This window comes from Balaenoptera musculus, chromosome 15 (genome assembly GCF_009873245.2).
Source record: "Balaenoptera musculus isolate JJ_BM4_2016_0621 chromosome 15, mBalMus1.pri.v3, whole genome shotgun sequence".
Taxonomy (NCBI): domain Eukaryota; kingdom Metazoa; phylum Chordata; class Mammalia; order Artiodactyla; family Balaenopteridae; genus Balaenoptera; species Balaenoptera musculus.
The window spans coordinates 51,802,625-51,924,520 of record NC_045799.1 but is presented as its reverse complement, the minus strand read 5'-3'; the positions used below and the strand labels follow the sequence as shown (position 1 = coordinate 51,924,520).

Sequence of the window (121,896 nt, the reverse complement as noted above, 5' to 3'; positions counted from 1 at the left end):
CCAGAAAGTGGGCATAAAGGGAACCTACCTCAACATAATAAAGGCCATATACGACAAACCCACAGCAAACATCATTCTCAATGGTGAAAAACTGAAAGCATTTACTCTAAGATCAGGAACAAGACAAGGATGTCCACTCTCACCACTATTATTCAGCATAGTTTTGGAAGTCCTAGCCATGGCAATCAGAGAAGAAAAAGATAAAAGGAATACAAATTGGAAAAGAAGAAGTAAAACTGTCACTCTTTGCAGATGACATTATAGTATACATAGAGAATCCTAAAGATGCCACCAGAAAACTACTAGAGCTAATCAATGAATTTGGTAAAGTTTCAGGATACAAAATTAATGCACAGAAATCCCTTGCATTCCTATATACTAATGATGAAAAATCTGAAAGAGAAATTAAGAAAACACTCCTATTTACCCCTGCAACAAAAAGAATAAAATACCTAGGAGTAAACCTACCTAGGGAGGTAACAGTCCTGTATGCAGAAAACTATAAGACACTTATGAAAGAAATTAAAGATGATACCAACAGATGGAGAGATATATCACGTTCTTGGATTGGAAGAATCAATAAAAAAAAAAGTACGTACCTTACTTTAAAAATACGTTTTTGCTAATAAATGCTAACCTTATCTGAGCCTTCAGAGAGTCATAATATTTTTGCAATAGTAACATTAAAGATTACTGATCACAGGTCACTTAAAAAATATAATAATAATGAAAAAGTTTGAAATACTGCGAGAATTACCAAAATAGGACACAAAGTGAGTAAATGCTGTTGGGGAGATGGCACCAAGGGACTTGTTTGACACAGGGTTGCCACTAACTTTCAATCTGTAAAAAAGTGTAATAACTGTGAAGCACAATAAAACAGGGCATGCTTGTATTACTCACAGCAGTAGCAGGAGCCAGAGTACCAGCATTTACACCAGTTCCCTAAGCCCTGATTCTCACAAGATGATGTGAATAAGGCCAAGCAGCACCTGCATACACAAGGGATGTGTTACAGGAGCCTAAGCTTAGGAAATCAAATCTTTTGTCATTGAGAATAAGCCTGCCTGAACTTTGCCCCGGAAGGATACATTATATTTATTATACCGGACAGTGAAAAATCTGCCCTTTGCACTGGAAAGACACACCATTCTATCTTCCAGTGCTGTTCATTATATAGACATCCTTGGAAAAATGGCCTAGAACAAAAAAGTGAATGTCTATGCTCACAGAATATGCAGAAAAGCAAGAGACACATGGAGAACTGTGTCTTACAAAGCATGTATTAATTCACTACTCATAAAGTTTCATTTGTTTTTAACAGTGAATGGGAGATGGAAGCATTCATTGTTGACTATTCTTTCTAGGTATAGAATTACACTCTCTTTTTATCTCATGTACTATAAGCTTTAAAAGAAAGATACTGACAATAGGGAAAGAACCCTTCATCAGGTCAACTATTTTATTTTATTTTTAAATTTTATTTATTTATTTATTTATTTTTGGCTGCATTGGGTCTTCGTTGCTGCGCGTGGGCTTTCTCTACTTGTGGCAAGCGGGGGCTACTCTTCTTTGGGGTGTGCGGGCTTCTCATTGTGGTGGCTTTTCTCGTTGTGGAGCACGGGCTCTAGGTGCACAGGCTTCAGTAGTTGTGGCTTGCAGGCTCTAGAGCGTGGGCTCAGTAGTTGTGGCGCATGGGCTTAGTTGCTCTCCAGCAAGTGGAATCTTCCCGGACCAGGCCTCGAACCCTTGTCCCCTGAATTAGCAGGTGGATTCTTAACCACTGCGCCACCAGGGAAGTCCCAAGTCAACTATTTTAGAGAGTCTGAGAGAATGAGTCAACACAAGCTGAAAGGAAGTAGAGATGTGATATTAATATTAATTAAAGTATGCTTTAAGATGAAAAAAGGATTAAAGAGGATGAAGATCTTTCAGTTACTAAAAGATACAATCCATAATGAACATGTAGCATTCATGAACCTCTATTCCCTCCATAACCCAAAATCAAATCGAAAGGTAAAACTAGGCTTCTCTGGTGGCTCAGTGGTTAAGAATCCCCCTGCCAATGCAGGGAACCGGGTTCGGGAAGATCCTACATGCTGCGGAGCAACTAAGCCCGTGCACCACAACTACTGAGCCTGTGCTCTAGAGCCTGCAAGCCACAACTACTGAGCCCGCGTGCCACAACTACTGAAGCCCGCATGCCTAGAGCCCGTGCTCCACAAGAAAAGAAGCCACCGCAATGAGAAGCCCACGCACTGCAGCGAAGAGTAGCCCCCGCTCGCCGCAACTAGAGAAAGCCTGCGCACAGCAACAAAGACCCAACACAGCCAAAAATAAATAAATAAAATAAATAAAATTTTTTTAAAAGTAAAAGCTATTACTATACAGAAGGAACATAGCTGAAATGTTCATTACCTTACAGATCAATCAAAAAACATTAAGTATTCAAATATTATAATCTTCATATATACTTATTTGAATTCTATTTCACAGATATAGCTATGATACAGAAGAAACCTGAAGTCCACTCCATATAAAAAAGACCTCAAGGATGCAGCAGGAATCTCAAAGGTAGGAGGGTAAATCTGAGCTGGGTGTTCATGGGCAGAGCTGGTTTGACACAGTGGAGCTAGAAGTCCCAGTGCATGTAGCCACCATGGCACAGAGTCAGAATTTAATGGAGGATAAAGTAAACTTGAGCTCCGATAGCTGCAACCTGAGACCATAGGCGGGCCCGAAAAGGATGTGAGCCACGAGCATCAATTCTGCAGCAAAACAGGCCTCAAGAGATCAAACGAGACCAAGGTTCAGGAGCTACACTGGGTGCTAGCAACTCACACAATCACGCCAGTGGGCGGGTCCAACTTCTGGTTCTCTCTCTACACCTGGCAGTGGAAAGCGAGACGGGCTGACTCCTTGAATGACCTTCTGGGATGCTTTGACACCAACAGAGTGATACTGGACCCCCTGCTAGTATTAACAGGTGGGGTGGGACGGAAACAATGAAGAAATAAAGGAATGATGACCTTAATTTTTACTCCAAGCTGGGGAAATAGGTCATGTAGGCTACCTATGACAGTAAGGAATACAAAGATTTATACACCAGGAAGTGTGCAGCAGCATTATTTATAGTACAGAAACACTTGAAATCATCCAGAGTCAAGGAATGGGTAAATTATATTGCACCCATGAATGGATAAAATATTATGCAGCCATTAAAATCACATTTCTAAGACCTTTATTGACATGGGAAGAAGGATGTGGAAAATCGGAACACAAAGTTATTTGGAAAAATTGCAGCCAACCTTTCTAAAACTATGTGTATTACCGTGGTTATCTTGGAGCAGCAAATTTACAGGTTGTTTTAATTTTCTTCTTTATGATTTTTATGTTCCATAATTAAGTATTACCTGTCAAATAACAAAAGTGATTTTTTTTTAATGAGAAAGTTTTAAAAACCTCTTCTCAAGCAAGAATGTCCAAATTAGAAGTTAAGGCAATATTCATTCATCCATTTTTTCCTTTCAGCTAGATTTGAGTATTGCCTTTGGTCTAAGAGCAGTGCCAGACACTGGGGTACAAGGTGGATAGCATGTGAATATGGGTATGGAGGATCTTATAATATGTGGAAAACCCTTGTGGAGGGGAAGAATAAACCAAAGAAAAAATAGAGTTCGAGAACCAGAAGAGAGAATCAGGAGGCCTCATGGAGGAAGAGGTGGCACTTGACTTGGCTCTTGAATGTATGGGAGGGGGTTGCTAGCCAGAGAAGAAAGCAGGGAGAATTGGTCCCCACAGAAGGAATAGCAAATGTTGATTTGTATCCTTGGTATCAAAACTTGCCCGACTGACCCCGCCCCCTAAGATCGGACAGCCAATCAGGATGCTCACAGAGGGTTTTCCCCCATTCTGCGCTGCTTCACCTCTTGATGCTCTGAGCCACAATCCACCTGGGCCTCTGAGTCTCACCTGAAATATTACTATCCACTTTAGTCCTCATATTTTACTCGGTTGTTCTTTTATCTGAGTCTCAAAACTAACCTTGTGAGCGTTTTTGTGACCCAGTCTTTATGACTGACCATGACAGAAAACACATAAGATGAAATAGACCAGTGATTCTCCATCCTGACTGCACAGTAGAATCATGAGATTTTAAAAATCTCAGTGTTGGGGCCCCACCTCCAGAGATTCTGATCTATTTGGTCAGGGTTGGGACCTGGACATCAGCGGATCATAGCTTGCAGGTGATTCTAATATTCAAAAATATGTGGAGCATGTATCCTTCTAAACATACCACTTAAAAAGGAAAAACTGGACGTGGGTGTAAAATAATTCCAAAGTTAGTCAGTAAAAAGATGTCTCGTTACTTGGTAGATGCAACGAGGTTACAGGTGAATTAGGTCCACAAATAAATAATGATTGTCTTCTAGCACAATATAAATATGTTTATTTCCAGACTGTCTTTGACAAAACAGCTCAGCTGATACTCAACTGATAAAAAATAAATTTGCATTGGATGAGACTCAGTTTTGATTCTCTCCTCAGACAGAAAACGTTTTTCTGCCAACCACTTTTCCAAGAGTCCTTTTCAAGTCCCTGTTCCTCACGCTGTAGATGAAAGGGTTCAGCATGGGGGTCACCACCGTGTACATCACAGTAGCTGTGGTGTCCTTCTCAGACGAGTGGGAGGATAAAGGGTTAAAATACACAGCAATGATGGTGCCATAGAAGAAGGAAACAACAGCCAGGTGGGAGCCACAGGTGGAGAAGGCTTTCCATCTTCCCTTTGTGGACGGGACTCTCAGGACAGCACAGGTGATATGGATATATGATACCACGATGCAAACAAATGGGGTGCTCATGATCAGGGCACCCTCAGTCAGAATCATCACCTCATTGAGGTGTGTGTCAGAGCAGAAGAGTTTCAGGAGGGGGGTCACATCACAGGAGAAGGGGGGGATGGCATTGTCTGCACAGAATGAGTTGAGCCATCAGCAGGGTATGCAACAGCATATCCAGGTTGGCAATGACCCAGTGACCAGCAGGGCACAGGGCTGGTGGGTCATGTTTGCTGAGTAGTGTAAGGGGTGGCATACAGCAACAAAGCTGTCATAGGCCATCACAGCCAGGAAGAAATTGTCCATGTCCACAAACATGAAAACAAAATACATCTGCATGAGACACCCAGAGAAGGAGATCGTCTGACTCCTGAATATGTGGTTGGCCATCATCTTGGGGACAGTGGTGGAGGAGAAGCAGACATCCACGAAGGACAGGCTGCAGAGGAAGAAGGACATGGGGATGTGCAGGTGGGAATCCGGGCTGATGGCCAGGAGGATGAGCAGGTTTCCCAGGACCGTGGCCAGGTACCTGCTCAGGAAGAGCACGAAGAGGAGCTTCTGCCGCTGGGGCTGCCTGGAGAGCCCCAGGAGGAGGAACTCAGAGTTACTTGACTGGTTTGTCTCTCCCATGGGGCTGGGAACCTGGGTCCAGAGGCAGACAAAGCAGGAAAAATTCAAAAGCCTGGAAAATGATGGTCAAGATGGGGCAGTTAAGAAGATGGCAAAGAGAAAGGCCATGTGACAGAGGTGAGGCATTAGCACTTTGCTTCCTGTGTTTTGTGCCCCCTTTATTACCAAAATGAGGGCAGTTTCCTTATGCATGTGCAGTACCTCCAGAAGGACACTGAAAGAATGTGACAGTGGTTTTGTCCATAAATCCTTTATATGTCTAAACTTTCTACCATAACCATATATTTTTTAAAGTAAGTATCAAAAACACTATAGATAAAGGAATATTAATAGAGACTTTAATATTTATAATGAGTACCGGAGAACACATGTATAAATGGTTACCATAGAGACTGACGTACTAAGCATATACCTTAATACAGGGTACTGATGCCATTGATATCATTAGTGGTGTTGCCTTTGAGAATATTTTTTATTTCCCTTATCTCTAACCTGTAGCTGTTACACATTCCTAACATGTCTGCTCTGAGGATGATGTCAGTGATCAAACAAAAACTGCTCCCAGGGTGGTAATGATAGAATTGCTGCCGCTGATTCCTGCGCTCACATTTTCAGAGCACTTTACAGACCTCTGAGCCAGCCCTTCTTGGCTATGTCCACTGAGCTCCTTAAGACTAACTTGTAAAATTAAAATGGAAGTGACCCAGAAGTATGGGCAGAAACCTGCCAATTTGTCTTCCCCACACTTCAGGGCCTCATAAACAGATAACACACACTGGTCATGCCTGGGCAATCTCAAGGAACTGCTGATGATCTCAGAACTGTTTCTATAGCGCCACTTAAATAGAAGATGTAGTTGCTTCCATGTCTTGGCTATTGTAAACAGTGCTACAATGAACACTGGGGTGCATGTATCCTTTCGGACCGTACAATACTCCAATATAAAATAAAAAGTTTTAAAAAAAAAAAAAGGAAGATGTAGTGGGGAGTGCCCCCTTAAGGATTTACCCCTTAACAAGCGTTTATTGATGAGTCTCGCTGCTTCGGCTCTTACCCAAGAAGAATGGCAGTCTTCACGGTCCCCAGAATTCCCAGGTTTGCTTCACTTTTCTAGACCTGGCCAGAGATTATTTGTCTGAGGGAGAGGGACTTGTCTTTGAGTTTTTCAGGCTAAGTCTGCATGAACAAGGGGCTGGGGTGCACAGACTCAGCCCTCGGTGCTGGAAGGATGTTTGGGGTACCGTAGGGCCAGCTCTTTACAGGAGCCTCGATGGGCACTAAGGCTATATTCCCTGAGAGCCTCATTAGAGAAAGCAGAGAGTAATTGTCCCTTCTCCTCTGTGGGCTTTTTTTGGATCCAGCATTGATAATAAAGATCTGTCTTCAGAGTTATGTAATTGCTGCTTCAGGACTTGGCAACATTGGAAATGATGCAATCTTGGGGATAATCATTAGCCACAACCTTTCTGCTAGAGAGAACTCACAATTCTATATTTTATCCCCCACCCAATCTTGCTGGGAAATACACATGAAGCTGGATAGGGGTTAAATTTTGGATTCACACAGATCTGTGCTGAATTCCAGACCCACATTATCAGTGGTATGACCTTGAGAAAGCTACCAATCTTCACAGAATTACAAAACTTCACCATCTGTAGAGAGGAGAAATAATCACCATGTAGAGTTGTGCAAATTAAATATGTAATTTATGTTAAACACCTCATGACCCCTATCCTCATCAATGCACTGGGCTAGGACCATGTTCACTAGGTGGAGGTTAAAGGTGAGGGACTTTCCTCGTGGTCCAGTGGGTAAGACTCTGCGCTCCCAGTGCAGGGGGCCCGGGTTCCATCCCTGGTTGGGGAACTAGATCCTGCATGCATGTCACAACTAAAAGTTCGCATGCCATAACTAAAACATCCCACATGCTGCAAGGAAGATCCTGTGTGCTGCAACTAAGACCCGACACAGCCTAAATGAATAAATATTTTCTTTAGAAAGGTATTAAGTGATATTTATATCCTTTGCTCTCTGCTCAATCATCTGTATTCTGCATAAATATAATTTGGAAATAGTGTCACATGTTTATCTTCATATGTCAATAGTCATTTTTATAAAGGACTAGTTGACAAGTCTTTTATTCTATATTTTAATTTGGGGGTAAATGAGGTAGAAATAGGAACCATTGCTGAGTTCAGTTATAAACTGGTAGAACATGGGTGCCAATGAGGAACCGAGAATTCCTGAGTCCAATAGGTATCACTCTAGTTGTTCTGAAGGCAAGATCTGGCTTTAAGGTGCCCATAAAGGTCTTGATCTTATGCATTGCAAAGTTTACTTTCCTGAGTTGATAATATTAAAGAGTTACTCATAAAAACCATACATCTGGGTCAGAAGTGGCAATTGAATTCCTAAAAAAAATATCCTCTGGAAACCAGAGTGTTCCTCTAGCTTCCACTTTGGGTTATTTATAAACAATATATTCCCCATGCTGACTATAGCATCTTAATAAATATCTTTAACCTGCTCCCAGTAACTCAAAATAAGAATCTCAGGGCTGTAATGAGCCTTCATGTCTCCATCAGACATGTGTTATGAGATCAAGTTCTCTCCATTCCATCTCCAAAAATAGGCCAACCGCCCCACACACAAAATTAATTATCAAAGATCTGGGGAGGAAGGGGAGAATAGTGACTGGATTAGTAAAGCCATTGTTTGCAAGTGATAGAAAACCAACTCATATCAGCTTAAGGAGAAATAGAATCTACTGGTTGATGTAATTACAAAGTCCAAAGTTCTTCATGCAAAGCCTGTGTGTTTCAGTCAGGGCTAGATTCAGGGACCCAAGTAATGACACCAGGACCAGTATTTCTCTGTCTCTCTACTCTGTTTGCTTCTGTTCGACTTCATTCTACAGACTGACTCTCCATGTGGCAAGAAGGCAGCCACCAGTATCTCTGAACTCACATCCTCCCAGACTAGCAATCACAGGGCACATAGAACTTCTCTCTACCACTGCTTATTGGCACTGTTGTAAGGCAAGACTGTGATCATCCCTTTTTGGATCATATACCCAAATTGGAACCAACAAACCTGATGGGAAAGTGGGGTATTCTGGTCATCCTGGGTCATAACCCCAGTCCATTCCATGTGGGAATTCAGTGATGGACATTTATCACCAGGACTAAATGGAGGAGGGGAGGAGTTTCCCAAAGAGATCCAAAAAAAATGGAAATGGGAAGGAATGCCCTGGAACAAAAAAAAAAAAAATCGAGTTATCGGACTTCCCTGGTCGCGTAGTGGTTAAGAATCTGCCTGCCAATGCAGGGGACACAGGTTCAAGCCCTGGTCCGAGAAGATCCCACATGCGGCGGATCGACTAAGCTCATGCGCCACAACTACTGAGCCTGTGCTCTAGAGCCAGCGAGCCACAACTACTGAAGCCCGCGAGCCTACAGCCCATGCTCCACAACAAGAGAAGCCACTGCAATGAGAAGCCCGCGCACCGCAACGAAGAGTAGCCCCCGCTCACCTCAACTAGAGAAAGTCTGCACACAACGACGAAGACTCGATGCAGCCAAAAATAAATTAATTAATTAATTAATTTTTAAAAAATCGAGTTACCATGATCCACCAGAGTCACTCCATCAACTGACCTGAGTTGAGCAAAGGATTGGAGAAGGCACACTTAAGACACAAGAATAAATTAGTAAGCTACTTTAAAAGTTAAGGTGAACTAAACAAAAACAAAAACTGTAATTAATGACAACCCAGTATCATTGAGCACACCTAGTACCCAGATCTTTGTTTCTAAATGCCATTCCCTACTAAAAGGAAATTGGGTTCCTTAGAGAAAGGGCTGATTCCGGATCTGGGCAGAAAAAAACCAAGGTGAGTCTAGGACATTACGTGTGTGCCAGAAAATAAGGAAATGCTCAAAGTCCAATGTGAACATATATAAACTGCAAATGACTTTCAAATGTATCACCATATCCATATATGGTGTTTAAAGTACTATTCTTTCAACTTTTCTTCAGACTTGAAATTGTTCAAATTAAATATTTGTGAATAAACAGAGATTTTTAAAAAGGAACAAAGATGCTAGCTTGAAAGTGGTCTCCCACTGGCTAAATTTGGAATAATTTGAGCATCAAAGAGAATAATAGGGAATTCCCTGGTGGTCCAGTGATTAGGACTCCGTGCTTTCACTTCCAAGGGCGCAGGTTCAATCCCTGGTTGGGGAAATAAGATCCCACAAGCTGCGTGGCATGGCCAAAAACAAAAACAAAACAAAACAAATCCAAAAAATAATAATAATTGTAAGTGATTATAAAATATTAAATGTATTACAATCTGTGAATCAATATTAATACTATCTTTAAAAGAGAGAATTTTTAAGGTAATTTGCCATAACTGAAGGTGAAAATTAACAATTAAGGGAATGAATTTAGCATTTACTCTGTCTTTTTAAAATTATCTGAAGTTCATCATGTGTTCATGGAGAAAAATCTCTTCTTTACAGAATAATGCCAGTTAAGAAATATAGAATAGAATAGCCAATAGAAAAATTATACAACTAGGAAATACTAATTGCAGGCAGGAAAATATACCAATATAAGAAATGCTTTTATAAAGTCACTACCACCAACCATCTTTACCAGCAACAGAGCATTTACAAAGTTATCAGATAACATCACTAATACCTCCAATTCCACGCAACACCATAGGATTTATTGAAGCCCTCTCTCTTTCCAGCTCCACCAGTGAGAAATCTGGCTCGCATTAGCCTCAATATATTAACTTATTTGTGCAGTCCTCTGTACATAGGCTATTTCCTGACCCCACCAGGCTGCCTTCTGGGTTGGCCATCTCAGGATGAGTTCCCAGTTGGCCCTGATGCCTGGCCCTGTGCCAAGCCAGCCCTCCTGTCGGATCCCACACGTGAACTGTTTGCACCAATATTTATGCCCTCAATTCTCTAGACAAATGGTTCACAACCAGAAACAAATTTGCCTCCCAGAGGACTTTGGACGGTGTATGGAGACATTTTTGGTTGTCACAACTATGGGGAGGCTACTGACATCTAGCGGACAGAGGCCAAGGATGCTGTTAAACACACTGCAGTGCACAGACAGCCCCCCACCAAAGAGAACCATCTGAATCAAGATTTCAAAAGTACTAAGGTTGAGACTATAATACACCTCATTGATAATTTGTAGATTATTACATGGGAAATCATAATAAACTGGTTAAAATAAAATATATTATTAAAATTAATTTCATTTTAAAAATTTAATGGGGCTACTAGAAATTTTTAAATTACAAATGTGACATTTGCTGCCTCTAGGATCCCCTCAGGAGGCACATTCTATCTGGTTGTCCTTTTGTATTCTTTTTTCTGTTATTGTTGTTTTCTTGGTTGTCCTTCTTTTTATTGATAAGAGTATTATAAATATCATCTTTCTAAGTCTTGCTAAACTTAAAACCTTTCATTCAAAGACACCTACTGGGCATGTATTCAAGGGGAATCCTGGCTTTGTCACCCTTCCCTGCCGTCTACGGTGCGAAGGAAAAAAGGCACACGCCCAACGTGGAGCTCGAACCCACAGCCCCTTAGATTAAGGGTCTCATGCTCTACCAACTGAGCTACCCGGATACACCAGGGCGATGCATATTTTCAGAGAGGAGTATGTACATACTACTTGGCATGGCCCTGAGGATGAAGCGGGAGCACCATTGACAGCTCCTGTGGGAGGAGAAGCTCCCGGCAGCCCAGTGGGATTTACCCAGGCCTCCTGGTCAGCGGGTGGAGCCGGGACTCCGCGGTCCTGGGCCGACGAAACCCACCGGGCCGGGCTGCTCCTTCCAGCTGGGAGCGTGCGTCTTCCCATAAGCTCTGGGCCCCAAGGGCGCCCCAACATACCAGAGACCACCCGCCTAATAGAGTCATCCATTCACTCAAGTGTTTATTGAGCGCCTAAGGTATACCAGGCACTAAGGGTACAGCAGTTAACAAATTGGATTTTTAAGAAAGAGGAAGAAAGGGGGCCAGATTCCGGATCAGATGAAGTTGCTGCTTTTCATTTTTGTTTCCTTCCTCACCAGGCTCGACGCCTGCAGTTTAACGGAGCAGACAAATATGAACTGCAGTAGGTGTCTTTTTAGGGGCGATTCTCTCTCCCTTCTACGGATACTTGCCCTGCCCTCCTTAGATATTAAGGAAGGAAGGAAGGAAAGAAGGAAGGAAGGAAGGAAGGAAGGAAGGAAGGAAGGAAGGAAGGAAGGAAGGAAGGAAGGAAGGAAAGAAGGAAGGAAGGAAAGAAAAGAAAAGAAAAGAAGCGTGATGTTTCCGAGGACACAGGGCCCTTTCTCACCCCGGAGGAACTATAAAAAGTCACAAAAGTAGCTATACTTTATAACAGAAATCCAGGCAGAAAATCACCCACAGTCCTAACCCAGATAAAGTCAACGTTATCTTTGGCCCACGTTACTTCCAACTCTTCCGTAAGCGCCCATTCAATTCTTACATTCACATATCAAAGGTGCAACGTCTGCTCTCCACATATTCTGTTTACCTTTTGACCTGAATATTTGTGCATTTTTCTAGTCTCTTTTTTTTTCTCCCCTTCCCTCCTCGGCTCTTCCACACCAGATTCTTTCTTGGGCAGTCATGCAGGGACAGCTGCGGTTTGGGAGTTACCGTTTGTTTTATAAGAATTGGCTCATATACGGCTTTCATAGCGGGATCTTCCAAGTGAACCGGGATAGACTGAACGTTCTTTTCTGAGGTTGAACACTATTAATGAAGCAAAATGTATTCCATCTCTCTCCTACGGATGGTCATTCCCCTTTGCCTTTTATTTATTGTTTACCAAACTGCTGCAATAAAACTTCCTACATCGGTAGTTTTGTCTGTTACAGATTCACAGAAGTGAAATTAGAGGATCAAAGAGGTGTGTGTACCAGACTGCTTTCCAAAACACAGAGTGAAACTACACATTTTTTCCATTAAGATGTATGGGTACACGGTCTTTCTCCTTCCCCTCTTTTCGAAGTAAACATCTGTAAATTTAACTCGCATTCCCTTAAGGTCAGTGGCGTATCTTCGAATTTCATAAAGACTCATATTTTCCTCTGTGTAACCCAAAGCTCGCCCCTCCATCTAGAGATAGAGTGCCCCCTCACACTACCCTAGGTGGGACTCGAACCCACAATCCCTGAGTTTAGGAAGCTAGTGCCTTATCCATTAGGCCACTGGGGCAGCTACCGCAAATTTTCCTGAGAATATGGGAAGAAGGAATAACTCGTCAGCACTGGCTAGAAAATGCTCCAGGAATTGGCTTGAGTATCTACTCAAAACTTGGCTGAATCCCTGCAACGTCCCAACCTCTATCCAAGTCTCCAGGAATGCAGTCGTGAACAAAACAGAAACTGCCGCTCCCGGCGGAGCTCCTGTGCAGACCGCGCACTCGCCGCCCGCCGCGCTCTCCTGCCTTCTTGTGGCTCCTCCAGCGCGGGCACCGCCGAGTCTGGCTTGTCGGGTTCCTCCAGAAGGAGTTCCAAGCTCCGGAACGCCCTGGATTCTCCTCCGGATGACAGATTCAGCGAGCAGTGAGGGACCCTGGCTGAATCAGTGGTGTGTTGGGCCGGACCACCGACTGCAGTGTGTGTGATAAATGTTCGGTCCTCCCGGGCCCCGGCTGGACAGAAGACCCGGGAGCGCGCAGGGCTGGAGGAAGATGATGCGGGACCAACACCGTGTGCAAGGGGAGGAGACCCCTCCACACCCTCCGAGGCTCACCCGCAGGCGGAAGTCAGAGCCTCCTCCGCAGCCTCCTGCGCTGGGCGCTGTCACTCAGGGCTTGGCCTACGTACAGGAGACTGGGGGCGCGCGGAATGTTCTACACCGGGCCTCGCTTTTCCAGGCCCAGAGCCAGAACAAACCCCTCCCCATGGAGCTATACAAAGCCGAAGTCCCGGGTATCTGGACACACCCCTGCAATTTTCCTCGCAACCCACCCTTCTTTATTCACTAAGGCTTGTAATTTATCCAAATGTAAAATTTCAGGAGAATCCAGAGCCGCTCAAGATTTCCCGCCCCCCTCCTCCCAGGAGAGCTCCCGATACCTCAGAGACTCCTCTCGCCACCTCCCCACCCCAAATGTATCTTTTATCATTGGAGCAACAAGATTATCTAACGCACAGTCCAAAAAAAAAAATCCAGGACAGAATCAGAGAACACACTTTGATTCAGTCTTCTAATCTCCTTTGTCCGGCTGGTCCTGGCAGTCTGGCCACAGGCCCGGATGAAGCGGCGGGAGGGCGGCTGGAGCCGCCACCCCCGAGACTGCACAGGGACCAATTTGGAGGAACGCGGCCTTCACTGAGAGGAACTAGGACGCTGTAGACGCGGCCCCCTTGCTCCGGGGGTGTGCTTCGTCTTCTGGGTGCGCGAGGTCTCGGCACAGGCTCTCCTCTTAAATCGATTGCATTTTAGCAGAAGGCGGGAGGAGGAGCAGACCCCAGGCAACACGCTTTCCAGAAGCAGTTGGCGGCCCGTTGGGACGGGACGGGTGTGTTTCTGTACATACTCATCTTTGGGGGTGACAGACTGAAGGAGGAATCCAGGCACAGGTCCTAGGCTCTGCCTTGGTCTAGAAGCGGTCGCGTTTGCCGGGATTGACAAGTGTCCTTGGTTCGACCGCAGCTTTGGGGCTCCAGCATCCCTCTGGTTTTCCACATCCGTTTAAACTGGGCCCGGAATTTCTTTACTTTCCCAAAAACAAGCTCTTCACTGCTTTGAGGTTTGTTTGTTTTTAATATCCAACATTTTCAGTTGTTTTAGCGGGAGGATTGGTCCCCCAAACCCCGCCCATTCGTGTTACTGGAAACCTCGACTCTCTGCTGGAGTGTTTTTCTTTGTAACTTCCTTCAAGCTGTTAATAATTTTTTAACCAATAAATTAAAGTTTAAAAAAATGTTTTTATTTTATTCATTTTTGGTTGCGTTGGGTCTTCATTGCTGCGCGCGGGCTTACTCTAGTTGCCTCGGGCAGGGGCTACTCTGCTTTGTGGTGCTCGGGCTTCTCATTGCGGTGGCTTCTCTTGTTGCGGAGCACGGGCTCTAGGCGCGCGGGCTTCAGTAGTTGTGGCACACAACTTAGTTGCTCCCCGGCATGGGGGATCTTCCCGGACCACGGATGGAAACCGTGTGCACTGAATTAGCAAACGGATTCTTAACCACTGCGCTACCGGGGAAGTCCAGTTCCGCCCCACGCCCGGGAAATCTAATTCAAGAGTCAGCCTTGGAATTCTGAGGTAGACTCTGGAAGAAAGAGGAGATTTGGCCTGAGGGGTGACCCCGGCCCACGGTTGCCCCGAAAGCGGGGAACCTTCGCCCTTTACGGAAAGCAGCTCTCTGGGATTGGAACTCCTTAAGGGTCAAAGTCAAACCCCACCGGGACCCCCAGCCGCCAAAAAAGGGGACTATCACAGCCTGACGTCCAGAGAGGGGCACAGGATACCTGTCCTGATGGCGTGGACCCCAGGACTACCATGCTCGGGCTCCGGGAACCCTTTCCCGATCTGGGGCAGCGGGACCAGGGCAGACCTGGGAGCGCCCAGGTGAGGGGTAACCAGCAAATGGAAAGAAGAGGAGGAGGAAGAAAAGGGAATAAAGAAAGGGGAGGAAGGCTTGGGGCGCCGTCTCTAAGTACCTCATCCATCCTCCCAGCTGGGTAGTCACAGCGGATACGTTACTGGACACTTAGCAGGGATGTTTGAGTCTCACTGGAGTAATTGCTGGACTTGAACCCTGAAAGCTATGTGACTCTGGGAGACTGTTGCCTCTCACGGATTTTCTCCCCTACCGGCCTTAACCTAATCGAAGCCCCAGGCGCAGCGCCCTGAACCGGGATGTCCGCACCACTGGACCCCCCAAGACTTCTACTAAAATTTTAAAAGCACCTGGAGACACATTGAGGCTTTGAAATATTTTCTCTAATTCTCTCTTGCAGTGTTGGGTTCGATGCCCAAGGTCTGGGGCCTCAGGTAGTTCCCAAATCTCTACAGAGGAACTGTTTTTGTGTAAAAAGAAGTGGGCTCGTCCGGGATTTGAACCCGGGACCTCTCGCACCCTAAGCGAGAATCATACCCCTAGACCAACGAGCCACACGATCCAGGGCCTTTGGCTCTCTTCTAAGACTTCTTGGAGTCCCGGATGTGGAACAGGGAAGCCAGTGAAGTGGTGTGGGGAGGAGGTTCCAATGTCAGACCCGCCGGGAAGTGTTGAGCTCAAAGACCAGTGAGCGAGGCAAGGACCCCAGAGCTCCCCATGCCCACAAAGAGGGGAGCAGCCCCTGCACCCTACCCGCCGGCCCAAATCTGGTGGAGCCAGCGCTCAGACAACAATGAGCCCACAGGCCAGGAAGGGCCGGCGATCCGTGCGTCCCCGCCCGGCCCTTAGGTCACTTAGCAAACACTCCTTGCAGCCGGGAGCGCGCTTGTGGCCGCGCTGGGGTAAAAGCCAGCAAGGAACTCCGGGCCCGGCGGGGCAGCGTTGAGTGCCTTTTTTTTTTTTTTTTTTTTAATTATTATTTTTTTTATCATTTAAATTTTATTTTATTTATTTTTTTATACAACAGGTTCTTATTAGTTATCTATTTTATACATATTAGTGTATATATGTCAATCCCAGTCTCCCAACTCATCCCACCCCCGGCCACTTTCTCCCCTTGGTGTCCATACGTTTGTTCTCTACATCTGTGTCTCTATTTCTGCCCTGCATTGAGTGCCTTTTGATGGCAGGTCACAGGAACGCCTTGCTTGGAAAAGCCGCTCCCCCAGGTGTGGTATCCTGGTTACTAGTCGCTACCTGCTGAGTTTCTCAGGACTCCAAACAACAGGTCCAAACCAGAAAAAGAACTCGCCCAACGTGGGGCTCGAACCCACGACCCTGAGATTAAGAGTCTCATGCTCTACCAACTGAGCTAGCCGGGCACTCAGTAGTGATGTTATCGTTGTACATGTTGATGGGGGGTAACGTGAAGGTGATGGGACCTAGAATAGGTAATTACTTAGACGTGGGCAGCAGGGGCGGGTCAGCGGCCAAAGCTTCCTGGGCCTCACAGGGGGTTCCCCGCCACAGGTTCCACTCCCCACCGCCGCTCCCTGCTGCAACAAGGGTGTTTCTCGTCCAGGACTTCCCTCACCACCCAGTAGCTAGGGAACCCGGTCTGGCCCCTGTGCCCGCCCGGCCCACCTGACGTCGGGTGTAGGGAGAGGCAGCTGGGCGTAGGGGGACGGAGGGAGCGGCGCCAGGGGTGAAAACCTAGGGCGAGATGTACTACAGTTAGTTTAACGATTGACCCCTTGAGGGACCTCTGGATTATTTCCAGTTTTTTTGGCTGTTAAAGTAAAACAGCTATAAACACTCGTGTACAGGTTTTTGTGTGAACATAGTCTTCATTTTTCTGAGATAAATACCCAAATTGCTGGGTCATATGGTAGTTACATGTTCAGGTTTTTTTTTTTTTTTTTGCCTGCATTGGGTATTCGTTACTGCGCACGGGCTTTCTCTAGCTGAGGAGAGCGGGGGCTACTCTTCGTTGCGGTGCGTGGCTTCTTATTGCGGTGGCTTCTCTTGTTGCAGAGCACAGGCTCTAGGCACTCAGGCTTCAGTAGTTGTGGCACGCAGGCTCAGTAGTTGTGGTGCACGGCTTAGTTGCTCCGCGGCATGTGGGATTTTCCCGGGCCAGGGTTCACACCCATGTCCCTTGCATTGGCAGGCTGATTCTTAACCACTGCGCCACCAGGGAAGCTCCACATGTGTGGTGACCCACTGTCTCCAATAAAATGTTCAATAGAAGTAGAGAGTGTCAGCATCCTTGTTGCATTTCTAACCTCAGAGAGAATGTTTTCAAGGTTTCACCACAAATATGAAATTTGCTGCAATATTTTGTAGATAATTTGAGAAGTTATGGGTATTACCTTCTTTGGCTAATTTACTAAGAATTTTAAAAATCATGAATGAAAGTTGGATTGTATCAGATACTTTCCCCTGAATTTATTGAATACATTTACCAATTTTCTCCTGTCAAATCAACCTTGCATTCCCTAGGATAAATTCAGCTCGGCCGTGGCATATTATTCTTTTTACATCTTGTAAGATTTGGTTGGCTAATATTTTAAGATTTTATATTTATTTTCATGAGCAAGATTATGTGCTTTTAAATGTCTTTTTCATGCTGTCCATGGTTAGTTTGATATCAGAATAGCGCTAGCCTCATAAAATGTGTTCAGAGGTTCCCTCTTCTATGCAAGATTTTGTGTGAGACTAAAATTTTATTTCTTGAATGTTTGTTAGCGTGCTCCACTGATGCCATCTGGGTCAAGAATTTTCGTTGGAGGGTAATATTTGACTATTGATTCACTTTATTAGTTTTAAGATCATTTACATTTTTATTCCAGTTTGATTCCATTAAGGCATGTTTTATATTTCAAAAAATTATATATTTTTTCTAAATTTTACAAAGTTGTTTAGAATATGCTTTTATTATCTTCTTAAATTATGCAATAAGTGTAAAGTCATTCCTTGATACAGGTTATGTGTGTCTTCTGTCATTATTTCTTAACCAGTTTTTGCAGAGCTTTATCAATAACATTAGCTTTTTTCAAGACCTGCCTTCCAAGATTTGTCATTAATCTCTATTGTATGCCTGTTTTCAACTTCATTACGCTCATCTCTTCATCATTTCTTCCCTTGTTCTAATTTATCTGGGTTTATTTTTGCTGTACTTTTTCTAACTTCTTGTCATTAGCTTTCAACCTGTCTTCTCTATTATACACATCTAAGGTTATCAATTTCCCTCTAACTACTGCTTTAGCTATGTCTTAAAGGTTTTGGTATGTAGTATTTTCATCATCATTTATTTCTAAGTATTTTCTAAATCCCATTGTAATTTCTTCCTTAACCCATGGAATTTTTAGAAGTGTATTGCTTAATTTGTAATCATATTGGGATATTTTAAGGGTTTTTTTGGTTTTTTATTATTTATTTTGACCTATTTTTAGTTTACCATTTCTCTCATCTTTTTAAGCCAACTGTTAATATATCTATTGAGTTTTGTTTCAATTTTTGCATATTTTTATTTTTAGAAAAATTTAGTCCTGTTTCATTCTTCTAAAGCATTTTACAGAGCTCCTGTTCTCAAATATATTTTCATTATTGTCTTTCATGTCTTTATACATGGTAGAGATAGTTGTGTTATAGTCTGTGTCTGATAATCTTAGCATCTGAAATCTTTCCAGTTTTATTTCCATTGTCTATTGTTCATTGGTTGTTGCTCATGGTGCCTCATTTCCTTGTTATTTTTCATTGTGAGTAGCCCATTTTCCTTGTGTGGGGAATCCTGTGAGATCTAGAATAAAAGTGTATTTCTCTACAGAAAATTGTTTACTTCTGCTAGGGGCTCAAGGACTTACCAGTCATGGGTCACTTTAAACCAAATTTTCTACTTGATTTCCCCCCACCCCAGTTGGTCCTCAAGTTCCCAGCATTGGATTATTCATGATCCTTGGTTCATGGCACACAAACTCTCCATCCCAAACAAAAAGAAAGACCCTCTGCCACCCATTTCTCTGCTTCCTCCTCTCCAGCGTAACCATCCTTAAGATCCTATGGGAGGCAAATGCTCTTGGCACCCCATGGCACTCTTCTTTCCAGCACAAGCTGAAGGCGTCGGCCAGCAAGCACTTGAGACCCCACGGTGGTGGGGGGGGGGACTTTTCCTGGGCCAGTGTGCCCGGGGAAGTGGGAAAGGCTGGAGGAGTTAACCTCCCTCCCGATTTCCTCTCACTCCAGGGTACTTTGAGGAAAGGTGCCTTTCCACTGAGCAACTGTTTTGTAGGAATTTGGAGCCTGGAACCATCCCCACCTCAGGGTTCTGCACAACAGATGTCCACCCCTGTAGAGTTCTTGAACATGTTTTGTTAGGCTTACTCACAGGTCCGAGATATTCTCTGATCGTGGTAAGGTGTGTGTTGTCCTGAATCCGTTGCTTGAGGTTATTGAGCTGGCAGGACATGGGGTGGGGGTGTAACCACGTGGGATAGTAGCCTCAGACCAACAACACACCCACTATTGTTCTTCAGATGCTTGAATTTTGAACTTTCCCATGATAGCAGGTCCCGGTGCTTGGTGTCTGGGCTCCTGCTGTCCACCTCTTGCGCCTCGCAAAGGCGGTCCCCTGAGCTGCAGAACAGGGCGGAGGGGACACGGTTCCTGGCGGGTGCTGGGATCCAGGGCCACGGTACTCCTACCGACCTCGGGCAGGGAAGGAGGAGAGACACAGCAGGCCACTTCAGGTAGAGCGACTGGATTTGGGGTGGGGGCGGGCTCGGGACGCCGGCTGCAAATGCCAGCAACCCATCGCTTCTCCCCAGGCTAATGCCTTGGCCTCCTGACGCGGCAGTGTGGGCCCAGGGTTGACGTGTCAGAGGCCTCCAGCTGGTGAAGACGGGGCTCCTGATGCACAGAGGAAGGAAGGACCTCTCCCGTCTTCGGTGCCTCTAACCTGGACTGACAAAAGTAGCTTGTTGGGAGACTCGTGGAGATGCTTTGGTTACTGGTCCTCAGTGACATTTTTTAAACCACAGTGGGTGGCATTGAGTGGGGCTGAGACACAAAACTGGGGAAAAAGTAGATTTGAAGCCGGGGCCTGTCGCACCCTAAGCAAGAATCATACCCCTAGACCAACAAGCCACCTGACCTCCATCCTTTGGCTCTCCCCTATGATGCTGTGACACCCCGGGGGTGGGACCAACAAGGCCAATGAAGTGGCTCGAAGAAGAGACTCCAATTTCAGACCCACCGGGAAATGTAGAGTTCCCAGGACCCATGGGCAGGGAGAAAACCCAGCGCTCCCTGTGCCGACAAAGTAGGCAGCAGCCCTTGCTCTCCCCCCAGTGCGGTGGTCCCCGCCGCCTCTCCTCCGCGCTCGAACGACAAAGAGCCCCCGACCAGGAAGGGCGGCCGGCCTTAAGTCCCCGCGCCGCTCTTCGGTCACTTTGCAGGCCTCCTCGCAGCAGCGAGCGCGCTGGGGACCCGCGAGGCCAAAGCCGGCGAGGAGCTCCTGGCCGCGCGGGGCAGGCGGACTGCTCAAGAGCCGGCGGGGGCGCGCGAAGGGTCCTTGGGCCTCGATAGCCGGGACGCTCGCTTTGGAAGAAGTCGAACCCCCAAGTACTGGCACCCAGTAATTGCTCACCAAACCCCTGCGGAGTGCAGGGAGGAAACGGCCACCACCGCCTCTGCCTCCCCGCGCTGCTCCCGCTTCTCCCGGCTCCGCTCCCAGCTCCCGCCACGGTGAGATCAAAACCAAGAAAGCGAGCACGTGGGGCCTCCAACCTGCGAGGCTGACTTTGAGAGTCGCTTTGTTCTACCGACTGAATCAGCCGGCCAGCTACGGTCCTGGCCTCGAATGTCCTAGGATGGCCTGGCGGGGGCGCGGGGCGCGGCCCCTAGAGTGAGGCGGGTTAGCCCACCAACCAGACCCCATACCTGGGCGGGTCACGATGCCCCTCCCAGCTCACCAGGGGGAGGAGGAAGAGGTTCCTCCGGTCCTGTTGGGCAGTAAGAGGACGCTGCCCTCAGAACAGCGAGAGCCGTGTCCAGGAGTCGGGGGTCGGGTTCTGGGGCACACTCTGCAGTCGGTATGTCCTTCCCAGATGTTCAACCATTCCCCCACCCCTCTGGATCCATGGCGCCATTTCTTCTTTCTCTCATCTGGGAAGCCCCGGGGCCGAGCGCAGGACCCAACATTGAAGTTCTGCCCAGGGAAGCCCGGGAGTCTGTCTCTCTCTCTCTCCCTCCTTCTCCCCACCACTAAAACGCAACCTTAAGTAAGAGTAGGGCTCACCTGCGACTTGAGCAGTGACCATCCCGAGCCATAAGACCTGTACCCCTAGAGCAGCCAATAATGCACTTTCCTTCGCTGTTTGCCGGAGTCATCTCCTTTGACTGCGCGCTGATCCCACTCTCAGAGGAAGCCGTCTGCATCTCGCCGAAGCCTCCACTGGTCGATCTTCCGTCCTCCGCTGAAAACGCTGAAAGAAAAAGAGGGCTCGTCCGGGATTTGAACCCGGGACCTCTCGCACCCAAAGCGAGAATCATACCCCTAGACCAACGAGCCACCACATCATCCTTTTTTTTTCTTTTACTCTCTCAGCCCTTCTACAGGTGACTTATGCGACTCTCGCCCCGATAGCTCAGTTGTTAGCGTGCGCACCTGTGAATCTGACTCTGTGGGTTCGCGGGTTCGCAGCCGCTGTCAGATTTCGAATCGAGGGTTAGATTATCTGCTCCATGTACGGCGGGAGCCAGAGGAAGACCGCACAGCTGCGGCTCTCCGTTCTCGTGAGACCCCTGAAACCACGGCTTTCCTATTACACATGCAGGGAGGAGACTCGCAGCCCTGTTCCAGGGTGAACAGCTACGCCCGCAAGCGGCCCCACACGGGGACCAATCGGGGGTATCTACTCCTGGGCCTCGTGAGGGAGGGAGGCAAAACAGACACTGGAACTACTGAACAGCCCTGTATTCCCCTTCTTGATCGACACCTACCTAATCGACACCTAGATCAAGTTCTCCCTCAACGGAGCAGTGTCTCTGAGCGAGAGGAGGAGGAGGTTTGGTGGAATGGCTCATTGGTCCAGGGGTATGATTCTCGATTAGGTGCAAGAGAGTCAAATTCCTGGAGGAGCCCAGGTTTTCACACTTTCTTGTATTTTAATTGGGGACAGTTTTCCCCGAGGAGGAAAACCCTTGTCGGCCTTAAAGGGCATTGGTTCTTGCCTTGTCCTGGGAGTCTAGAAGCTGCCATGAGAAGCCCCACCCGCTACAAGGAGCAGACAACTCCGAGTGCAGGACCCAGCCCGGATTCCTCCAGTGAGCAGGAATTTGTGTGTTTCAGCTCACTGTGCCTCCAACAGGGCACATTTTAGTCGGGAGTGGACAGCTGGGAGCAGAAAACCAACCCACGTGGGACCGGAATCCACAATAGGCACCAAAAAGCTCGCCCAACGTGGGGCTCGAACCCACGACCCTGAGATTAAGAGTCTCATGCTCTACCGACTGAGCTAGCCGGGCAATTACTAGTAGCTGCCTGCGGCCAAGTTTTCAAACTTGACTGGCTGTGGACCATTCCCAAATGACTGGATGGGCAGATCCCGGGGTCAGCGGGGACATGGAGTCCCCTCAGGGCATTCTGTGGGTCTAGACTGCCTGGAATTCTCGGCGTCCCCAGGCCAGGGAGCAGCTGTGCCGGGTTGTGGGTGAGGCGCCTCACTGACCAACGGACGGACGAGCGGCCGGCGGCTCAGCAGCCGCCGGAAGCCCTGCGGCGTGGACAGAACTCAGGGCTGACGCGCCCGAGCTGATCCCGGGACTCGCGGCCCCGCGGCCCGAAAATGACAAGGGGCCCACATAGATGCTGTTGCTGAATATCTAGGTTAAAGTCGCGTCTCGGCTCAGGACGATGCTAGGGTCTGTTCCAGATCATGGACGTTTTCAGCTGCACGCATTGTCCTCAACCCCAACCCCAAAAGTCAGTCTGAGATCCTGGATGGTGCCGGTCGCCGAGTTGAATCCGGTCTTTCTCTGGGCCTTGACACCGCCTGAGGCCCACCTGTTGACGCCAGGGTCCCCGCACCACCCTGAGGCCAGGGGAGGTGGGTGCGCCATCTTGAGGTGGCGCCAGGGATGCGGGAACCCAGCCTCTTCCTCAGAGCGATGGAAAGCAGGCCTGACCCGTGGATTCCTCCTGTCCTTGAAATATTTTGCTGAACCCTGACTCTGAGTCCAGCCGGATCACCTGGTGGGAGCAAGCCCTTAGGATCCAGAGGTAGGGGCTGCCAATCTAGGACAAGACTGTTCAGGTTCCTGCCCAAAGGGGTGGGGAGGAGTGTGAGGTGGGGAGGCAAGAGGGGCCCCGGGAACTGAGAGGGGCCTCAGGGAGAAAACCTGGGCTTCCACCAGCCCAGAGATGCCCTGCTCAGGGAGGTGGCTGGGGTGGCCTGGGGTGGGCAGACAGACTGGAAGCTCAGGCAGGAGTCTTGAGGCACTGTTCTAAATGCTTTACCAAAAAATTAAGTAACTTAAGATCCCAACCAAATCTTTGAGACATGAACTGCTACTATCCCCACTTTACAGATGGGTAAACTGAGGCTCTTGAGAGCCCAGGCTTGGTGGGTCCAGATCTGTGAAGTCCAGATGAGGAATAGAGGAGCCTGGTCCTGCAACCCTCCCTCAACCCTAAAAGAACTGCCCAGGATTTGTGTCCTTGACTTTCCACACTATGGGGAGGCTCAAGACCCCAGACCACAAGCCATTTGGCCTTGGAGATTTCCCAGTTCAGGATCTCTCCAGGAAGCACAGAATTCTCCTGAAACTGAGGTTCAGGGATGGAGTCTGTGCACGGAAGTATGGATGCATGGGTCAGGGACATGGGTCAGCCCACAGTGTCCCAAAGTGAGACCTGGACAACGACGAGGGAGGGGAGGGCTCCGGCTCCAGGACCCCCTCTCTTCACTCTCTCCTGTCTCAACCTCTTTTCTCTCCATCATAACTTAAGGCACCTAGAATCAGGGCCCACCATTCCATCCACACCACAAAAGTGTCCTGAGTGCAAGGGAAGGGCTTGTCCAGGACTTGAATCCAGGGCTTTTCACTCCTAAAGCTAGACATATACCCCTAGAAATCCATCAAGGTCAGTTACTTCCCCTGCCTCTCTTCCTTCCTCGGAAGTGGTGTTGCTCCCTGTTAGGTGGGGACTGTATTGTCCATTCTTCTGACAACCATTGGCTGAGCCAGGCCTTGAGCTGAGGCTGGGGATACACTGAGTACCAACTTGCCCACAGAACCACAGTGACAGTAGGACTGTGAATGGCAACAGGGTCTCCTGGATGCTGGGAGGAGTCCCTGGAGAGAAGCATCTCAGGGCTGGGGCAGGGAAGGTGGGTGCAGCGGGTGTGGGGCTGCCTGCATTTGAGAGGGGAAGGTAGAAATTGGCCCCTAAAATAAGAGAGAATCTGGCCCCTGATGCTGGGGTCAGGTTTAATTTTAAACATGTCTATTCCTTATTCCTATACTATCCTCTCTGTCATCTGGGCTCCCAGCCTCCTCTGTCCACCCGTGCAGGGGCCAGGGTGTTGCAAAGGGCTCCCCAGGGGGGCCCAGCTCTCTCTTGTGGGTCTGAACAGAACATGTCTGGAAAAGGTCAGGAGGCTACATCTTGAGGTGTCCTATGGGTTATTTTATTTTGTGGATTCCAGGTTGTTCTGGGCTCCACAATGAGATAGTAATATTTACTCATGCTGGGAGCACAAGAGTATCTGGGTGGAGGCCTCAGTTAAACCCAAAGGTCCAGAGCCGTAAAAGGCAGGTCCAAGGTGCGGTACAGGCCACGTCCCTGAGATAAGAGCCTCAGTTCAGCAACACCCCCTGCATCCACAGTGGCAGCAGCCTTAGGGGGGTAAGGGGGTGTTTTAAGAGGAAGGCAGAGCCTGGTGCCCTGGAGGCAGGTAGACCAGGGAGGGTCCTCAGCTCCTTCCACCTCATTCCCATGCCTTGGGGGCCTCCAGAGACCAGGATCCAGGTGTGGGTCCCTACCAGGCTTCAGGCTCTGGCCCAGGGCGGTCGGGAGGAGCAGACTGGTTGAGTTCCTTGGGCTCTGGGGTCAGGGCTGCTCTGAGGCCCTTTGCTTGCAGAGACAGAGGCAGCAGTGGAGGAGGCTGAGGGTGGTTTGAAATCCAAGCCTGTTCCTCTGCTAGGAGCAGGAGTGTGACCACAGATCCTCAGTCAAAGGGCAATGGGATGTTAGGACCCTGCCTCCTGGGTGGGTGTCCCCATCCTACCTGGCCTCTTTTCCTCCTGATCCCCAGGTTTGGATGCTTTCCCCTCCAGCACCCTCACTTGGAGCATTCCCTGAGGTAAGACGACCCTACCACCCACCCATAGAGAGGGGTAGAATGTGAGTCTCCTTTAGTGTGAGGATGTAGGGGGCCCTATCGACCCACACAAAGCCAACTCAAGGGTATGAGTGAGGCAGGGAGACCCCAATCAGCAGGGGAGCAGATCCTAGACCACACCCATAGGGTGGGGACCCCTCCAGGCCTGGCTCTGCCTTTCCATGTTTAAGCCACACCCTTTCCCCTCCCCCACTCCAAATGTCTCCTCTGAGGGAATATCACACCCCAAAACGGGATTCCTTCTTCCTCCTCATAGAATGAGGAGACTGGGATTTTGTGTTTCTTTTCTCGGGAAGATATCTCCAAACAGCACTCGGAGATGTTGAAAGCCTGGGCAGGAGACAGGGATCCCTAAAATAGAAGACTCGCCCGACGTGGGGCTCGAACCCACGACCCTGAGATTAAGAGTCTCATGCTCTACCGACTGAGCTAGCCGGGCGGCGCAAGCACAGCTAGGGCCCAGGTGACTGGCTACTCCTCACCCTTTTCTTCCCATCCTCTAAGTCCCGCAGGTGGGCACAGGGGCCGAATCCTGGAGCTCAGTCTCCCACTCGTGGCCCAAGTTCCAGCGCAGCAGAGGAATGTCGGGGCCCCGATCCCTGGACAGTGGCCCACTCACCGGAGCCTCCGCCGCAGACAAACCGGGTCCCCTTTGCCGCGTGCTCCGGTGGGGCTGTTTGAGGTCTGGGGTCGCTGAGGCCGCAGTCTGGAGTCCGGAATCCGAGGAGCTGCGACCTCCTCTCTCTTCCTCAGCATGATCCCGGGGCCAGGTCCTGGGTCCGAGCCTCAAGGGCGTCGTCGTGGGACAAGGTGCCGCGCCGGTCCGAGGACGAGTGCAGAGGTTCTCCCCGCACCCCCACCTCGGTCCTTGTCCACAGGTCCCGGTGTCCTTCCCAACAGGGTCCCGCTGTCCCCCCGCGCCTCCAGGCGAGACGAGCGGAGGGTGAGGGACACTTACTCCAGTTGGAAAAATCCGAAGCGACCCCCTCCCCTGTGCTGGGCACTAAAAAGGGGAGACCTGGTGGAACTCCTCCTCCTGGAGGGGGCTTCGGAGCCTTCCCGGCTTGCCCCACCTGAAACAGACAGGGTCTGAAAACTCCGGGATGCCCAAGACTCCATCGCCCCCAAGGCTAGCACCATACCCTTGAACCAAAAAGCCAGAACGAAGATGAGGGCTCCCGGTACTCGGTCACCCAGACTCCCACATCTGGGGAAGAGGCGGGATTCTCCGCTCCGGAGGAGCGAACCTGGGGGAAGTTTCGGTCCCGATACCCCCAAGGGGAGGGTGAAGTTAGGCTCGGTGTTCTGGGGTCCGGGGTCCAGTCCCGGAGATGCACACGCAGGGCGGCTTCCACCAACGGCCCGACTCCCTCTTCCATCCCCACCAGGCGCGGCGGGGACTTGGGCGGCCGATGAGCTGGGGACGCCCCAGGACCCAGCGGGACCGGGCACGGGGGTGTCCGAGATGGGCCCTAAACAAAGCAACCAGCACAGCAAAATGGTACAGACTGGAACAGACATCGGGCGCCGGGAGCGTGGAAGGGGGCGGGTCCTGCACGGGAAGCCAGCTACCAGGTAGTGCGCCCCGGTGGCCTAATGGAGAAGGCACTGGCCTCCTAAGCCAGGAATTGTGGGTTCGAGTCCCACCCGGGGTAATAACTCACAATTTTGGCATCACTATGCTGGGGTGGCTTCTGTCGGCAAAATCTGTTGTCAGCCACGTCTCTGAGAGCTGCACCTTCTAGGACCCCCGAGGTTAGGGGACGGGTGTTTCTTTACACCCTTGAAGGTGAGGAAAGAAGGGAGCTGGGGTCACATGTGGCTGAACCCACTGAGGCTAGCTGGGGGGTGAGGAGCATCTCACAGAGGTGCAATATCTTTAAAGTTCTGATATGTATTTTTAAACTATCTATCTAGAATGTTTACATTTAAAAATCAATGTACATCTTATAGACTGAAAAACGACCATATGATCACGTCAATACACGCAGTAAAGGCATTTGATAACTCCAACCTCCATTCCTGATTTTTAAAAAAACTCTCAGCAAACTGGTGTTGAGGGGTAGGAGAGAGAGCAAGGAGCTATGAGAAAACTTTTGAGGATGATGAATATGTTCATTATCTTGACTGTGGTGATGGTTTGGGTGTACACAAATGTCAAAAGATATTAAATTGTGCACTTTAAATGTATACAATTTATTATATATCAAAACTTTAAAAAGTTGAAGTATAATTGATGTACAATATTATATAAATTACAGGTGTACAATATAGTGATTCACAATTTTAATGCTGCAGAGCAACTAAGCCCGTGTGCCACAACTACTGAGCCTGCGCTCTAGAGCCCGTGAGCTGCAACTACTGAGCCAGCGCGCCTAGAGCCCATGCTCTGCAACAAGAGAAGCCACCGTAATGAGAAGCCCACGCACCGCAACAAAGAGTAGCCCCCCACTAGCTGCAACTAGAGAAAGCCCACGTGCAGCAACAAAGACCCAAAAGTAAATTTAAAAAAATTTTTAAAGGTTATACTCCATTCATAGTTACTATAAAAATTGGCTATATTCCCTGTGATGTACAATGTATCCTTGTAGCTTATTTTGTACATAATAGTTTCTACCTACTAACTCCTTGCACTTGTGATACCCTTCCCCCCTGCCCTCTCCCCACTGGTAACCACTAGTTTGTTCTCTATATCTGTGAGTCTGAATAAAACTTTTTTTAATGACCACAGAATTATTTGACACTCTTTCCACTGAGAAGTGGCATCTGTGTCTCTTCTCCCTGAGCCTCAGTGGGCTGTGACTTCTTCATACAATAATGTATGGCAGAAGTGACACTGTAGAACCTCCAAGGTTGAATCATGAAGGGGGATGCAACTTCCATCTTGTTCAGTAGAACACATACGTGGGGTTCCAAGTTGCCAAGTAAGAAATTCAATTAGCCTGAATCTTCCATGCTGTGAGGAGGCCCAAGCCACATGGAGAGGTCATGTGCAGATGCTCCATTCCACAGCACCAGCTGAGCTCAGTCTTTGATTCATCTCAGTTCATATGACAGATATGTTGTAAAAGGGGCCTCCAGATGTTTCTAGACTTCAAGTCTTTGCAGCCAGGCCCCAAATTTAACAGACATAAGTTATACCTGCTCTTCCCTGTTGAATTCCTGACCCACAGAATCAATGAGCATAATAAAATATTGCTTTATGCCACTACATTTGAGAGTGTTACATAACAATAATAACTGACAAATAATAACTATTAAACTAAAAGATGGCAAACATATTTAATGGAAGAATTTTGAAAGTTTCTCTCCATGAATTCTGGAACAAAACAAGAATGCCTCCTATCACATTTCAATTTAACATCTTATTAGAGGTCTTAGTGCAATCAGGCAAGAAAAGTAGTTAAAAGGTATAAATAATGATTGGAAATAATTAAACAATACTGCCATGATTCACAAAGGAGATGCCTAAATAGGTAGAAAATCCTACAGATTAAAAATAATAAAAAATAATGAGTTTCATAATGTAACTGAATCTAAGATTAATATACAAAAATGTATTTTTATGTAACTGCAAAACATAGAAAATTATATTCGAAGTGATATAATTTACAATAGCATCCACAAAATCAAATACCTAGCAAAAATTCTAATGAAAGATGTGCCAAACCTATCTCAGAAAAATATAAAACACTATTACGATAAATTAAAGAAGACCTTGTTAAATGAGGGGACACATCATGTTCATGAGTTGAAAGACATTATCGTAATGATATCAAATCACCCCCAACTGACCTACAGAATCAATATTAGACCAATCAAAATCCCAATCGCTGTTTTTGTATAAATTGACAAGCTGATTCTAACACTTATATGAAAGTGCAAATGACCAACAATAACAAAAACAAATTTGAAAAACAAATTTGGGAGATTTACACTCCTGAATACCAAGATTTATTATGAACAGAAATTATTTTGGTCACAAAGGTAAACAGACCATGGAACAAAGCAGCGCAATATTAGAATCACAGGTACTCAGATTCTTGATTTGTGAAAGTTTGCACTACAAAGCAGTGGGGGAAAGGAGGGTCTTTTAAATAAATTGTTCTGAACCAAAACTGTCCCCCTTTAACAGATGGTGAAATTAAGGCCTACAGGGCTAAACGTCTTGAGTCCAGAGCCTGGGATGGGAGGAATGCGACCCCCCCTCCCCCCGCTGCAAGCCCTAAAATGGAAGGGAATGTTTTTACAACTACGGGTTCGGTCAGCATTTGGACCTGGGACCTCTGTCCCCAACAACAAAAGTCATGTCTCTAGCCAAGCGCAGTCCATTGTTGAAGGTCACAAAAACGAGCCACATTTGTCATTTAAACTCATCTAGCAGCAGATCTTTTTTTAAGTCTTTAAATTTAATTAAATTTAATTTTTTTGGCCTCGCCGCGGAGTTTGCAGGATCTTAGTTCTCGGATCAGGGATCGAACCCGGGACTCCAGCATTGAGAGCGCGGAGTCCTAACCACTGGATCGCCAGGGAATTCCCACAAATTTAAAAAATACAAGTAAAAAGGTAAAATTAAGTGTAATGTATTTTAGTTAACCCAATATATCCAAAGTATCATTTCAGCACGTAATCAGACTTCTTACTTTTTTTGGACAAAGGCTTCAAAAGCCAATGCGTATTTTTACACTTAAAGCAGCAATCTCAGTCGGACCAGCCGGAGGAAACCAGTGTCCAGCCGGAGAATAGCTGCCCTGATCGAAGAACTCAACGTAGCTGCTTTTGGGGACTGGGGCGTTCAAGGGCTGCCTGGACCTCTGCGGTTAGGTTCCCCGGGCTGGGGTTGGAGGGGAGGGACGCGGAGGCACGGGGGCCCGGGTCAGCAGGGGTGGGCCTGGAGCGGAGCGCAACACGCATGGCCGGATGAGTCTCTAGGCTCGGTCTCTCATCCTCGAGCTTTAAAACAGCGAAAAACCGGGACAGACAACTGGAGCTCGTCCGGGATTTGAACCCGGGACCTCTCGCACCCGAAGCGAGAATCATACCCCTAGACCAACGAGCCTCCCTAGTGAGCCACGTCCCAGTGCTTCCTACACAACTATTCCCATCGCCCCGCGACTAGGGTTTATTCCGAAGTGGATTGAGAGGAGCACTGGAGTCACGGCGGGGAGACCCAGGAAACCCAGGCCGGCAGGGGCAGAAAGAGGGGTCCGCTAAGCCCGGACAGGACGGGGGGGATTGATTCCTGGACCACAGGGGATTGATTCTTGCCCCAGGAGAGAGAAGAGCAGAAATGTGGGGGCGGGGACGAGAGGCTTGGGTGACCCGGAGAGCACCTTACTCTCCAGGGGAACCCGAGCCTCAGGCTGACAGCCGTGGGGCTGTGGATTGTGGCTGGGGAGCAGGCAGGAAGCAGGGGACTGGCATCAAGTAGCCCCTGGTCGTCTACGGTGGGGCCCCTGCCCTAGAATCTCTAGGAGAGGAGGAACAGGGGGGAAGGAGGGGAAGGTTCCGCTTTTTGCGCCGGGCTCCAAGGCTGCCAGCCTGCGGCGGGGAGAAGAGAGCTCCGATAGAGGATTCTGGCTCTCCCTGTTGATCCCCAAAGCGCCGCAGGGTGGGCGACGACCCCCTTGGGAGCCTCCTGCGGTTCGGGCAAATCCTTTCCGCGGGAAAAGTAAGGCAGAGTGTGGTAAACAGTGGCTGGCTCGTTTGAATAATTCAGTGGGTTTTAGGGTGTAGGGGCTGTCCCTACGGGTCTAATATCTGGCCCTGGGTGATTTGGGGCAGGGGAAATATTGGCCTGGTGTGTGAAAGTTAGATAAGGAGTGGGGTCAGGGTGTGGACTGGAAATTGGTTGGTTTGCAAACTGTTTACTTCCTCTAGAATTAGCTGACCCTGGGGTTGGCAGTCTCTTCCTAGCCAACAGGCCCCTCCAAGAGGTCAAACAATCATAAAAAAAAAAAAAAGACCATACAGGTGCCTTCACCCACTTCACCCTGTCTCTCCTTCCTTTACCAAGCAAAGGTCCCATGCCTTCTCCGGAGCTCCACGTTGGTCTGTAACCCTAGCTCAGGCAATGGTGGGTCGAGGTCCTGGAATTTGTCCAAGGGTCTTGTGATTGGTCTGGCGAATCTGAACTCCCTCAACCCAGCTTGGCAAAAGCTGCGCCCAGCGTGGGGCTCGAACCCACGACCCTAAGATTAAGAATCTCATGCTCTACCGACTGAGCTAGCCGGGCAAAGACAAGAGCAATCTTTGATGCCCTCCTCCTCAGAGTCCCAAAGGCAGGTCCTGCAAAAAAACGGCAAAGGTGCAGCTGCCCCCGGAGTCGGCCTTCTGGCGGCTGGACACAGTCCTTGCCTGGAATTCTGGACATCCAAACCCGGCACCACGCCCCCACCCTGCCCGCCATTCTCAGCCAGCTGTCAGCGGACAGGGAATCTTTCACCTGGTGTTAAAGTGGAATTTTTGGCGTGGGGCCATTAGCCACAGCCCTGGGTCGGCGTCATTCAGGGTGGTCCTTGGGGGTTGAGGATGGGGGCAAGGAACAGCCTCTCTCGAGGATCAGGGGAGCCTGGGTTGACACTCCCTCTGCTTGCATAAACCCAAACCCTAACTCAGTACCGAGCCCCTGCCTATTTATGGCTCCAATTCTTTTAAAATGACCCAAAGAATCAGCCCCCTCCCACTCCTCTGCGGATCTATGTGCAGGGCCACAGAGAGGCCCACGAAGTCCCAGAGGGGAGGGCTCATTGGCCAGTTCTGTTTGTCCCATGGTAGAGTCCTCGCCTCTGTGACTCCACGGAGCCACAGCCTGCCCAAGACCACCAATGTCTTGGGAATATAATGGAAAAATCCGAACCTGGCCCTGGGTCCCACCCACAATGGTTCATCTGTCCAGAAGGTCCCTGGGGGAGGGGCACATCGTTTACCATTCCTGCTCCGCTAGGAAAACCGATCCTGGGTGGGATTCTGTTCCTGACCTCCCTCTACTTCCCCACAAAGTCCCAGACTCTAGAAAAGCTGCCGCTACTGAAAAGTCAGAAGAGCTAGACTGAATGAGGACCCTCTTACCCCCTCCCAGTCCCCCACAGAACCAAGGATGACAGCCCAGCCTTAGCAAAGTAACCAGAACACCCTCGTCCCAGCCTCGGGGGTCTGTAGGAGGAGCTAAGTTATGCCGATGTCCAAAGCTGGAGCTCCATTTGCCCCAAACCCGGGCAACAGAAACCTTCTCCAAGACCCAACACGCAGTCCCTGCTCCTGGTGGAGCTGGGGCTCACAATCCCTGGCTTAAAAGGCCTGCCAGACCCCTTTAGGCCATGGGCCTTCCCCCCACAGCAAGGCTGTGTGGTTCCCCTCCTTCCACCCTCGGACCCTGCAGCAGCCCCTCTTCCAACGTGCACTCCAGTCAACCCCACCCACTCTGCCCTTCCCCCATCTCCCCCTCCTCACTCTGCCCCTGTGTCAGGACTTGAACCAGCCTTCCTGCCCCAGCCCGTGACCCCTCCCTTACAGGTGTGTGCCTCTCCGTGCCCAAAGATCACGGTCTCTCCGGGTGGGGCTGGTCCCCACAAGTCTTGTCCCTGCAGAGTTCTCAGCGCGGGGCCTGGCTAAGGATCCGGCGCAGGGAGTTTGTGGGATGAATGCAGAATGGAGCCAGAATGCTCGGTGGAGAGCAGGATCACCGAGGTCGCAGGAGCAAGAGGGACACGCGAGGGTTGTATCTCAGGTGTGAGAAAGCCCATCGGAATCTAGGCATGAGCTCTTCTGAACATTTTAGTGCTGGCGCTGGGATGCACAGGGAAGAGCGGGCTGGGGACCCTCTGCAGAGCTCTGGAGAGGACAGAGCCTCCGGGGCTGGGAGAGGTGGGGGCTGTGGACAAGGCCACCAGCTCAGGGACGGAGGCTCCTACGGGAGGGCCCCGGGAAAGGCCCCGGCCACACTAACTGGTCCTCTGGGGTGACCGGTGCTCCTGGTCCCTAAGCCTCACGAGACGCACATTTCTCTGAATCCCAATTTGCTTCCAATGGAGGAGAGCGACAGCTGCGTCGCGCGTGGGCTCGTCGGGACGGAGGAATCCAGGCACCGTGACTCTAGCTCTGTCCCGAGCCTTGGGCTGTAGAGAGAAGAAAGGACCCTCACGTTCCCCTGCCGTGGAGGCGTCAGTCTTCTGGGCGTGGAGACGCCAGCCGAGTCTAGGACTAGGAGAGGCACAAGGGAGTCCCGGATCCGCAGAGCGTCAGCCTCCGAGACCTGGTGCTCACAGGGGCGGCGACAGTGCGCTATCCTCTTCTCGAGGGCTGAGAGCTGAACTTATCCGAGCTCAATGCGGGGGCCGCTCGGAATGGAGAAAACGGAGACTTAAGGCTGCACAGGGAAATGGTATGAAGATAACCTGGAATAAGAAGTCAGCCACTTAGGTCTGCTGTGGCTCGTTGGTCTAGGGGTATGATTCTCGCTTAGGGTGCGAGAGGTCCCGGGTTCAAGTCCCGGACGAGCCCGTTCCACTTTGTTTTTATCCCAAGAACTCCCAGGGTACCCAGCCCAGGGACTCCTGCGGGAACGAAATATGGCTCTGAGGGCCCATCGACCTCCACCGCCCACATACAGCCCGCCAGACTAATCGGAAGGGCCAGAAGTCCTGAATCTGAGTCCTGAATTTGGGCTCCATATTAGTTTAGGGAGTGGGAGGTAAGGAGAGAGATCTCCACGCACAGCTGGAGGCCACAGCCTCAGCTTGGGATACCTCGCCCTCCGCCCATCCCTCTGAGGCTCAACACTCCCAGGTGGTTTTCCCCTCTGGCCGCCAGAGGGAGGGCCGAGCCGACGCTGCTGGGCTGGGAATTGGGGAACTTCCACCCGGGCCCCGGTCCGGGAAAGCCCCCAACTGTGTTGCCGGTGAGCTAGGCTCTGGCCGCCGGGCTGCGCTGCTTCTGTTGTTAATGATCGGGGAGCCTCCAGAGACACCCCTCCCACGGGGCGAAAGGGGAGAGTAGGGCGGCTGGGTAGGACTGCCCTGAGCGTGCACCTCACGAAGGGGACCCCTTAACTTCGGCCGCAGTTTCTTCTCACTTCCCCTTTCCTTTCCTGGGATCTGAACAGAAACCTCAGAGCCACCTCAGCCGGTGGCCCAGAACCTAGTAGCAGCACCCTCGCGCTGCATTAATCCAGCCTCTAATGATGGACATCCATGTTGCCCCAACCTTCTCTTTGTCCACATGGGGAGCAGTAAGAGGCGCCCCTCCTCCCCCCAGCCAGGGGGCATCATCTGAGGCCTAGTGGAGAGCACGAGCACCCACTCCAGCCCAGCAGTAAGGAGGTCCCACCCTGTGTGAATTGCCCCCACCAGACAGCAACAGGGCGGCTCCCTCTTTCCCTACCAGAGGTGCATCTAGTCAGAGAAGGCTGCAAACCAGAAGATTTAAATGAGATCTAGAGTCTCATAACATAATACCGAAAATGTCCAAGATGCAATTGAAAATCACTGGTCAAACTAAGAACCAGGAAAATTTCAACTTGAAGGAGAAATGACAATCAAGAAACGCCGACTCAAATGTTGGAACCATCTGCCAAGGAGGGTAAAGGTGGATGAAGCAGCCGTGGTAAAAATGCTTCAAGTAGCAATTACAAGCTACTTGAAACAAATTTAAAAAGTGAAAGTCTCAAATAAATGGAAGATATAAAGAATAGCCAAATGGAAAACTTAGAACTGAAAAATACAGTAACCAAAATAAAAAGCTTAATTGATGGGCAACAGCAGAATGAACAAGACAGAAGAATCAGTAAACTTGAAGACAGAACAATAGAAGTTACCCAATCTGAAGAACAGAGAAAATAAACTTAAAAAATAAAATAAACCAAATAACAGAGCCTCAAGGATCTGTGGGGCTTTAACAAAATAAATAATATTGGAGTCATTGAAGACCCAAGAGAGGAGAAAAATGGGGCTAAATAGTTTTAGAAGAAATAGTAGCTGAAAATTTCCAGTGGGTTTTTTTAAAAAATAAACTTTAGCATAAACAGATGAATGGATAAAGAAGATGTGGCACATATATACAATGGAATATTACTCAGCCATAAAAAGAAACGAAATTGAGTTATTTGTAGTGAGGTGGATGGACCTAGAGCCTGTCATACAGAGTGAAGTAAGTCAGAAAGAGAAAAACAAATACCGTATGCTAACACATATATATGGAATCTAAGAGAAAAAAAAAAAGGTCATGAAGAACCTAGGGACAAGATGGGAATAAAGACACAGGCCTACTAGAGAATGGGCTTGAAGATATGGGGAGGGGGAAGGGTAAGCTGTGACAAAGTAAGAAAGTGGCATGGACATATATACACTACCAAACGTAAAATAGATAGCTAGTGGGAAGCAGCTGCATAGCACAGGGAGATCAGCTCGGTGGTTTGTGACCACCTAGAGGGGTGGGATAGGGAGGGTGGGAGGGAGGGAGACGCAAGAGGGAAGAGATATGGGAACATATGTATATGTATAACTGATTCACTTTGTTATAAATCAGAAACTAACACACCATTGTAAAGCAATTATACTCCAATAAAGATGTTAAAAATAAAATAAAGTAAACTTTAGGAGAGGGTGTATTCGCACCTCTCCATTCTTTGATCAAAGAATAAAGTTTTCAAAATAATCCTTAGTTTTAGAGTTCTCTAAAAACAACAACAACAAAATCGAGCAGAATTACATAACCCCCTGCCCCCAAACACCACAGCCTCCTCCATTCCCATGTTGTTGTTGTTTTTTTTCTCAGTATCACAACTGTTTATTTCTTGCTGGTGCTACCTAACAGCTGCAGTGGCTGTAGCTTGGCTGTGGCTGTGTGTTCATTCCAGGGTCCAGGGTGAAAAAGCAGTCCTAATTGTGCACATGCTGTTCTCACACTGTGGGCAGGAAGGGGAGAGGTGACCCGCACACAGCTTTTAAAGTTTCTTCCTGAAAGTCAGCTCTGGTTACTTTACAGATGCCTTTGAAGTCACATGGCCAAGTTCAACATCAAGGAAGAAAGCCAATAATTGGGAAAAATAGAATCTACCACCCTTCCAGAACCCACAACCAAATCAAGCAACGGTCCATCAGGAAAACGTAAAGCGACCATAGGTGTCTGGGGTCACGGGAAATCAGGGGCTTGCACCGAATGAGGTGGGGGAGGAAAGTCAGGGAAACTGTTGCCACGACCTCAGCCCAAGCACCGAGGTGGACGGTCTGGAGCTCGCGGGGTTCCACTGCCGTCCCCAGCCCTGGAGAGTCCTCGCCCGTCTCTCGTCTGCAGCAGAGAAGCAGGTGCTTCACGAAGGCTCCCTGGAGAGCAGCCCTGAAGTTCAAGGCCACACTTCTGGCTGCCTCCGGATTTCTCCTCGGCAAACTCGAACTTCCAGAGGAATTTCTGGAAAATGCGGCTCCCATCTTGTTACGGGCCGAACGCTGGTGTCCGCCCCAAACCCCTAGGTTGAGGTCTTGACCCCACCGTGACGGTACTTGGGGACAGGCCTGCGGGGCTACGAGGCCCAGAGGGCGGGACCCCCAGACGGGAAGGCGGCGGACGCGGTCTCACCTGGAACCAGCCGTAAGATGACAGCGGCCAACCTGACTGAGCGCTTCCCGGCGCCTGGGGGCGCGGCCTCAAGGTCCCCGCCGTCGGGGAGTAGGCGGCGGGCGGGCCCCGAGGCCGCAGCCCCGCGCTTTAGGAGCAGGGACCGCCGGCCGCTCCGCGCTCCCGCCTCCCGCGCCCATGACTGCGGCCCGCGCGGGACACGGCCCATTCCCGTGTATTTTTGAAATCTATCTCCCTCTCCTTTTTTTCTGACGTATTGTAAAGCACATATAGCATTGCTTCACCCGTAAAAGCTTTTTGCCTTCTTTTCCCCCCCAAATATCTCTACAAATAAAGTCCTTTGTTCTAAAATACTCGCAATGCCATGTGCACATCCAACAACATTAACGGTGATGCTGCAGTGTTCTCTCGTGCTCAGTGCGCATGCAGGTTCCAGCTACCTCCTAACCTCCACTCCGCATTTGGTTGGCTAGATTCAGGATGCAGGCCAGGTCCACACATCGAGGTTGGTGGAGTCTGAAATCTCACTGAGTCCTCAGCAGATTCTCCGAGGCGCCCTGTCTCCAGAATTTGGGGTAGGGAAGGAGCAGACAACCCCTAGGCCCCACTCCCAGTCCGTTATGTATCTGAAGTTCCTTTCTGCTCTGGAGAGCCAAGCCGGGAGGGGGGCTGTGGCAGGGGTTGCCCCAGCCCCGACCTTCCCGGGTCTCACGCCTGGTATGCAAGGATCCGCTTGCTCCCTCCAGGGACGTCTCGTTTCTGACCCTGAATCCCGGGAGATTGGATCCTAAAGCAGAGGGCGTGAGCAGGGTAGGTGTCGCAGCAGGCGCCACGGGGTCTCCAATCCCTTCCAGCAATCCACCTCCAGGTCGCTGGTTCCAGCAACTCAAGATCGTCCAAAGGACAGACCAAGAAATGTTGGGGCAAAATAAGTTTTTAAATAAAAATAAATTTCTTTTAGATAATTCAAAGGAAGTATGGATGGAGTTACGCGCACAAGTGGAATCCGGTTAAGTCTAACAATTATTTTGGGTTCAAGGGCTTGTTTGCGCATATACGGTGGTGGGTCCCTTGACATTGTCCCATTTCGGGCCGCGTGTCCGTGCGTCGCGGGATCATCTCGGGCTGGCCCGCCCCGAGTTCTATCAGTGCCTCAGGGCTCCCGGGGGTGGCAGAGCCGCTGTCTGTCCTTCCGTCCGTCGGTCAGTGTGGAGCCTTACCCCTCCCCCCGCCCCAGCTGCTCTCCGGCTGGGGACACGGCGAATTCCGGGCATTCTCAACACGCAGGTCGCCCGAGGGTGCTCCACGTCCCAGCTGACCCCGGGGCCTACCCAGCCCAGTCATTTTGGGTTATCCACAGCCAGTCAACTTTCCAAACGTGGCCGCAGTCTACCAAGCATGGGTGCCCGGCTACCTCTGTTGGTAAAACGTGAGACCCTTAATCTCAGGGTCCTTGGTTCGAACACCAGGTTGGGCGGTTTTTTTGACAGAACCTCTAAGCAATTCCTGGCATTCGGTTTAGGTACAAAATGCACCAAAGGCTAGTCCGACGAACCGGCTCCAGACGCTGCCACATCCGCAGCCTGTCACTTCGCAATGAGTCACCCCGCCCAAGCTCTCATAGGCCTGGTGTCCCCTTCTTACAGTGGGTCCGCGAACCCACTTGATTCCTCAACTTCTTTAACCAAAGGAACCTTAGAAATGGGTCCATCAAAGATTTGAACCTGGCTACCAGAGAAAAGCCACCCACCAGTTTCTCCTTTGGTCTATTTCGTCGACGGAGCGAGCTGCTACTATTATCTCTGCATCTGCAAGACAGCGTGATGTAAAATGCTCAACTTATACTAGGATGTTCCTTTGGGAGTGAGGGGTGTACTGGATTCCAAGTCACAATCGTCTCTCAAACAGGAGTGACCCTACAGGGCAGAGGAGCCCAGACCACTGTGAGGAAGGACGAGGGTGAAAACCAGGGTGGGCATGTCCATATCTAGTGAATGTGACAGCGGTGTTTCCCCGGGACACATCCCAACTACTCTTTAAAAGAGGGGTTCGTCCGGGATTTGAACCCGGGACCTCTCGCACCCTAAGCGAGAATCATACCACTAGACCAACGAGCCACTTTCTGAGGGTCTTTGGCCCTCCTGTTAAGTTCAACGTGGCTCTGTCCTCGCTGGTCTGGACTGTCTCAGTTTTCTCATCCATGGATCGTTTCCCTTTTCCCCACGAATGTCAGGGAAGAATTTGATTCCATGGACAGGAGGGGGATGGGAAGGCTCAGCATTGCCACACTCTGAGACTCCCAAGTCGGCAAGTCCCGATGCGGGTTTTGGAGGGTCCCGCTCCTCTGCTCTCCTCTCCGTCCGTGGAAAACTGAGATGATCAGCTCAGGAGAGCGTCCCCAGGTCCCTCTTCCGTCACCGGGCTAAGGGCTGGGCAGCAGAGTGAAGCTGAGAGCCGGGTTTGGCCCCCCGCCCCCGGCGTCGCGGGCTCCCCGGACACCCCCGGGACCGCCGCCCCCACCCCCACGCCACTCACTGGAAAGACCCGCAGCGGGGTCCCGAGTCTCACACCCCATCCAGCCCAGAGAACCGCCTCCCGGAGCCCCAGACTCGCGTTCCAGTGCAGACAGCAGCTGGGAAGGGGCCCCGGCGAGGGGGTTTACGTAGGGAGCAAAAGGATGAAGGAGGAAGTTGAGGAAACTCAGGGAGCCCTCAGGGGACACTCCCTGCCCCGCGTTGCCGTTGCCACTGCTGTGACCTGAGTCATGGCCCCTCCCTGTCCGCTGAGCACACCCAGACACCAGACTTCAGTGTCCAGGCCCGATCTGGCCACTCGAGTCCAACTGGGATCTGGGTCCGCCACCCCCTGGGCCTGCCACATGATCCATCCTCACAGGCCCCGACCCCACACCAGCTCTGCCAGGAATTCCGTTTCTGCCATAAAATGACCAGAAAAAGCAAACTGGGCTCCTCGGGGATTTGAAGCCAAAGTGAGGGTAAGAATTCCTCCACAGGGACCTTCCTCTGCAGTTCGCACTTCCTGTTCACTGGACAAATGCCCAGCTGGAGGCAGGCCCTAGACTGAGGGCATGGGTAGAGGGGAGCAGACGCCGCCGGGTGCCAAAGGGGGTTAAGGCAGGCCTGAGGGAGGGACACCATTGACACAGAAGAGGACTTTGCAGAGGAACTAACCTGCTGGTGGAGGCAGTAGTGCTTTCCCCTCAAGGAAAGGGGAGTCTTAAAAGGCTCTGGGTGTAGGAGAAGTGCTGGCCAGAGAGCTTAGTTACCCCGTTGACCCCCACCAGGCCTCAGGGGTGGGAGAGGCCTCCCTGGACATCCAAGTGGGGCCCGGGGTTCTGTGCAGGAAACCCACTCGCTCGGGGACTTGAGAGTCAGGAGGCATGAAAGGGGCACCCAGCTTGCACGACCCTGGGCTTAACTGGAGAAACCCAGGCGTTTAGGTCAGAGAAGAGGCCCACCAGCCCCCTGCCCCCTCTGCATGTTCTGGGAAGATCTGGCTCTGCGGCAGCTCGCCTGGCAGGGGCTCTGTGCCATAATCCCCTGGCCCTGGGATCAGGAAGCTCTTCCCAGATTGGGGGACCTGAAATTTCAACCAAAGCCTCAGTCCCTGCCCGTGTCACACATGTCTTTTCTTTTCTGTATTCTGATTCTTTGATGTCTGGAGCCTTGCTGACTCTGGAGGGAATGCCCCTCCCAAGGTTGGCCAATTCTAGGAGATAGTAAACAATTCCTCTGCCAGCAGGCATTTCAGATACAAACCAACCAATCCAGAGTCCACAACCACCTGTTTTATCTGACTCTTACACTCTGGGCCACAACCCATCTGCCAGAATCACCTCAAGGCTGGGAAACAGACAACTAGGGACAGCACCTATGCCCCAGAACTCGCTGAAATTATTCAGACTAACCCATTTAAACCTGTTTTCCCTGCCTCACCTGTTTCACCTTTCGTGAAACCACAATAAAGTCTCTTTTGCCCACATTTTCTTCTCATTCCTTCCGCCTCCTGACTGACTCTGTTGCTTCCCCTGTGCCCCCCTCCCCCCACGTGGAGGCGTGCCCCCTCCTCTTGGAAACTGTGAGTTACAAGCCATCTTCTCAATGGCTGGATCTGTTGGCCTCAGATAATAATAATAAAACCTATGTAAACATTGCCGTTCTTCCAACTTGGAGAAGAGACCCCGTGTCTAGAGCACCGCCCTCTGGACACCTGTGGGGACCCCAGGTCCTTCGCGGTCCCCATGCTCAGTCTCCAATGCGGTTTCCTTCCTTCCCTTGGTCGTGGAAGGCCCTTTTGGCAGCCCCTCAAGTAGGAAAAAGACGTTGAAACGTGGGCTTGTCCGGAATTTGAATTTATGACCCAAAGCAAAAATACACGCCCAGACCAAGTTACATCGTCACCCCAGGTCCAGCGACCGTCTGGCACACAGACCTGGTCTCCCGCGAGCGGAGACAGAAGTGTCTGCCCCTCCCTTCGGGCTCCTTCCCCCAACGCCAGGCCTCCAGGCCAGTCCCGGAGCCCCGAGGACGAAGCCTCCGGCCTGGAAACACCCGCCCCAAGCGGAGCGATGGCCACTTGGCAGCACGGAACTGGGCGCAGCCCGATCGGATCGCGGCAGGCGGGGACCAAGATCCTCTCGCTCAGGACTCCGCAGAGCTCCGGAGTCTTCAGCCCGAAAACTGGGGATGTCTGAAAATAAAAGGGGGGCTCGTCCGGGATTTGAACCCGGGACCTCTCGCACCCAAAGCGAGAATCATACCCCTAGACCAACGAGCCGGCGCCTGAACAATTCCTGACGTCTGTCTTTGGAGGCCTGAGACCGCGGCTCCGCCCTCCGATCCTGGGCCGAGTTCCGGCCGCCAAGCCCGCAGGGACTTGCGCCGGAGGAGGTTTCGGTTTCGATTCCAGAAGGAGAAGAAGAGGTGCAGCGCTGCCGGAACCTCACGGAGAGGGGCCTCCCAAACACTAGGGCCCCAGAGCCGCAGAGCCAGACTCCCCCAGGCCACAAGGGCCACCCAGTCCCCAACAGCTAGAGGAGGGGACAGGTGACCAGGAGGAGGAGGGAGTCCCTGCGGCCCGGGTGAGTGTGAAAGTCTCCCAGGCCAGAAATTTCACCCAACATGGGACACAAATCCAGGACCTTGAGAATGAGACTCTGCCACCTCCCAACCGGCCAGCCCGGGTGAGCCTCGAGCATCTCGGGGTCCCTCTTGGCCTGAGCTCGGCCCCAGAAAACCCTCACAGTTCTGGAACCCTGATGTAGGGGTCAGAACTGGGGTTGGTGCTCACTTCTTCCTGAACGGCGCTGGCTTGTCCCCGAGGCGAGGCCATGGAGCCTTCCTGATTTGCTTCAGGCTACTCGTCCAAAAGAGGGCTGAGAGTTTGATGATGAGAAATCGTCCCTGATTGGAACCCGACACCTCCCACACCCTAAGCGAGGATCACACCGCGATCCTTACTAGTCTCTAGTGATACCCAACCTTGTGCCCTTGCCCCCGACTTTACAGCTCCCCGGAGCTGCTGGGACTACACAGACCCACGGCCGGACAGCAGACAGGAACTTGTTGGGGCTCTCGTCCTCTGCTGAAAGGACCCGAGAATTCAGCACTCCAGTGCCCGGGATGTAGTGTGCACAGGATCCAGGGTTTGTCCCCACCATTTTTAGGACAGTAAAGTTCTGAAGAAATCCAACTAGTTTGTGAGGAGTACTTTTTTCTGCCCTTGCCTGGCTAGCTCAGTTAGTAGAGCATGAGACTCTTAATCTCAGGGTCGTGGGTTTGAGCCCCACATTGGGCGTAACTTTTGCCCTCAGGGCTTGGCGGAGCAACTTGCTTTTGTCTCATTAATATTTTATTATATACGTTTTGGAATTTAAAAGTTGAAACTTACTCCACAGTTCCACATACAGCACACAGAGTGGGTCAGGAGCCCCTCTGAGAGGTTCTTTTTCTAAGAACTTTCTTGAAATTCCCGCAATCGGGGCAAGCGCTTATCAGGCCAAGAATTATCGCTCAAAGTAGGACTCAAACCCATTCAGTCTCAGTTCTACACGTGGAACGAGAGCGACAATAGGAGACTTGGAAATGGATTTTCAGCTAACTCTGGCCCTAAGCAGGGACCTACGTGATGCTCCATGTGTATCTGGGGGTGTTCCCCACCCAGGACCCTCGCCTCCCCCAACCCTGTGTGTCCCCACCTGCATTTGCTGCAGCTTTCCTCCCTCCTGAGACAGAGATGTGGCAGGGAAGGGAGCCCCTCATCTGGACGTTATTCCTGTCCCAGCCCCTCTCCCCTTTCTAAAGTAGAAAGAAAGTTGGAAATCGTGGGCTACTCCAAGTAGAGGTTGGGTGTCCCTCTCCTCGAGAGGCAGCAGTGAGGGAAATGTGAGTTCCTTTCTTGGGGTGGGGTACGGGAGCCAGAAGGGTTAGCAACACCGGCCCTGAGGCTCTCATGATGTCGGGTCATCTGGGTATCCAGGTTTCCATGGTGGGGGCCAGCGGGGGGCAGGAGAGGGCTTGGCAATGGGGAGGTGCCTGCCAGGCTGTGTCCCTCTTGGTGCCTGGATTGGGGCACCCTACTCGTCGTAAAGCGAGAGAGACTATATTCATCAGAGTTCTGTTGTAGTCTGTTTTTCTGGAGAACTCAGAGAGAGAGAGAGAGAGAGAACGAGAGGAAGGGGAAAGTGAGGGAGAGATTGTGATTGATTGTAAAAATTGGCTCACACGGTTGTGGGGATCCCAAAGTGAAATGTGCGGGGTGGGTATTCCATCAAGAGTCCATGTTGCAGTCTGGAGTCAGAAGGCAGTCCAAGGCAAAATTCTTTCCTCTTGGGGGTAATCTTAGTCTTCTCTCTTAAGACCTTCAACTGACTGGGAGAAGCCCACCCACATTATGGGAAGATAATTTGCTTTACTCAACTCTACTGATTTAAATGTTAGTCACATCTAAAAAATACCTTCACAGCAACATCTAGACTGGTGTTTGACCAAACATCTGGGCACCATAGCCTGGCCAAATTCACACACAAAATTACCCATCACAGGGTCCTGTCAAAGTGCTGGGCTTCCTTCCAGACTTGTGGTTGCCAAGGGGGAGGAGGGTAGGGAAGGGATCGATTGGGAGTTTGAGGTTAGCCAATGCAAACTATTATATATAGACTGGATAAACAACAAGGTCCTACTGTACAGCACAGGGAACTATATTCAATAGTCTGTGATAAACCATAATGGAAAAGAATTTTTAAAAGAATGTATATATATATGTATGTATAACTGAATCGCTTTGCTGTACAGCAGAAACTAACACAACATTGTAAATCAAGGATACTTCAATTTTTAAAAAAGTGCTGGGCTTCCTTTAATAATAGGAGAGACAAGGTACAAAAGCTTACCTTCTACTTCGAATGTGTCCCAGTAGGCACCAGACCAGAAAACAGTACCTCCGAAGCTTCTCAGAGATGCTGATGCGTCCCCTCAACCATGCAAGTCTCATTGCCTTGGTGAATAGCATTTCCTGCGGGCACCGCCAAGATCCATAGTCAGCTGGTGGGTCTCGTTCCATTGCAGCATGCCGTAGAGCCATGTTGGCGCACCAGTATCTCTGTCCCTTCTGATTCCTTCCTTCACAGTTTGCCATGGCATTTCTGGCAATTCTACTTCATTTAATGTAGGCCATTGCTTTTTCCATCCTTCCAAGAGCCATGCCAGCTGAGTATCACAACCAGTTTGAGGGACCATGCCAGGCGTTAAGTTCTGTGTCATGGAAGGGTGTCCCATATGATAATCTCTCCTTTTTCCAGCTTTTTATTCTCCTCACCCAGATGCAGGACCGTCAGGATCCACTCCAGGCAGACTCTCCAGGTCACCGCTGACACGTCATCCAGATCCTACAGAAGCAGTCCCAGTACTTTCCCAGTTGAGTCATGCTGGGATGTGACCCTAGTATTTGGTATGGTGGCCTGGAGGGGAAGTTGGAGCAGGTCTGAAGTGACCAAATGTTTTGTAAAATACCTGCCTCATTTGAGGTTCCTCCTAGTCTCCGGGCAAGGGGGTGGAGGCCTGGGCCCCCACAGCAGGCCCCGAGAGTTCAAGGCTCTCAGTGCAGCTACCCAGATATATCCATTCCAAGTTTGATGGCCCCGAGAGTTCAAGGTTCTCAATGCAGCTACCCAGATATCCCCATTGCAAGTTTGAGGGTCCCATTTCTTCCCTATCAGCACCCTGACATTGGCCCAGGAAATTTGCTGAGACTGAGAATTCAAGTCTGCCTCAAGGCCTGCTCCTGAGCCTGGCCTTCAGCTTTATCGGCCCTTCAGCTGTAGGAGATGTAGGTTGCTTTCAATGCTGCCAGAGCAGCCTCTGATGTTCACACTGCCTTGAATTGGTGATTAGTCCACCCGAGGCTGTCATTCTCCGGTTTCAATGCATTAAAGACATTGAAACATTTTTGTTTCAATGCGTCAACACATAATTCCACAATGCTTACAATGATCACATTTCCACTGTATCTCCAAAATGCCAGAGACATGGGGTGAGCTCCCTCCCATACAGCCATCCCAGTTCAACAGGGACAAAAGGCTTAATAATTGCATGGCTCCAGCATACCCGGGTCTCTCAGAAGTCTACCTACCACCAGTGATGTTCTCCTTGGTGCCAGGCAGCCAGAAGGTGATTCAACCTTGGAATCTTGTAACCGAGCAGGACCCTATGGGGCCTTCCAGGGACAGATCCCCCTATGTCCTCTGCCTGCCTCTCGTCTGTAGAAAAGTTTAGCCTCCTAGGCCTTCCCCAAGTTCCAAAGAATAAATTTAATCAGAGAAGTGAGAAAATGCAGAAAGAAAGGAAAACAGTCAAGCAAGACAGTAGTTTAGCCGTTAAACAAAATCAAGCACATTTAGTTCCTCTTCAAGGGCTGTAGATAATATTCTGAGCTGTTTTGCAGAGCCTGAAACCCTCACCAGGTGGAAGAAGTTAACTGTAGATTGCCCAAAAGCACGTAGACCCCAGACCGGTTGGAGCCAGAAGGTTGATGATGTTGACTCCCGATTACCTCACCACCAACCAATCAGAAGAATGTCCATGAGCTGATCACACACCCCACAACACACACCCCTCACCTTGTCTTTAAAAACCTTTCCCTGAAAGCCATCTGGGGAGTTCGGGGTTTTTGAGCGCTAGCTTACTGGACTCCTTGCGCAGTGCCTGCAATAAACGCTGCACTTTCCTTCACCACCACCCGGTGTCAGTAGATTGGCTTTATTGCACAAAGCTGAGCAGACCCAAGTTTGGTTCGGTAACAGTTTCATTCTCAGAGTCTGTTTCCAACTATTTTAGGACAAGTTTCCAGGGATTTTTGTGTAATCAGTTCATGAAGGGAACACTCTGAGGCGGCATCTGTAAGGAAGAGGGAGGGGGCAGCAGGATAGACACGTGGGCCAGTATTTAAACTTTTATCCCTCAGCTTCAAACTCACCGTCTAGACCCTGCTTAGTGACACAGTAAGTCCTCTACATACGAACGAGTTCTATTCGGAGAGCACGTTCATAAGTCCAATTTGTTCCTAAGTCCAACAAAGTTAGCCTAGGTACCCAACTAATACAATCGGCTATATAGTACTGCACTGTAATAGGTTTATAATACTTTTTGCACAAATAATACATAAAAAACACTCACACAAAATAAAGAAAACATTTTTAATCTTACAGTACAGTACCTTGAAAAGTACAGTAGTACCAGCTACATCACCGCTGTTTTTACGCTTGCTTCCGAACATCCTGGGCTTGAAATAAAGACACTGTACTACTGTCCTCTATACAGTACTGTACAGTAAAGTACACAAAAGCATAACCACTTGTATAGGATGCACGCATGTGACAATATACGCCAGACACGTGAACTAACTTACGTGATTAGACATGCGAACTCACATTCGCATCTTTGAAAGTACGCAACTTGAAGGTTCGTATGTGGGGGACTGACTGTACTGCGCTTTGCCAGCGGATCTGTGTCATATTTTGCCGATAGGAGGCACTCGAGAGGCTGAAAGGCTGGAGGAGGAAGAAGGGACTCTACTTCCTGTTTGTTTCCCATTCCTACTGCCACCCACCCCACCCAGCCTCACTTTTTTATTCCTGCAATAGAAGTTCTTTCCAGAAATGGCAGCTGAATCCAGTTTGAAGTTTTCCCAGCACTCACAGAACCACCCTCATCATGGCTCATGAGAGACACCCGCGCAAGCTGACTGAGGTCCCCTCCTCAGGCGTCTGGGGACGCCAGTCCCAGGGGACCCTCCTCTGAGCTCAGCTGAACTGCTCCTCTTTTCCAGAGATTGGTTTTTAAGCTCCACAATTTCTCTCCAAGCTTCTAACTTTTAATAATCCCAACCTCTTCCCGTGGTCCTCCAGCCCCATGGGTGGTAGCTGCCTTCTCACGGTTCCCCTTCTGCCTTCTCAACTGCCTCCTTAACAATGCTCTTTACATAGTTACCAGTTTTCATTAGTCTTACAATAACAAATAGGTTTTCTTACCCTCCCCCAGCTTTATTGAGGTATAATTGACAAATAAAAATCATATATATTGAAGGTGTATAACGTGAGGATTTGATATATCTTACCTTGTGAAATGATTACCACAATCAAGCTAATTAACACATCCATCACTTCACAAAGTTACCTTCTGTGTGTGCGTGTGTGTTGAGAACACTTAAGATCTACTCTTAGCAATTTGAAGTTTACGGTATTATTAACTATAATCACCATGCTGTACATTAGATCCCCACAACTTATTCGTCTTATAATTAAAAGCTTGTATCCTTGTACCAACCTCTCCCCATTACCCCCACCCCGCAACGGATGGGTTTTTTGACTGCTGCGTGGACCCTGGTTTGGTAATGAATTTGGGCTTGAGCTCCTTGCCAATGGGAAATGGCATACTGGTGACTCGTGGCATGCAAGGGCATCGTTATCAAGCCGCCTATCACCTGGTTGATTATGATGAAGTGCCAACTGAAGCAAGTGCCATGGGGGACCACTTGGCTGCTGCACTTGACTCTTATGGCAGTAAAGGTGACTACAAGGACTGTGGCATGGAAAGGATTCTCCTGGGTGCATCCAGTTGCTTAAAGAAAGAAAATGACAAGATCAGGCCTTTAAATTTTCAGCCTAAGTCATGTTCAGAGATCCAGGGACGTTTTCTGGCAGCCATAAAATAATCGTATAGCTGCAGGGCTGACATTGCTGAAAATCAAACACATAATCGAATGAAGTATGTTGCGGAATGACAATGTAAGTTGAGTTCATAGCCTTGGGAGATCTTTCATGTGGAAGAAATGGCATTGATTATGAAGGAGTGGAGCCGAAGCCTGGGGACATCTAGGTGGGCTCAGACCTAGTTGAGAATCTTGAACCCCTGAGTCATTTGGAGCCTCCCTTGCCAGTGAAAGCAGCCTGTCCTCTGATATCTGAGAAGAGTAGCCTTCCTGTGTTTGAATATCCTATAATAATCTCACCTGGAGCATGACAGGTGAGACAGGGGATGACAGTTCTCCTCAAAGCCCACACCAGCCAGCCTTGTTACCCCCTAACACTGGTTGCCCTATAACTACAATCAGATCAGCATGCTCTAGGAGAAGGACAAAGGCTGGCCTGGGAGGAAATCATTCATATGCCAAAAGAATTGCAAATTTTGCTCATTTATGCCAGCAGAGAACTAGGGAATGTGTGTGGGAATGGACCCAAGGATGTTAGAATAAGGAGGATGGGATATGATTTTTGCAACTGGTGACATTATTGCTCTGGGTGCACTTCCCAGCAAGCCTGTATCTAACGTGTTATCTTGCGCAGCTGAATGTGGCTCTGCCAGTTTCCTTAGTCGGTTGGCTAAGCATGGAACTCAATGGTGGCCTATGTTTACGGAGATTAAGATTCAAGAATGTTCCTGGCATCATGTAGAGAAAGGAATCCGAAGACTCTGTGAGACAGAAATGCTGGACTGGGTCTATCATACATGAAAAGCACACCCACCACCCCACTGAGAGGGCCCCAGGGACATTCCCTTCCATAAGGCACTGAGAAACATTGGTGAGGGAAGCACCAGCAGCAGCCTTGGATAGCTCTGTGGTCGCTGTTCTCTGCAGGCCACATATGATGGTGGGAGATGCTGCATTGAGATGAGGTTCCTGGTTTGAGTAGGGATGATGGGACCTCAGGTGCTTGGGAAAGCAGAAGTAAGGCCAGAGCTGGAGGAACAGAAGAGTCCCACCCATGGTTTTTAAAAGTAAAAGAGAACTATGTGTATATATGACAAAGCCTCAGCCTCACCTCCTCTTTGGGCATGTGGTAAAGGAGGCTTCTGATTTTACTCCACCATGTCCTGCAGTTTGGGAGATTTTTACCTTGAGGATGAAGGCATGGATTAAAAAAAGAGAAAACTTTATTATGGAAGTATTCTGAAAACGCGCACATCTTTATCGGAAAAGTAAGCCTTGCCCAACTTCGCTTTAGGGTGGCGTCTGGCTAAACCCCAGGGCTCCTTAATTTCCCACTCGGGTAAGTAGATAGCTGGCTTTATTTCATTTTTCCTCCGGCAGAAAGTTTAAAATGCTACCCCTGTACCCCGAGTGGGACTCGAACCCACAATCCCTGGCTTAGGAGGCCAATGCCTTATCCATTAGGCCACCGGGGCTGATGAGAAGTACCTTACAAGAGTCTTAAACCAGTCTTTCTTTCACCTCCCCGTGGTTCCTGCACATTACGCCCAGCCTCCCGGCTCCAGTTCGGCGGGTCCTTGGTCCCCTTGACGTCCGTATTCGGCGGGTGCATCCTCTTAGATCCCGCAGGTTCCCGAGCATCCTGGGGCTCGGGAGAGATCGCGCCCGCGCGGATGGAGCTGAGGTACGATCCTCGCTTAGGATGTAGGAAGTCTGCGGATCAAGTCCCGGATGAGCCCTTTCCCCCTCTTTTTAGGAGAATCCGAGTCCTGGGATAATTAACATCAAGAAGGCGTTCGCTATGCAAAATGTGGGAGCGGACGGGAGAGAGGGAACAGCCGGGCGCTTGGGAAAAGTGTCGGTCCCTATCTTCACCCTCCTCCCTACGTTGCCCTTTAGCCCAAAAGTGTTTCCTGGTCCCAAGTCTGTGCAGTTTTTAGCAGAGCCCAATGGCCTTAGGTCTTTGTCCTAAGGATGCTCCGTTATGGCTCTGTATCTGCCCGGCCAGCTCAGTTGGTAGAGCGTGAAACTGTAGCATCAGAGGACCCAGCGTTTACTTTCCCACCAGAAGATGGGTATTCTTTGCCATCTCTAAAGTATTTGTCTTACTGTGGCTACCAGAGGCGGGGTGGAGGGAGGCGTGGGGGGAATTAGATGAAGGTAGTCAAAAGGTACAAACTTCCAGTTATAAGTAAGTACTAGAGGTGTAGTGTTCAACGTGATAAAGAGAATTAACATTGCTGTACGTTATAAGAAGAGTTAATCCTAAGAGTTAAGACAGTAAATCCTATGAGTTCTCATCACAGGATGATGGATGGTCACTAAACCTGTGATAACCATTTCATGATGTATGTAAGTCGAATCATTATGCTGTACACCTTAAACTTATACAGTGCTGTATGCCAATTATATCTCAATAAAAGTAGGGAAAATAATAAAAATGTTTACCTTAATGAAGTTTCTCTTTTTATTTATAAGCCCTTAGTAAACCACTGAGACATCACAAAAACGATAAAGGAGATGGTGACACTCCTCATGACCCCAAGGTCACCTGTGCCCACTGTAGGGGTACACGCTCAGCTGCCATTCCCCCAGCGTTTTCCTTGGTGGGAGGAGGTCCCTTCACTTTGGTCATTCCGCTTAGCCAGAATCCCTTAGTAAGAACTCGGTTCCGCAGGTAGAGTCGTTTTTTCCAGGTAAAATGATGACTCAATCCTGGGCATATTCTTTACATTTAAATTTTTAAAAATACATTCACACTAATCATTTAAGGGTATACTCTCACTGCAAGAAATCGAAATAATCTATTAATTTCTTTTTACATTTTTTATTGTGGTAAAATATATGCGTAAGGTTAAATTTGCCATTTTAACCATTTTTAACTGTACAATTTACTGACATCAGTTACATTTACAATATTGTGCAAGCATCATTACTATCTGTTTCCAAAACTTCTTCATCACAATAATCTATTATACTTTTAAATGCCCCTGTCCACTGACCCCTTGGGGGTGACCTACCCGTGCAAAAGTTCAACCCCTCATCTGTCGCAGTTCTCGTCGTCTGAACTATATTCATGCGGCCAGTCCCGTGTGGGCTCCCGGCACTCATGGCCGGTGGACTTCAGAGTCAGCATTCCGCCTGGATCTGACCACTGTAGGTCCTCACAGCGCCCTCGGGGTCTCCCAGGCGACCCGAGCTACGCAGCTGCAGGTTCAGGGTTAAGTCCGAGGGGCTGACACAGCCCGAGGATCCTAGGCCCGCGTAGGGAGCAGTCTGGAGAGAGGGAAAATGTTTTTTTTTTTTCTCCTTTACGTGGGGTAGAAAAAGCAACCTCTGCAACGACCACGAAGGGACTCGAACCCTCAATCTTCTGATCCGGAATCAGACGCCTTATCCATTAGGCCACGCGGCCTTGCGCTCGGTTGTCTTCCAGCTTTTCTCATAAAGCTTTCTCAGACGACTGCTCCGTATGCCCTAATGCGCATGCTCACACTGGCAAGGAGCCCCGCCCCTCGGGCTCGGTGTGAGCGGGGCTCCAAGCTGTGCGACTGAGCGCTACTGAGCACAGCCCAAGTGAGGGTTCGATCCTGGGTGAGGCTGCCCAAGCCCCTCCTGCCCCGAGAGGCTCCTGATCTCTTCTCCCACGTGCCCCCGGCCCACGGTGGGTCAGGAGTTGCCCTCTGCTTCCCCAGCCCCTTTGCTTTCCCTATCAGCACCGCTAAACCTGCCATGCTCTGTTCCAGTCTTGTGGCCCCAGAATGGACTCGGACTGCTGTATAGGCAGAGGCCCTGTCCGTGGCCCCAGCGTGGTGTGCAGGCGGGGTGCGCGTGCTGGGAGGATGGTGTGGACCCCGCGCTGCCCTTTCCCAGGACATCCAGCTCAGCCTAGCCCATGTTGGGTTTCTTAGAGCCGGAGGCTGCCCTGGCGCCTCCCCTGCTCCCCCTCCTCACCCAGTGGGCCCAGCCTCTGAAGTGCCAGGCACTCCGCATACATTATCTCACTTAGTGTAACAGCTTCCTGCGTGCAGGCGCTATTCACGTGTACAGCGATCATCATGTTTATTCCATGGCGGCTGAGCTTCCCGTGCTATCGCGCCGTTTTTAGATGAGGAAACCGAGGAGCGGATGGGGTCAGGGGTGGCGTTGGTGTGTGGCCACCCACGGTCAGCACCCCCTTGGTAGCCGCGGGCTCAGTCAGGCCTGCAGGCAGAGCCGGTGCCTCAACGAGCTGCAGATCTCCAGACAGGCCTTGCGGCGCTCATCACAGTCGGGACCCAGCACGTCTAGCTTGCACACCTGCCAACTGACCTGTGCCGACCACACTCAGCCTGTGCCCAGGACTACTGGGTCCCCCAGCGCCCAGCCTGGCACCCAGTGTATTGTAAGGCCTAAAGTTTCAAGTGTTGCCTTCACATCTTTGGGTCTCACAGCCCCGTTGGTTTCCCCTGCTCTTGTCAGCTGTACCCCTCCACCCAGCAGGGAAGGCCCCCCCCATCCCGCTAGTTCCCCCACCAGCCAGACCAGCCACACTCCACCCCAGTTCTCATCCTGAGGGGCTTCAGTTCCCTGCCAGCCTGTGAAATTATTCAAACTAGTACCCCACCCCATTACTACAAAGCCTGCGTCTACAGCCCCTGCTGGTTCCCTATGCTCCCCAGGCAAACACTGAGTGGTCTGAATGGCCTGAGGTGTCCTCCTCCTCCAGCTGTGAGTATATGTGGTTAATAACTGCTGTCCGTCTCACTGTCCAGGGCCGGGTGTTGTGTGTGTAACCATCTCATACTATTGAGTGTATCCCTCCCTCTGCAATGGGGTGAATAGGAGGTGATCAGAACACCAGGGCTGAGAAGAAGGATGAATCCAGCTCCTCTCCCCAGGCGACCCCCCCACCCCCAACTCACCTCAGTCATCAGCTCCAGGAGGTCTCCCCTGGGGTCAGCTCTGAGGACCTCCACCAGTGTCTGGATAAAGTCTGAGCCCTTCTCATCCCGAAAGGCTACACAGCCCAGGCCAGGGGACCAGGGCCAGAGTGTCAGACTCAGGCCCCTGCCAGCTGCCTTCCAATCCCCAGGGGCCTATTGTTGGTGGAAGTGGGGGCAAGCACACAGGACCCCAGCAGTCAGGCAAGAGAATGGGGCAGGGAGCAGGAACTTCTCACTTCTGGATCAAGTTGTTGCTCAATGTTTGTGTAGTGATTATACAATGGATTCAATATCGAAGAAACATTTACTGTGAACCCACTACGTGCCAGGCACTGGCCAGGGCCCTGAGGCAGACAGAACTGTCCTGCCCTCATGGAACTTATAGCCTAGAGGAAAGGATGCAGGTACGGTGCTTAGCAGAGCCAGCCCTCAATATGTGCTCACCATTGTTACTATTATCATAAATAATATACATGGAAGGAAGACGGCTTAACTGCAACAAGGCTGGTGCCCCTGCACCCCAACAGCCAAGCCCCAGATGCCCCTAAAGCCACTTCAGATCTCTAGCCAGGGGGCTAGGCCCTGTGTAATGGGCTTTGTGAAGACCTATCCCCTTACCTTCAGTGGCTGCGTAGACCATCAAGATGTCTGCTTGGTTAGGGCTCCCTGGAGTGGGGCCCCTGGAGAAGCTGCCTGCAAGAGGGACCAATGCCTTTTACCCAGCGTCCTGGGACTCCACCAGCCCCAAGGGTCTCCTCCAGTCTTGCTCAAGGGCACACAGGGTAGTAGAAAGAGTGCAGAGCAGGAAAGACAGATCAAGTTTCAAATCTCAGCCCTGCTGCTTCTTACCAGCTGTGTGACCTCGGAAAAGCTATTCCACCTTCCTGTCTCCAGGGTTGTTTCGGGCTCAAGTAGGGGAAGAAACTCTCGATTTTCAAAGGCCTTTGCCATTTAAGGTTTTCCTTCCCATCTTCTTGGCGAAGAGAGGAAGGAGGTGGCAGCAGGATCCCAGCTCAGAGCCCCGGAAGTGCTCTCCAGACAGCTCCCCCCACCAGCCCCGCTCAAGCCCAGGCTCCCTGAGGTAGGTAGACCCACCTAGCATATCAGCATAGATGTGGAGGACATCGGTCGGGGAGGGGGTGGCTGGTGGTGCCCGCAGCCAGAGCCACAACCAGGGGAGAGTTTGCGTCCCACGCCAGCGTCCCTGTGCCCTGCGGAAGGAGGGAACAGTCAGGTCCTTTCACTCAGGAGACACCTGGAGGTGCTTCCAGGGCTCTAGCCCCCAGCCCCCAGAGCTCCTGGGCAGGCTGCCAGGCTGGAAACATTCAGAGCACCGAATGACAGGTGCTGAGGGTGAAGTGCTCAAGTTCATGGACATGACCCCTAGGAGATGCTGGGAGAGCGGGTGGGGAAAGGGCAGGGCTCACTCAGGCTTCTTGGAGGAGGTGGACAGCAAGTCCTGGGAGGCTGAGGGCTGGGTGAGGAGAGCCAGGGCTGCAGGAGGTGGGCTGGAGGGCAGGACCTGGCCAAGCCTCCAGGGCGGGCCCCAGGCCCTGCTCACCCCACGGCAAACCTGAAGCAGGAAGATCTTGGGGCGGCCCCACAGGGCCCTACAGCAGCTCAGCTCCTGCACCAGCGCCTCTGGCTGCACCTCTTACCTATCAGCCCCCAGTAGCTGTCGCTGAGGCCCCCCGTGGGCCATCAAGGCCACAAGGGCACAGCTCACAGGGCCCCTGCAGGCATCCAGCCACTCCCAGAAATGGGCCATCTCCTCCTGGAAAGCCTGGGGTTGAGGATGAGATCAGGCCTTGGCCACAGTCATGGCCTCCCTAGCATCTGGTGGCCCTCTCTCTGGGTGGTTTCTCTAACCCCCTGCCACACTACCTCCCACCTCCTTCCAGCCTCAGGCCTGGGGAGCAAATCCTTTTACTTTCTTTCTTTCTTTTTTTTAAATTAAAAAAAATTTTTTTTTGGCCGTGCCACGTGGCATGTGGGATCCTAGTTCCCTGACCAGGTTTCAAACCCGTGCTACCTGTATTAGCAGGCAGATTCTTAACCAGTGGGCCACCAGGGAAGTCCCACAAGTTCTTTTTCTAACCCCCCTGTTGTGTGGCCTCATTGGAGGTGACGTGGGTCCAGCCTCCTGCAGCTGGTTCTCTGGCCCCCGTGGAGAAGCTGCACCAAAAAGTTAAGAGCTGTGAGAGGAGGGCAGTGAGCTGACAGGTGTCTGGGAAGGAACCTGAGACCCTCCCAGGAAAAGCCTGAGGGTCCAGCCAGGGCCTTGAGCAGGGGAGAGGAGAAATGGCCAGTGTGGGGGGCTTCAGGATCCCTGGAGACTGTGCTTCCAGAGGCAGGGAAGTGGGTTCTGGATGCGTGCAGCAGGGAGGATGGAGGCTAGACTTGGGGGTGCACTTCCTGCCCACGATTGGTAAGAGGCTAAGGAGAGAGTTCCCAGGGTCCTGGTGGGGGATGCGCTTCCTCAGAGCACCACCGGAAGTTCTGGGCTTCCCCTCACCTGGGCTGTAGGGTCTGTCTTCAGGGTGGTCTTGAAGCCCAGAGCCTGGCACAGGCCCCCAGCGCCTCCACGTCGTGCTGGGCCCCAGGCCAGTCCTGGATCACGGCCATGAGGGGGGCGCCCCTGGCCCCAGACAGGTCATACTGAGCGCTGGGGCTGGGTTTTGGCTACAGACGGGATTAAGGTGGATTCAAAGTGGTCTGAGGACCTCCCAGCTCCTCGCCTCCCCGCCTCAGGTCTCCCGAGCCTCTCTCCCAATCGAAACTGTTGCCCCAAAAAAGCAAACATGTATTAAAAAATAAAATAAACCATGATAAATGTCAAAAAAAAAAGAAACTGCTGCCACATGGTTGGACCCCAGCCCTGTCCCCCTCATCTCGGGCCCCCAGAGCTCCACGTCCCCTAGGCACAGTGCCCCCTTCAAGGAGCTCCCAAAGACTGGGCAGTAGGTAGCCCCTGAGGACTCTTCAGCTGTCCAGCAGAAGACCTGGTGGGGGGTAGGGCCCGAGGACTCTTCAGGCAGCCGCTCCATGCGGGCGCTGTTATGGGGGAGCAGGACCCTGGCTCCAGGGAACAGCTTGGCCAGGCTCCTGGCTACCACAGTCTCTTTGGTAAGAGACTGGTTTGACGCAGGTGGGGGCGTGTTAGAGACCCTAAACAGACCCTAACTCTGCCAGACACTAACCCTGCCAGAATGGAGGGAGGAGGAGACAGACGAAAGAAAGGGAGGGCCCGAGGGGGGTCCTAGTTCAGGCTGAACGTCACAGGATTCCCAGGACGTGGATGGCCTCAGGTAGACAGTGGCTGCACCATTAGCCATGCTGCTCCCCGGGGCCCAGGGATCAGCGTGCACAGAGATGGGGCGCTCCCAGAGCGGGTCAGGGCCTGTCCGGGAAGGCTCGCAGGGTGGGCACCACCTGGGGAGGCCGGGGAGAACTGTGGAGCAGAGCTGGGGCCCATTCTCACCTCCAGTGACCACCCAACTGCCCACTGAGAGCTTTGGGCCTCGGGACCAGACCTGAATCATCCCCAAACCTGGACCCCAGGGACCCACAGTCTGACGAGACAGTCACTGCCAGGTAAGTGTGAACAGGGGTGGATGGGAATACAAGTGTCACCCCAGGGATGGTGAGGGGCACGGCTGACGCCTGGAAGGGTCTGTGTGAGGCTAGGTCGAGAGGGAGGGATGCCAAGCAGAAGGAGCAGCCTGGGCAAAGGCACGGAGCTGAGAAGATTCTGCAACGTGTGGGGTACCCTGAGTGGGTTGTGAGGACGGGCGTGGGTGGGGGTGGGAGGCGAGGCTTTGAAGCTGACACCCATTGCAGACAACACGGCCTTATGTTGTGGAATGAATGGGTGGGGGTAATGGGTTCAGGACAACACAGCAGAGCCACAGCCCCCCTCCTGGACGCCCCTTGTGGGCCTTCACCTCGTCAGCAGCTGCAGCAGCAACCAGTGCCTTGGCCTCTCCCTGAGTCCCGTCCTATCACCTCTGTTTATGAGCTGAGCTGGACCCTGTCCCCTGCCCTGGAACCCTGTGTTCTGGACCCTACGACCCCAGGCCCTGCTCTGTTCCCTGGCTCCAGCGGGCTGCTTCCTGGCTGGCACTAACACGCCCCCACCTGCACCAGGAGCCTGTGTCCAATCCTATTCTTAGCTCCTGGCCCACCTGCTATCTGATCTCGTTACACCCCAGTGTCTCCCTTCTGAGCCAGCCACCAGCACCAAAAGAATTTGTGCACGGCTCCCGCCACCCATCACCCCTACTCATTCAGGGCACCCACACGCGTGTGTGCGCATGCGCACACACACAGAGCAACTGCCAGCCCGAAGGCATGGGGAGCAGTGAAGGGCGTCACCCCAGAGGTACAAACCCCGGGCTGGACTCAGCTGTCCAGTGAGACCCCGGCGGCTTCATCTGGGAAATGGGGTCTGTCCAGTGACCTCAGGATGAAGCCCGGGTTAAATGGGGGGCAGAGAGGCTGGCACACACACACTGCGGGACAAAACATCTTGTCTCAGCCCGCCCCCACCGCCTCTCAGGTGGCCCCTGAGGCCACCACCTGGTGAATCAGAAAGGACTCGGTGGGGTAGAAGGTGCTCTCAGCACGTGCCCACCAGCTCCACGGGGCCCAGCCTGGGGACAGGGAGGGGAGGGTCAGATGTGAAGGGCTGGGTGGGGATGGGGCATGGCCCATTTTGACTCAGCAGCACTCTCTCCCTAAGGGATTTGAGCACAGGGTCCAGCTTAGCGCTCCAGATCCTCCACGGGCAGCACGAGCCACCACCCTGACCAGTCACGGACTCTGAGCCTGGTTCCTCATTTCATCAAAGGGAGAGAGGGAGTGGCCTCGTTAAGACCCCACTCCCAGTCAGCTCCCTCACTCTCCTGCTGAGTAGGGAGGGGTGCCACCAGCTGTCCCATCCTGAGCTGTCTTCAGACTAGGGCAGGCACTAGCTGACAGGACGAAGGACCCAAGGCTCATGGCAGCCCTTGGGGCCCAGGTGACCTGGAAGCCAAGAATGTGGCTCCACCTGATGACCATCCAGCATCACGTGCCACTAGGACCACCAGGCCAGGAGGCCCAGGGGTACGAATTCCAGGTCTCCCCCCAACCCCCAGCAGCCACCTAAAGAACAAGAACAGCCTGGAGGAAGTTTTCATGTTTATTCAACCTTTCTGCTGCCCTTTGAGGCCAGCTGGGCCAGCTCCTTGGGAGGGCCTGTGGTCTGTCCCTGTGAATGCCCTTCTGCAGGGAATACAGCGCCTCAGGAGTTAGTGACAAGGTGCTGATGGAGTGCTAGTGTTAAGTACCATAAACCCCCGAGACTCCAGGAGACTGGGGAGCAGTGGGGGGAGCGGGCCTCCGCTGGCCCTGTTCTTGGTCTGCACAGTTGGCCTCTGTCCCCGGAGCCAGACTGGTGGAGAGTGACTCTTGGGAGCTCAGCTTGGGGCGAGGTGGCTGAGGGCAGAGGCAGGCAGCTCGCATGCTGCTGGGACAGGGCAGAGCGGTCAATGTCTGGAAATGGGAAGGGGTGGAGGCCAGAAAGCCCCTGTGGCCGCACCCAGGACCCAGGTCCTCATGGGTGTGGGCTGACTGACCCTCCCAGAGCCCAGCAGCACCCTGAGGCTTAGCCTTCAACCCCGTGGGAAGGCACAGGATGGCAGGACAGAAGGCCCAGCCCATGGACCCAGCCGAGAAGGCCGGGAACAGAGAGCGATGGGGCCAAGCAAGGCTGACGGGGTTCTGGGATGGAGACCCCAGGTCTGCCCAAGTCCTCATACATCCCTGTGCCCCAGTTTCTCCCCTGTGCTCACGCCACCAGCCTGGAATGTGCCGGGGCTCCAGGAAACCAGGGGGCAAGAAAAACCCCAGAGCAGTTAGGGATATGGCCACGAGGTCACAGGGGATTCCATGCCTGGGGGGCGTTGGCCAGGTCCCCAGGCGGGCAGGGCTGATGGGTTCTGCGCGTGGGGTACCCTGCAGTCTTGCCGGCAGCGGAGATGGTGGACTGGGCCGGGTGGGGACCCCGCCTGGGCCGCCCTTTCGGCCCTCACCCCACAGGCTGGGCCATCTTGGCGTGCAGGCTCTGGTGGGCGATGAGGTGGGCGCGCTGCTTGAAGCTCTTGTCGCACTCGCCGCAGCCGAAGGGCCGCTCGCCCGTGTGCACTCGCCGGTGGTCCAGCAGGTAGGAGCGCAGCGAGAAGCTCTTGCCGCAGTCACTGCAGCCGAAAGGCTTCTCGCCCGTGTGGATGCGCTGGTGGTCGGCCAGGTAGGCACTGCGGCTGAAGCTCTTGCCGCACTCGGAGCAGGAGAAGGGCTTCTGGCCCGTGTGCACGCCCTGATGGCGCACCAGGTCCGAGGAGCTGCGGAAGCTCTTGTCGCACTCCTGACACTTGTGCGGCTTCTCGCCCGTGTGCGTGCGCTGGTGGCGCGCCAGGTCGGAGCCCCAGCGGAAGCGCTTGCCGCACTGGCCGCAGCTGTGCGGCTTCTCGGCCGCCAGGTCCCGGAACTGCCGCCGACGCGTGGGCGGCCGCCCCCGCCGCGCCCCCGCCGCCCGCCCCCGGGGCGCCCCCGGCCGGGCCTCGGCCTCCTCCAGCCTCCAGGACACGGTCACGTCGCCAGCAGCCTGGCCCGGGAGCGCCGTCACCACCTCCTCCAGCCGGGATCTCTCGCTGTGGCTCGTGAGTCCCAAACCTGCAAGCGGGGAGGAGGCGGCCTCTTCAGTGCCACGCGGTTCCAGGGACAGAGCTGAGGGGAGGCAGAAACGAGGCTCCCAGCCAGCGCCTGGGGCTCAGGTTCAGACAGCCCTGGGCTCCAGCAAACTCCAGCCTCAGCTTCCTCCTCCATGGAATGGGGACACGAGAAAACGACGACAGAGAAACAGTTCAGAGTAAGCGGCAAGGGGCTTGCTGGGCGTCTCTAGCAGAAGCACTTACTAACTACAGGCCTAACCAATCTACGCCCCCTTCCCACACTGCGATCCAATGTCCCACCCCAAGCCCTGGCTATTCAAACTCCAAAACTGCATAGATTGAGGTCATCTGTAAATGATCCCAACCCTCACCATTTGTTATCAGCAACCAAGGAACCACAGGGCTCAGCTAACATGGTTCCTCTCGCTACACGAGCTCTTGTCCTCTCAGCTCAAGAACAAACAGAAGTGGATCGGGAGGGATCTTAGCTGGTCCCACTGGGTTGCGCGGATTAAATGAGATGATCCCCAAACAGTGCTTAGGAAGGCCCTGACCTGGAGAGAAACCCAGCAGCGCGGCCTCTAGTGAGCAGGTGTCTGTCTGCGCCTCTTCACCGGGCAGGCTGAGGGGGCCTCACAACCACGTTTGCACGAAGTCCCAGCTCCGTCCCTTCAGTGTCCTTCAACCTCTCTGAGTCTTAGGTCCCTCGTCTATAAACGTGCACACGCTTTCATGCAGTGGGTTGTGAGGATCCCATGAGAAAATGCCTGTACCCGTGCTCAGCACAGTCCTGGCATGTCGCCCATGCCATCACAGGCAGAGAAAAGTGAACACCAGCATAAACGAAAACTCCGGGGGCTCTTAAATAGATGCAGGGAAAGCCCTCTTTGGAGCCAGCTAAGCAAGGACTTGGGAGGAAGACTGAGGATTTCAGAAGGGTGTGCAGGGGTGGGGCCTGCCTGGGCCCACCCGCTGCTGCTGGGACTCCAAGGAGGCGAGAGCCTCCAGCTCAAAAGAGCCAAAGACCCCTAGGCCCCTCGCTGTGCCCACTGCTTACCCAGGGCAACGTTCTGGGAGTTCTCCCTTTTTATGTCCCAGAAGAGATCCCTCTGAGCAGGGTCCAGGGACCCCCATTCTTCCCGGGAGAAATAGAAGGGAATGTCTCCAAATGTCACAGGTCCCTGGAATGAGGTGAGAAAACCCAGTTCAGGGCTGCCCTGCTCAGGACTCCCCAGGCAGTCATGGGCAGAGACAGGAAGGGGGATGGGAAACAGGACAGGTCCGGGCCAGAAAGGATGGATGGAAGAGGCCTTGGTGAGAAGGCAAGACCCATTACAGGGACTCATCAGCATCAGAGGGGACAAAGGGACTGGTAACTCACCCCAGAGGCAAAGCAGGTATCTGTCGTCTCTCTGGTGCTCCCCTCTTTAAGAAGAGCCGGAAGCTGGGCTGCAGGGAAAGAATGGAGCCTCAAAGAGGCCAGCCCAGGCCGGGAGTGAGATCTCACACACTCTCCTTCACACACACACGTACACCTTGCCTTCTCAGAACAGAAATACCCTACTTGCTCCCTTGAGGGCAACGCCCAGGAAAGACCCAGGCCCCTGTCCAGCCACTCTGCCACCTTCAAGCTTACTCACCACCATGGCTGTGCTGCTCCCAGGGTACAAGTGGTCGGCTTCGTGTCCCTGCCTTCCGGGGAGGCCCCTGGGCCTGAGATCCCTGGACTGCAGCCTCAGGTTCCGCCCCCTCTGAGGGCACGTCCTGTGCAGGAACCACAACATGCTCATCAGCACCAAGACCAGATGGGGGAGACAGAGATTAACCCCTGGGAAGGAGACACGGGACACATCCCTCAGGAGGCTGGGTGTGGGGAAGAAGGTCAACACAGGGCCCCAGGAAAGACCAGATGAGAATGTGACACCAGGCAGTGCTATGTGCCCAGGGACACTCCCCGACCAAGTGTGAGGCAAGAACCAGCCCCCAAAGGCCAGAATCAAAGAGCCACTTAGCAAGGGGCCGTGAGGGGAGACCTTCCTGTCAAGGGCAGAACCCCACACCCCCGCCACACATTAGCATCTCCCCAGACGCTTCCAGTGTCAAGGACCCAACACCCCACAAGACAGCAGGGTTCACAGGGACAGCTCTACCTTCTCACACCCCCTTTGGTGCTCTCACTATGCACATCACTGTATCCCCAGGGCCTGGCCTAGAGCAGAACACAAATAAACGTTTGCAGAACCTGTGGAGCTAAAACCTGCCTTCCTGGAGCATGCCCACTTTGGTCCTGCTGCTGCCCTCCAAAGCCACCAAAAAGAAACCAGATTCACTTGGACAGTGTCTTTCAGAAAGGCCACACATTATGACAAGCTCCTGTGGACGCTCCCTCTGGCTCTCCATGTCCTCCCCCACCCCCAACCCCCGTCCCGCCCCCTGGAGGATTCATCTCTATAGAGATGGCCACCTCTCCTCAGTCCAGGTGCCATCCAGGTGCCCCTGGATGCGGGAGGGGCCCCTCACCTGTGGCCAAGCTTTCACTGGCTGCTTTTGCAGGTCCTCCACCAAGGCAACAGCTTCCTCGCCACTCCCCGGGCATCGTTCGCATACCCAGCCCTGGACGCCCACGGGCAGCACGCTCAGGAACTGCTCCAGCACCAGCAGCTCCAGGATCTGCTCCTTGGTGCGCAGCTCGGGCCGCAGCCAGCGGCAGCAGAGCTCCCAGAGCTGGCTGAAGGCCTCGTGGGGTCCGCCTGCATCCCCGTAGCAGAACTGCCGAAAGCGCTGGCGGCACGCCTCTGAATCCCTGCTGTCCTCTTGCTGGGCAGCATCCTGCTCCCAGGAGGAATCTTCTACCTTCACGATCAGAAGCCCTTCTCCCTCCCCAGGGGCCTGGTCCTGAGGCTCTGGGGGGGCTGCCATTCCCCTGGCCTAAGGCTCAGGGCTGGTCAGCCTCAACCTGGGCCTTCAATCTCCCAGAGGGATCCCCAGTGGCAGCTTGGTTGGCATCTGGACAGGCACTCCTGGGGGAAGAGCAGAATAGCAGGAGGGGGGCGGTACATGAGCAATCACCAGCCTTGAGGGACATCCAGGGACTCCAGCTCCCGTTCTTCCTGGCCTTGAAGGCTATTTTAGGTTCTCCTATAAAGACTTGCTCACATGACTCTCTCCTACCAATACAGATCCGCGGCTCCTTATCCTCAGCTCCAAAATCCAAAACTCCCAGGTTTTCACCACCTGGTCTACTGACATGAGATGAGCATATTTATAACCTCCATTTATCTCACTTAATGTAAATGTTCATATGTTCTATGGGAGAAATATTAATGTATTTGTTCAGTTTGTAAAAATCTATCAAGCTGTACTTCTGATGTATATTTCTGTATATTATTCTTCAATTAAAAAAAATTCTTTTTACTGGGAATTCCTGGCGGTCCAGTGGTTAGGACTCCGCGCTTTCACTACTAGGGCCCGGGTTCGATCCCTGGGTGGGGAACTAAGATCTCGCAAGCCGTGCAGTGCGGCCAAAAAAAAAAAAAAAAGTTTTTTTTAAACTAATGTTTTGATTACTGAGTGTTGTACCAGATTGCGCTGGCAGCGTTATTTAATATACAATATATGTACTGTATTTTTCTCAAATTTTGGCTCCTAGTGTGTCAGCAAAGGCCCCACAGACACCATCCTGAGCCATTTATCCAGATACACATGAACGTGAGACATAGTTATACCTTACTGCTTCTCTTCACAACAGTCCTGAAAGGTGTGTATTTTGGAGTATTTTTAATTGCTTTTTGTTTCAACAAAAAAAGTGATACAAACCATTGTAATAAAACGGGAGGGTTAGACAATACAGAAATACATAAAAGAGACACTCTCCCTTCCACACTGCAGCTGCAACCCCATTAACAGTGTGACATATGACCTCCCAAATCTTTCCCTGTTCATTTACTGGAAATATATCCATAGAAACCGGGGGGAAAGTGCTTTGTGCGTGTTTTTACATAAATCAGGTCTTACCGCAATACTATTTTGTCATTTGCTTTTCTACCCAGCAATGCTGCTTCCTTCAGCCGCTCTAGGAGATTCCGCGGTATGGATGTACTCGTTTCTTAATGAATACCCACCGAGTGAGGCATTCAGGTTGTTTCCAATTCTTTTCTACTACACACTAAGCACTTTATTTACTTTATTCTGAAAGGTACGTTCTCCATGCTCATCCTCCAGTGACCGAGGAGAAGGCTCCGCTCGGACAGAGCCAGGGACTCACCAGGGTCGCTCAGTAGGACTCGGCAGTCGGGAACGCGGACCCGGCCAGAGCCCCGCGCTCGATCCCAGCAGCCTTGCCTGAGCGGAGATGAGAGGCGGAGGGGCGGGCAGTGGCTGCGGCGCCCCAGGCTTCTCCCCTGCACCTCCCTGAGGTGCGCGCCTCCTTCGGCCTCTGCCTCCGGGCGCCGGCCCCGGCCGCCCGGAGCCCTACACTCGACCTCGGAGCCAGGCGGGCCGCGTCGCCTGTCCCGCCCCCCCCCAGGCTCACACCGCCCACAGCCGCCCAGGCGTTCCCAGTTTCCGCCTCCAGGTTTCGGTGCCGGAAATTCGCGCGGGGCTCGCCGGGAAACGACATTGCGCATGCGCCGAGACAAGCACGCCCGACTACTCTCCCCAGGAGGCCGTTCGCCTACTATACCGGCCTTCTCCCTGACGGATGACCAATGAACGGTGAGAATTTCCAGGGATGGCCAATCAGAAGGCAGTGACGTCATGCGCGTCAACACCCGTGCCCCCAGGCTGAGGTCTGCCCCTAGATTCGTGCTTTCTCCCTCTCGCCTTGTCTTTCAGTTTTCTGTGTTCCTCTGGCCCGTGAAGGGTGAAAAGGAAAAGCCAAGGCTGGCCTGCTGGGTAGAGACATCGCTGGGCCCAGCTACGAGTGGATTGCCTGCTCCGCCGCAAGGGATGCTCGGGCGTGGACTCTTCCTTCCGTCCCCTGCTCTTTCCGCTACACAGTGGGTCGAGAGCTGAGGGGGCCGTGGTCCAGGAGCTGGAACTCAGCCTTGGGAGACTCGTTTATAGCTTTTGGGGTCCCGCACCCACCCAAGTAGTCTTTAGCCGCTTCTAGCAGGGCGCGGAGCTTGCTGGGAAATGCAGTCCAGTGAGGGGCGGGGAACCTCCTGCGGCGATCCTCTGTTCCCGAGGGTCGGCTAGGGTCTCTCAGCAGGACGCGACCGTTGGGGACGCTGACCCCGACCAGCAGGTCTGACTGAAGGACAGCGGGGCTCTCCAGGCTGGGGAGAATCTAAAGCAGGCGGGCCGCGTCGGGGAAGCTCTATGCATTTGGACCTGCTCCCACCCTCTTCTTACTCCCCTTGGAGATATGAGGCTCCAGATCTTTTTCTGAAATAGAAAATCCTTTCTTGTGGTTGTTGTTGTTGTTCGATTATGCAAGTATTGCATCCTTAGTGTAGGAAAGAAAAAGTACGGAAAATTTTAAAGGCATCCATATCCACAAAGCTAGCTTCCTCACTCAGCTCACATGGCACTCCCTCAAAGTGGTTTTTCCCTAACCCTATGTAGACAGCACCCGGCCCCCGCTGCCATGCCTCTGCCCTGCCTTATTTTTCTTCCTAACTTTTATCACTACCTGACATATTTGTATATTTGCCCTCCACTACTCGACTATAATTTTCATGATATCAGACTGTTTTCACTGCCCTACCTCCAGAACTTAAATACTGTGCCTGGCACAATATTTGTTGAAAAACTGATGGTTAAACTAACTGAAAGTTAAAAATATCCCTAATAAGGCCATTCAGAAATAAGCACTATTAATATTTTAGTCTTAAGTTCTACATCTATGATTATTTCTAAGGTAAATCTGGAATCATTCTATTTAATGAATTTTTGTTGGCTCAGAAGTCTATCAAAGGGGACTTCCCTGGTGGCGCAGTGGTTAAGAATCCGCCTGCCAATGCAGGGGACACGGGTTCGAGCCCTGGTCCGGGAAGATCCCACATGCTGCAGAACAGCTAAGCCGGTGCACCACAACTACTGAGCCTGCGCTCTAGAGCTCGCGAGCCACAACTACTGAAGCCCGCGCACCTAGAGCCCATGCTCCGCAACAAGAGAAGCCACCTCGGTGAGAAGCCCACGCACCGCAACGAAGAGCAGCCTACACTCGACACAACTAGAGGAAGCCCGCGCCCAGCAACGAAGATCCAACGCAGCCAAAAATAAATAAATAAATAAAAATTCATCTCAGATAACCGTAATGCCTTGTGGAGACACAAAATATTAAAAAAAAAAAAAAAAGTCTATCAAAGATATGTTTCCAAATCAGCATCTACAAATAAAATCCATCTGTTGTGCAAGCTGCATAGTATTCCAAAGCATGGAAGTTCCATATTCCATTTAAAGTTCCTTACTCTTGGATATTTAGATTGTTTCCATTTTTCCATTTGCAGATGTTTACTACGTACACCTTCCTGCATTTGCTTGAACTACTGGCGGGAAGGGATGAGCCCAGGCTGTTCTAAGAAGACCGCTGAAGTGGATGCTACTGGGCTCCCTCTCCTCCCCTTACTGGCCCCAGTGGAAAACTACACAAGGAAGAAAGAACTTGAAAGTCCCTATTTCCAGTGTGCCCTTACATTGTTCTTCACCCTGTACTGACAAAGATTAACATCAAGTTGGCTTGCAAAGGAGAAACGTCCATGGGATCCGGCTCCATTACCACAAAGCAGGACAAAAAGGGTGTATTGGGGGTTTGAGGGACAATAAATTAATAACTAGCACACCTACCATATGTTCTATTGGGCATTGCTGATGGATGATAATTTGTATATAATTATATTGAAATTGACCACCTTATTGTACTTTCCTTTCCTTCTGATAGTTTATTTTTCTATGATGTAAAAAGGGAAAATTTTCTTTCCAGAAAATTTATATTCATTTCCAGAATTTATACTCATTATTTTCTTAGTCTTATAGCATTGTCTAGAACTCCCTAAATATCTTGGGACTTCCCTGGTGGCACAGTGGATAGGACTCCATGCTCCCAATGCAGGGGCCCCGGGATCGATCCCTGGTCAGGGAACTAGATCCCACATGCATGCTGCAACTGGGAGTTCACATGCCACAACTAAGGAGCCAGTGAGCCACAACTGAGGAGCCCTGCAGCTGCAACTAAGGAGCCCATGTGCTGCAACTAAGGAGCCAGCGAGCCACAACTAAGACCCGGTGCAACCAAGTAAATAAATAAACAAACAAATAAAAACCCTGGACCTGAGCCCCACCTTCCAGCTCTCTGGTTGAATGACTTTGGACAAGTTATTGGACTTCTTGGCCCGTTTCCTCCTCTATAAAACTGAGATGAAACCCACTGCTCAGACTTGTAGAGCGTTGAGGAAACATATAGATGGTGCTTGGCCCCACGCCTGACAGGGCAGCTGCCACTGGCAGCTATTATTACTATTCTCAGTCTGCCGTCCTGTTCAAGACATTTCATCCCTTATTGGCTGGGAGCTAACCGGGGCTGCGACTGCCCTGCTGGCCATGTGATCTGCAGAGACAGGTGGGGTCCCAACAGCCTCGCTGATGCAGACGTCCTCAAGGTCATTTGGTGTCTGAATGTAATTGTGAGAGCTGAGCTGCAAACCTAGGAAATAAGCAAGCTGAGCCCACCCCTCCCCGGGGGGGGTGGGGGGAAACGTAGAGAATGAGAAGCTTCAGAGCTAAAAAACCAGAAGGCCAGGAGTAAAACAGCCAGGCAGAGGCAGATAGGGCAAATTATAAAGGACATGTGCAAAGAGACCAAGGAGGTGAGAAGTAGGAGAGGGAGCTGGCAGCAGCCTCAGGAAGGACCAGGAGGGGCAGGGTCCCTGGTAAGTGAGAAATCCTCACTGGATTACAGCTGGGTCCCCAGGGACGAAGGTGAAAACATCCAGTCACAAAATGCAGGCCCCAGTGCCTGAGACAGGAGACAAGGAAGGCAGGAGGCACTGAGCATGAATTCCCATGCTGGCTCGGCCCTCCTCCCGGGTCCCAAAGAGAAGAGCCCAGGGAGGGTCCAGAGCTCAGTGGGCAATGCCTGGGACAAGTGACCACAGCAGCAGACCACCCCACCGGGTCCACAATTTCAGAAGTGGCCAGCTGACTTCAGGTTTGGAAACCTCTGTGCTCAGAAGCCTTTGCTATAGGCTCTGGAACGGGTCCAAGCCAGGTGAAGGCTGGGGAGGAAGGTGCCCAAGCCCCCAGAGGGATGACATAGGGATGGCTGAGTGAGGAGACACTGGGTTGACCCTGGAGCCCCCACTTCCCCCAGCCAAGTCCGGGGTCAGCCTCCAGGGCCCCACGAGACAGAGCTATAGGCTGTCGCTCGAATTCCAAGGCCTTTAATTTGCAGTGAGCATGCCTGCTCCTCACCCGAGCTCCTCCTGTGTTGCCGCGCCCCACCCCCATGCCAGCACCTCCCCAACTCCCTTCCTGGGCCTCCCAGGTCACACCCCCGCAGCAGCTGCCCCCGCTCCAATCCCCTTCCTTCCCTGTCTCCGGGCCGGCCCCTATCTCTCAGCCTCCTAGGTGGGGGCCGGAGGGGGCGCCGCCAGAGCCCCGGCTGCCCCCAGCATCAGCATGGCCAGGGCCTTGGGCCCCGCCGTGTGGATCTTCTCGTGCCGGTGCAGGTTGGAGCGCCGGCTGAAGCTCTTGCCGCACAGGGGGCAGGAGTAGGGCCGGACGCCGCGGTGGGTGCGCTGGTGGGCGGTGAGGTGGGAGCTGTGGCTGAAGCTCTTGCCGCAGTCGAGGCAGTGGTAGGGCTTCTCGCCGGTGTGCGTGCGGTTGTGGGCGATGAGGTTGGAGCGCTGGCTGAAGCACTTGCCGCACTCGGGGCACGGGTAGGGCTTGACCCCGGTGTGGGTGCGCTGGTGGGTGACCAGGGCTGAGCTCTGCGTGAAGCACTTGCCGCAGATGGGGCATTTGTGCGGCTTGGCGCCCGTGTGGGTGCCCTGGTGGGTGACCAAGTCCGAGCGGCGGGTGAAGCGCTTGGCGCAGCGGTCGCACACGTAGGGCTTCTCACCCGTGTGGATGCGCTGGTGCTGGATCAGCGTCGAGTGGTGGCTAAAGCTCTTCCAGCACGACGGGCAGGTGTAGGGCTTCTCGCCAGTGTGGATGATCTGGTGCTGGATGAGGTGCGAGCTGCGGCCAAAGCGCTTGCCGCAGTCCGTGCAGGCGTAGGGCTTCTCGCCCGTGTGCGTGCGCCGGTGCGTCACCAAGTGCGAGTGCCAGCTGAAGGCCTTGCCGCACTGCTCGCACTTGTAGGTCTTCTTGCCGACGTCGCCGTCAGGGGCCAGGCCCTCCTCGCTGCTCTCAGGGGCGGTCGTCTCCCCCTCTCTGGGTTGCTCTGGGAAGCGGCCCTCCTGGGCTTTCGGGATGCTGATGTCAGGTGGGGCTGGTTCCGACTGTGCCTCCTCCGCGGGACCCAGCTGCACATCGTCCTTGGCTGGCCCTGAGCTCTGGCCGCCGACTGCTCGCTGCCCACACCGTGGGGCGTCCCCCTGGGCTCTCCCCACCCTGCTTTTGAAGGACTTCATATCCCCAAGGGCTCCCAGGGACGGGGCTAGCTCCTCCTTGCCCACCTCCACGGCTCCTGGATAAAGAGGGATTCCAGCAAGGCAGAGGCTTTCATGAGGGCCCCGGGGGAATTGTGGAGCTAGAAATTAGGGCAAGGACCTGCTGGGAACCCTGGAAGCAAGAGCCACCCTCCACACAGGAGGGAGGGCTGGTGGCCCTGCCCCAGGAGGGGCTGTGTGTCTGCACCCCACAGGAAACAGCCCGCACTGACATGGGGCACCTGGGAGTGACAGCCACGACCCTACTGCCCCGCCCACCTGTCACCTCTGCACGCACCTCTCTTCTCCTCCTCCTCATCTCCCATCTGCTGGCAGGATCCCGAGGCCTCGCCCTTGCCCTGCACTTGAGAGGCCCAGAAAGGCCTGCTGAAGGGAAACCCTGCTTGGGAAGAGATGCTGTGCTCAGTCAGGGCCTTTCGGGCTGCACAGCAAGCAGAAACCACCCTCCACCTCCCCGGAGAGGTGATGGAGCAAAAGAAGAGGGGGTGCAGCTCTGCAAACATGGGGCAAAACCAAGTGAGCTCAACAGTCACTGGGGGCAGATGGCCATGCCCTCTCAGGATGCACACTCTGGGGCAACCTCCAGGCACACTCTTCTCAGGGCTGGGCCAGGTCAGCTGCTGGCCACCTCTATGTCACACTGTCCCCAGCAGTGAGTCCAGCAATGTCAGAAACCAGATGCAGTCTTCCTATCCTGCACCTGCACCTTCCCAGGATCACAGGCAAAAAGGGCTCCTGGGGGAGGGGCAGTGGGCAAAGAGAGGCCAAGTGGGAGGGCCTGCGATAAGAGGGCCAGGGACACTGACCACCCAGAAGTCAAAGACCAAAGGCCCATTTGCCAAGTACCCCAGGGTGAGGGCCTGGGAATTCTGGTCAAGTCAGGAAGAGAGCAGAGGGGCCCTGGCCTCCATGCCCTGATCCAAGCCCCATGGGAGGGAAGGAATGTTTGGACCAACTGGGTGGTTTAGGGCATTCGTGAGGCCTGCCATGGGGCTGTGGAGTGGATGCTGGTTCCCTCTGATCTCCCAGGACTTGCCTGGACCTGCTGGCCTGGGCCCCGGAGAGTGCTAACAATGGGTGGTGAGCAAACCAGAGATAATTAAAGGTGTGAGCACAGCAGCTGCTGTGATCCTGGGGCCCACCAGGGACAGCAGGGGTCTTGGCCCACCATCAAAGTCAGAGGGTGGAATTACCAAGACCCTGGCTCCACCTGGACTAGCAGGTGTGCAAGAGACGTGCACTGACAGACAGAATGACCGAATGAACGACAATGAATGAATGAATGCTGATTTTTCCATAAGCCCTCATAAAAGTCTGCCATGAAAACTAGAGCCTGAAACTGAGGAATCAAAGCCCTGGGACTTTACTGCTTACCATGCGAAAAACCAAGGGAGCCAAGGCCCCTCTGAGAAGAGGACACGGCCCTGGGGTGGATGTGACAGCTCAGAGTCAAAGGCCTGGAGCGATTAGCTGGCACTGCTCCCCATCCTCTGGGCTAGCAGCCCGGCCCAGAGCCAGGCTTTCTGCTCAGATACCTCTGAAGCTGGGCTTGGAAGGGGGGGAACTACTGGAATAAGCTAGGGAAGAACTGGAGAGAAGCACAGTCTCTAGGTCGGCACCGTCCAGCACAGCAGCCACTAGCCACGTGTGGCTATTTCAATTCAAATCTGAGCTGATTAAAATGAGATAAAACAAAAAACTCAGTTGCCCTAGCTGCATTTCTAGGGGTCAATAGCCACATATGGCTCATGGCTACCATATCAGCACCGACCAGAACACATCCATCACTAGGAAGCTTCTATAGTACAGCGAGGTCTGGATGAACCACAAGAGGGAGTTCAAGCCCTGGAAAGGGAGGAGGAGGTGATGGCAGATGGGCCCCACCGCTGACTTCCCAGGGCCTCAGGAAGCAGCACCCCAGCACGAGTGAGCCCTTACCCAAGGACAGCCCGTTCCTCTTCTGCAGGACATCCCTGTAGAAGCTCTGCTGTGTGTGGTCCAGCCGCCCCCACTCCTCCCGGGAGAGGTACACAGCCACGTCCTCAAAGGTCACTGGCATCTGAAACAACACGAAATGCCCACTCTCCAGGACACGCCAGGACGTGGTGGAGGGGCATGGTGGTGCCAGGACAAGGGCAAAACCCCGACTCCCATCCTGCTGACTCAAGTGAGGCTGGCCCTTGGGTGTGATGGTGAAGCAGGACAGTTGCCCAAGGAAGGCTTTTGGGGGCAAGAACAAAGCGCTTGTGTACAGCAGGAGACAAGAGACAAAAACAAGGATCCTTCTGTTCGGCACCACTGCCAAAGCTCAGGATCTCCAGTCCCCACCCCCAGGTCCAGCGCTCAGATCCGGAGGACAATTCAGAGACGCTGTCCCTCCACGTCCTTCGGCTCCAGCTCTGGATGGGGACACTCACCTGGGACCAGGCAGTGAGGAGCGCCGCGGCCATCCGCCGGTCTCTGGTCCTCCCCTCGTGAGAGAGCACAGGGATCTGGGGGGAGGGGAGGGCTGAGAGAGGAGAGAGGTCCTCAGGGCGGCCACCTCGTCCCGCTTGGCCCTCCCACTCCCCGCAGTGAGCTCATGCCAGGCCCACCAGGGACACCCACGGTGCCTCCAACTCCACCCCCAACCTGATCCAAGAAGAGGGTCAGTGGGCTCTGAGGGGCGGCCTCCAAGGGGCAGGTGGGGCAGACATCAGGGTCTCCCCACTTGGGCTGAGCATCTACCTGGGAAAGTGCCTCTCTCCACATCCCCATCCTCACCTCCACCAGGCAGGAAATGCACTTTCTCCTTAGAGCCCTGGCTTAGGGGCACCCAGCCCCGTGCTCCTTGAGCTCTGGCCTCCTGTGATGCCCCCTCAGGGTGCGGCTCTTCTGGTTCCATCTTGATGTGGGGTGACTTCTGAGCGGCTCCCAACGGCACTGTCCCCTCCGACTCGGAAAGCATTTCTTGACAAGAATGCCCGTGACCTGGAGTCTAGAAATAACAGCCCCATCAGCACTGGGACAGAGAATGGGAGACACAGCAGAACTCCACGCTCGGGGACCTGCAGAGGTAGACACCAAGGGTGGCAGAACGCACACCCAGATGCAAGGCTGGCCCTGCTTCCGTCTCCGTCCCTAAGACCTGCACATCCGTGGTTCACCCCTGTGAGGCCGGACAGTGAGGGAAGGAGGGGAGGCTCATCGAGGCCCTGCTGGGTGCCCACAGGGCAGATGCCTCTTCCCAATTCGAGCCTCACACCTCCCACAGGAGTGTGGATTGTTATTCTTTAATATATGAGGAAACCGAGTGTAGTTGTCTGGGTTGAATAGTGTACCCTCAAAATTCATGTCTACTCGGAACCTCAGAATGTGACCTTATTTGGAAAAAAGGTCTTTGCAGATGTAGTTACGGATCTTGAGATGAAATATCCTGGATTCAGGTTGGGCCCTGAATCCAATGACTGGTGTCCATATAAGAGGAGAGGACACAGGGGCTTCCTTGGCAGTCCAGTGGTTAGGACTCCCGCTTTCACTGCCGAGGGCCCAGGTTCTATCCCTGGTCGGGATACTAGGATCCCACAAGCCACGTGGCAGCCAAAAAAAAAGAGGAGAGGACACAGAAACAGAGGAGAAGCCATGTGAAGATGGACGCAGAGGCTGGAGTGATGCTGTCACAAGCCAAGGGACACCTGGAGCCACCAGAAGCTGAGAGGTGGGAAGGATCCTCCCCTAGAGCCTTGGGAGGGGGCCCTGCCGACCCCTTGATTTTGGGGTTCTGGCCTCCAAAGTGTGAGAGAATAAATGCCGGTTGTTTTAAGCCACCCAGTTTGTGGTCCTTTGTTACAGCAGACACAGGAAACTCACACACCCAGGCTCTGAGATCAGACAATGGCCCAAGGTCATAGAGCTTGGAGTGACTCAGCCAGGACTTGAACTCAAGTGTATCAGACTCACAAGTCACCCCCAGGGCCATAACTTCTTGAAAGTGACAGGAAGACATGTGGCCTTGGGCCATTTCAGTCCTAACTCAATTGGTCAGAGCTGTTGGCAGTTTCTGATTTGGAAAAAATAAGTCCAAGCATACCTCTAACCGTGCTGAGGACTTGCACCCACCTAGGTCTGATGGAAGGGAAACTCCTCTCAGGCTCATCCCCTTTAGCACTGTCCCCCACAATGGGACTGCCAGGGTCCTCCCTCCCCTCTTCATAGCAGCCTCTGCCCCAGCCCTCTGGGAGGTGAGGAGCAAGCTTTTGAGTCAGGCTACCGGGGCTGGAATCCAGAACCACCGCTTACCAGCCTTTCAGTCCTGAGCAGAGCAGAGCACTGGGAAAGTCACTTCCCTTGCACTGGGAGGCCCTGGTGAGGCCTCATCATCACCACCCATAGCACTGGGCACCGGCCAGCCTTCTGCTGGGAACTCAAGCCTATCCCTCCACCTCCCCACCCACCTCAGTATATAAGACCCTCAGGCCAGGAGTCAACGTTCCTGGGAGGCACACAGGCCAGGCGGCCTCCGGGACTCAGCTGCTCTGCCTCCACACAGATAATACGTGAGAAAGAGCTCTCCACTCCAGAAAGTTCTGGATAAACAAAGAGCAGTGCTGGTAATTATTATTATTACTCTACTGTGTGAGCTGACAGAATCCAACATCAGCAGAGAATGTTGTGGACATGTGAGGCCCACTGGGTGTTACAAAGGCATTATGGAAGGGAAACTGAACTGCGGTAAAAATTCTTTGTGCTTCTATGGTATGAAAACAGAACTGACACTTGATTTGTACTTGAACTTACAGCCACTGGAAACCCTAGCTGAGGATTTCCAGGTTTCTCTGACCTAGGTTCTAGTTGCTGTGTGTGGTGGTGTTTTATATGTTACAATAATGAGCACCTACGGGCTGATGAGCTGCTCACGGAGGCCTCTCGTGCCTATTATCTTCTCCGAGCCTCCCAACCACCTGGCAAGAAAGGTGGGAATGGCAGGCACATGATCCGCATTTTATAGATGACACACCTGGTTCCCAGAGGCCAAGGGACCTGCCCAAGGTCGCACATCCCACTGCAGCTGACTCATGTTCCCCCAGTCCCAAGCTTGGTGACCCTGGTCTCCCCGCAAGTCGTAACTACACACACACAGGCAACAGGTACAGGAAGGGCTATGTGCTCAGACCCAAGGAGAGAGGAGATGCGGGCCCAGGCAGAGGGGAGTACAGGGTAGACTGAGGCTTGCCCATATACTCTGAGCACTGTTCAGAGAGCAAACCCCACCCACAGGACCCCTGTGCAGCCCCCTTATTATCTCGTGTAGCCTTTGGTCTGCTGACTACCGAATTCACCAGGCAAAGCAAAGCAGTCCCATAGAAGTCGATTCCCAGGTGGAAGGTATTTCCCATCATACCACCTCTTCAACATCCGCCCACCGCCTCTACCAGCCCTGCTCCCACGGTGAGTCTAACTTCTCCACTGGTCCAAATGCCCTGCCTTGAAAATCCCCTTCCACTCCAGTTCCTTCCAGTGCATGCCTCCCTCACCCAGCACCCCATCCATACCTCTTGGGCTCTCTCCTTGTCCTGGGTAGCACGGATGCCTCCGCCATCCGCAGACATTTTCTGTCTCAGAGCTACAAAGCTCAGCTGAGTCGTTTCTTGGTCTTGTTGACCAAGTCCCCTCCAGCTTCTGGCCAGGAGCCTAGAGGAGCAGAAGGAAATCAGCCAGTGTCTCCTGGACATCCCTGAAGCCCTCCAAATTCCCACGCCGGACCAGATCCATCCCTGGTCCCAATCAGAAATAAAGCCTCCGAGACGCCCTCCAACGGTCTCACTCTCTATGCTGTTTTTTGGTCCCTCTCTTTGACAGAATGCTATTTTGTATTATCCCGTTTATCGTTGAAGCAAGAATCTCAAAGCAACTGGGTTAAGGAAAACCGGGGTGACTTGAAATCTGAATCTCCTGTCATCAGGAGCCGAAAGGTCTGCAGAGATCCTACGAAACAGGTGCCGAGTAGGGCCCCGCCCACCACAGCCAGCTCCGCGGAGGAATACAGGCCCCGCCGTCTCCCGGGCCCAGGACACACACACACACCCTGCGCTCGACCTGACTCGGTCCCGCCTGGGATCCAGAAATTGAGCTGCCCGCTCTCAGCAGCCCTCCCTGCGGCTGCAACCACCCGCCCGGGCCGGGTGTCCATTCTGCTCACGGTCCCGCAGAGATGATGTCCTTCCTCTTTCCGAACCCAGGTCCAGGCCTCCTCTCCCTGCCAGCCCGTAGCCTTCCACCTTTGACCCCGTCCCCTCCTGCCAGCTGGCCACCCGCGCGGGTCTCGGGATCCAGGCGCCCTCCCAGCCCCCCTCTCACCGAGGTGGAGGCGGAGGGGTCACCTCGGGCGGCGGAGCCCCCTCCCCCGGGGAAGGGAGTCTCCGCAGCCTGCACCTGGCGCGGGGAGCCGGGTGGAGACTGGGATTAGGGACAACAGGAAGTCCCTCCCAGATCCCGTTCCCCGCGCAGCTGCAGCCCTACAGCGTTCCCAGCTTGGAGGGTTCCGGGTCTGGGGTCCCGAGGCCGGCTGCACCTGCTCTCGGCCGGGAGGTGGCTCCCAGATCCGCGTTGCCGGCTCACGATCGCTTTACCTGGTACGTACTCGTGACACCAGCCAAGCAGGGGCGCCAAAGTGGGAAAATATATTTTCTGTAAGGATTTTGATATTTGACGTTTCAAATTGCAGCTGTCGTTACAGGACGAAGGACACTTTGCCGAGTGGAGGGACATGGTGGTCCTTTTCAGTACACAGAGCTTCTGAAAGTCTTATGGGTGTCTCCGTGGAGACGTCCCTGTATTTCATTTAAGGCTCCCAGACCGGTCAGCAGCTCCTCTGGGTTCCCGCCAAGACTGGCATGGAGTTCTCTCTCCCTAAGAGCAAACTTAGGAAACAAAGAGACCTGGGAACTCCCCAGTACCCACCCCTACACCGATGTCTCACACTTTGGAAAGATGTGGCATCAATCTGATTTTTCCAGACGCTGCCCTCCGCACCCCCCCACCCCGACTAGCTCCCTCTCAAGGCTAGGGATAGAGGTGACAAAGGGGTCTGACCCAGCCATGCATGGGGTCCCAAACCCTCAGACATCCCTGGTGGCTTCAAAGTCCACATCTCAGCTTCTGTCTTCCCTTCAGACCCTGAGAACTAAGGCTCTCCAAACGGGAGAACAGAGACTGTGCTTCACTCCCTGGGGCAAGGCACCCATCTCTCCTTAACAGGGCACAGGAGATGAGTGTCAGGAAAGGGGTGAGGGCCAGCCCTGTAGTCAGATTCCAGGAAGATTCCTGCTGGAAACGTTCCCAGGCCCCCTGCCTTCGGCCCATCAGAGTCCTCTGAGATGCATCCACTTCACCCAGGAAGACAGGCACCACTGGCCCTTGTACCACCCCATCGGTGTGCTGTGTGCACTCACAAGGGTTCAATTTTTTTTAAACTTAGTTCCCAACACTTAAAAAATTAGGAGGGTTCCGGGACTTCCCTGGTGGCGCAGTGGTTAAGAATCCGCCTGCCAATGCAGGGGACACGGGTTCAGAACCCTGGCCCGGGAAGACCCCACATGCCGCGGAGCAACTGAACCCAGGCACCACAACTACTGAGTCTGCGCTTTAGAGCCCGTGAGCCACAACTACTGAGCCAGCGTACCACAACTACTGAAGCCCGCCCGCCTACAGCCTGTGCTCCACAACAAAGAGAAGCCACTGCAGTGAGAAGCCAGAGCACCGCAACGAAGGGTAGCCCCCACTCACCGCAACTAGGGAAAGCCTGCGTGCAGCAACGAAGACCCAACGCAGCCATAAATAAATAAATTTATTAAAAAAGAAAAATGAGGAGAGTTCCCATAAAATTGATTTTCTTGAGAAACCAGAACAACCAGAGCAACCCTGGACCCATATTCCTCCATTCCGGGCCTGATCTCAGGGTGCTACTTTTGGTTCTCCACTTGGCCCTTGCAGCATTTTGAGTTTGCAGCTCTGCTTTTGGAGTTCAACTTGTTTTAGGAGTCCTAGAATTCTTATTGATTCTACTATCACTTTGATGAAAGAAAAATTACCCCCAGGGTTTGGCTCTGGTCAGTATTTCCAGGTGTTTTAATCCTCAAGGTAAAGAGAGATGAACAAAGTTGTATCAAAAGTCAATACTGTTTTCAAGACAGAGAGAATTATAAACTGAGAAAAAGCCACAGAGGGCCCTGGAAAAGATGAAATGCACAGTCTGGGAGCCAGACTGTGTCAAGCCAGTGTCCACAGTAAAGGAACTCAACCTGAGGTGGACCATCTCACACATGGTAGTCCCAGGAATGCACCAAGTCCAGAAAGAATGGGTGTGTCCTGATTCCTGGGCAAACGTTTCTCTACCAGACAAAAGGGGCTACAGTTCAGGGATACTGAGGAAGCCCAGAGGTTTGGATCCCACCATGGGATCACCTAAGTTAGACCAAAAGAAGTCTCAACATTTATTTAACTGTTCAGAAAATATTTATTGAGCATCCGCTATGTGATAGATATTAGCTCCTTCTTGGAAATGAAAGGAAACCCTTCTAGGGCTGGCTCTAGGCCTGAGCAGGTCTAGGAGGAAGGATTATTGATATTTGCTTTGTGGGAATTGCAGTCCCCGAAAGACTTCAGACCAGGGCAGGGTGAGTCAATAAGTAGAGATCAAAAACCTAAATGCCTTCAGCAACCAGGCAGTACCATAAACCACCAGTGCCTTGGGTGTAAGACCGGAGTGGGAGGGACTTCAGGGGCCTCAAGAAACCATATTTTGTTTAAAGGGGGCAGTTGGGGGCTCAGTATTGCCCAAGCATGAGGCTTTTTCAAGAGAAGCCAAAAAAGAATTCAATTTCTATGTGAAATATCCTGACTTTTGAATGTTGATGACTAAAAACAAAACAAAATTAAGAACTCCATACAATTCCAGCAGAAAACATCTGTTTTCCCGCTCACAGGCCACCAGGTTAGAGACGTACTTACCTCAGGAGCCTGTTTACAAGGCGCTTATCGGAGCTTCAGGCACGGGAAACACTCAACAAATGCCAACCAACTCCACTATCCTGCGGCTTCAGTGAGCTTGAGTAAGAAAGAATACGCCACCTTTAGTAAATAAATCGTGATCTACCCTCAGACTGGCCTGCGAGCTGATTCAGGTCTTAAAGAGGACCTTACAAAAAAGCAGCCAGAATGATAAAAACTAGAAAAAAGAATCATCTGATGTAAGAAAAACAAAAACAAACGTGTGCTAATGAACACCGTTAAGCCAGGCTGGAGACAGGGCAATGCAGAGATTTAGCCTTAGGAAGGAGAGACGATAGGGGCAAATAAAGGAATGTAAGAGAAGCCAAGAAAAATAGGAATAATCGAGTAAACAGCAGAGCAAATGTTAACCATTGAAAAAGAAGAAAAGGAAGCCAGTACAAGTGTTAGGTAGGTGGAACCCCGGAAATAAAACAAATTTTGAAGAAAAATAACAGAACTCCCAGGGCCGCTGGAGACCAGGTCGTGAGAGTTCAGGTGCCCGGCGGCCCGCTCACCGCCGGAGGCGTGGAGGCAACCCTGCGGCCCCGTCCCCTGATGCGAGGCGGACGCAGGGGGAGGCGTTCGGAGCCACAGGAGGCCCAGGAGCCCCGCGCGCACAAGTCGTCGCTGCCCAGCTCTGCAGCCCGGAGGGCAACTATGCGGGGAGCGCGTCTCCCAAGCAACAACCGCCCCGCCCCACCCCACGGGAGACGCCGGTGATTGGCTGTCGCCTCCATGGCCCCGCCCCTCCACAGCACCGCCCAACCGCCCTTACCTGCGCGCTGCCGTCCGCGCCCCCGAGGGGCAGTCCCGCCGAGGGCGAAGGGTCATCCTGGTGCTGCCGGACCCTGGCCGGTGTGCCCGCGTTTCCCGTCCGGCTGCCCCATTCCAACTTCCGGTTTTCCCGGGTCTCTCGTGGAGCCCGCCTGTGGGCCAGGGGCACAGGGGCAACGGGGGCGGTGAGGACCGCGGGGCGTACACCCGGGAGCCCTCGAGTTTCCGGTGGGAAAACTGCGGCTGGCTGAGCGAGGGCCCTCAGCCTGAGAGCGCCGGCGCCGGGGTACCCGGGAGCACGAATTCCGGCCCAGCGCCCCGTCCAGCCTCCCAGGTCAAGGGTCTCCGCCCCTCACACGTTTTGAGTTTTGTTTTGTTTTGTTTCAAAAATGGGAGTATATGCTGCTGACGTGCCCCCTCTGTGTGCGTGACACATATTTTAGAGATGTTCAGTATAAAAAACATATAGAGAAAAAACAAAACATGTAGCATGTCAAAGACATACACAGCCATACATTATGAAGTGGTGAAAACAGATTTTATTCGGTAACTACGGACAGCAGAGCAAAGAGCTGCGCTCCATCCGATGTGCTGCAGAGGTGACTGGGTGTTTCAAAGGGAGAATGGGGGCGGGGGGGGGGTAGTGAAAAGTCACAAAGAGCCAGTCAGTGAAGCTGCAATTAGGCCAGGTGTGTCTGCTACCTGGCAGGTGTGGGAGGCAGGAGGAGTCTATCCTCCCACAGAGAAGGGAGACAGAGGCCCTGTCCCTCCTGATGAGTACATTTCAAGGGAATGGCTCTCAGGTCAGTGACAGATGCTTCTGGGTTGTAAGAGACACATATTCACAATTATAAGCCCTTTTTAGTAAGTGCTCTAAGAAAGGGAGGCTAGGGGCCCATCATCAGGCATTAGCTAGAACGAACAGTAAATTTTCCTGGCAGCTTTGAGCTTTCTCAGGCAGGCATTTTAATGGGGGGCTGGGGTCATCATGGCCTTATGCTGCTAGAAGCTATGCTAGAGTTTGGTCAAGTCTTAGGGCAGGTTTGGACGGATGGTTATGTGTCAAGAGTTCTACTGTTCTCAAGCGGTGCCTTGCTGTTTTTCAACTGCGGCATATTCTGTTGTATGGCTACATCACAGTCTCTAACCAGGAGCCTACTCATCACCCAATTCTTGATGCCCTTGCCTTGCAGCAACTGGAACTACCCAGCAGCTCTTATTGTGGAGGCTTTGCTCCTTTCCAGGGGGTGAACAAGACTAACATCTGATCTTGCAACAGGGCAGGCCAGAGAGGCTGCCAACCCTAAACCTGGCTCCTGGATCTCAGCTGTGATGCTGGCCCAGAAGCCTGCCCATCACAGTCAGCAGAAATGGCTTTCTCCTGCCCTGGGCAAGCTCCAGGAGGAAAGGAGGCTCCTCCCTAGGCAGCAACTCCAGGTGCTTCTTACCATGATTGTCAAGGCTGGCAGCTTCAGCCTCAGCCAGGCAAGCCGTGAACACCAAGGCCAGAAGAGCCCCCAAACTTAGTAGGGTTGACTGGATATATTCCCCAAACACCCACATCCCACCTTCCAGAACATTTTCTCTACCTGGGAGCTAAAGACAGCTTACAGTACAGGCAGGGAGGGGATTCTCTGTTGAGACCAAGCTCAATAGTCACTCCACTTGGCTCTTTGGAGGTAGATAGTAGAGTAAATTAAGTTACTTTCCCTATAGAGGTTGCTGCATTTTTAGGAAACCAGGACACTATCATCATCCTAAAATACCCTTTGCTGTTGCTGCAGTCACCTCCTGCTATCTGATACCTAAAGGGTGCCCCAGTCTTGGGTAGAGTTTAAGGTACATTCACTCACGAAAGCTAAAGACACTGAAGCAGGTGGGGATGGGAGCACTTAGGAGGCATTCCGACTGGCTCAGCTCAGAGGACCCCTCCTGGAGGCCCCTCAAGGGAGCAGATGACAATGGCACTCAGGCACCCACCCTTGATGTCCTTTTCAGCCCTTCCTCCTGCTGCACTCTCTGCCCCCTACCCTCAGCTCTCAGACTCCTTCCTCTACATGGCATGTGGTCTTTCACTAGTGTCTCTTCTATTTTTTTTTTTTACTCCGTTGGGTGTGAAAAAAAATGTAGAACTTCTATTAGTTTTACTTTCTCTCCTCCTTTTAAAAATCCTATTTTTGTTAATGCTTTATAATGTGAAAAAAATCAGGGTTCCATGGAGAAACGGCTGATCCTAGGACTGGGGCAAGAAATGCACAAGATGAGTCTGCAGACAGTGGGAGGGAAAATGGTACAAGCTCTCTGGACAAGTGTGGCAGAATCTTCTGAACCTGACCATCCACATACCCTGTGACACAGCGATTCACTCCTGGGCACAAGCCCCGCAGTACGCACTTATATGGTTACCAGAGACCTACAAGAACTACTAAGCATGGCCTCAAACTGAAAACCACCCCCGTGTAGACACAGTAGAATGAACAAATAACACAATGGGGGAATACTATTCAGGGAATAAGCAACGCGTGGATGACTCCCTCACTGTGGAGTAAGGTCAGATGAGAGTTCCTATTGTGTGACTTCACTTACACGGAGTTCAAAGACAGACCAAACAAATCTGCTGTGGTTGGAAGTCAGGATAGAGATTATGGGGGAAGGGAAGTGACCAGAAGGGGGCACCAGTGTAGGCCCGAGAGTGCTAGTAGATTCTGATTTGATTGGAATGCTGGCTAAAGGGCTGTTTTTGCTTGGGGGAGATGCATCACGCTCTTCATTTTTGGTTTGCGCACGATTTCTGTACATTACACCTAAAAGTTTACTTAAAAAAAAGAAAAGGAAATGAATGAAGAGAAACCATAAGACCATTGCTACGATCCAGGCAATAGATGATGGTGACCTGGACTTGGTAGCAGCAGTGGAGGTAGAGAAACACAGATATGAAAAATATTTAGGCTATCAGACCTACAGAACTTGGAGACTGATGAGATGTGGGAATGAGTTAAAGCAAGGGGGTCCAGGATAAATCCCAGTACCTGGCTTGAGCAACTGAATGGATTGTTCTACATTTACCGAAATAGAGAATACCAGGAAAGACAAGGTCTGATGTGGAATATTCCTTCAATCCACATTTAGTGAGTGTTTACTATGTGCCGGGCACTGGGGATACAGCAATGAACAGCAGCAAAGCCAGCCTTGTGGAGCTTGTGTTTAAGTGGCTGGGTGAGGGACTTCCCTGGTGGTCCAGCAGTTAAGACTCCATGCTCCCAATGCAGGGGATCCGGGTTTGATCCCTGGTCAGGGAACTAGAACCCGTATGCATGCTGTAACGAAGATCCCACGTGCTGCAACTAAGACCCAGCGCAGCCAAATAAATAAATAAATAAATAAATTTAGAAAAGTCATACAGTGGTTCACCCTCTCTTCAGTGCTTCTCAGTCATTTCTACCTTAGCTGTGAGATCAGAGTAAACCTATCCCAGAATCCTGCCAAAGTGTGTTCTTAAGTCTTTGTTCTGTCCTGAATTCTGTACCACCTGGAATTAAACCAACTCATTAAAAAAAAAAAGAATGAAGAGGAACTGGCAAAGTGGGGGTGTGAATGAAAGCATCCATTCCAGGCCAGGGCAGGATCAGACTGGCATGTTTAGGAATTGAAAGGCAAAGGAAAAGAAGACAGAAGATGAGATCCATGGTAGGAAGGGGCTGTGGGATGAGCCCCAGGCTGAGCTGTCTGGATTTAGTTCTAAGTGCCATAGGAAGCCACAGAAGAGCTTTGAGCAGCAGAGTGAAGGGATGCAACTAAACCATCTGCCCAAGTCGCACAGCGGCAAATGGCAAAGGTGAGACTGCAGCTCGGGCTTGCAGAGCCAATGGCTGGCTCCTACCAAAGAGACAAGATGAAACACCTGGGAGATATCTAGTCTACAGACACTGAAGAAAGACCAGGACAGGTGCAATGCTCACTCCTGTTCTCATCAAAATCCCCAATGCTTCTGTACCAGGGCTGGTCCTTAGTGAGGGGTCTGGCTATGCCATAAACACTGCAATTACTCCATCAAGACTGCAACCACCCAGAGGAAAATGCTGGGGTTATGGCTGCAGGAAAAGATGTTACTAACGCAGTTAAGAGACAGGCATTTAAGCCACTGGAGGAACCAAAGGCTAATCAAGGGATCATAGTGTTTTTAATAGTAATTCTTCCCAGAGCTGGAGAAGGATTTCTCCCTTTGCCCTGAATAATTCTAAATGGAGGAATCCTAAGGAAACTGAAAATACAAGGAAATTTGTTTTTCTTTTGCAATCTCTGAAGAGATAAGAGGAAAAAAGAAGACCCCATCACTCAATATTTTCAGGTGCTTTTGCTGACCTGGATAATACTAAACTTAATTTTTTTTCATATTTAATAAATAAATGGTAAGTTGGGGTTTGTTTTTTGTTTGTTTTTTAGACAACAATTACTTCCCCCCAAAATCTAAGGTAACAACTAGAATAGTTTAAGTGTGCATTTTCAAGATAATTTTAGAAGATATTGATATATATCCTAAACAGGTAGATTTATATGAAAAGCCTTTGAAGATGCGTTTATCATTTTTACTAAATGGAGTAAAGTAACAATCCAGCAACTTCACAAGAATTTTCGTCTCTCAGTGGCTCACACTCTGGGAGAGGGGAGTGTATTGATATTTTCAAAGATAAGGACGAATTTGAAGGGACTTAAATGTTCAGCTCTTTTTTTTTTGCCTCGCCACGCGGCTTGCAGCATCCTAGTTCCCGGACCAGGGATTGAACCCGGGCCCGACATCGAAAGCGCCGAGTCCTAACCACCGGACCGCTAGGGAATTCCCTTAAGCCCTTTATTTCTGCAAGGTAATTTGAGTTAATAAACCTTGCCCCCGTGATCTGGTCCTGCCCGGTCTGTAAGCCTCAAGGGGGCAGCACTTGTCCCTTCTATTCAGCACTGGGTACCCGGGGTCAGGGACAATGCCCGGACACACTCGGGGAAGCAAATATTTCCCGAATGAATGGTGCGCGCGCGTGGTGGGCCAGGAGCGTGGGTATTAGCCAAAGCCCATACCTGGGCCGAGAGTTAGGATTGAAGGAGGCCAAAAGCTAGTGTTGATCTTGTCTCACTCCAGGCACTTGCCTTTCTGCCTGGATGCTATTTATGGGGGTTAGGTCAACTTGGTCTCTGCTTTTCTGACAGATTTCCAGGAAAGGTGTGCACCTGAGTCGAAGGCCTGGAAGACAGCGTCAACAGCAAACACCGAGCCTTCCCTCTGTGCTCCCAGCCAGCTCCCCCAGGCTCTCACCTGGACGCTCCAGGCCCGAGGCACCGAGACCACCTTACCCGAGGAGGCCACGTTCCTTCCTGCAGTTCTCCCGCATCATGTCCAGACAGGGCCCGCAGCTCCCGGTCGAGTTGCCCCCACTCCCAGGGGTCAGACACGGCCTCGTTCTCGAAGGCCGCAGCCATAGGTGCGCGCGTCAGTCCTGGAGGCGGGGCCGGGGCGGCGGGGCCCGGGGGAGGGGGCGTGATGGTCCAGCCTAGGTATAGGGGTACAGGAGACGCCTCCGCCCCACCTCCCAGGCCAGGCCCAGCGGCGGGGTTTCCTTTCCACATCCGGGGTGGGGTTTCATAGTCCCGCCCTGGGTGGGTTTCCTGGCCCACCCCAGGGAGGGGGGCTCAGTAGCCCCCGACTGCCCCCGAGGTGGAGGGAGTCCGCGCGGTGGAGTGCCAGGTGCGGGGTGCCAGCAAACCTCGGAGGGCGGTGGACTTTCTGCCCGGAGGTTCCTCATCCTTTTTGTCCGTCCTCACGTGTGCCAGACGCTAGGCTAGGCGCGGAGGATGCAGAGCTGACAAGGGAAACGGACCACTATCCGCAGGGAACTTTGGTCCAATGAGATCCACGCTAGACAATTAAAATAAAGGAACAGGAGAAGCCCAGGTGCTGTTAAGTGCAAGAGAAAAGACCCGGCCGAGGAGCCAGAGCAAGCGCAGGGTCTGGCCGTCCGTCGGGGCAGCCTCTGAGCAGGTTGGAGCCCTGAACGCTCAGCGAGGCACCGCGGACTCCCCAGAGGGAAGTGCCCATCTGGCTGGAGCCAAGGGCATGACGCAAAGAGGCCCTTTAGAGCAAAGGGAAAGGCTTGACTTTGGAGTTAGAGTTGGACTCAAGGCTGTTGGTGAGGTCACTTCCCCTACTGGGAGCCCCTGCTTGGTCATTGGTAAAGCTGGGACAAAAGCCACCTCTAAGGATTCTTGGGAGGATTTTATGTGGCAGTGTCGACCAGCGCCCTCTCTTCCCCATCCATGGTCCTGTTCCATTTTCTAATTAGCACCTGTGGTTTGCTCCTGTACCCTGGCGTGCAAGCCCCCTGAGGTCAGGGACTGTCCCTCACGTTTACCTCAGTATCCTCAGTGCCCGGCACACAGCAAGCTTTTTTTTTTTTTGGCCACACCTAGCGCCATGTGGAACTTCCCCGACCAGGGATGAACCCGCGCCCCCTGCAGTGGAAGCACAGAGTCTTAACCATTGCACCACCAGGGAAGTCCCAGCAAGCATTTGTAAATGGCAACTCTTGTCCCCCAAAAAGGTACAGGCTGACAGACCGCCAAGGGGCACAGGGCCAGTCCTGATTAGGAGGGGGGCAGCTGTTACTTGGAGGGATATTTAGACTCTCAAATACAGGCCTGGGTTGGAATCTGGATCCACTGCTTTGTCTTTATTTCTCTGGCCCCGCCCTCTCCCCACCCCACTCCCAAACTGGGAGGTTAAGGGTTAACTCTAGGAAGCCCCCCTCACCACCTGGATGGGATTGGGGAAGGGAACTTCCTGTTCCATTCTCCCGGAGTCCTTTCGCAGGTTGGCCGAGGCTGACTCTGGCCCTGGGGGCCCTCAGAGAACCCCTCAGCACCTCCACCTCTGTAGTGGGAACCCCAAGTGGTGAGTTGCAGGGAGGCCTGGGGTGCAGGCTGCCAGGACAGACTTAAGGGGTTCGTTGTAGATTGGAGAGAGAAAGGGGGCTCCAGGCCTCTGTGGTGGGATGGGGGATTAGGGTGCTGGAAGAAAGCCTTGGGTGGATGTGGTTGGTCCGTGCCCGGGAGACCAGGGCTGGGGAGTACCGGCGGACCTGTGGCAATGGGGACATTCGGGAGGGTCGCTGGACTTCCTGTGACGTGGGCTTGCTGTACCCACTGGGGAGTGGAAGGCAGGCTCCACGGTCCCCCAGGTGGACCGGACTCATCGACTCAGCCCAGCACTGGAGGGGAGCCCAGCCAACAAAGACGAGCGATCCAGGGAGAAAGGGAGAGGTCCTGGCCGAGGACCCCGGCTCTGGGTGCTCCCGTTGTCTGGGTGGGTCTGGTGGCAGCACCTCCACCCCAGGCTGGTCTAGCCTAAGGCTCTCCGCCTTTCGAGGTTCCAAATTAGCTGGTCAAATATCGGAGGATGGCTGAAGAGCTCCCCCTGCAACCCAGCCCACCCCCCACAGATGCGCATATTAACAGAGCTTTTGTCCTGGAGACTTGGGGGGAGGGAGACACTCTCCAAGGCCTTCGTCCCTTGAATTCCACCTCTTTCAAACCTTTTGGAGAGACCTCCCCTGAAGGTTCCGGCGCCCCACATGCCTAGGCCTGAGGGCTGGAAATTGGAATGCCCTTGTTTTTTCTGATTCGTGCTGTAATATTCTGGTTAAGACTAGGCAAATAGCACAGGGTGGGAGGGGAATTGGGTCCTTTTCTGTTTCTGAGCTTTCGCACCATAAAATCAGCGTTCTCCCCTTAAAGCAAATCTTGGCTCTCCCTGGTGTGACCTTGAGCAAGTCACCCATCCTCTCAGAGCTTGGTCTTTGCACCTGTCAAATGGTGAAATTATAACTTACTGCGTGGGCTGGAGTGGGATGAAGTGACCCTTCACTTCAGCGTGGGCTGAAGTGGGATGTAAGCAGAGCCCATACAGATAAGCACTCACTACATGCCAGCTGTTAATACAGGGTTCCTGATCACACGTGATTGGTTCTCTAATTATTTTGCTCATGCTACCAAAACACAATAAAACAAAAACCCATTTTCCTGAACATTTCGTAAAGACCTTTTCTGCACCAGACATTTTTGCATGCATTCCTCAATAATTACAACTGCAAGGTAGCCAGGTGGGTGGTGTGTGTGGAGTCCCAGAAGAGAGGTGCCAGTGGGTGGAAGGAGCCCCATGTGCCAAAGTGCAGGAAGGAACGGACGTTGGACAAGGCTGTGGGGGAGAGAATGGAGGTAGGGGAAAGCTGGGGAGATTCTGGAGTGGTGGGGGGAGACTGCAGACAGGCCAGAGGGAGTGGGTAGGTGGGGGAGAGGGAGGGAAGCTGGGAAGATGCTGGAGGGAGGTGGAGGGAGGCTAGGGGTGGGGGGCTGGTCAGGTGGCCAGCACGTAGGCCTGGGTCTGTGTTTTAGCATCACAACCCTCTACCCTGTGCGGGAAGTGCTAGGCCCAGACTTAAAACACACGGGTTTCCTTTGTTGTTTTACCACATCATACCCCACTCACCCCACCTGAAAAGGAGGTTAGGAGATCCCTCAGCCCTGAATGAAGGGGACTTAAACTATCCAAAGCTCTTGACCAGGCTGACTTCTCCCTGGCTCCATTGTCAAGGCTGGGCTGTCTTCTTGGGGAAATGTCTGTACCTCTGAGTCTGGGTGTCCTGGGCTGTAAAATGGGTCAGTGATAGGATGAGCTGTTAGCTGTGGTTGTTTGTATTTTTACTCAGTAATGAGAACAGTAAGGTGTTCTCATTAGGCACACCCGACGTGTACTCTCTAGCAGGTGTTGGGCACCGCTCCACTCCCTTTACGTGGTGGGAAGTGATGCAGGAGGGTTTCTTCCCATTCCTCTGCCTGCGATGTTCCTGGTGGGGGTGGGGGACAGGTTTGGGAGAAGCTCATTTGCAGTCCTGAAGCTGGAGAGCAGGGAGGGCAGGGACACGTTGGAAATTGGGTTTCCATATCCTCTATATCCGAAGAATAAACCTTCTGGGTTGTCCTGAATAACTGAACTGAGTCCCCTGTGGGTGCTGAACTTGGGTCAGCTCACCCTAGGTAGGTCTTGCCTACCCCAAAAGGAAGGAATAGTCCTATGGAACCAGTGCCCTCTGTTGGTGAGTTAGAAGCACTTTTCTTTTAATGCTAGCCAGACTCACAGGGTTGGGATGAATACGTCCCAGAGGGGTAGACCAAGGAAGAATCCAGAACTAAAAAAAAAAAAAAAAATTAGGAAAGAAAGGGAAATGACTGCCTCTCCTGCCATCACCCAGCTCCCAAGGGTGCACCCACTAGAGGCCTCTGAAGTGAGTGAGACTGCTTTGGCCTGCCTTGGAAACACATCTGTCACAGACTTCTGCAAGCAGTAAGCTTCAGTCCCATGTGGAGACCCACCCACCCATCCCAGCTCCCCGGCTCATCCCAGCCTGTCTCTAGGGATGGAACCCAGGGAGGGAAGGAGATTGGAACACCAAGTGGGAGCTCAGCCCTGCACTGGTCAGTTGGGTGGCCTTGGCCTTGACTGCTGAGAACCACCTCCAGAGCAAGAAAGTGAGGGTCAGGAAGTCTGGTCAAGGAGCGATCACATGCGTGAACTACTCCCCCCTCCTGCCAACCTTTTATCTTTAAAATTCTCAAACTTCCAGAGAAGTTGAAAGAGCAACGCAATGAATGGATGAATCCATACACCCATCTCCCAGATTCAGCAATTGCTATAATTTTGCCACATTTGCCTTGTTGATCCATAAATGTGGCTGAATCCTCATGCCCCTTCACTTCCAAACCCTTCAACATTTTCTAAGAATAAAGAAATTTCCTACATACCACAACACTGGAATCTCATCTCAGAAGTTGGTAGTCATCTCCATTATCACCCATTGCTCCACCCATATTCAGATTTCCCCAACTGACCCCAGAATAGCTTTTAGAGCCTTTTGTTTTTTGTTTTAAATCAGGATCCAATCAAGTTTCGTGCATTTGGTTATATCAGCTGTTAGTCTCCTCTAGAGCAATGTGTCCCCTATATGCACTTATTTTTCATAACAGACTCAGAAGAACCTGGGCCACTTGTTTCCCATAATGTCCTGTCTTTGGGATTTGTTTGGTAGTTTCCCCAAGGGACATTTGACTTGTTTGTTTGTTGTTGTTGTTTTTTTAATAAATTTGACATATAACCTTAAGCAAGTTTAAGATATACAGCATTTATATATTATAATATGATTGTAATGTAATGATATGTATCATATTACATAATTATATTGCAGTACAATATTATTGTCTGTATTTGTTATACTGTGCATTAGATCTCTATGGCTTATTTACTACTTGTTACAAGTTTGTACCTTTAAACACCATCACTCTTAGCCTCTCTGCCAACTTGTTTTTATTCCCTGCAATGCCTTTTAACCTGGAAGTTGGGTCTAAAGGCTGGATTGGATCGTGATGGAACATTTTTGGCAAGGACCCATCTTCGGTGGTGCCAGGTACTCCCCGTGGCACCACATCAAGAGGCAGGGAAAGCCAGACTGTCCTCTCTCACGAATGCCAACTTTGATCACTGGGGTAAAGTGAGGTGAACTTCTAAATGCTGCAGGAGGGAATGAGAATACTGAACAATCCGTTTTCTCTGCCTTTTGGTGTGTTGGTCAGGCTGAGCCACTACTCGTGACCAGTTCGAGAAACGATTCCTCTGGGGCCACATCTGTAGGCATCCCTTAACGCCCCAGGTGTGGGAGCCAAGCGGGAGAGAGACCCGAGAGTTGGAGCAACCACTGTGAGGTGTCCCCAAGGTGAAGGATGCTTGCAGAACCAGGCCCGGCTGCATGGGAGCCAGAGCAGCTCGGAGCAGTCAAACTGGAGGAGGAGGAAGCTGCCGGCCAGGAGGACCCCAGGCAGCCAGAGGCCAGGCCCCGGCCCGAGGTGGCTCACCAGCTCTTCAGGTGCTTCCAGTATCAGGAGGACATGGGGCCGAGGGCATCCCTGAGCCGCCTCCGGGAGCTCTGTAGCCACTGGCTGCGGCCGGCTCTTCACACCAAGAAGCAGATCCTGGAGCTGCTGGTGCTGGAGCAGTTCCTGAGTGTGCTGCCCCCACACCTCCTGGCCCGGCTCCAGGGCCAGCAGCTCAGGGATGGCGAAGAGGTGGTGTTGCTGTTGGAGGGTGTCCAGAGGGAGTCCAGCAATGTGGGGCCGCTGGTAAGAGGTGGGCAGCCAGGTGGGCTGGACAGCAGGTGGAAAGACAGGGACTTTATCACCCCATTAAGAAATCGCTGAGCTGGGACTTCCCTGGCGGCCCAGGGATTAAGACTCCGCGCTTCTACTGCAGGGGGTGTGGGTTCGATCCCTGGTCGGGGAACTACGGTCCTGCACGCCGCGCAGTGAGGCCAAAAAAAAAGGAAGTCACTAAACCCCACTTTCCTTCCTCTGCCGGCTCCTTCTTGACCTCCTAACTCCCTCCCTGTCTGACCCTCACCTTTCCTCAGTCCCATGGCCCTAGGGAGTTAGTAGGACTTGGTTTACCGTCCTGTCCGTCACCTAACATGGATGTGTTCTGAACAGGATTTTAGTTTTAATGCTGGCAAGAATTGTCCCCGTGCAGAGGTCACCTTGGAGGAACAGGGTGGCTCTTCCCAAGTCTCCAGCCACAGCCCCAAGAAGGAAGTGCCCTCAGAAGGGCCTCCAGCCCTGGAGCCATCGCAGGAACTCTCGCTGTCCCAGCCAGTGCCCTCCAAGCCTGCTGAGATGGGGGCCTGGAGATGTCCCCCAAGTTCAAAGCAGCCATTGAGCCCAGGTCCCAGGAGAACATTGCAGGCCACGCAAGAGAGCGGTGAGGATCTGGGGCCTAAGGAAGGTGGAGGCCTGGTGTGCGGTGGGAGCTGAGGGGCCAGGTGGGTGAGGGTGGGGAAGGAAGCGGGCAGCCTCCCTAGTTGGCAGGAATGGGGGCGAGCCCAGATGCCTGTGACCCTGACGATGGGTGCACGTCCTCGGAGCCACATGGTGGTAGGGCCCTGACGATGGGTGCACGTCCTCGGAGCCACATGGTGGTAGGACTGGCTTCTAACAGCTCTTTCTTTCTCCCCCAGTGCTGTCAGCCCCCCAGGGCCCTGAGCTGTGGCCAGAGGAGAACTCTGGAGATCAGGAGCTGGCAGCTGTGCTGGTGAGCCGGACTGGTCCCCTCACTCCAGGTCGATCTCACGCCCTGGAATGTTCTCTGCCTCTGAAGTTTTAGCAAATCCATGTTTTTCTTAATTTAAACCTTGAAAGTTCTTCATCCCCCTCAGGTCCTAGAGCCCCATTCCTCACTCACTGACAATCTCTGCCCCTCCTTTGGTCACAGGAGTCCCTAACCTTTGAAGATGTCCCAGCAAAGAAGGCTTGGCCTGTGCATCCTCTGGGTAAGAGGCCTTTTTCCCGGGTTTATGACCACTGAAGGGTTTTTCTTTGCCTGTCAGGGGTGGTCCCGACCTGACTTTTTGACCTCTTTGGCAAAAAATTGACTATTTTGATGAGGTAATATATACTGATATATATATCTATATAGATATATATTGATATGTCTGTATCTATACAGGGCTATTTTAAGGCTCATTGGGTCTAATCATCAACCCCCAAAACTTTGAGCTTTTAAAATAGGTAGTCGGGAACTCCCTGGCCATCCAGCGGTTAGGACTCTGGGCTTTCATTGCCGTGGGCTCGGGTTCAATTCCTGGTCAGGGAACTAAGATCCCGCAAGCTGTGCAGCATGGCCAATCAATCAATCAATCAATAAATAAGGTGGTCATGGCAAATACCATATGATATCATTTATATGTGGAATCTAAAATATGACACAAATCAACTGATCTATGAAACAGACTCACAGACATAGAGAACAGACTTGTGGTTGCCAAGGGGAAGGGAGTGGGAGGGAGGGATGGATTGGGAGTTCGGGATTAGCACATGCAAACTATTATATATAGACTGGATAAACAGCAAGGTCCTACTGTATAGCACAGGGAACTATATTCAATATCCTCTAATAAAACGTAATGGAAAAGAATATATCTATAACTGAATCCATTTGCTGTACAGCAGAAATTAACACAATATTATAAATAACTATACTTCAGTAAAATTAATTACAACAGCTAAAATAAAATAAAATAAAATAGGTGGTCATGGGAGGGCTTGCTAATGGGTATGGGTCTCCATTTGGAAGAATGACATAGATAGTGGTGATGGTTGCACAACATTTTGAATGGACCTAATGGACCAGAATTATACACTTTAAAACAGTAAACTGTATGTTATTTGGTTTTTACCCACCCTCTGCCCACCTACCAGCTTTGCAGGATTCTGGGATTCTTTCTGCTTCCAGGCACTGAGGTTCTGGCGATTCCCAGAAGCGCCTCCGAAAAGGTCTGACCTGTCCTGTTTTCTGCTTCTTTCCCAGGATTTGGAGGCAGAACCCCAGACGAGGCGTTTAAAGAAGAGGAACCGAAAGGGGTGTCCTGGCCCGCTGCCATCTCAGCAAAGTCTCAGGCAGAGAGTCCCAGGGTAGCGGAAGAGCCCCACACTCAGTCTCTCTGCCCTGGCCCTGAGGTGGGCGGCCCCGGTGGAGAAATGTCCCCTCCCGACAGGAGTGAAGTTCTCGAGGTCAAAGTGGCTGGGGGCGCCCCCAAGTCGGAGCCGGAGATAAAGTTCATCTGCACAGACTGCGGGGTGAGCTTCCCACAGCTGGCCCGCCTGGAGACGCACCAGCTGCGGTCTCACCCGGGCGCGCGGTCCTTCCTGTGCTTGTGCTGCGGGAAGAGCTTCGGCCGCAGCTCCATCCTCAAGCTGCACATGCGCACGCACACGGATGAGCGGCCGCACACCTGCCACCTCTGCGGCCACCGCTTCCGCCAGAGCTCGCACCTGAGCAAACACCTGCAGACGCACTCCTCCGAGCCCGCCTTCCTGTGCGCCGAGTGCGGCCAGGGCTTCCAGCGCCGGGCCCGCCTCATGCAGCACCTGCTGGCGCACGCCCAGGACCAAAAGCCCCCAGGCGCCCCGGAGACCAAGACCCCAGCGCCCCCCGAGCTGGCCATCGTCCTGTGCTCTCACTGCGGCCAAACCTTCCAGCGCCGCTCCAGCCTCAAGCGCCATCTGCGGATCCACGCCAAGGACCAGGGCCACCAATGCTCCGAGTGCTCGGGCAGCCTGCGTCCCGGGCCCGAGCTCAGGCCCTACGTGTGCGGCGACTGCGGCAAGGCTTTCCGGCGCAGCGAGCACCTCGGGGCACACCGGCGTGTGCACACAGGCGAGCGGCCCTTCTCCTGCCAGGTCTGCGGCCGCAGCTTCAGTCAGAGCTCCCAGCTGGTCTGCCACCAGCGGGTGCACACGGGCGAGAAGCCCTACAGCTGCCCGCACTGCGGGAAGCGTTTCATGCGAAGGGCCGGCCTCGCCCGCCACCTCCTGACCCACGGCGGCCCGAGGCCCCACCACTGCGCCCAGTGCGGCAAGAGCTTCAGCCAGACGCAGGACCTCGCCCGCCACCGGCGCAGCCACACGGGGGAGAAGCCCTGCCGCTGCAGCGAGTGCGGCGAGGGCTTTAGCCAGAGCGCCCACCTGGCGCGCCACCAGCGCATCCACACCGGGGAGAAGCCTCACGTCTGTGACACGTGCGGCCACCGCTTCCGCAACAGCTCCAACCTGGCCCGCCACCGCCGCAGCCACACGGGCGAGCGGCCCTACAGCTGCCAGAAGTGCGGCCGGAGCTTCCGGCGCAACGCCCACCTGCAGCGCCACCTGGCCACCCACGCTGGGGCGGGGGACGAGGGCGCGTCTGGGCAGGCCGAACCCCCCCAGGAGTGCCTGGAGTGCGGCAAGATCTTCAGCCGCAGCTGCAACCTACTGCGGCACATGCTGGTGCACACGGGGGCCAGGCCCTACTCCTGCACGCAGTGTGGCCGCAGCTTCAGCCGCAACTCCCACCTGCTACGCCACCTGAGAACCCACGCCCGGGAGACCCTGTACTAGCTTCACCTGGTTCCGCCAGGTCTGTCCCGCGTGCATCTTCCCGGTGTGCCTGGCCTCCAAGGCTGCAGTGGATGGCGCTGCCCCCACACCCCAGCCGCCTCTCTCTGGCTCCACCGACCCTGCACAGTAGTTCTTCCCGTCCCCACAGGGAACTCTTCCAGGCCTCAGGAATGTATTTTAAAATACCCAAAGTAAAACAGCCTTCTTGAAAGTGGTCCCTCTTTATGTTTTTTTTAAGTGCACCAAAATGCCACCTTTTACCCTCCCCACTGTATCACGGTGATGCATTTCTCCTTCCCCCACCCCTTCAAAAGCAGGCTGGATGGGAGAAGGTCCAGGGGGAGTTCCTCCCACCTGAAAAGGCTCAGACTCTGTGTGTGTGTGTGTGTGTGTGTGTGTGTGTGTGTGTGTGTGTGTGTGTGTGTTGGGAGTTGGGGGGAGGGTTTCTGTCACAGGCAGCTCTTGGTAAGGCCAACCAATCTCACCCCGGAATTTTTTCTCCTCTGGAGTCCACCACTAACCCTCCGTGTCCAATACAGTATCTTCCAGCCATATGTGGCTGTTTAAATTAATTAAAATGAATAAAACTTAAAATCCCAGATTCTGGATTAATACGGGAAACCTCTTCTTCTGTAACATTGGTAACTAATTCTAACTGAAAATGCTAACAGGAAAAACTAACCTGCCCACAGCCAAGTCAGATTGACAGTTGGGGACCCCTAACCATCATACTCCTCTAAACCTAAAGCTGCCTTGTAGGTTTGCCCCACCTTCTTCCTGCCCATCAGGCTGACTTGGTTTGCCTCTCCCTCTGGTGGACAGATTTTAAATCATGTGACTTCTGGTAAAAATACAGGAGAGAAAAGCTGCCCACCCCAGCTCCAGAGCACACATACACCTCCTGCTTTTGTCTGTCACTTTTCACTCAAAACATATTGTATTTTAATTACTGCCCCTCCACCAACCTGACACATGACTGCTCCTTAGCAAATGCTTGTGGAAAGGAAGTGAACTCATCAACCAAAGCTCAAGGGACTGAAGGAGAACCAGCCCCAAATCTGGGGAAAGTAGAGGTGGTTCTCAGGCACAGTTGGGAGGGAAAGCTCTGAGCCTAGGGAAGGTCCAGACTTCAGGGGTTGGGAGGAAGAGTGGGTTACAGAGAATCCCCAAAGGCAAAGCTACTCTGTGAGCACGCCTGAGGCAGGAAGTCAGGGCTGGGTGGGGTGAGGTTGGAGAGATTGGGGGGAGGGGAATTTGGCCTCAGAGATGGTGAGCATGGCTGGCCCTCAGGCCTTGCTCCCGGATATCCCAGTCTTCATTTGCAGGCCCAGGTGAGGGAGGCCACAGGCCCAGAGACCCCACTCCCCCCCCTCCTACTCTGGCCCAGGATTGGGTGCACCCTCCCTCCCCACCCTCCTTGGCTCCTGGGGCTCTGATCTTTGGAGAAAGACCAAGGAGTTGCGAGGCCCCAGCTGGAGTGGTGAAGGCCCAAAGAGGGAGATCAGGAGAAGAAAAGAGGGGTCAAAGCCCCTCCCCGGAGCTCCCTGTGCCCCAGGAGTGTGCATTTATTGAGCACCTACTATGCCTCAGGCACCGCGATAAGCAATGCACTGGCCTGAGATGGTCCAGTCCTCACCACGAGTCAGTCCTTGACCAGTGTCCCTAGTTACAGATTAGAGAGGCGGGTGGCTTGTCCTTGTTCAACCAGAACCAGGACCCCCACCTGGGTCCATCTGACCCACGAACTCTGCCTGTCACCACTGGGCCCCCAGCCTCCATCCCCACAGGCACTCCATTTGGTTCAATCAACTTCTATTAGGATTTCAGCACTACAGCGACAGGCAGGTCAGACCTGGAGAAGGAAACCCGGGTGGGGAGAGCTTGATGGGCAGGGTGGTGTCCTCCCTGAAGGACAGGAGGTGAGGGAGGTTGCAAGGATGGGTCAAGGGCGAGCAGGAGGGCAAAGGTCGCTTCAGAAGATTCTTACTGAGAAGGGGAAAATCAAATTGGCTTCTACATGAGGCCAATCTCCTCCCGGACCCTGTGGGGCTCCCTAGACCTGGATGAGGCTCTTGAAGACCTGCCCCACAGAGAAGAAGAAACGCTTCAACTCTCCCCAGATGGCCTCAACCGCACTGCGCAAGGCCTGTAGGCCAGCAGCCACCTTCTGCCGCAGGCAGGCAAGCGCAACAAAAAACTTCCGCTTCAGTTCCTGCAGCCGTTCTCAGAACTGCCTCAGCGCTCTGTCCCAAAAGCTCTTCCCCGGCTTCTGGTCCCCTGGATTATCAGTACCAGAGGGCCTCCGGATTCTACAACGGAATTCCTGCTGCACTTCACCAAGCAAGGGGGTGAATTCCTGCAGGGATGGGAGGCTGTTCAGGGACTCCCCTAGGGGGGATGCAGCCCCAGGTCCTGACCCTGGCTGAGGCCTCCAAGCCTTTGTGAGAGTCTGGGACACAGAAGCCCGCAAATGGAAACTGCCTGCTTTCCTGCCAACAGCTCCATAGACACCAGGACTTTTCCCAGAGGCTGGGCCTGGCCCCTCAATTCCCCTCGAGGCATAAACCACCATGGTGAGGTGTACCTGCCTGTTGGCGTACTGGCCTCTGAGCCCAGCACCAGGCCCACGGGGCTCATCATCGTGAATTCAGGGCAGGGCTCTGGCCACTGTGTGCTGGGCGGGGAGGCCGGTGCCAGCAAGGCTGCACCTCCTGAGCTCTCAGGGGCCATGCCTCCAACCCCCACTCAGGGGAGCTATGTGCACACATGGCAGTGCCAACAGCGAGAGAGAGCAAGGTGGAGGGGAAGCAAGGGGCTGTAACAGTGGCTCATACTCACCCGTACATTGTTGTGAACTTCAGCATCCACAGCTTCAAGCAGGTTCTCACTGAGTTGGTCCTGGGGAGAGGAAGTGTGGACGCTGCACACCTGCCCCTGCCGCTGAGGTCTGTGGTCCCCACCGTGGCCTCCCATGCGTCCAGGTGAGTCCAAAGGGAGACAGTAGCCCAGATAACCTGGCTGATCCAACCCTGGGGGCTACTCTTTGGGGGAGGGGCAAGGCCCAAACTCACCTCCAGCTTTGCTAGGACTGACTCGACCTGCTGGGAAAACAATGCTCCGTTTAAAATCCCCCCACCCTCTCTCACTTTCAGTCTCAAACCCCAAGCCCCAGCCTGTTCTCATCTGTGCCCCCCTCACCGCAAGGTGAGGGTTCAGCGCACGTGCCTGGGGACCAGGAATCTGGCATCCCTGCCCTGCCATCAATTGCCCTCTGACTTGGACACCTCCCTCAGCATCCCTGGGCCTCTGTATCCCCCACCTGTGCACTCACCTGCCACACAGGTAGGAATTTTGTCCAGTGTAAGGACTGGGTGCTGAGCTTTCACCATCATCACCATCATCAGAAACCACCCACCACACTTAAACTGGGGAGGCAAGGGGAATAGGGGCGCACTGACCCACCTGTGTGTCTGCTTGTGGTTGACTTTGGAAGTCATCACAGAAGTCGTCCACACACTCATGCTGTGAAGAGAGACAGAGTTGGGACAAAGAGGCCTGGTCCTTCTCCCTCCTGCGTCTCAGGTGGGCCAGGACATTCTCAGCTTCACCCAGCAGAAGCCAGGCCTCTTGCATCCCCCAACCACACATGCGGAAGAAGTTCTTACCATTTTGGCCCTCAGAACAGCAATGTTATCTGGGACTCCCTGTGGAGGTAACAGTGACACTCAGGCTTATGTGACCTTGACAACTCCCCCAGACCTGTTACACACACACACACACACACACACACACATACAAGTAGGACCATTGCCGCTGAGTGTGCAGGGTCAACCTGGTTCCCAGATCCCTAGCCCTCCGTGGTCCCGGTGAGAGCTGAACGGGGAGGAATTGGCACTGTCCTCTCCTGTCTGAGGCTCTACCTGACCGCTGACCCTGCAGGCCCCCGGGCCCCAGCCCCTCCCCGCCAGACACTTGGCTCCACCATGGAGGTGGGAGGCGCCCCACAGACCCCTCACAAGACTCCACATTATGGTCCCAATCTGGCGCTGTCCACACTGCCTTCCGGCCCCTGGGTGGTCAGTGCCATTCACAGCGTGTGCAAGGCACCTGTCTGCACACTTTGTGTCACCAGGGGCACCACCCTGTCAGCCCAGTGTCACACACAACGGGGCAAAAGAACACCTTGGGGGCCAGTGGGAACAATCTCCTGACCCTCTAACTGAGCCTGACCACTCAGCCCTGGGTCATCCCGCAGAGACTCTCCCTGATCCCCATGTTGCGTGGCTCAGAGCTCCCTGGAGCATCTGGTCACCCTCAGAATTGAGGTGGGGGGAGTGGTGTGGTGGGGGGAGGGGGGAAGGCACCCCAAAGGGAAAGAATAGACAGTGAGGCCAGTGCAGGCTTCAGCTGCTAATCCAGGCACCTGAGAAGAATATTTTTAAGTTTCTCAGAAAGCACTGCCCAGCCTCTACCCTCGGGTTTCCAGGGTGTAGACAGGGTCCAAGGGGATGGCTGATTCCTCTTACACTGCAGACCCTCCATTTCCAGCTCCCCCACGAGCATGTCCAGTCTAATTCCTAAAGTGACACCCTTGCCCCATAACTCCTTGGTGCTCCTGCACACACAGACACGCACACAGAGCTGCCCCCCATAACTGACCTCCCAGACAGGAATACTGGCCCACAACAGGACCTGCTCCATAAAGGAAAGGGCTCAGAGCAAAAGAAAACTGTAGGGTCCTTTGTCCACAATTATGCAGGATTTCAAGACGGTGACAGCAGAGCATTCGAACAGGGTCATTGTGAGACTGGGCCCTGTTGATGGCACAGGTCACATGCCTTTGACCCTCTGCTTCCCCAGTGGCTCCCCCAGGGCCCAGGGAGGGTGGGACAGAGGCAGGTGCATGTGGACCATTCAGCAGGGGTGGGGGCTGGGCTGGTGGGGGTGGGGGACATGGGGGAAATGAGACTCCAGGGCCCAATCTCCCCCCCATCACTCCCTCTCACTCACTTTGGAGAAGCACATGGTGGCTCCGGGTTCTGCTGCTGTGACCTGGTGGGAGGAACAGGTGTGAGGAAAAGGGTTCCAGAGAAGCAGCCTGTCCCACCACCCTGGAAAGTCCTCTGGCTGCAGATCAGCCCCCTCCCCCAACTTTTGCTTCCCCTGAGCCAGTGACCTTGAGCTCCTCCAGCCAGAGCCCCAGCTGAGCTGTCTGCTGCCCCCTGAGATCCACTGATTTAAGAGCATAAGAGAGAGGGGCGGGGGAGGGTGAAGCCATCCTGGGGCAGGATGCAGGGTCAGCTGTGTGTGTTTGCGTGTGTGTGACAGAAACAGAGACAGAGAGGGGAAGAGATAGAAGGAAAGAAAGACAAAGCGACAGAGGTCTGAGGGGTGTGGATTGAGGAGGGCATGTCCCTTACACTCAGGGTCCCTGGCTCTCGCCCCTCCACCCTGAGCTGGGATGGGAATCTTTGAGCCCAGCACGGGCCTCACCCCTGACCCATCAGCTCAAGAGAGGGGAGGGGCAGAGGGAAAGTCCAGACTTGAGACAGCAGTCTGAGGAATCTTCTGGAGCTCTGGAGAAGGACGTCACCCAGCTGCGGGTTAAGATATGGGGGATGCCCCTGAGCCCTCTGGGAGCCCCCCAATCCAGAGCCACCACGGCAGGGCTCTCCCTGGCCCTATCTCTCACAGCCTGGCCTGCCTCCCAGCTGCAACCACAGCCCCTCACAGCCCAGCACGGCCATGGCCTTGCTGACTGTATTAGTGACCCAGAGCTGCCATAACAAACTGCCACAGACCAGTGTCTAAACAGCACAAATTTATTCTCTCTCGGTGGAGCCTAGAAGTTGAAATCAAGGTGTCTGCAGGCTTGGCTCCTCTGAGAGCCCTGAGGGAAGGATGTGTTCCAGGCTTCTCTCCTAGGCGTGTAGATGGCCATCTCCATGTTTACATGGCATCCTCCCTAGACATGTATCTGTCTCCTAAGTCCCCATTTTTATAAGGTCACCAGTCATACTGGATTAGGGCATACACTAAGGACCTCATTTTAACTTGATTCCCTCTGTAATGACCCATGTCCAGATAAAGTTGCATTCTGAGGTAGTGGCGGTTAGAACTTCACCATATGAATTCGGGGAAACACACTTCAACCTGTAATATCCTTGAAGAAGAACAGGGTTCCTTAGGGGCCACTCGTGTGAGCCCAAGAGGGACAGACCTACAAGTCCCACTCCTTGGTGAAAGCCTCACTTGGGTTCACTGGACCCCAGCTAACATCCCCTGCCCCTTAGGAGCCCATTCAATTGTCTGAAAACCCCTTTCCCCACCCAGGAAGTCCAGATCTTCCCTGAGCCATCTTTGAATTCCAGGGCGGGAGGGAGAGAAGGGAGCAGTTCCCGCTTCAGCTGCAAGTCGTATTTCTGGTTTCATCTCTGGAAACCTGGCTCCCTGAGACGTGACACTCGGCCCCTCCATGTCTGTCTCGTGAAGGCCACCATCTGAAGGCATTTTGTGTTTCATCATGGACTGAGCCATTTTCTTTAGAGCTTTAGTGAGATATAATTCACATACCATACAATTCACCCAGGAAAGTGCCCAATTCAATGCACAGAACTGTTCAACCGTCACCACCACAATCAATTTCAGAGCATTTTCATCACCTCAAAAAGCCATTCTGGGGGTCTATCCTGGCGGTCCAGTGGTTAGGACTCCATGCTTCCACTGCAGGGGCATGGGTTCCATCCCTGGTCGGATCCCCTCATGCCACGCTGCTCAGCCAGAAAAAAAAAAAAAAAGCCATTCTACACCCCTAAGCCATCATCCTCCAGTGCCCGCTACCAGGCAACCACTAATCTACTTTGTCTCTATAGATTTGCCTATTCTCGACATTTCATATAAACGGACTCATACAGTATGTGACCATTTGTGTCTGGCTTCTTTCACTTGGTATAGTGTTTTCAGTTCCTCCATGTGGCAGCGTGTACCAGGACTTCATTCCTTTTTATGGCTGCACAACATCCCACAGTGAGGATGGACCACATTTTGTTTCTCCATTCATCCACTGATGGACTTTTGGGTTGTTTCCACCTTCTGGCTATTATGAATAATGTTGCTATGAACATTCATGTACAAGTTTCTGTGTGGACATGCTTTTTCTCATGAATTCCACCTAGGAGTAGAATGGCTGGGTCGTACAGTAACTATGTTTTTAACTTTTTGAGGTACCACCAGACTATATTCCAAAATGACAAATCATTCAATATTCCCAGCAGTAATGTATCAAAATTCCACACATCCTTATCAACACTTACTATTATGTCTTTTTGATTCTAGGCATCCTAGTGGGTGTGAAGTGGTATCTCACTCTGATTTTTATTTTCATTTCCCTGATGATTAAGGATGTTGAGCATCTTTTCATGTGCTTATGGGCCACTTGTCCGTCTTCCTTGGAGAAATGTATACACTGATCCTTTGCCCATTTGTATTTTTTATTTTATTTAATGATTTTTTAAATAGTAGGTTTTATTTTTTTAATTAAATATTTATTTATTTATTTGGCTGCTCTGGGTCTTGCGGCATGAGGGATCTTTGTTGCAGCACGCGGAATCTCTAGTTGAGGCATGCTTGTGGGATCTAGTTCCCTGACTAGGGATTGAACCTGGGCCCCTTGCATTGGGAGCGTGGAGTCTTAGCCACTGGACCACCAGGGAAGTCCCTTTGCCCATTTTTAAATTGAGTTATTTGTCTTTTTATTGTTAAGTTGTCAGGGTAGTGTATGCATATGAGATAAAAGTCCCTTATCAGATATATCATTTGCAAAAAAATTTTCCCCATTCTTTTCACTTTTTTTTTTTTTTTAATTATTTATTTATTTATTTATTTAATTTTGGCTGTGTTGGGTCTTCGTTTCTGTGCGAGGGCTTTCTCTAGTTGCGGCAAGCGGGGGCCACTCTTCATCGCGGTGCACGGGCCTCTCACTATCGCGGCCTCTCCTGTTGCGGAGCACAGGCTCCAGACGCACAGGCTCAGCAATTGTGGCTCACGGGCCCAGTTGCTCCGCGGCATGTGGGATCTTCCCAGACCAGGGCTTGAACCCGTGTCCCCTGCATTGGCAGGCAGATTCTCAACCACTGCGCCACCAGGGAAGCCCCAACTTTTTTTTTTTTTTTTTTTTTTTTTTTTTAAGAATTTATTGTACGTGAAATAAAACACATGTCACATACCCTTTAACTTCATCACCATTTTAAGTTCACGTTTCTGAGGCATCAGATATATTCACCTTCTCGTGGAGCCATCACCACCATCCCTAGAACTTTTCATCTTGTAAACCCAAAATTCCGCAACCATGAAATTCTCACTCCCCATCCCCTCCCACTGCCCCTGGCACCAACATCCACTTCGGTCTGAGTTGTTGACTCCAGAGCCCCCATTGGGTGGAATCCTGCAGTGTTTGCTGCAGGGTCATTTTGGAAGAGCTGACTTGCAGTCTGAAGCTCTGCCTGTTTGCACCTAAAGAATCTGCATTTAGGGAGAAAGTGTATGAAGAAGGGGGTGTACAAGGGACAAGGGTGTCTGGGGTGACTTTTCACTTTTCTGATGGTCTCCTTTGAAACACAGAAGTTTTACATTTTTATTATGGGACTGTACTGTTCTTTAAATAATATAATTCAATTTAATGTGGCATTTTTGTGTAGCAGACTTAATGAAGTCTTAAAGGCTGGAGAAGAAGTTTCCATCGTAGCAGTGAAAGCAGCCTCAAATTTCACATGGGACATTCCTCCTCTGGGCTCCCTTCAACCAACTTTTTGGGTTCCTCCTCCCATTCATTCTCATCCACCCTGTCTCCCATCAACACTGGATTCCAACCTCTTCTGCAAATCAGAGTGATTTGGGTCTGTCAGGTTCCTGCCACCGAACTTCACCCCAGCTCCATCAGTGCTCAGAAGAAACGAAGGGCTTTCTCTCCCGTCATTTTTATTGTCCTCCTGGTGGGGCTGACAAGCTCTTCAAATACAAGTTTCCTCCTCCTCATACTTCACGAGGATCCTAACAGAGGCCCAGATGGCTTTCTGGTCGCCTTGAATTCTCAGGTCCCAGGCTGGTTGAAGACACCTGGCTGTCGTCCTCCTACTGGTCTGCTGCTTGTGACCAAGGTGGGCAACATCCCCACTGGCCTCAGCTCTGGGCAGCACTGTGGGGCCGCTGAAGCTGGGTACCAACCAAAGAAGTGGCCGCTAAGTGACTCCACACATGGGGGGTGGACCTCTCTCAACCAAGGCCATCAGCTGGGCTTTGTAGACAACAGGAAGGGGTTGGCCCCTGGGAGAGAAAACATGGCAGAAACACAGAAAAGCCACAAGGCAGAGACACAGAGATGACAGCTGCTGGCCCAGCTCCCTTGCCCAGCAGGGCCACCCCCACCCCAGCTTGTTCAAATGCAGATTCATGGCCCCAGCCCTAGAGTGAGCATTCAGAGCGAGGGCATGGAATCTGCATTTTTAAGTTTAGTGAGTCATTCTGTTGTGGAATATTCCAAAAGCATAGTTGCAGAGGCACTGATTTAGATCCTGAATTCTGTGGAGAGTGGGCGGGGGGGAGGTTGCAGGGTGGTCAATGAGGTGGCCCAGGTTCCACCCACTCATCACCCAGGAAAGCTGAGGAGCCAGTGACCCTGGACTGAGAGGGGACCAGTCCACTGTCTTTCCACCAGCATTGAGCTGATGGAGCCAAGCAGTTCAGAAGGAGGTGGCAGAGGCGCAGGTGTGGAGGTGGGGAGAGGTGTTTTAGGGACAGGATGGTGTCCTATTGAACGTAGGCATTTCTTGTACCAGCGTGGTGACCAGAAAGAAGTCCACTGGGGCGGGATTCTGGAGTATCATCCATGTTGCCACTGACGTCACCCAGAACTTGGGACACTGGTGCTCAGGGGTGGTCTCAGGGCTGGGTTTGGGGTCCCCACCAATATGGCTTGACTGGGACTTCATGGAAGCAGGACAGGGTGAGAAACGTCAGGGCAGCGGGTGGAGAGCCGGCCTGGGGTTCAGCGTCCCGGGCAGGCCTGTCCTGTAAAGACCCGAACAGCTTGGGACAGCTGCTGTTGCCAGGCGGGTCCAGGGCTGCAGGGAGTCAGCCGGCTGAGCTCCGGGAAAGGCTAGGTATTCCGGGAAAAGAAGAGTCCTGCGGGGTCGAAGCCAGGCCGGAGTCCGGGTTGCCAGGGGAGGGGGAGGAGAGAACTAGGAGGCCAAACACGTGGGGCATTCAGTGCCAGGGCTAGTCCTGTCACCACCCCTTGGCCTTCCCTGGGCTTAACTCCACCCGCATCCGCCCAGCAGCATCCTCGCTGAGCTCCGCCCCCGGGGACAGAGGGCCCGCGGTGGGAGATCCGGTCCCTTCCGTGTGGTGGGCGGTCACCCCTCAGCGGGAGGCGAAGCCCCCCACCAGCAGGGGCAGCAGGGGCAGCAGGGGGGGCACGGACGGCCGCCCTGCCGCCTGACTGATCTCGCACTGACAGTCGCAGGCTCCTGGCTTAAGGGTCGCTTTGGGGGGTCTGGGGGCGGGGCAGTCCAGAAACTTAGGGCCCATTGGTTGGGGGGAGTCCTGCTCGGCTTTGACGCTGCCCTTGCGGAAGCGCCAGTAGTGGGCGCCCTTGAAGAAGTAGGTGTCACCTGCGGGGAGGAAGCAGCTGCTTCAGGGGCTGGTCCAGGCCTGCCCCTCCCCCCTCCCCCCGTGCGGCTTCTCTCCCCAGGGCTCTCCAAACCCCCGGGACGTCCTCTAGCTCCCCATCCCTCGGCCTCTCCCCGCGGGCGCTCTCTCCCACCTGTGTTGCTGACGGTGACGTCGTCGGGGGCGTGCGGTGCCCCCTCCCAGAGGCTCAGGTCGCGCGGGTAGCCGGGGTCCGGGCGCGCTGCCGCCTCGTCGTACCGCCAGTACCGCCTGCCCCGGATCAGGTAGGTCTTCCCGTTCAGCGGCCAAGAAAACACGGCGTCCACCTCCCCCCCCGGGGGCAGCCCCAGCTCCGTGAGCGGCCGCGCGGCGCCCTCCAGCTGCCGGTCCTGGAACACCCAGAACTGCGGACCTGAGTGGGTGGGAGGGAGGGGCAGGTGAGCGGCGCTGCGCATGCCCGGAGCCAGCCACGCCTCGAGCCTCACTCACCGCTGAAGAGAAGGATGCGGCCGTCCGGATGCCGGGCGTAGGCGGCCTGGATGACCTTCACCTGGGCCGGTAGCCCCTCCCAGAAGCGGTGGAGCCGGGCGGGCCGGGGGGACACCAGCTGTCCCGAGGGCTGGAGGCGCCAGAACCACGGGCCTACGGGGGAAGAAGGGGTGGGCATGTGGGCGTGAGATGAGACGGCAGGAGGTCTCCTCCCCACCCCCATCAGTGTGTGGCTCGAACACAGCGCTAGGTTTCCCCTCCCACCGCAGGGTGGGCAGGTCCATCTGAAAATCAAGGCTGCAGTGGCTCTAGGGTGACCGGCTGGTCCAGGGCTTTCCCCTTTTCAGCACTGAAAGTCCCGCATCCCTGCGAACCTCACAGCCCCGGCGGGTCACTCTAAGTGGGTAGGAAGCCAACTATGTGGGGTCGGAGAGGTCCGAAGTCACTTACCTTTGAAGAAGAAAGTTTCGCCTCGGATGTTGGCGATGGCGTCAAAATGGCCACCACATCGATCAGGAACGGGTTGGGAGGGGCTGGGAAGGAAAAGAGAGGTGAACAGAGAGGGTTGGGGGGCCCCTCTCCCTTTACTTAACCTGGACGGCATCCTACAAGGCAGGGACTCTTACCTGCCCATCTCGTGGAGAAGGACCCTGAGGTTAGGGAGCTCACCCAAGGCCTCACAGCAGGAGGGCTACTCACCTGTCCGGGGGCAGGGCAGGGGGCGGGGGAGGAGGAGCCAGGGGTTTCCTTGTGGGCTTGTCAAGTGGGGTTTGGGGTGCTTTCCCTGTGGATAAACCGTTAGAGAGCGGTGAGTCCCCTGACCCTGCTGCAGAGGCTACCCGGCGAGCGCCCCATCGCTCCTTGTACCGTAGAGCTGTTGCAGGCCTTCGAGGTCGTCCTGGGACAGGCGGTACTCGGTGGGGTTGCCCACCGGGCCCTGGTAAAAGGGCCTCATGATGGAGTCGGGCGCTGAGGAGTGGCCCAGGCCCAAGGCGTGGCCAAACTCATGAACAGCCACGGCAAACAGGTCCGTCCCCTCGCCATCTGGGGAGGGAGGGAGAATGGGCTGGAGCTGTGCCCCACCCCGACCCCTAGCACTCCCAGGCCCCGGGGAATGGGGCCTTCTGCTGGGCAGAAACAGCCAGGAGACCCTCAGAGGTGACCATGGCCTCCTCTACCCAGACACCCGCCCCCCGCCCCCAGCCATTTTATCCTTCCTCTCTGCATTCACTTATTTGGTAAATGTTCTTGAGTAGCCTTGTTTGGCAGTGCTAGATACTGGGGTGCCGGTCTGAAAAGACCCACAGAGCAGGTTGGGGGAAGAGCAGGAGGAAACAGTGTGGATAGAGGAAGGAGCAGCTTTACACTGATGAAGCCCCTTCCCCCAAGAAGGCAACATACAGAAACATTCTGGGGGAATCAGGAGCCTCAGGGTGTGTGCAGTTCTCTTAAGGGAGCCCCAGCCCTTGGAGTACCCTTCTTACAGCTCCAGTCTGTTGGCAGAGGCCCCCCACCCCTCCTCACCCTTCCCACTCCCACCCACGGGGAATGTTGGTCAGACTCCATGGCCCCACTCCCGCCCCATGGTCCGCCGCCCCGGGTCCATCCCCCTCCCCAGTGCCCACAACCCCTCAGTCCTCTATTTCCCCTCCCCCATCTCCCTCTCCCACAGCCTCCACCCCGACCCCCACCTCCCTGGGGTCCTCGCCTTCCCTCCCCACCACTGCAGACTTCATCCCTCTCAGAACACGAGGCTCCAGCAGGCACTCTCCAACCACAGCCTGCTAGCCCCGGCACCCAGCCTCTCTGACCACAGAAGCCTCTTCCTTGGGGACACAGCCCAGGCACCAGGACTGAGCCTATCCATACTCCCAGCTGCTGGCCAAACCCCAGCGCCTCATTGATTCCTGAGCCAGTGAGAGGCCAAGGAGGGACAGAGACAGCAAGAGAGGCAAGCAGCCCCGCCTGGAGGTACGGATTTCCCCAGATGTTGATCTACTTCATGGAAATTTCTAACTAGAGTGAGCAGTGTTGCATGTGGGTTTATTGGAAGTAACCTGGTGAACTGAAAAGCAAATTTCTCTCCACCCCTCAAGGCCACTAGGCGAGAATCTAAGGATGAAATGAGTGAGTCATAAGCAGAGTAGCAAACACTTGTCCGCATTTACTTTTCACAAACCTCTACCTCCTATCCCCATTTTACAAGTGAGGAAACTGAGGCACAGAGAGGTCAAGTTAAATGACAGAGCTGGTACCCTGGCTGTGCTGTTCTGCAGCTAGCTCAGCAGTGATTTCAGATGTCTTTGTCAAACTCATAAGTACTAATGAATTCCCATGTTGACTGTGGATTTTCTCATTGCACTGAGTGCTTTTTCTAAGAAATTGGAGGACGTTTGGCGTCTTAATTAGGTAGATCCTTTTCATATCTCACCACTCCCCCCCACCCCGCCTTGCCTCTCCTTTGGCCGCAGCCCTTTCTTGCACCCTTCTCACACTATTCAGCTGGGCAAATTACACAACCATGCAGATCCAGCCACATGAGACTTCTGGTGCCCATGTCTGGGGGTCCTCGGCACCTCCTCTCATCCTTGCCCACAGCCTCAGCAGGCAGCTCCTTTGCTCTCTCCACTCAGCTTCAATTCCAGACTCATAGCCCCTTCAGCCGCTACCCAGCCCCAGCCCCAGCTCCCAACTCTTAGATGACAAATGCTGACAAATGCATTTCCTGTTTCATCAAGACAGGCCGCTGATGTAATCTGTAACTTCCTGTGCATCGGGCACAGAGCTTCATCTCCCCCAGCTCACCTCCTGCCTCTTGCCGTGCCCTGGGCGGAGGTCCTTGCTTCGCTCACCTCCTCCAGGACAAGGACAATGCCCCACCCATCCGTTCATCACTGCATTCATGCATGCATGCATCCAGCTGTCCATCCATCCATCCGTGTGTCCGTTCATCCATCCATTTATCCATCCATTAATCCATGATCCATGCACCCATGCCCCACCCCTTTCTTTCTATTGGCTCATCCATTGTCCCTGAGTGCTCAAGACTCCCTCAGCCTAAGACACCCCCTGGACCTGTCTACCCCCCATCCATATCCCTTCTCCCTCCGCAACAAGCTCTTTGGTCAGTGGTCTGAACTCAGCCTTCAGTTCCTCAGCTCCTCTCATGCCTCTGTGGTCTAGATTCTCCTGGCACCCACCAAGCCTGTGGGCACTAAGGTCACTTTGTCCCCAGAGGGCCAGATCCAGGTGTAAGTAACTTACTGGATGATTTGCTGCCCTGCTCACTCCTGTCCACTTCCTCCTTTGCTTTTGTTCTTGGTCACCTTTCAGCCTGGTTTTTCTCCATTTCCTTTCATTCCTCCTTCCCTGCCACCCTCCTCTTAATTGTGGGACGCCCCACAGCTCTGAACTTGATCTTCACATTCTACATTCTCCTGGAACCTTACCCCCAAGTACTGCCAACTCTCAAATCTGCCACCAGACCCAGCTCATAGCAGCTGGCAGTGAACAGACTGCCCTGTGCTGAGAGCTGTAGGTGAATTATTCGTCTAATCTGCAAGCCCATGGGACCAGCACATACTATTATTATCCCCATTTCTCAGACGAGGAAACTGAGCACATTGAGGTCAAGTAACTGATACACGCAGCAGGCAGAGGAACCCTGGCTCGAGTTCCACTTCAACCCGGAGATCTTAAATGCTGCATTACACAGCCTCCCTATGGTGGATTTGTCTATCTATGTGATCTGCACCTCACCCAGATCCTCTACAGAGCCTGTGTGCCCATCCTCCGCCGCCCCCTTCCCCAGGAAATGGCTCTCCCTCCTGGCCCAGCCTCCCCTTCCCCGAGCAGTCTGCAGCCAGTGGCTGATGGATGTGGGGGCGGGGTGGGCGGGGGCTGGACGAGCTGGGCCCCCTTCCTCCAGGCAGGACCAACCCTGTGGCATTATTTATGCTCCAGTGTTCCCTGCGGGGTCAGGCTCCTGTCCAGCTGAGACCACATCCTTGCTTAGCTTCTTTCCCCAGTCCTCTCCTGCTTCCCTTTCCCCTGAGAACATGCCCCCAAAAACTGCTTGCACAAGAATTTTCCTCTCAAGCTCCAGTTCTGGGGAACCTGACCTAAGTTGGAGGAATCCAAATTCTAGTGCAAGATACCCGACCACTAACGCACCACCTGCACTGACCAGCCAGCCAGCACTGCAGGCACACATCCCAACCTGAACTCACCCCTGCCTTCCCGAGTCTGCTCCTCCTCCTCCCCCACTTCCCACCTGCATTAACAGGACACCATCCTCCAGGGGCCTTGAGCCAGAAACCTGGCTGGTACCCAACCATCCTCACCCCCTTTGCCCCCAGAACCCAGTCAGATCCCAATCTTCGCCCATCCTGACTAGACTCCCCTCAGAGCTGCCCACTGCCCTCTGCCCCCACTCCCATCCCCCCCATCATCTCTCACCTGGACCCCAAGATAGCTTCCTGCCTCCCTGTCCCTATCTTGCCCCCCATGGCAGCCAGTGGTATTTCTAGAATGCAAAACCTTCCACAGCTCCCACTGCCTTCAGAATCCTATCATCCAGACCCCGCCATGTGCTGTCCAAGACCCCTCATGGTGTGAGACCTGCCCTCCAGCCTCTGCAGTCCCCTCCCAACACCATATTTTTGCCTTCCAGCCCCAAATGTCCCAGGCTGTTTCTCCCCCCAGTGCTCCCACCCCTGACTCCCCTGGCCTCGGAGAGCTCACTGGCTTGTGCTTTCTTATGTGTCCCCTCTCCCCCACCCCCCACCCCCCTGCCCTGCATATGCCGGGAGAGTGGGACCTTGGGCACCAGTTGGCACTCAGCACTTTGTTTGGAACAAACAAAGTCACCACTTCCAGGAAGTCCCCGGCACTCAAGAGCTTTGGATCAGCCTTCCTTTGAGCACCCCCAGGCTTGAGGACTTCCTCTGTTGTGATTCCCCGTGGTTGGGTCACCATGTGTAGCAATTGCCAGTTACTCTTCTGACTCAGCTGCTGGCAGAGCTGTGTTTTTGCCCCTTTAAGTCCTCAGCCCCACCTTGGAGCTGAGCATCTAACAGGACTCTGTGATGGGCAATTTTCTGTGTTAACTTGGCCAGACCATGGTGCCCCGATGCTTGATCAAACACCAGTCTAGATATTGTTGTGGAGGTTATTTTATAGACATGGATAACGTCTATATTCAATTGACAGTAAGTAGAGCAGATCACCCTCCATAGCGTGGGTGGGCCTCGTCTAATCAGTTGAAGGCATTAAGAACGAAAACTGAGGTTTCCTGGAGAAGAAGGAATTCTGCCTCAAAGACTGCAACATAGAAATCCCGCCTGGGTTTCCAACTGGCTTGTTCTGCAAATACGGGACTCAAAAGTGCACCATCAAGTCACCTGGATTTCCAGCTTGCAGGCCTGCCCTACAGATTTTGGGCTTACCAGCATCTGCAATCCTATGAGCCAATTCCTTAAAATAAATCACTTTCTACACACACACACACACACACACACACACACATACACACATCCGACTGGTTCTATTTCTCTGGAGAAACCCAACTGATACAGCCTCCATAAATAAAGGTAATTTAAACTTAATTCTTAAGGACAGACAGATGTGGGGAGAGGATCTCTCAGAAGAGGGGAGATTGTACCTTTTGACCCAAAAGTCCAGGTCTCCTCATCATCGAAGTGAGTGTCCCCAGAGATGGAGTGCTCCCCAGGGAAGAAGGCATGGGCGAGGGTGCCCCCCTGCCCGTCGAAGGGGTAACTGTCCTGGTGATAGGCCCGCGCAAAGTCGATGAGGATGTCAGGCTCCATCGGGCCCTGAGAACCCACTTCCTGGAATTCGAGGCCTGACTCAACACCCCAGGTGGTCAAGGCATGGTGCATGAGGGTCCGCACTGTCTCCTGGCTCAGCACTGAGCCCTGGGGGAAGGAGTTTACCCTGGAAAGAGGAGGGGCGAGTGAGGGGGGCCGAGGAGAGAGAAGGCAGCCACTCACTCGAAGCTGGGTCAGGCAGGCCCAGGGTGGGAGAGGGCGCCAGGACCTACCTCCACGTCAGGGTTCGCTTCTTCCACACGCTGCCACTCAGAGCATACCGGCGGCGCCGCCTGACCAGCCCCGCCGCCCCCAGCACATCAGGCAGGGAGCAGCGGGGCTTATGCATGGTGGCCACTGTCACAGGGTCTGGGGGAGAGGTTGTGGCAGAGGGGGGTCACCAGTAGGCACCAGCTCACTTTCTCCATGGGGAAACTGAGTCTCATAGCGCTTCAAACACTTGCCCAAGAAGGCCCCACATCTTCGATTGGAACCCAGGCCATCTAATTCTGGAAGCCAGCTCATACCAGACTATGACACTGCCCTTCTGGGTAGTATCACCCTCTGCATGGCCCTGCATGGACTCAGAGTCTCAGGCCAGGATCTGGGCATCCTGCTTCCCTGAGCCCTGGCCGCTGGCCTCTAGAGAAAGGAACCCTGGGGGTGCAGTGAGAACTCCTCTCTTGGAGGCTGGAACCCCCTGGGAGGTTGCCCATACCTCACACGCTAGCTCCCAAGTCCCCATCACATCCAGATAAAGTTGAAAGTCCCCAGGCCAGCTGGGTCTCTGGTCTCCTGCGCAAGCCCCTCCCAGGTCAGATCTCCTGGAATCCCCTTTACCAGCTTGGCTCCATCCCCAGCCGTCCCCTCACTCCAAGTGAAGGTTGAGGTGAAAAAGAGCAGTTGAGCACATCCTGTTGCCAAAAGGGTCCTACCTCCCCTCGTAGCTGGACAGGACCCCTCCACCTCTCTCTTCCTTTCATTTAACCCAACAGACGAGGCTCTCAGCTCTACCTCCAAAATATACACCCTGGATTCAGCTGTGTCTCATCACATCGTTGCCTGAACACTACGTGCCTCCTTCCTGGTCTGAGTGCTCCCCACTCTCCATTCTCCAGCAGTAAGCAGAGGAAGCTTAAAATTGCAAATCACATCAAGTTGCCTCTCTCCCTCAAACCCACTCAGGGTTTCTTATCACACTTGAAATCAAACCGAAACACCTTTCACGGCCCCTGATCAGGCTCTTGTTTAGCTCATCAGTCCTCCTTTCATTACAGGCATGCAAGCCAGTGCCTGCCACAGGGCCTTTGCACTTGCCTGGGACAATCTTTTCCCACATCTTCCCATGGCTGTTTCCTCCTTAGTGTCCTACGAATTCTTCAAGTCATGTGAGCTCCTCCCAACTCATATGACATCTTTCAGAGGGGCCTGCCCTTCCCAGACCAGCTCCCTGAATACCATTAGCATTTTACTTTCATCAGAATGCTCACACTATCTGAAATTAGTTTGCATATTTCTGTTCTTGATCTGTGTGTGTTTCCCTCTAGAATGTTAGCTCCGTGAAAGCAGGGACCTCATCTACCTTGTTCACCACTATACCAGCAGAGCCTGAAATGACCTCACATGTCATTTATCAAGAAGAGATTCCTGATAAATATTTACTGAAAGAGGAATATCTTAGAACCTCCAAGTTGGGACCTGAGGTCAGCATTTCATAGCGCCTGTGATTCAGATACACGGGAGGTTTAGAAACTGCGGTTGGTCGGGTAGGCAACAATGGTCAGGCTGGGTGCGGAGGCTGGGCTGGGGGAGGGGGTGGGAGCCACATACCCAGGACGCCTGTCTCCGGCAGACCCGCAAACCTCTGCATGACCTTGATCGCATCCCGAAGCTTTGCAGGGCTCTGCAGCTGGGCCTGGGCAGGGTGAGGTGGCGGCAGGTAGCCATAGCGGGTCAGCCAGTCCTAGACCAGAGGAGGGAACGGGGGAAGCAGGAAAGGTCGAAGAGATGGGACTCTCCCTTCCCACCACCATCCTGGAAGCCCCACCTCTCACCAGACATGGATAATCCAGAGTCCTCAGCCCCGGGTACTGGCCTGCTCCCTATCTCAAGGTACAGGCCCTCCAGCCCTGGGTTTGCCCTTGTTCATCTGTTCCCAAGAGTCCCCACCTCCCCACCCTAGCCCCTTTCCAGATTTCCAAATTCGGGCCCCGAACCTCCTGACGGATCCAATAATTCGGGTCCCCTGTTCTCCATCCCCGGTCACTCTTTGGACATTTGAATCCGCCCCCAGCTTCCTCTGAACCCGGGAGTCCAGGCCCCGGCTTCCCTCTCCCAGCCCCCCTGCAGGTCCAGGAGCCCGCGAGCCCTGGCACTCACCACGCCCAGGCTCACGTCCTGCGCGGAGGGCTCCCGGGCGCGCGCGAGCGGCGGCAGCAACGGGAGCAAGAGCGCCAGGAGCCGGAGCATGGCACGGTCCTGCCCTGGCGGCCGGCGGAGCTCGAGGGGCCCTGACCCGCGCCGCCCTGGGGATCCGGGGGAGGAGATGAGGGGCCCAGAGAGGCTCAGGGGACCCGGCGCGGGATGCGAGGAGTGGGCGAGGGGATGGGGGGCCGCTCGGGGATCCGGGACCCTGGGAGGCACGATGCGGGGGCACAGGGGCGTCCAGCGGAGGGCCGGCAGAGTTGAGAGGGTGCGGGAAGAGGGCGGAAGCTCGGGCTCCGGGTCCGCGACGGCCGCCTCTCGGGGATGCGGGCCGGTCCTGTCCGCGCCGACGGCCCCTCCTCCGGACTGGAGCGGCGGGCCGGTCGGGGAGGGGCGGGTCAGGCGCACCCCACTAGGCGAAGACGGCGCAGCAGGGGAAAGGGCCGGACCTTCGGTCTTCCAGCGAGACGAGGCGGGCCTGGTGGTGACGCAGGACCCCTCCCGGACCCAGGACCTCTCCTCCGAGCGCTTCAGAGAGCGCGGGGCGCGGCCCCAGCCCCGGCCGCAAGTTTCTCTTCCCAGATCCCGGCTCCGGTGGGACTCCCCGGAGCGCAGCTCGCTTCTGCTTTCTCAGATCCGCGAAGCCGGGCCCGGGGGAGGGGCGGCTCGGGGTCCTCCCCTTCCCCCAGCCGCCCTTCCCGGAGACCCCAGGACGCTCGGCCGGCCAAGCGCAGGGGGGATTTCCGGGCGGCTGGAGGCTGGCCAGCTTCCCCCTCCGCGGGGCCCTGGCACGCCCCCCGCCCATCTCCGCCCGCGGCCCCCGTGTGCGCGCGTGCGGCTGCCTGTGGTCACCGAATTCATTCCCCCAACCACGTGGGCTGCGCGGGTCTCTGCTTCCTACGCGGTGGTCCTAGCAACTCTAGATCCCAGACCCGGGGGCTACTTCGGGGCAGGTACTAGGCATTTAAAATCCAGTAACATCCTCGCAGGAGCTGGAGCGCCGGCCCCGGGCCGGGAGCGCAGGGCGGAGGAGGGGGTGAATAGCAGGAGATCCCGGAGGCACAGCCGCCCCTCACGCCCCCCGGGGAGCCGGGTGCTGGGAGGCCGAGCAGCTGGAGAAGGATGAGGAGGAAGGTGGGGGTGGACTTCCTGGCGAGGGCGGCTGAGTGAAAGAGCTCAGTCTGTGGCGCAAGCAGGGCAGCCACGGAACCCCATGTGTGTTTTAAACAAAATAAATAGTGAGCAGGATTAGCAAGCTAGAGATGCAAACTAAAACACTGCGATCCTGTGGTGATCCGCTGGGGCTGCCATAACAAACTACCACAGACCAGGTGGCCTGAACAACGTGAGAAATTTATTTCCTGACAGTTCTGGAGGCCGGAAGTCCAAGATCAAGGTGCAGGCAACGTCGATTTTTCCAGGCTTCTCTCCTCACCTTGCGGGTGGCTGTTTTGTCCCTGTGTCCTCACGTGGTCTTTCCTCTGTGCCCACGCAGCCCTGGTGTCTCTTTGCGGTCCATATCCCCTCTTCTCATAAAGACACCAGTCACATTGGATGAGGGCCCACCCTAATGGCCTCATTTTACCTTAATCACCTCTTTAAAGACCTATCTCCAAATCCCCACATTTTGATTGGGGATTAGGACTTCAACATACAAATTTAGGGACACTGGTTCAGTCCGTAACGGATCCCGTATGCAATAAAAACGTCCACGCCTCCTCCTGGTGTTTCTCCTTTGCTCTCACACACTACCACACTCACAATGTTTAACCTCTGACACCAGATGTGTGGGGGTTTTCCCCACATCGGGCAATTCTCTGTGACACCAGCTGGGTGTCCTACGATTCTTCAATTCTGATAGTAACCAGAGTTATTGAAGACCCCACAGGTTAAGGGTTCAGTCCCACGAGACTGCCCCCCATTTCAGATGCCAATCACAAGTAGGAGGTCTCCAGGTCACCCCAGGTTCTGCCAAGTTGGCTACAAATCAGAGGTTCCCATGACTTACCCCTCCTTGGACTTGATTCTTTGCTAGAACAGCTCACAGAACTTGGGGAAACACTTACTTACATTTACCAGCTTTTTATGTAATAAAAAAATAGGATAAGGAATATAGATGAACAGCCAGATGAAGAGATACATCGGGCAAGGTCTGGAAGGGTCCCCAGCCCAGGAGCTTTTGTCCCCGTGGAGCTGGAGTGTGCCACCCTCCTGGCATGTAGATGTGTTCACCAACCCAGAAGCTCTCTGCACCTCATACTTTGGGGATTTTTATGGAGGCTCATCACGTAGGCATGATTAATTATTAACAATATCCAGCCCCTCTTCCCTCCCTGGAGCATGAGAGGTGGGATTGAAAGTTCCAAGCTTCAGGTGACCAGCCCCCATCCGGTAGCTATCGAGAAGCCCACCCAGAGTCACCTCATTAGAACAAAAGACACCCCTATCACCCAGGGAATTCTGATGGATTTAGGAGCCCTGGGTCGGAAACTGGGGACAGAGACCAAATATTAGAACAAAAGATGCTCCTAGTACTCTTATCACTTAGGAAATTACAAGGGTTTTAGGAATTCTGTTCCAGGAACCAGGGGCAGAGAACAAAAGACATATTTTCTATTATTTCACAGCCCGCCCCCTTGTCTCTGGCCATGGAACCCTTACAGCAAAACAATATGCAACTTGAAAGATACTGGCATGTTACAGAATCCCATGCCATCAGCAATCACTCCAGTCCATCATCGTATCATATGAAAGTGTCCGCCAGGGTGAAGCCGCTTAGGGTCTCAAGTTTCCGTCTAATCTTGTTAGGTTCCAAAAGCAGGAGTGGTCTTGGCACATACGGCTTCACCCTTCCAGGCATCTGGTATAATCGAGCTAACAGAGAATATCATCTCTTGCTCTGAGCCTCTTTCAAGGTGTTAATGTAATACTGGATTTCCCTCATGACATAATTCATTTATCCATTACTTTACCCTTAGCTACTGTTCCTCCTTCTCTACATTGACACCTAAAAGCTTCCACCTTTGGAAGGGATGTTAGGTTCGGCCACTGTGCTGGTCCAGATTGCAGGCAGCTATACTAGTCTAGCCGGTGCCTCCCCTTCGGTCCACAGAGGTTGAGGTCACACAGGTGCAGAACTGGTGGCCTATCTTTACCAGCATCACTATAGCTGCATTCACTGTCAATGCCAATTTTGTCAGAGGGGGTGAAGGCACATCCTGCCCCATCAGTCCCTTAGGAATTCTGACATAAGGTTTGACGTATAGTTGCAATCTCTTATTTAGGAATCATCACTGTTTGGGGCACTTGTATTTGCAGCCCTGGTCATGGAACCAGGTAGGAAGAAAAAAAGTTGTGATGATGTGGGGAAGAAAGAAAGAGAAAAAAAAAAATGAGTTGTTATATGAACATCCTCCTCCCTTGGGAAAACCTACATAGTCTTACCAGCATTTCTCCCCACCCTGTCTTCCCCAGATCCACCAGAAAAACAGAGACATCTACCCAGTGGGGACACTCCTTTGGCCGCACTCATACCTGTGTTACACAGGGAGGAGTATAAGCCAGCTCTTTATTTGTCCCATTTTAAACAACTAATGCTTTAACTGCTTGCTCCAATTCTCTACCAAACTAGTACTCTGGACATTATGGGCTATAGAATTGGTCTGAAGAAATGATGATCGGCCACCCAAATTGTCACAATATCTTCTGTTCCAGTTCTTTTATATTATTCTGAGCATTTGCATCTACACCGGCTAAGCAAAGCCCAGTCCAGAGTCGGTGTCTATTCCCAGCAGGACCCATCTGTACCCCCAGGGATACCAGCATTAGTCTCACTTGCCAGTTACGATCCAGGCCTTCCCCCCAGGGAATCTGCCACATAACTATCTCCATTCTCTGTCTCTTGCTTGTTGACAAAACAGCTCTTATTGGCATTTCGTGCCTCAGGGGGTACAAGAGGACCATGTCCAGATTCAGCCCAACTCAGCATTGCTGTAGGGACCCTGTGTCCATTTATCTCATGGGCCTAGGTGGCGGCCACCTTAAGTGAACACATAGGAATCTCTGCTTATTAAGCTGGAAGTGAGTTCCAAGGATGGGCATTGACGTGCTGTGTCCTACTTTCAAGCACCCCTCAAATTTCCATAGTTATTTCCACAGGGCTGTGTCCCATATGGGCATCATTTTATTTATTTATTTTTAATTATTATTATTATTTTTTGGCCACGCTGTGCTACATGTGGGATCTTAGTTCTCCGACCAGGGATCGAACCAGTGTCCCCTGCAGTGGAAGAGCAGAGTCCTAACCACTGGACCATCAGGGAATTCCCTAGGCATCCCTTTAACAGGCCAGGTTTCCGTTGCCCTCCTGCCTGACCGTGAGTCGGTAGAAAACAAAACATAGGGAATTTCACCACTGCCAATTCTCCCATCATGGCTAGGAAAACAGCTTGCAGTTCAGCCCACCAGATTGATCTGTTTTCACACTCTGTGATCACAGTGGTGGCCTTCCAAAGAGGAGGTTGTCTGTTCACCTTGGAACTGCTGCCCACAAACCAAGCATCTCCTTGTTGGTCAGTCGAGAGCTGTTAATAGGGCACTCACTGTCCAAGTGGCGGAATCCAGAGCTGCTCACACAGATCCGGATTCAGTCCTCGGAGAAGAGAGGCTCCCTCCTCGTGACGGTGACGGTCTCCCCAGGCAGCACCATCTTGTAAAAATCATTTCCATCTTATGATGGAACTCTTCTGGGTTCTGCCATCCCCCTTAGAGCATTTCTCTGACATCACCCTAGACGTAATGGGTATTTCAGGTTTTAAGATCATTTTATGTCCTTCAGTCATGAGGTAGCTTCAATTAACGTCTGAAAACAAGGTAGTAAATAACCCTGGAAACTCTCCAGTTGAAAGTCCCAGTAGTCATCGCTGGGAGGTGCTCACAGGCTTTTGCCTTAAGCCCCAGTCTACACTCCACATAGGGCTACCGCACAGAGACTCTGTCCCTGCCAGCACCCCACCTTCTATTCAATGCTGTGTAGACTAGGGCAATCTTACTGGTTCCTGTTTAGCACGTCCAAGGAACCTTGCTTGAAGGGAGGATTTGCACACCTTCTGTTTCACAGTAGTAGTTAGGGAAACATTCCCCAGTCAGATACAGTGTCAATCCCCGTAATGGCACTCAGGTAAAAGAGGCACTTCACAGAAAGTCTGATGGAATATTCCAATTAGTAGAATTCCAGTTAGTAGGACTTTTACCTTAATTCAATCGACCCTTACATTCCTAGACGTGGCCTCCGCTGGGACTCCATCTACAGGTTTGGAGTTTACAATACCAGGTAGGGGAAACATTCCCAGCAGGACATAATATCCATTCCCATAAAACACTAGGTAAAGGAGACACGGCTTCTTTACATAAAGCCTGTTTAAACATTCCAACTTCCATAATCTCATGAACGCTGGCACTTCTACGTTCTGTTTTCTCAATCTAATTGCCGCCAAGTCAGGGCTTCACCAACAGGTTTTGGTACCACAGTGAGTGCGGCTCCTGTGTCAAGGAGTCCTGGGAAGTTCCCTTCTTCACTCCCTGACTGTTTCACCCACTGTTGTGCAAAAGGCTTTGGATTGGGGCTTCCCTGGTGGCGCAGTGGTTGAGAATCTGCCTGCTAATGCAGGGGACACGGGTTCGAGCCCTGGTCTGGGAAGATCCCACATGCCACGGAGCGGCTGGGCCCGTGAGCCACAACTACTGAGCCTGCGCGTCTGGAGCCTGTGCCCCGCAACGGGAGGGGCCGCGATAGTGAAAGGCCCGCGCACCGCGATGAAGAGCGGTCCCCGCACCGCGACGAAGAGTGGCCCCCACTTGCCGCAACTAGAGAAAGCCCTCGCACGAACCGAAGACCCAGCACAGCCAAAAATAATAAATAAATAAATAAAAATAAAAGTAGCTATAAAATTAAAAAAAAAAAAAAAAGGCTTTGGATTGGAGAAGATTCTGGGAAGATGGTGGAGTAGGAAGCACCAGGAATCTGTCTCCCTACCTGGACAACAATTGCACTGGCAGAATCTGTCTGATGGAACTATTCTGGAACCCTGAAGGCTTACAACTTCCAGGGGAAGGCTTGGATAGTAAATGGCCATCAATTTCAGCTCTCATTTCAGTAGTAGTTGCCCATCCCCCACCTGGAGAGCTTGCAGGAAGGAAGGTGAGCAAAAAGGACCCTGTCCTCCGAAGATGGGGTATCTGGGCTCTGAAGGCTGAGACTGATCAATGCTTCTGATCAGGGAGCTGCAAACAGAGGGGCGGCAGCCATTCTTGTGGTACCTCCCCCGCTGCTGCAGCCCCCGCCCCTCTGGGTGAAGTGACTGCCGGAGGGGGGTGGGATTTAAAGGGCCGGGACCCCTTTTTAACCCCCTTCTTTTTTTTTTAATTAATTTTTATTGGAGTATAGTTGCTTTACAATGTTGTGTTAGTTTCTACTGTACAACAAAGTGAATCAGCTATACGTATACATATATCCCCTCTTTTTTGGATTTCCTTCCCATTTAGGTCACCACAGAGCATTGAGTATTAACCCCCATCTTTTAACGATTTTCCCCTTTCAGGAGTCAGACGTTAAAGACTAGAACATTAAAACAAAACAAAAAACCTGCATCTATGGGGAAAATTAGCAAGTGACTGCGTGTGCCCAAGGAAAGGCTCAGAAAAGACCTAAGAACACATTAAGTTCACACCTCAGTCACAGAGACAGCCTACAACATTCCAATAAAAAAAAAAAAAAAAAGCCCCCAAACAACAACAAAAAACAGCAAACCCTGGGGAGGGGGAGAATCTGACTTCCAGAGTTACCACATTATTAGATTTAAATGTCCGGTGTTCAACAAAAAAATCACAAGACACACAAAGAAACAGGAAATATGGCCAGTTCAAAGGAAAAAAAAAATCAACAGAAACTGTCCTTGAAAAGACTTAATGGCAGGCAAATACTACAGGATTCCCACTCATATGAGGTACTTAGAGTACTGCAACTCACAGAGACAGAAAGTACAGTGGTGACTGCCAGGGGCCAAGGGTGGGGAGAAGGGGTAGTTTGTGTTTAATGGGGACAGAGTTTCAGTTTTACAAGCTGAAAGGAGTTATGGGGATGATGGTGGTGATTTCTGCACAGCATTGTGACTGCATGTAATGCCACCAACCTGTACACTTAAAAATGGTTAAGATAGTAAATTTTATGTATGTGTATTTTACCACAATAGAAAAAAAAGTTAATGTGGAAAACAAAAGAAGGCAGACAAAAAAATAGATCATGCTATATGATTCCAGTTATATTTAGCAAATGCAAACCAATCTAGACGGATAGAAAGCAGATCAGTGGTTGCTTGGGTGGGATTAGGGGGAGGCAGAAGGGAGGAATTGAAACCGAGCAGAACACTGCGGTACTCCTGCCTCCCCCCAAGTACAAAGGCCCTTCCAATGTCCCCTGCCTCTTGTTTGTAGAAAAGCTGAAGTCTCCTAAGCCTCCCTGAGTCACAGAAGAGCAGGCTCAAGCAGTTAATGATCAGGACAATAGAGTCACAGACTCTTTCAGTGTCTGACGCACATTCTTGAGTTACTTTACAGATACTGTAACTATCCCCCAGAGGGAGAAAGCATGATGACCAGACTGCAGCCATGACATAAGCTGCTCCATTTTGAGCAGTACTGACTCTTTGGCTAGCACAATTCCAAGTACTGGCCTCAGGAGAATGCGGTTAACACTATTGCTCATAATAATCTGTATCTTTGTGGGCGTCAAAATAATTGTAGCTTACTCTGCCCGTATATGTAAGCGGGCAACTAAAATTGTCAGCGAAGAGATGCTATAGAAGCATGTCGACATCTTCCACTCTAAGACTACGACACCCTATGTCAGCAGGAAGAAGTTACAGAAGATGGACCTTCACCCCTAATCCCCTAGAAATGGAGTGATGTCTGACAATGGGGATCTGTAAGCAGCTTTTTTCAGGAAAGAGCTTTTTGCAGGAAAGAGCTCTTTGCAGGAAAGAGCTCTCTGCAGGAGGTCCCTTTTGTCTTGTCACTTTAGCAAAGCCATATTGTAACTAACCTCCGGCCCAAGCACACCTTTCAAAT

General features: G+C 52.5%; 6 protein-coding genes and 14 non-coding genes across 28 annotated transcripts; 4 read left to right on the top strand and 16 right to left on the bottom strand.

Moving 5' to 3' along the window:
- Window positions 1–4,544: 4,544 nt before the first annotated feature.
- LOC118882045 (olfactory receptor 1F1) lies at window positions 4,545–5,474 on the bottom strand. The gene is given in 3 exon segments (XM_036827567.1): window positions 4,545–4,986; window positions 4,988–5,039; window positions 5,042–5,474. Coding segments are annotated over 3 exon segments (927 nt in total).
- A 10,097-nt stretch (window positions 5,475–15,571) lies between these two features.
- Window positions 15,572–15,643, bottom strand: TRNAP-AGG. Its single transcript has one exon. It is a non-coding gene; the product is annotated as a tRNA-Pro (tRNA).
- A 755-nt stretch (window positions 15,644–16,398) lies between these two features.
- TRNAK-CUU lies at window positions 16,399–16,471 on the bottom strand. Its single transcript has one exon. It is a non-coding gene; the product is annotated as a tRNA-Lys (tRNA).
- A 5,117-nt stretch (window positions 16,472–21,588) lies between these two features.
- TRNAP-UGG lies at window positions 21,589–21,660 on the bottom strand. Its single transcript has one exon. It is a non-coding gene; the product is annotated as a tRNA-Pro (tRNA).
- Window positions 21,661–22,543: 883 nt separating this feature from the next.
- On the bottom strand, window positions 22,544–22,616 carry TRNAK-CUU. The gene has a single exon. It is a non-coding gene; the product is annotated as a tRNA-Lys (tRNA).
- A 3,245-nt stretch (window positions 22,617–25,861) lies between these two features.
- On the bottom strand, window positions 25,862–25,934 carry TRNAK-CUU. The gene has a single exon. It is a non-coding gene; the product is annotated as a tRNA-Lys (tRNA).
- Window positions 25,935–27,077: 1,143 nt separating this feature from the next.
- On the top strand, window positions 27,078–27,150 carry TRNAR-CCU. Its single transcript has one exon. It is a non-coding gene; the product is annotated as a tRNA-Arg (tRNA).
- A 3,330-nt stretch (window positions 27,151–30,480) lies between these two features.
- Window positions 30,481–30,554, bottom strand: TRNAP-CGG. Its single transcript has one exon. It is a non-coding gene; the product is annotated as a tRNA-Pro (tRNA).
- Window positions 30,555–31,657: 1,103 nt separating this feature from the next.
- TRNAK-CUU lies at window positions 31,658–31,730 on the bottom strand. Its single transcript has one exon. It is a non-coding gene; the product is annotated as a tRNA-Lys (tRNA).
- Window positions 31,731–33,925: 2,195 nt separating this feature from the next.
- TRNAP-AGG lies at window positions 33,926–33,997 on the top strand. Its single transcript has one exon. It is a non-coding gene; the product is annotated as a tRNA-Pro (tRNA).
- Window positions 33,998–39,114: 5,117 nt separating this feature from the next.
- TRNAP-AGG lies at window positions 39,115–39,186 on the bottom strand. The gene has a single exon. It is a non-coding gene; the product is annotated as a tRNA-Pro (tRNA).
- Window positions 39,187–41,794: 2,608 nt separating this feature from the next.
- Window positions 41,795–41,866, bottom strand: TRNAP-UGG. The gene has a single exon. It is a non-coding gene; the product is annotated as a tRNA-Pro (tRNA).
- A 947-nt stretch (window positions 41,867–42,813) lies between these two features.
- TRNAK-CUU lies at window positions 42,814–42,886 on the top strand. Its single transcript has one exon. It is a non-coding gene; the product is annotated as a tRNA-Lys (tRNA).
- A 6,811-nt stretch (window positions 42,887–49,697) lies between these two features.
- Window positions 49,698–49,770, bottom strand: TRNAR-CCU. The gene has a single exon. It is a non-coding gene; the product is annotated as a tRNA-Arg (tRNA).
- A 1,867-nt stretch (window positions 49,771–51,637) lies between these two features.
- TRNAR-CCG lies at window positions 51,638–51,710 on the bottom strand. Its single transcript has one exon. It is a non-coding gene; the product is annotated as a tRNA-Arg (tRNA).
- Window positions 51,711–52,492: 782 nt separating this feature from the next.
- LOC118882046 (putative caspase-16) lies at window positions 52,493–54,922 on the bottom strand. Its single transcript, XM_036827568.1, is given in 5 exon segments — window positions 52,493–52,606; window positions 53,200–53,294; window positions 53,827–53,913; window positions 54,316–54,424; window positions 54,773–54,922. Coding segments are annotated over 5 exon segments (555 nt in total).
- A 3,467-nt stretch (window positions 54,923–58,389) lies between these two features.
- Window positions 58,390–64,335, bottom strand: ZNF213 (zinc finger protein 213). 4 transcript variants are annotated; one of them, XM_036827554.1, is made up of 6 exons: window positions 64,198–64,335; window positions 62,454–62,953; window positions 61,574–61,697; window positions 61,315–61,382; window positions 60,991–61,114; window positions 58,390–59,988 (listed from the first exon to the last, which is right to left on the bottom strand). In XM_036827554.1, exons 2-6 carry the CDS (start codon window positions 62,850–62,852, stop codon window positions 59,291–59,293), a joined length of 1,413 nt encoding a protein of 470 aa, XP_036683449.1. In that variant the 5' UTR covers window positions 62,853–62,953; window positions 64,198–64,335; the 3' UTR covers window positions 58,390–59,290. The 4 variants fall into 4 exon arrangements, with proteins under 4 accessions (XP_036683449.1, XP_036683451.1, XP_036683450.1 ...); XM_036827556.1 differs by having other exon boundaries at window positions 58,390–59,934; XM_036827555.1 differs by lacking the exon at window positions 64,198–64,335 and adding an exon at window positions 63,948–64,075.
- A 3,998-nt stretch (window positions 64,336–68,333) lies between these two features.
- ZNF205 (zinc finger protein 205) lies at window positions 68,334–78,616 on the bottom strand. Of its 6 annotated transcripts, none has more exons than XM_036826653.1 (7): window positions 78,536–78,616; window positions 75,079–75,217; window positions 72,311–72,524; window positions 71,965–72,056; window positions 71,486–71,606; window positions 69,825–69,926; window positions 68,345–69,564 (listed from the first exon to the last, which is right to left on the bottom strand). In XM_036826653.1, the coding sequence occupies exons 2-7, from the start codon at window positions 75,133–75,135 to the stop codon at window positions 68,498–68,500; spliced, it is 1,653 nt and encodes a 550-aa protein (XP_036682548.1). In that variant the 5' UTR covers window positions 75,136–75,217; window positions 78,536–78,616; the 3' UTR covers window positions 68,345–68,497. The 6 variants fall into 6 exon arrangements, with proteins under 6 accessions (XP_036682549.1, XP_036682548.1, XP_036682544.1 ...); XM_036826649.1 differs by lacking the exon at window positions 78,536–78,616 and adding an exon at window positions 75,623–75,969; XM_036826652.1 differs by lacking the exon at window positions 78,536–78,616 and adding an exon at window positions 75,884–75,969.
- Window positions 78,617–90,331: 11,715 nt separating this feature from the next.
- ZSCAN10 (zinc finger and SCAN domain containing 10) lies at window positions 90,332–94,366 on the top strand. Its single transcript, XM_036827410.1, has 5 exons — window positions 90,332–90,562; window positions 90,926–91,193; window positions 91,459–91,523; window positions 91,704–91,761; window positions 92,799–94,366. The coding sequence occupies exons 1-5, from the start codon at window positions 90,332–90,334 to the stop codon at window positions 94,364–94,366; spliced, it is 2,190 nt and encodes a 729-aa protein (XP_036683305.1).
- A 10,107-nt stretch (window positions 94,367–104,473) lies between these two features.
- MMP25 (matrix metallopeptidase 25) lies at window positions 104,474–113,817 on the bottom strand. The gene is made up of 10 exons (XM_036826758.1): window positions 113,728–113,817; window positions 113,179–113,311; window positions 111,582–111,717; window positions 111,183–111,475; window positions 106,388–106,564; window positions 106,220–106,304; window positions 105,971–106,053; window positions 105,521–105,673; window positions 105,186–105,443; window positions 104,474–105,033 (listed from the first exon to the last, which is right to left on the bottom strand). Exons 1-10 carry the CDS (start codon window positions 113,815–113,817, stop codon window positions 104,783–104,785), a joined length of 1,659 nt encoding a protein of 552 aa, XP_036682653.1. The 3' UTR covers window positions 104,474–104,782.
- Between the last annotated feature and the right edge of the window lie 8,079 nt (window positions 113,818–121,896).

Coding starts and splice junctions, on each gene's coding strand:
- ZSCAN10 (XM_036827410.1), top strand. CDS start 90,332: ATGGGGCCGAGGGCATCCCTGAGCCGCCTCCGGGAGCTCTGTAGCCAC. Junction 90,563..90,925: donor CCAGCAATGTGGGGCCGCTG/GTAAGAGGTGGG, acceptor TGTTCTGAACAG/GATTTTAGTTTTAATGCTGG. Junction 91,762..92,798: donor TTGGCCTGTGCATCCTCTGG/GTAAGAGGCCTT, acceptor CTTCTTTCCCAG/GATTTGGAGGCAGAACCCCA.
- ZNF205 (XM_036826653.1), bottom strand. CDS start 75,135: ATGTCTGCGGATGGCGGAGGCATCCGTGCTACCCAGGACAAGGAGAGA. Junction 69,927..71,485: donor GAGGAACGGGCTGTCCTTGG/GTAAGGGCTCAC, acceptor CTTCCCAAGCAG/GGTTTCCCTTCAGCAGGCCT. Junction 69,565..69,824: donor TGAGGAGGAGGAGAAGAGAG/GTGCGTGCAGAG, acceptor CTCTTTATCCAG/GAGCCGTGGAGGTGGGCAAG.
- MMP25 (XM_036826758.1), bottom strand. CDS start 113,817: ATGCTCCGGCTCCTGGCGCTCTTGCTCCCGTTGCTGCCGCCGCTCGCG. Junction 105,674..105,970: donor CGAAACTTTCTTCTTCAAAG/GTAAGTGACTTC, acceptor CTTCCCCCGTAG/GCCCGTGGTTCTGGCGCCTC. Junction 105,034..105,185: donor CGTCACCGTCAGCAACACAG/GTGGGAGAGAGC, acceptor TCCTCCCCGCAG/GTGACACCTACTTCTTCAAG.
- ZNF213 (XM_036827554.1), bottom strand. CDS start 62,852: ATGGCAGCCCCCCCAGAGCCTCAGGACCAGGCCCCTGGGGAGGGAGAA. Junction 61,115..61,314: donor ATACCTGCTTTGCCTCTGGG/GTGAGTTACCAG, acceptor ACCTCATTCCAG/GGACCTGTGACATTTGGAGA. Junction 59,989..60,990: donor CTCCCAGAACGTTGCCCTGG/GTAAGCAGTGGG, acceptor GCCTCCCCTCAG/CTCTGTCCCTGGAACCGCGT.